At 36.1% G+C, this 144,179-nt stretch overlaps 1 protein-coding gene and 1 long non-coding RNA gene across 6 annotated transcripts; one reads left to right on the top strand and one right to left on the bottom strand.

Moving 5' to 3' along the window:
• Positions 1–26,465: 26,465 nt before the first annotated feature.
• Positions 26,466–106,626, bottom strand: SLC16A7 (solute carrier family 16 member 7). Of its 5 annotated transcripts, XM_064701840.1 has the most exons (7): positions 90,005–90,029; positions 84,953–85,193; positions 83,703–83,825; positions 59,886–60,128; positions 38,598–38,741; positions 36,244–37,056; positions 26,466–33,887 (listed from the first exon to the last, which is right to left on the bottom strand). In XM_064701840.1, the coding sequence occupies exons 4-7, from the start codon at positions 60,097–60,099 to the stop codon at positions 33,616–33,618; spliced, it is 1,443 nt and encodes a 480-aa protein (XP_064557910.1). In that variant the 5' UTR covers positions 60,100–60,128; positions 83,703–83,825; positions 84,953–85,193; positions 90,005–90,029; the 3' UTR covers positions 26,466–33,615. The 5 variants fall into 5 exon arrangements, with proteins under 5 accessions (XP_064557910.1, XP_064557912.1, XP_064557911.1 ...); XM_064701842.1 differs by lacking the exon at positions 83,703–83,825; XM_064701841.1 differs by lacking the exon at positions 84,953–85,193 and having other exon boundaries at positions 90,005–90,020.
• On the top strand, positions 105,893–115,584 carry LOC135442249 (uncharacterized). The gene is made up of 2 exons (XR_010438645.1): positions 105,893–106,424; positions 107,048–115,584. It is a non-coding gene; the product is annotated as an uncharacterized LOC135442249 (long non-coding RNA).
• The last annotated feature ends 28,595 nt before the right edge of the window (positions 115,585–144,179 follow it).

The raw sequence follows: 144,179 nt of genomic DNA, 5'->3' as shown, positions 1-144,179 counted from the left end.
CCAGTCCTAAGCAGGAAATGACATGATCTATTTTTTTCTCTCTTATCTGAGGGCTCTAAGCAAGTACAACTCTGGAAAGTGTTAAGAGATTAAATTGTACTCTAGATCTGCAGTGGATGACAAACAACTGGTGAAATAGGCTCATTTTAGTTCTGACACATAATTAAATGTTGATTCCATCAAGGAAAGAGAATGTAAATAGAAGTATATGCATTTGTGCACCTTGCATGTGTTCTCAAAGAATTTTTATTAGATTATTGAGAAAAAGCAAGACTCTACTAATGTTGTTAAGTCAAAATTTGAAACAAAACCTAAAACTTTGGTTTTTTTCTCCTCTGACTCATGGAACCCTAGAACTGATAAATTCCAGTTGGGGAAGATATTAGCATATGTAGTGCCTGCCAAAATTATTTCTGGGGCTTCATAATAAACCAGCCTTTTAAAATAAGTTTTTCATGTTTCATATTGAATGGTTTTACAAAAAGAAGGGAAGATACACAGCAAAGTGGTACAATAATTAAAAAATACTTGGGTTTTTAAGCCTGACACATTTTTATCATTAATATGTGTCATGACCTCTAAAATTAAGCAGCAAGATTGACTAATTAGTGTCATATATCCAGGTAAGACAAAAGACAGTACACAAAATTTTCAAGAGGAATTCCTTCCTCTCAATGCTACTAAATATTCAGTTTTTTAGGTATAGTAATAAAGCAGAAACAAAATAGGTAGCAATGGAAAAGTCAATTTGTTAAATTGAGACAAATTTGGTGCTTGATTTTAAAATGCAGAAGGAATTATGATATAGAGTTTTCATTGAAACTAATTACATTGTTTTCTTCCCAGAGATTTCATAATGTCTTCAAAGTTTAATAAACAGAATTGATGAAAGAGCTTCATAAAAGTTCATCTTCTTTTAAAATTTCTAGATAACAAAACATCATTGAAATGTTGGAGTTTCCTTATGTTTGGTGGCTGAAATATTGGTATCTTTTATATTAGTGACATCAGAAGCTCATCTGTAAGTTATGAGGTTGCTGTAACAATATCTCTAGCACACAGATATATTTTGGAGTTTTCCACATACTTGTTCTGAACTATTGCCATCAATTATAAAATTCCAGTAAATCTGTATTTAAGAGTTGGTACATTAGAATTTTTTTTAAATTTTACAAAATGTTCTATAATAATCTCCTCTAAAAGTTTGTATGTACAGCTTTTCAGAACTATAGACTGCAACTAATAACAGAAAAATCTTGTACTAAAAAAATTAATTTGTAACTTTGCAGATCTTATTTGTTTTGCAGTATTCCCAAGTTTGTGCCTGTTCAATACTGTTTCTAGCACACATAGGCAGAATAAGATGTAACAGCCATGAATTATTTAAAAGTCATACCTTGACAAGTGATGACAATTGAGCATGACAATTTTGGAGATTCTTATTTGTTAAGATTTCACCATAATCACTTCTCAGACTGCTTCCAAAATTCCTGTTGAATAATAGTTTGAAGCAGCTCAGCAACAGTACTTTATTCCTTTAAACTGGAAAATTCCTCCCCAAACCATCTGGGCTGGCAGGTGTTCATCACCAGATCTAGGTTGCTATGAGACAAGATTTGCTTATACTAATTAGTCACGTAGCACAAAACTCCAATTTTGCTCATTTGAAACAACTTATGTCTGCAAGTGCATATTACCAGTAGCTGTGAAGCTCAAGGTGTAAGACCCAAGTTAATAATGTCAGAAAAAGAGAAGACAGGGGCTACTCATACATGTAAAGCCTTCCAGGTTTGCCCCTAGCTCTCTGACCCATGGAGAGTAGCTTATTATGAATGATGTGTTAGTGTTTGCCTCTGTGACACAGATGAAATCACAAGGCCAGCTCAGTCATTCTGTTTAACTAAGAGAAATTAGGAGAGGATTTCTGAGTTGGAGCCATTGCCATGTTGAATTTTTCTCCTGAGAACCTTCCTAAGGCTTTCAGGCCTGAGAGAGGAGAAGACAGGAAATACTATGCAGTTCAAATACTCAAGCTATGATTTTTTTATTTTTTGTATTATGATGAAGCCCAGAAGATTAGGGTAAGGTTAATATAGATTTCAGTAGCCAACATTATAAATACCCAATAGACTTTCTACAGAATTTTCCCTACTAGAGCTAAAATAACCAAAGGATAAAATTGAGACAATCCAAAATCAGCATAATTTGAGATAAATTCAGGCAATATACTCTCCAACCCTGGCAGCATTCTAAGTAAAAGACAATTCAAATTTGGAATCAAAAACTACCCCACACACTTGCTCACAAATACTCCATATAGCCATCTAGCCCCTTAGTGACTGTAAACCACATCAAAATTCAAAGACAGATTGGAGGAGGTACACAAGCACTGATTATCTTTCTACCCAGCTGAAGACCCTGAAAAAGGATTGAGCTCATTCTAAAGAACATTTGTCCAGGATTTCAGAATCATGGTAGTTTCATTCAAGTCTGTGACCACCAGAGGAGGCAGCATAATGAATAATGTAATTCAATGGTTTCAAAACCAACTCCTTATGCCTGTGACCAGACATGCATACACCTATTTTTCTTTAATACAGTAAGTGTAAAGAATATAGAATATAGGCCTTGTCATGGTTTGACCAGGAAGAAGTTGGGAATTCTGGGAAGCTGTGGTCAAACCAATGAAGGTTTTGAGTTTCATACTGACACCTGGTGTAGCCAGTGGGGTTTGGACACACCTCCGAGAATACACAGGGGTTAAAAGCAGGGCACTGCCCTGGCATTTCCTCTTTTGGACATCGCAGCGAGGAGTTCAGACCTCTCTCCCTCGCCCGGCCTGCTGCTGCTGGGCGGGGGGAGGGGCAGCCATGCGGTGAGGCCTGGGGGCCTGGACAGAGATGGTGTTGAGGGGGCTTCGAGGATGGAAGGGTGGGGGAGCCCCAAGAGACATCGGGCAGCCAGCCACCCCCCCCCCCCTCTTCCCCCCCCCAGGAGGGCGGGGGGGCAGCCAGCGGGAGGGGGGAGGAGGACTGCCCGGCCGCAGCGGCAGCGTGTGGGCAGCGTGCGTGGGAGCCGTCCGACAGACAGAGACTGAAAACTTTTAACCCTTTCCTGCATGATTGGGGCCTTGCGAAAATGCTAATCCTCCTCGAAGCTGAATAAGAAGGGAGATGAGAGATGATATGAGATAAGGACCTTGGCCCGGAGTTTGTGGAGATGATTGGATGGGGAGAGATGATTTGGAGTGGCCTTTGGGCTGGACGTTTTCTTGTAGCCATGGACTCAGTTGTTCCTGTGACACAGACTGCATTTAGGGGGAGGCAGTGCCTCAAAACCAGGAGGGTTCATTTGTGAGGACCCCCGGCCCCAGGGGGTTGGAAATATATGGGGGGGACAGTTGTCCCAAAAGCAGAGACTGTGCCTTTTTGGAGTGAGACAAGGCATCCTTGAAAGACCACCCTAAAAGCAGTTCTGGCCATGTCTCGGTGGTGAGAGCACTGAGCATGGAAGGAACATGTCACAAGCGGCAAATGGACTTTCCGGGCGGTGCCAAAGTGACAAAGAAGCATCCGGGATTTCACTGTTTCCAGGAAAAGCCTATGGAACAAGAAGGACTCCTTTTTCCTCTCCATGAACTGCAGTTTGAGTATACTAACGTGTGGGGCCAAGGCTGAGCAGTTGTTTTGAGAGAATGTATTGGATTGGGAAAGTCAGGGAGTGGGGAGGAGGAAAAGTGGTTTTTGTAAGGTTTTCAATTTTTTTCTTTTCCTTATAGTCTTTCCTATTTTTTTCCTGTAGTTTTAGGTAATAAAGTGTTATTTATGTTTAAGTTGGAGCCTGTTTTGCTTATTCCTGGTCACATCTCACAGCAGACACCAGGGTGGGGCATTTTCATGGGGGCACTGGCTCTGTGCCAGGCTCAAACCATGACAGGCCTATATATAGAGACTCTCTCACAGACTATATCCTCAGGCCACTGGTATATAGTTCAACACATTCTACCTCATCAGATTTTTTTTCCCCATAAATCTTACAGGGCTTGTAGAAGTGCCTTTGACAGGAAAAGGCAGATTGTCGCAGTCTTAGCCATAACTGGACAATACTGTAAGTATTGAGGAATTGAGTCCCCATTGAGTCCATGGAGTCCCCATTACCCTTACCTAATACCATTTTCTCTGGGTATTTTCAAATACTCAAAACAAAGTTATTTTTCTCTTTAACGCTTGTATGCCTGTACTAACACCCAGCTAAGAGGTTCCTAATGAGCAGCCTTTATTCAACTGCCAAGGTATCAGAGATCACCTCAGACACATCCTTTGCCTACCCTTTTTCATTGCCTTGTTGTAGCTGCTCCATGCTAAGCCTGTGAGGGCACTGAACCCTCTTTGAGGATCCTGCTGGAGGACTGAGCCTCATGTTGCTGAAATTAAGTCAGATTCAGTAGCAGCATCTGTATCTGCTGAGATCATATATTCCAGGTATGTAATTAGTTCAAACAGTATAACAAAATAATTGTTTTGGAGTTAAAGTAATTTTTTTTCTCTTTCATTCATGTCATGTTGATTTTTGGTGTACTCAGCACAACTTGTTTAGACCGACTCCAAGAAGGTGACTCTGGGGAGTAGTAGCTTCCCCAATGATTAATACTGGATTATATCTGTTCCAGAAAAAGCATGCATCTGGTTTAATTAGTATATAGGGGCTCAGATTATATTTGCCTTTCTCTTGATAGCACACAGTCACCTTGACAATAAAACAATTCAAAAATTACTGTATTTAATGTGACAGACCAACTTATGATGAGCACAAAAATCTATTAGATTTTTAATTCATAATGCTAGTGAGCAGCAGACAGTTTTCCACAGGACCAGGGATTTTTAGTGTGTAGTTTATGAAGTTTTTATGTTTTGTCCCCTGATTTGACTACAGGCTGGTTTTCATTCAAGACCCTACTGGAGACTATCTCCAACTCTGTGTAAATTGGCAAGTCATAAGGAAACAGAAGTGGATCCTCAAGAATGAATCACATGATGCTAAAGACTTGAAATCCATATGTGCTTTGGAGGTTGAGATAGGGCTGTTAGAAATGGTATATTTTATTTAACAAAATTCTAATACTTGACTGAGACTGTAATTTCGAATGTCAGTGCTTTCATCAATTTTCATTGCCTCAAAATACTAAAAGGCTCCAAACTCCAGTTAACAATGACCAGTGAAACTATTGGAATTCTTGCAGAGCCTCTATATTTCAGGTTGAAAAGAAATGGTTCTTCCTGGCTCCCAACCTTTAAAGTTTCCATAATAAAAAACTGTTGAAAAGAATTTAAAAAATAATCCCGACAGCAAAACTGTTGTGGTAAGAGATGAAGCCAAGTGTCCTACTCCATTGTTGAATGGCATAATTTTCCTGGTATCATTAAATTCTTATTCATTCATGCAGATAACAAACTGAGAAACATGCTGATTCAAGAGAAATTTGATTATTTTATAGGCATCCTTCTTCAGCCAATTAAGGAGAAGCAAAATCTGCTGCTGTCTTGATGTGGGGGGACACAAAAAAAGGCATTTACTTTTCTGGCAGCACAAAATTATAAATTGAGAAGGAAAAAATATAAAAATAAACCAAATTTATCCTGACATTTTTTGCCACAATAAGTAAACAAGTACTCACTGTTTTTCTTTACAAGTTAGTGAAATGTAAAAAAACTGTATGGATATTGTGAGAAGTACATAAATTATTAGCTTCTTATTTTAACTTATCTGCAGTTGTAAGATTGATAGCTATCCCACTGGCATTGCAGCATATGCTTTTTTTCTTTATTTTTGTTCACAGGAAAAAAAATTATCTGCAATTTGTACACAGCACAGTACAAACACTGGTTTTGTCCCTCTATACTTGCCTCAGGTGGTCTGAAATGCATGAGTTATGACAGGACAAGGAAGTTAGTTTTCCAAGCCACTGAACAATCAATTAAAATGAGTAAGGAGGAATATGAGCATCCTCTGCACACAAAGGTCTTTTGCTGGAGAGCATTTGTTCATCAAACAAAGAGTTCACCATGTAGTTGGTTAATAAGACGATTTGAAAGACTGGACATGGCTCAACATGAACTCTGTATAACTGCACTCGTGCTGACACAAGGTAATGAGATTCCTGACTATTCCAACCAAAGAACTGATGCAAAGGAGAAATAGCACAAAGAGTTCTTTTCTCAGGAAGGGCAAAACTAGGAAGAAAAGAGGAAAAGGGGACATAGAAACAGGATAACGCTATTTCTGATTTGTGCAACATCCTTTCAATAATATGAAGGCTGTTGAATACTTACTCACACTGTCCTCCTGTGTTTTCATTAGCATCTTGTCTTCTGAAGTGCAGGTCACTTAATTCCCAAATAGTAATTTTAAAAACAATATTTGTAACTTTTAAACAAAGTTTTCATGTTAGAATGACCATCCTTACAATTTATTTTCAGAGATTTGAGTACCCATCACTGTAGGCACAAAAGGGCAAAGAAATACTGCCTTTTTCTATTGTTCTCCTAGATGTCTTCAGGCAAACATCTTTTCTCTCTGTTAGATTAATCTTTTCTCTCTGTTAGATTAAAGTTAAATGCAGCCATGAAGCTGAGATGCTCTGTATATCCAGAAATAACCTGTCCAGACAGCTGTCAGAAAAGGAACGAGAAAGAAAAAGTTTATTTTCATTCTTTAGTAATGAATATATAACCTGGGGCTTATCTTTACTATTACTAACGTAGGCCAAGATGGTATGTGTATGAAAATACACATACATAGCCACCCAAGGCAGGAGGAAAGAGCAGGTGCTGAAATAGTTACAACCACAGGAAGGTTGAAGAAGATGGTGTGGTGGGTGTCACAAAGCTTCTGCTGGGCACAGAACACTGGTTTTGCATAACTAAAAGACTAATGGAATGAGAAGGGGTGACTGGAAAAAAGGAGTTCTGACCTAAAAGAAGGAAAGAGAGAGAGGAAGAAAAGAAGAGAGAAAGAGAGGAAGAGGGGAAAAGAGGAAGAGAGGTAGAGAGAAACACTGCAAAATATCTAGAACATGAGCCTGAAAAATAAGCTAACAAAAAACATACCTAGGAATTTCAGATAATTTTATCAGAGAAAAAGAATTTAATGGTAAATTAGTAGAGAAGATCATAAAAATAAGTTGCTTTTTATTTATAGCCCTAATAGTACCTGGATACAATATGCTAAGCTCCTTAAGCCACCAATTTATAGTGGCAATATTTTTATTTATCATGATTTATTTTATGTCTATCAAATGTTAAGGATGGGAATTCTTCTAATAACTCTCTCTAAAATATTAGTCAGCTTTGGAATTGTAAGCATTCAAAATTTAAGAAAAGAGGACAGTTGTTTTCAGATATTTAAATCTGTGAGATCAACTCAGAGGTGGTTTTCTCCCCCTGGGTGTTAAATGGAAAAAATTGCCCTTATTTTTTTCTAGATCTTTAATTTTGCTATGAAATTCCAGAAGCTTTTGAGGAGGCAAGTAAAAAATTAACATGAAAATATTAATACATTTTTAATTACATTGTATTATTACATTATAATTATATTTTAATATTTGCCATGGTGTTAAAATGTGAGAGAATCCACAAACACACAAAAAACCCAAAACCTCAAACAACAAGATGATATATGCAACAGAACTTGTTTTATTTTTACTATCACAATTTGCAGGACAGCTCTCTCAGTAGTTATACTAACTCTGTCCCTGGATAAGATTTTAAAGGAGAAACCAACTTCAGTACAGTATATTTCATGAACAGGATGTGTCATTCATAGCTTCAGAAAACTTTTGTGTAGCAGATGTTCTCTAGACGCAAAGTCTCCAGAGAGATTCATTAGCAATTGAATTCATTAATAAATGAATTCCATCTTTCATCTGCCTTAGTTCATGGATAGATATCAGTATTGCAACTTCCTGTGGAAATGAGCAAGGAAACTTTGGGACCCCGTCATCTTTTCTATTTCTGTTTCCTCTTTATATTTTCACCTGGAACTGCTTAGAAAAAAATTACCCTAACCACAGACACTTAGACATATAATTGGCTAAGCTGGATGAAACACTATTTTTTATATTCAGATTCAGTAAGCCTCTCACAAAGCTTAGCAAAATCATATATGATTTTATCATCTTGTAGTACAGAAACATTTTTAATAAATAGAAAAAACCCCCACATTTATTCTGCAAACATGTACAACATTTTTACAAAAAAAATTTCAAAATGTAAAAAAGAAACTCAAATGTAAATCTGAGGTATGTTTTTATAAATTATTTTCAGGAACAATGTGAGACATAAATATAACCATCCAAAGTTATAGCTCTGTGGACTTCCAAAACATTTGATCTACATGCAAGAGAACTCCATAGCAAAATATGTTCATTTCCCCCTACTCTTAAGTATAGTGTATTAAATATTAAAAAACCACTAAATCTGTTGGAGAAAGATCTCTTAAAATATATAATTTTAGTTCTTTTTTTATTTTTTAATACTTAACTGTTGGTTACACAATTGCATATAAATGCAATTTGATCGAAATCAAAATGTTTTCTTGTGAAAGCCAGATTAAATTTTACAGAGGAAATTTTCTAATTCACCAACAAAGCTTCAGAACAGATAGTAGACTTTCATTGTATTCAAACAAGTATTTCCAATCTCTCCTAGAGAGCCACCTTCTCTCATTTAAAAAGTCATCAGAAGTGTCGTCCCAAAGGCAGGTGAAGATTGAGCAGGTTTCTTGATAGCAAGCATGTAGAGCACATTGCTTTGCATTAAAAAACTCACAAATGCTCCCTATTACACCAAATACAATTTTCTTCTTTAACTCCTAGGAGGTTTTGAAGATGATTCCATCCCTATAAATTTCAGAGACATGTCAAACTATAATTTTCAATAAATTAACTTTGTTTATTCAAGTTCAATACAGTGACTTTCAGAAACCTTTATCTTGGCATGATCTGTATCTCTTAAAATTCTACAACAATTAATTAAGCTGCATTTAATCACATTTAACCACGAAAGTGCTAGTTCTTAATGAAATGAAGTTGCAGGAAAAAGAAAGTTGTGCTATTTTACTATTATGACTTCTAATGTCAGCGGTTTTAAAATGGAATTAAAATTAAATTTCAACAAGTTTGACAATGCGCATTGGCACACAGTGCAAGCATAGGTGCAGGTAACCACAGGAGTCTGTTTTAGGAACTGGCATGTGATTTCTCTCTGGGACATGCAGCAAAAGTCTAACATTCACAAATATCTTCTCAGAATCTTTTGATATGTCTGTGGGAAATGATTAAGTTAAAAACACTTATCTCTGTCGTTTTCCTTTGTAAACAAAGACAGCATGTAAACAAATGCTTTGAGAGATTGAGATGTGTTGACTAATAGCATCATTAGTCCCTCACATTCCACATGCCTGGACCTGAAGAACATATTTATGATTATAAACATGCAGTCTCTCAGAGTAAAAATAAGTAAAGTTTACTCAATAGGGTAACTCAATAGAGTCAGAGCACCATTGAATCACTGAGCAGTTGGCAAATTGACTCAAGAAAGTTTGAATTTCATAACTCTCTGTGACAATGGGAACTTCTGTGGGATTTTTCCCATCACATATTTGTGACAATATTATCATACCAAATTCTGTACTGAGAAGTATGTTCATCTAATTCTAATTCATTCCAGTTGTGAAGTGTCCCATTAGGTAACATGACAAAAGATGGCCCCCCACACAAGAGAAACTTTACAGTTTGTGATGTTTAATTAAACTAATGAAGAAATGCAGGATGAATTTCATATAAACATTTAGCAATAAAGACAAAACCTTTTTTATGTTATTCATTGCAATTTTTGATATGCAAACACTAGTAAGGTAATACTGGCCACAATTTTCTGCATTATTGAAAACCATACTTACTAACACAAAAACTCCAGAATTTATTTTGCATTGCTTTCAGCTTTAAAAGAAGCTTTAAGAAGGTGAATTGGAATTCTTGCATCCAATACCAGGTCATTATCTTAAAATAAACAAATAAACAAAAAGAAAAAAGAAAGAATGATCCTGTGGTTATGCTATTTTTTCTACTGGATATGTACATAATATTAATCATCATAGAAAAAGAGAAAAAATATTAATTAGGTGACTTAAAAATGTCCAAAGTCACCACTGAAATTAAACTGTATACAGCAGCTGCTTACATGCCAAGGTTTTTTGCAGATGCTTTTTGATATGAGAGTTCCTCTGATTTCTGCACACCTGGTTCTGGTGCTTACACCTAGACATGTGAAATTGACTTTAGCCTAAGCATCAGTGAATTCTAAAGACTACAGGAATAACCCAAGGGTCACTTGAGTTGTACATTGATGTCTTTTCCTCATGTCTAATAGCATACTAACGGGAATCAGGCATTCATGAATAGAAGGCACAAGTTCTTGATACTATGCAAGCTACACACGATAGTGATTAGACTCTCACAGTATTACCTATATATTTATTTCTCTACCTTGAAGGGAAATGGAAAGTTCTAAAATGATATTACTCTAATTTCTGTGTTTCTTATAGAAAAAGGTTTAGTAGGCTGAATAGCCTCTTCCTCAGGATACAGTATGAAAAACTGCAGTTTAATTTTTAGACCACTGACTGTCTTCAATGTTACTAAGCACAAGTCCTCAAGCCCTTCTTCAGTTTGCTTTGTACTGCTAGTGAATGAACCAACAACAGCACCAACAACAGCAACAACAACAAAATACGGGCAGACCAAAATCTGAGTCCTTTCGGCAGAGGAGGTTTAATATTAAACCATAGAAATTTTTTCTCATCTATTGCCTGCAGGACAAGGATCCCTCATCTCAGCAATTACACAGGAGAGAGATAAAACATTCTTAGCCACTGGATAGTCTTTCTGCTGTAAGTTAAGGAAGCTTAGCATGCAGAACTTTGAATCCTGGTTTCCCCTGGAATGCTGGACCATGGTATCACTCTCATTAACAACCATTTAAGTAATATGAAAAGTACAAGCAAACCCCAAACTTCTTGTACCATTTCCATAAAACACAACAAAACAAAACAACCCCAAAACCCCAAAAACCAAAGAAGAAAACATCAACACTACGGAAACTCCCAAAACCCAACCCCCCCCCCCCCAAAACTACAACAATAACCAAAACCCCAAAAACCAAAGAGGAAAACACCAAAACTTAGGAAACTCCCAAAAACAAAACCTAAAGAAAACCTCAAAAAACCCCGACAATAACAACAAAATCCACAAAAATCCAAAAACCCAACAGATGCATTCTAAGTAGCAATACTCTGAATTTCAGGCTCCTGTTTCTAGGCAGTAGTTTTAACACTTGACATACAGTAGAGTAGTGCACAGTAAACTGATGAGTAGCTCAGAGTCTGATCATAACCCTGAAAAGAAAGAAGATTTTAAAGGCACAGTAACTGCCTGTTTAACTTCAAAGCACCTAAGCATTTAATTGGATCCTGTCTAAGAAGATATTTGCAGGACGATCTTCTAACATTGCTTACGTGTAAGGGACAAACACAGCAGAACAAAAAATTGGTATTACTTTAACTGATAGGTTGCTCAAGTTACTATCTTTTACTATTTTAAGGAAATTATTTTTGTTTTCTATTTCATTCAGCACCAAGTGGAGATTATTTTATGCTTTGACACAAAGAAAAATGTTATTTAATAACTGCCAGCACTAATTCCTGGATCACACATATTTTCCTTGATAGTCACCAGACTGAATGCCTTCACCTTTCCATTCATCCACACATTAGTTACAAGATCTTACAGGAAGGCAGTACACTGTCATATGGCTGCAGGGCACATAAATTAATATTTAACACCTATGAAAGGAATTTATTTTTCATTGTAACAGTAAATTTTTCTAATGCAAGTCAGAAGATTCTGCAGAGACACTCCATAGTTCAATATGTGGTAGAACTTGCCAATAATATCTCAAAGTGGAAAAACAGTCCCGAGGCCAGGGCAAGAGCTCCTGCCTCTGACTGGGGCATTGAGATCTGCCCATCATAGCATTCCTGTGCTATTTCTGGGACAAAAATTGGGTCTTTTAGCACCCCATGAGGTTAACATAAGCAGGGTCTGCAGAAACACTCAAAGAATGGTAGCACAATACCTCCATTTTTCTTCCATCCTCCAAACTGAGGGGGGTACAATTCCAGGTGATTCTATAAAGGTTTAGGACTCTCTAAAGTTTTAGAACTCCATTTTCTCCCAGATTTGAGATCTTATTCCACAAATGATTTGGCTAACAAGTACAGATATATCTGTGCCTTACCCTTTACACACATTCTTCTTAGATTAGTTAAAAGAAGAAATACAGTTTGTAAGAGTAATACTCTTCTCCTGTCTTCAAAGTAATTTTCTCAATCCCATCAAACACAACTAGTGAGACTCCATTTCTCAAAGTAAATAAAGATTTTATGTTTTAGAGTGCACATGGAACCCTGCTGGGACAGAAAAGAGTCTCCTAGAAACACTAACATTCTTTTTTGCCTCTATTTTACATTAGCTCATTCCTTGAAGTGTCAGATAAGAGCAGTTATTTACAGATTTTTAGCTAGAACAGTTTTTTTTTCATAGACTTTTCAATTCTGGCATATACATACTTAAACTGTATGCCTTGATGTATTCTTAAAGTGTTTTATGTTCTTTCTAATGCTGAAAAGCTAAAGCATTCAGATTCCGTTAAATATGTATATGCTATTAAATTGATCAAGAGTTTCAGGGTCTCATTAGAGTCAACAATAGTAATTAAGAAAAGAGAAAAGAACAGTTAAAAACTCCATAAAAGAAGTAAAAAGAAAAACAATCTTTGAATATAATTATAGACTTAAGATTGAGCAAATAGGTGAGAAAAGATAAAGCATAAAGCAACAGCCATTTTTGTATAACTGTAGTTCACTAAAATTTAAGCAATAATCTGATCTTTTATTTAATAATTAGCTGGAAAAAGGCATTTTGTACTAGAAGTGTTTTTGTGTAGGAGATGTTGCTTAGGATTTTTTTGAGAACAACATCCAAGATAATGTTCCATTATTCATACTAATCATAAACAAACATCATCTCTCAATGGATTATTTGGAAACACTTGTTTCGTTTTAAATAAACAGCATAGTTCATTCACATATTATTCTGTAATAATTTCAAATTTAATTCTTTTTGATTATTACAAAAGGAAAGGAAATTTTATTTTGTAAGCACATATTCCCTTAAGACGTACAAAGACTAATTTATTACTTATACTTTTTGTTTTGAATTGGATAAATTATGAGAGGTGATGCAAAGACCAGTGATGGAAAGCACTTTTCAACTGTTAATGTAGAGATTCGAGTTCAGTAAATGGATGGCAGTTACCCTTGTTCTATTTTCTCTAACCCCTCAACCCTTGCCCACACTTCAGTCATTTATATGTGCCAGTTTCAAGTGAGAAAGAATTAGGAACAAGTGAAAACAAAAGGGTTTTTATTCCCTTTGAATTTGTAAAAGTGGCTGAAGTGAATTCTGTGATTTGTCTTTTATGATGCCCCATTCAAATAAGAAAAGAAGAAAACACAAGCAACAAATAACCACAATATCTCCATACCCATAAAACAACACTTAATGCTGAGAAAATAATTTCGGTGGGACAGAGGATGTAGAAAGAATTTTGCAGTGGAAGATGCATAAGAATAAACTGAGAAAAAATATAGTGACTAGAAAAAAAACTTGCAACTAAAAAATTAAAGATCTTGAGTCTGATTTGAAGATGTGTATATGAGTCGATTCCTGTACTGTTTTAGAATTGATTATTCTTTTATAATCAATTCTAAAACAATACAGGAATTTTTATACTTGGTTCAGCAGAATATCATTCTTAACAATGACCAGGAGGAAACAAAAATTACCATTACTTTTCTTTCGCTTCTGAGATACTGCAGTAAAAACCAGCACATACTTGTAGACTTTTAAAATGGAGTTCAAAAATATAGAAAAAAGAAGTGACAGGAAAACATGACTGAGAGATGAGGAAGAATCTTAGCAAACTGAAAAAGATTGAAAAAGTCACACAGGTTCTGGTCATTTCTTTGGTGTCAGAGACTAGATAGGGTGGCAAGCCATTTTGGTTTTCTTTCTGTTCCTCATCAAGGCTGACCCAATCTCACACTTCCTAATTACATCTCTTTTATCAGAAAACAAAAGTGCATTTTTGAAGTGAGACTCCAGGAGCCAATTAGGCAGATTAGTTTCAAAACACACAGGATGCAGTGGCTCTTATTTATTGACTCTTGAACAGCTCTGCTAATGTTTTTTTCTCTAAATCATCAATGTATTAGTCCACTTGCAGGTACTCTAGTTTTAAAAATTATAGGACTTGGATTAGCTACCCCAGTCCAGCTGGAATATGTGGGCTGACTGTCGGGCTGTATCATCTGTTGCTCAGTTTAAAAAAAAGAGGACAAAGTCAGTGAAGTGGAGTGTCAGCTCAAAGTCCAGGTGTAAATGTTCCTAACTGTGATTGCTTTAATTGGCTTTATCAACAGAAATTTTCTCTGTAAACAATGTATTGTTTATCTAAGATAGAGCCAGCAACACTGTTAGAAAAGGTACATATTTTTCTCCTACTACATGGAAGTAATGAATGAATTCTAGCTTGATTTATTTTTTCAAAGCTTTTCATTTCTGTATTTTGAATCTCCATAAAATATTATTTGTAGAAAGATAAGGAATCTACAGCCATCCCTTTCCATGGTACTTATGGACAATAGTAAGCTTGCAAACAAGCTTAATATTTCAGTTTAATCTTTCAACAGGAATAAATAAGTATATAATCATATCATACCATATCAGATCATATCATGCATCAAATATCATATTTTCTTCTTGGCCTGATGAATATTAGTATTGAATCTAGTTAAGGTCAAGAAAAAACTAAGAAGTGAAACATGATGGTCTTCAATAAATATGGAGGAATGTGAAGGTTTCTACCGTATTTCCATTGTTGCTAACACTATAGGGAAAAATACTACTCGACCAAATTTCTGTTATCACGTGCTGGTGATCATTGTACTATGAAATCCATTAGACAGTTGCAGAAGGGAGAAAAAACAGTTCAGGAAGACTGAACTTTGAAAACCATCATCAGGGTCATGGTTCTGTGAAATATAAATTTATGAACCTCAGCCTGACCTGGCCCTGCCCCAGGGCTAAACTGAGTTTGTAATACTGAATTCTACTGCTTGATAAATAAATAGGTCTTAACAGACTTTTTATTTTGATAACTTTGTTGATTTTTTTTTTTGTTGATGACTCACAAAACCAATTTTTTTATTTTTAATGAAATCTGAAAACTCTGAAGAAAACTTAAATTTTGCAGAAAGTTAGGGTGAAGGAAAACGAGAAGGACAGGGACATGGAGAGGCATAGGGACAGGGACAGATATTCAACAGTCACAGTGTGCAGGAGGAGACAGACATCTTAAAAGTGAGTTACTTAGAGCTCTGAAGACAGCAGAAATCCTCTTCTAGAATCCATGACAACAAAGAGAAAATTGACTTGATGTGTTAAATGGTTATGATATCAAATACTAGCAGTATACTAATGGAGAGATATTTCCAAATAGTGTAAAACTAGTTCAGTTCCATTATTATTATTGTTAATGGGGTTACAATGTCAGATCTATCATGTAGCCAATGCATTTCTAGTGAAAATGTTCGGTTTAGTTACAGAGCTCATGGGGATTAGAAACTCCATTTATTTTGTTGGAATGCTTTCCATTATGACTTCTTCAAACTTCATAAAACCTGTGCTGTAAACTTTCCTCTTCTTCTTGCTAGCTGGGTGTAATTATTATGTGGGAGAAAAAATTAAAAATAAATACATTGTGCTTGTGCTGTGCAGAATTGTAGTAATAGTGCTGATTTACATAAGGCAAAGATCTGAGTTCTCAAATGCCATTACTTAATCAAGCTATGAATACAGTTTTACTTGGATCTATTTTTACTTAAAACATGTGTTGATCTTTTCTGTATATATTCAATCATTTTCACAGCTTAGCATGTGACATATCAAATCCTCTCATTTTCTCCTAAATTATTTATGACAAATTGACAGCTCTTAGCACCAGGCTTGTAGTGCTTTATATGATGCATGACTTAAACACTGGGCTCTTCAAATGGTCAAATATCAGTTGATATATCTCTTTCATACAGCAGGCAAATCTCATTCAATTCTGGGAAAGTGATGTTAGCTATTTCTTGCATTCTGTCAGCAATTATTTTTCTCCTCATAGTGTAGCATACGAATACCTATGTTCAGTACAAATATCTTCCAGAAATAAGCTAAGAAACTTCATGGAAACTGCTTTGCCTCTGGAGTAGAAAGAAACTCTTACTAATTGAGAGTCACAACTATGACATTTTCCATAATGCTGTAGGAAAGAACAGAATGATTACTTCCTTTGCACAGGTACTTACTGCTCTACAATGGGCAGCACACCAGAAGACCAGGTTAACAGAGGGGGTCAGAAAGTTTTAGATAGCCATAAAATTGAAAATTCTCATATCCTTACATAAAGAGTTGCTTCAGCACATTAACCTGATCTTTGATGAGCCTTTTTCTTTATTGCATACAGTTGGTTGTACTTTAGTACACCTCTTGAAACTACTTTAAAAGATGTACAGAGTCCCAACTGGACTTCTTACAAGAAGACTTGCATTACTCTTTAAAGATTTAAAACTAAATTTCTATTCTCCTGAACTCAATTCTAAGCTGCAGTTTTGAAGTTTGAGAAGGCCAAAGATGCCTTTTATTTCTTTTGTGAAAGTATGGATTTCATGAACAGAGCAGCAAGTATGCTTTTTGACTTTACGCAACTTTGATTGCCAGAACATTTCAGGGCCATTTCTTTAATCTTCTGAGAAGATTCTCTTGATGACTCAGATTATAAAGATAGATCTCATTTACTGATCTGTGCAAGCAGATGAAGTTTCTGACACTTTCATATATAATCTTCCTAACAGAAGAACTTAAGTAGATGTAATATAAAATAGACAGTTAATTATGAATATAGAAAAACTGTCTGAATTAAATGAGGATTGTTCCCTATGAGCAGAAAAGCTTTAGAAGTTGAAATATGAAACTTTTTTAATGATTAATATTTTAAATTGAAGGGAATCAAATGGAAATTCAGTTGAAAGTTACCTGGAGAGCTCCATAGAAATTGTATATTTAGTATAGCAGATTCTCATGGAACTTTGTGCACACTTGCTTGGGAAAATGAAAGTGAAGAGATAAAAAGCTGTATTCAGAATGGAGATTTTAAATTATTTGATTGGGATGAGAATTTTTTGAGTTAGTGATGAGTGAACTTGACTGACTCTTTTTACAACCCTATTTTCTTTAAATGTAAAGAGATCAGGAAAATAACTCTGTAAAGTATTTGCTTTCTGAAGCAAAATAAATTTTATGTTTGTGTTTATGATAGCTATATTTATACATACATAATATTCCCGGGGGTTAATTTAAAAATTGAAATTCTCTGCAGTCATGGTCAATTTCCAGAACTGCTACCTGCATAAGAGCTGATAGATTTCAATGGTAAGATTTACCCAAAGAAATATATGCTGGTAGTTTTAAACCTACTCCTGACATCTCCAGCTGAGAGCCATCAATTTATTTAAATCAAGTTGCAATCAAGCAAAAAAACCTGTTGAACAACTCAAACTTCCAGACATCTATAAAGACTCTTGGTTTTCATATGTATTCAGAAATTCAGTAAATCCAATGCTTTAGATGAACATCACAATAGGCATGTTCATTCTTGTTCTGCATTAAGAGTATAACTGTGAAAGGCCACAAACTGTCTTCTTAAAGGTCTGTTCGTTTCAACTTTTCTATAATGTAATTGAAATCATATTGTTAATAAAAAGTGACATTCAGAATTGCACCACAGGAATGTATATACTCTGCATTTAACCTCTAAGTCTCTGTCATGTACTGCAACTGAAGGCAGGAGGCCAATTGTGATCTCCATTAGTTCATAAAATGTTTCAGCAACACCATTGTTAACTGACTCAGAGACCGTGACAGTTTACACTTCATGAATCAGACATTAACTAAGAAAGAGACCTGATCATGTCCTCTGTGGATTGCACTCACTGTTTCCTTACTCCCTTCTTCCTCTTATTTGTGCTTTTGAAAACAAGGCTTTGGAGAACAACAGACTTGCTAATCTTGAGAGGACACCGTCATTTTCATTGCAGAGTTCCACCCGGCAGCTCATTTATGATTGTCCACAGGCACAGGTGGGTTGGAAAAGCAGAAGTAACCACATCATGTGGCTCTAGAAGACCTCCCCACTCTCTCTGCTCGCCTAATAGTCTTACTAACAAAGCTAGTTTAGAGTGCTGTTCATTAGTCCAAACTCCTCACACACATACACCCTGTTCAGAGCTGCTTTCAGGAAGATGCAAATAGCAAAAATAAATTGTGGCTTTGAGAGCTATTTGCTTACTGATATGGATAGCCAGGCTTAAGGATAGCTGAACAGAAATGGTGTAGATGATACTTAAGCAGAGATAATCTGTTTCTCTATTTTAGGTAATCTATTTCTCTATCTTAAAGCAAGTGGCTACTGCGACATAAATATTTCACTGTGTGACTACAACATAATATGTAAAAACCTGTCATGCAGAGGCAAAACCATATTGCAGTAAGAATACTACTCAGCAGTAATTACATATATTTTCAATTAGAAACCATATTGAGAGACACAAGAGTGCATTTAGAAAGTCCCTGTGAAGGAAAAATGTGAGAGAAGAACTAGCCAGGTAAAGACCAGCTCCTAGATTCCACTTACCCGCTTTTAGCTTAGATATTACTCACATATTAATTGGAAAGCAGAGATTTTCCCCACTGTTGCACTGTGTCTCAAGACTAGGAACTATGAAAAAGTAATATAGTAATAAACCCCATTAAAAAAAAAAAAAAAAAAAAGAAAAGGTGCATGAATAAAGAAATAGAGAAACATCTTTAAATTTGTCTGGTTTTTTTTGGAACCATGAAGATCTTTTCAGGCCAGAGGTGTTAGAAAGTTAGTAGCTGTGTTGTACATTTTCTTCAGGGATGTAGCAATTTCATGCTGAGAATTTATTGCCTGCAATTCTGTAACAGGGGAAGTGGTTCTTCAGCTGCTAAAAGGTGACATGGAAAACAGTATGTGTTCTGAGAACATAAAAGTATTAACGATCACTGATATTATCCCTTGAATTCATAGATTTCACCTTTCTTTACTGAGCCACGACTTCTTGTATACTTCTAAAAGAAGGAAAAAAGGCCTAGAAAGGAAATTTTCTGTAATAACTCATAGTACACACATGAAGCAAATTTCAATTATCTTGCATTTTAATTTATTTTTATTTATACTGTGATTCTATTCAAAAGAACAATTTCTAAAGGTATAAGCTATCCTTTAAAGTACGTATATAAAAAAAAAAAAGTCTTTTCAGGAGTGGAAGAGAGATTTATGGAGGTGTTCTATGATTTTGTTACAGCTGAAACTTGTTTTTTGTTCCTTTCACGCAGCCTAAGGTAATTCCAGCATGTGATTACTAAGAATTTTCCCAGTTACTTGCATTGGTCAAAAAATTTTTGACCAAGAATGTATTTTTCCATAAGGTGACCAAATACTTAGCAGAGAAATCCTCCTAGGTACAGGCACCCTTATGTGCAAGAATCTATTTGCAAAGACCTTTGATTGATTCCTGTGAGTTTTTTCATGCATTTGGTAAAATATATCAGAAACAGAATCCCCCAAATTACTTTTTCCCTGTCTATTTTGTTCATCCACACTTAAGCTTACAAATGCAAAAGAAAGAACCATACAAACTATTTAGCCTGAAAGTTTTGTGATCATCCCTTGGCAGGGTTTGGGGCAGAGTGAGGAAGAGTCTGGACTGTGTATAAAACAGATACTTCTTGATGTAACCCAGTGAGACAAGCCCCTGACCTGAGCACCTTGCAGCACTGAAGCAAGGCATTGCTCAGCGGTGTATTGTGGATGCTTAGCTGTGTTCTGGAGAAAGTGCAAAAAGTGTGAGGCCAGCAATTTCCACTTCAGGCTCTACAGTCAGCTCTCTTGTCAGCACTCCGGGGAAGGTGAGAGAAAGGTTGCCCTGAATGCCTAGCAGTGACTGTTGCTTCAATAAACAGAAAACACATTGCTGAGTCTGAGGACACAGGTGTGGGAAAAAGTTATTAACATACACTCAAACAGGGGTTGTAAATGGCTTCAGGGTGATTCATGCTTGTTGTTGATGCCCTACACCAACTGAAGTACTTAAAACAGTTCTCTGGTTGTAAACTCCTGTTAGTGTCACTCTTAAGGACAATGAAGTATGTCACACCTTCAATACCTAGGACTACATACTTCTGCTAGCAGCACACTTGCAATCCTTTGCCAGTTGCACTGAATCTCCAGGCGGCTGCTGCTGCTGCTGTTACAAAGACAGAACTTAAAAATGAGATTTTAATATGATTCCCTTGATTAATTTTAAGAGAAAAATCTTGCTTTAATAAACCTGAGTGGATTCCAGAATTAAGACCATTTAATGACACTGTTACTTGTGGGAATAACATTGCCAGAAAGATTAAGTCCCTTCGAAAATAATTGCTACTTTGAGGCAATTTCTCATTTTCAGTGACCTTTTGTATCCAGATGAAACTTTTATGCCTCTGGGTTTGTGGGTGGGAAGAAAAATACCCAGTTCTGTGAAGCAGTCATTTTCAATAAGCAGCGCGGCCGGGCAGCCAGGAGGGCCCACCATGTCCTGAAGTGCATCAAGCACTGTTGGGAATTTACCTGACTAGAGACTGGAAAAGTAGAAGACCGTGGCTAAATCCAAGTCCTGCACCTGCAAGATAGCGTGTCCTTGGGCCTAGCTGAGTATGATAAAGAAATGGACAGCGAGACATTAGAAGTAGAGTATGTAGGCCCAAAAGAATGAGGAAGAGTTGATGGTATAGTTTAACCAATAGATTGCTTGGCTTACAGAATATTCATAAGCTTATTATTTGCTGTATAAGTGTTTGATGCTTTCTTCAATAAACTGGACCTGTGATGAACCCTCTGGTGTCCTGGTCTCCTTCCTTTGACAAAGCACAGCATGGCCCGCCTTGCTCTGCACTGGTGTGGCCTCACCCTGAATATTGTGGGCAGTTTTTGGTGCTAAGGATATAAAGCTATTGGAGAGTGCCCAAAGAAGGGGAACAAAGATGGTGAAGTGTCTGGGCAGGAAGCCTTGAGTACAGGCTAAGGGGAGAGCTCATTGCTGTCCACAACTTCCTCACAAGGGGAAAAGGAGGTGTGGGCACTGATGTCTTCTCTGTGGTGGCCAGTGACAGGACCTAGGCAAATGGCCTGAAGCTGTCTGGGGATGTTTAGGTTGGGAATTAAAAAAAGATTTTTTACCCAAAGGGTGGCTTGGCACTGGAACAGGCTCCCCAGGGAAGTGGTCATGGCACCAAGCCTGAAAAATCATTTGGACAACACTCTCAGGCACCTGGTGTGGGATGTCTTTTCCAGAGCTGGAACTCAGTGAGTTGAAGTTGATGATTCTTGTGGGTCCCTTCATGAAATTGTACCTCAAACAAATGCAATAAATGCAATGTTAAAATAAACACCAAAAAAACCAACCAAACAAAACCAAACCAAAACAAAAAACCCCACAAAAAAAACCCCAAAAACTCTATGGATTTTATTAATATCCAACAACAAGGCCTTTTATTATTGCCAGAGGACATCAGCTGAGAAAAAGAAATAATTATCAATGCCAATCTATTTTTTTCCCAGTCTTTCAAAAGCTATGGGTATTGTGACTTTTCAAAGCAATGCATTTGCTGTGAAACACTCAGGGAATTGGGAATCCACAGGGGATTTTTGCTATGCAAAAGCAATTTTTTGTGTACTAGCAATTATTTTTATTGGTGTTCCTTCACTTTGCATAAAATATTTGATGTTGGAAGACATATTGTCCAGAGAGTAGAGTGTCACTATGCAAACTGAAATGAAAGATGGCTCATTTCTGTGGCAGGAAAAAAATATGAGTCGGAAAGAAACTCAGTCCTGAATCTCCAGCAGCCTTAGAAGAGGGAATCATGAGGTCATTCATGTCAGGCAGAACTGAATCTGTCTCTCAATTGGTCTGATGAATAATGTGATCATTGCTAAACTCTGTTGTTTCATAAATTGAATCCAATTTTCCTTTTATGTCCATTTAGAAGGTTCAAAATGAAATTGAAAATCTTTGCTTTGTAATTAAGGCAAGTAAACACTTTTTCTGTGAGGGGCAAAAAACCTCTTCAATTCATCCGCAACCATTTTCCCCCAATTATTCAGTTCAATGATTGAACTGAAAAACTATGGTGCCTAACTGCTAATCATTTATCATTCAGGCCAAACTGGAATTGCTGTTATTAATCAAAGAATATTATGATGGTTGACAAAATGAATCACTGCTCCTCTGAAATAAACTCTTTGTAAGTGAAAACTGATACATGTACGATATATCAAAAAATGTTGCCATTTCTTTTGGTACCTAGCTACAGCTGAAGGGTTCTACAGGACCATTTCTGAAAATATTTATTTCGTGGAAAATACAAGCACAAACAAGTTAGTGATATCTCGACTAGATTATCTAAGAGAAATGTTTTCTTTTAGTATTCAGTTAAAACTATTTCAAAAGAAAGCTTTGAGAGTTTTATTATGTTTTCATAACACATTTTCCTAAATATTTCACATTAATTTTGTGCTGAAAATTTGATGCAATATAAAAGTTTAATTAAATGCTTGTGTAGTTTGTAGGTCTTCATGAACTTTCATAAGGATGATAAACCAGAAACTGATTGTGCTGATGAACTTCTGCTTGTCTTAAATACGGAAACAAGTAAAGCAGCATTAGCAAATTTTCCATTCCAATTTCATAAACACTGAAGTATTCAAATAGACTGTGCACATTTTCAGCTTATGAAAAAAGATATGAAGGGGAAGTAGGAACAGCAGTAAGAATTGACTTCAACTCTATATAGTTGATATACAAGGCATGAAAATTATTCTGCTGTCACAGTTTTTATATATATATATAAACATATATTGTTTGAGTAACTATGTTTACACAATTTCCAGGGGTAAAAAATTATAATTAAATTCTGAAAAAAAGAAACACAAAAGAAAGAAAATTCATAGGTGTTTTTTAATGGAACAAAATAAATCCCTGTATAGATATTTCTCTTAAAAGCACTCAAATTAAAACTGACAATTTCCAGGCAATAAAATCTAATTTGATCTTAAATTGAAATCATATTTGTAGGATTTTAGGATGATAACTGCAAATGCTGAGCAGCATCCCCTCCAGGCATGCATTTTGATTCATTTTTTTTTTTGGAGACTTCACAATTTCCAAGAAATTTCTCAGAGGTCCTTTTTATCATATAAGGTGCAAACTTAAAAGACGTTTATTTTTGTGTTTTGTTGTTTTGGGTTTTTTGGTTGGTTGGTTTGGGTTTTTTTTGGTTTTTTTGGGGTTTTTTTCCTTACTGTTGTTGTTGTTGGGAGATTTTACAACTGTGGCCGTTTGTGTGTGGGTGTTCGCTCCTTCTGTCACAGCCCCAAAAACTCTCCTCCTCTCCCTGAGCAGCAGGGTTAGTGTGTGCACACCTGGCCTAAGCAGATGAACCTGTGGGCTGTGGCTCCCCCACCATGAACCCAGGCAGAGATGATTTTCAGCACAGCTGCTGAGTTTGGCTTCCCTTGTGAATTCATTCTTCTCCCTCAGTCTTGTTTACTTCTCCTTAGATCTGAGATATTTGGACAAAAGCACCACCTTTATCTTATCTCAAGTTCCCATCAGAGTCCAAATTCCTGTCTGGAGTCATATTTAGGGACGGGTGGCCTCCACTGGACAGTAGTCCCTACACTGGACAAAGGTACTTCGATGATCTTAACAATGTGTAAAACATTAATCATTGATTCAGTCTCTCACATTTGCTGATCAGTATCAGTGACAAAGGTAGGAGAAGAAAATATGAAGGAAGGGAAGTAACTTAATTATCTTCCAGGCCCATTTACTCTAAATTCTGACAAAATCCCAGAAAAGAAAATCATCTGAGTATTAGTTTTGACAAATTAATTTAAATTCTCATATATTAATGTGAAATATTGATTTGAGGTAATTTTCAAATAATACATGAAATCTGTGATTATAAAATTTTAAACTGAACTCAAGACAGTACAGTCCCAGATGTTTTAAGATCCATTTGCACTAACTGATAAAAAAGTGGGTAAAATGTCCTAAAAATATAAATCTGACTCAGTGTCTCTGGATTTTGTCCAGGTGTATGATCTTTCTTTTATATCTTGTAAGAAAAAAAAAAGCAGAACTTTGGATTAGGTCAAGAGTTCCTTTGTACAGAAAAAAAACCAGTAAGACTGAGGCCTCATGCTAGTCAAAAAAAGAACAGAATCATATTCTCACATATAAGATTTGAGGTGAGAATATCATTATGTTATACAATAGGAGGCCCTAAGAAGCTTCCATGACAAAAACAGGCCTTCAGCAAATGGGTATATTTTAACTAAGACAGACTTACAGTTTGATGTCACTAGGCATGGGTAATTAGAAGTCATCTAATGAAACAGAACTACTTATTCAACCAATGGATCACAATCACCAATTATGTGACTTTTCTTAATACACATTCTTATAATACATATATATCACTTAATTTTCTTTGACTTATGATTCAGACTTTAAATTTAAAAAACCATGCTGGTACCTCTGATCTCTATCTGTAATGTGAGAAGATGAAGCAAGACATAATGTGCTATGGCAAATGCAGATGCTTGCCATCTTCTAGTCACCTGTGTCCTCCTCAGGTTCCCAAGACTGTTGAAACACAGTTGCTAGAAGTTTTGCAATCACATCAGCCAGCAATTTGAGTATTCTCAGATTAATCCCATCAGGTCCCAAAGACTTTTAGGGAACCAGCTGGCACAGCAGATCCCACACAAATTCAGGGTTGACTGTAAGTTATAGATTAGGAACTTCAATGAATGGTAATGTCTTTAAAGTCCTGATCAGAGGAATAAAACTGTGGAAGCCATTAATGTTGAGTTGCAATGCCAGTGCAATCTATTTACTCAACTTGGAATAACTACGAGAGTTAAAAGGGCTCATTACTAGAATAAAGTAACATTTGTTGGAAAACAGTAACAGTTTATATTAGAAATGGACTACAGATTGAGGTCTCCATTTATCTTGCCACTACACTATAAAAATACAAAACCTCAGTTATAGGAATTATTTTTCTGAAATCAGTATCTATTTCTCAGCAATGTATTTTAGTCATGCATTTAGATTCACTGAAGCAACATATCCTTAGGCATGAAAAGTGGTATCAGCTGTGTCTTTGAGCAGGGTTAAATATCGTATCTTCTTCATTATTTCAAAGGGACAATATTACTACTAGAATTTTTAAACTATTTTTGTTCTTTTGCTTGGTCAATGCCTGAAAATGGATTTTTATGATTATTAAAACAGATAGGCAACTTTTACAAGGGTCCATAAACTGAACAAAATCTAAACATATATCAGTAGCTGAATCAAAACTTCTGTATCATGAAGATTATATGTATAATTTTTGAACACAGATTTTACAGTTATTAGAAATATAACAACCATTTGCTTTGTTAAAGTTATTTCTTTCTTATTCGATAGTTCATTTTTTATATCTTTGCTTTCTAGTAGTTTTCTGTGCATCTATCTAAAAGGTAGATATTATGCAAAGGTGTATCTTAATACTGTCTCTAACACCTCCCATAATACCTTAATTGCAATTATCCAATCACATTCTGTAAATAACATTTTAACTGGGGCAAGCAATCATAGACTGAAGTCAATTTACAAAAACATAGGAACAAATAATATTCAGAGGATACAAAGTAAGACTTATCTACACTATTTCAAGATATGGATAAATTTCTGTAGCAAAATGAGTATTGGTGACTAAGGAATAACATTGCATGTATATGGAATATAGGAATACCTCCAAGTCCAAGTAATGGGGAAAAGAAACCCTGGTGTCCAGATGGCATTTGAGTTATGTATGAGAATAATTATGGTGAAATTAGGAATAGCAAGGGGTTGGTACAATGTTCTGTTACTAGTAGCAGCTTTTCTCCACAGGAAATTTGAAGTTCTGTTTCTGTATGCAACAAGAAGTGATTCAGAGATCTTTGCTACAACTGAATAGTGAATTAATCTAAATATCTATGAATATTTGCACACTCTGAAGGTGTAAATAATATACTATTAAGAAGACTAAGAAAATAGAATTTACATCCTTTCAGAAAAACTTTACATGGAAATTTTATTTTCATTTTCCTTTTTTCTCCCAATTGCTTATTATACACAATTTTCATTATAATTTCCCATAAATATATATGGACAAACTTGACATATTACACAGTAGTACAGGCCTGGAATAGAAGTTAATGAACAAAAATGCATTTAAATACAATTTAATGCAATGCATAAGCACTTTACAGGGTTAATATACATTATGAACAATGAATTTTGTCAGGTCAAAAAAAGGATTTGGCATCTAGAAAGTTATCATTCACTCATATCTCTTTGGAACATAAATAGCACCTCTAGCTAATAAATGATTGTCAAAAAAAAAATCTAGCCAATATATTCAAGTAAAAACCATACAGTATTGCAAAATACAGAAAGGAAGAAACAACTTTATTAGTCAACAACAATGGTTACTGCATGTTTAATTATTGCATAGCAATACCAGGTTCTTTTGATAAACTGCAGATACGGTGAACTTTCCAAGTAGGCTATAAAAGGAAAATGCAGCTGCATCACTCTTCGAGGAAGGGAATTTATGTAAATGACTTATGTACCACTCTGAAAAATCTCCACTAATTTTAAGATAATACTTTTTTAAAGATTGAGAGCCAAATGTAGACTTTTCATGGGCTTGCCTACTTGCAGACAAATTAAAACCACCAAAACCTGTTAAAGGTATGGTATATTTTCACTGTTTTTAATGACTAGTGTTTTGGACAATTTCACATAATAATCTAAGAGGAATATTGTTTGCAGAGGCTTGAGTATTCTCACTTTCCATATTTGTTACAAAAAATATCATGTCCACCATTATTTTGTATGAAGTGGTCATACATATCACATTAGCTGAAAATTCAGTATATTGGTTGCAGTCTGTTCAGAGATCATTTAGTTAATACTTCCACAGCAATGATACCCCATCAATGAGTTCACCAACAATGTAGGTTTTGCCATCTACCTCAATGAACATTATCAGTGATCTTAGGCTGCTTTGAACTGAGTCATGGTTGGAAACCAGTGTTACATAATACTGCAGCTTTTTGAATTTATTTCTACTATAAATAATTTTAGCAGAAACTGAAAAATAGCAAATGCTCTTACAAAAAAAGCTTCAAATTTTTCTGCCATTACTGGAAGTTTTTTATTTGCTTACAATTATGTTTCATTTATCAGGCACAATATGCAACTTACTCTAAAATATTATATATATTTTATATATACATAAATATATATAATATATATAAATTAGAGTTTTATATATAGGGGAATACATATATACACATACCACATCTGCATATATATTCCCTTATATATGTCCATATATACATTCACAGACGACACAAACCATTTTCTCTGGAAATAAGAAAAATGAAGGTTATAAACTGCTCAAAGAAGGCTTGAAAGGAAATAAATAATTTCCTTTGGGGTTAACAGACTTATTTGGATATTTATTCAAATATATCCTCTCTATTTTATAATCTACATTCAGAGTGTATGGTGGGATTTTTTTTTTTATTTATTTACATAGGCTTTTAAAATAATACATGTTGTGCGTTAATTTAGGGACTGATTCATTAGGAATATTATGCAGGCATAGAAAAATTGCCAGCTGTAGCAAATCCTGTGTTTACTGTGTTATATCTGATGGTCCTGAGATTTGGAATGGAGAGAATAAGGCTAAAATCTCCACTGAAGCCACATCACTTCCAATGTCTGGTGAAGTTCTTTGACTGGTATTTTCATTTTGGCTTTAGTGAACAATGTACTAGGTCCTAGAAGGCAAGAATAGTTTGAAGAATATCTTTGAAGGAACAATCATCTCTGGTTTTGTGAAGAGCATATGAAGAATAATCATCATTCCTTGACCCCAATCTAATATTTTGTGACTACTTCCTTCAACTGCCCCAAAAAAGGAAAAGCAAGATAAAATTTGCTATTATTTCTAAATCAGAAACATATTTTATTTTTCAGGGATGCAAAATTTTCTGTAATAATTTTATAAAGTGTTTGGATATATTAACTTGGTTAATTTCCCTAACTCAGAAATTGTAAGAAAACAAAAAAGAATAATGGGCCATCATCTCACCGAAAAATCATTAGACTTTCAATAGCTAAATGACACACTGAGTTTTTAAACCAGATCAGTGATGCAAAAACTTCACAGGTAAGGGTTAAGATTAAAGATATGTGAACTGATACAAAGATGTGGACACAGATATGCCCTGCCTTGAAAACAGAAATGTAAGCAGCTTTAAATATTTGGGAGACTTTCTAATAGTCTGTACAGGTTTTACCATTATGCATTTTGTTAACTCTTCTTCCAGGGTTGTGCAAGTCTCCAAACTTCAACTGAGAGGTAGATGATGAGAAAAATTTGAACTGCAAAACTACAACATGCAAATTATGTTGAAATAACACAGCAATGCTTATGCAAATTCTCATCAAAAATGTGATAGTACATGCAAGCACTTTCATTATATATAAATTTGCACAAATATCAGAAGTGCACCCACCCCCCAAAAATTCCAAACAACCTTATTAAAACTGGTAAGCCATCTCTGAAAATAATTATTTCAAAATTCCCTTTATATTCCTCTCTGTGAGTAGAAAAATAGTCATCTATAGAGAAACTAACAAAAATTGCCTGATTCAATTTTGTTATAGGCAAAATTGTTGGTGTCATTTATAGCATGTTCATCCATAAAAGTGGTGACCAGCTTTGTTTAGTGAAATCCTGATAGCAGTCCAAAATCTGGCTGCATATAGTATCTTTAACTTATGTATCCCAGTAATATCTCTCCACTAATATTCACAATCAGACATGAAAGAAGGAAGTGAAAAATGTTGCATTTGGCAACATAGAAAATGTGTCATTTCAGGAAAAAAACCAAGAAATATTTAAGGATAAGTCACTACATCCCCAGTCCAATTTTTTTTGTTGCATCAAACAAAGTATGGGGTGGTGGAGGTGGAGAATGTTTAAAAGCAATGAGAATTCTCTGGGAGGAACAATCATATACACATTGCCAAATGCTTTTTAAGAACAGTGGATGCTGATACGTAACACGACTATTAAAATTCACGTGAATTTTGCATTGATATGAATCAATGTCAGTGAAATTGGCTGCCATTCATTTCAGCAGTAAGTAAAACTGTATCTCCTCTCAATAAGGACAGCATCACTTAAAAAAATCTATTTGAAGATGAAGTAAGATTTTCCCTAGCTCTGTCAAAGCAGTTCACAAAACACACTCCTGAAATAAAAGCACTGCACTCTTTCATACAAAAAGATGCTTTTCTGAACTTCATGGAAATACAGAATTAACAATTGTAACCACAGTTCAATGGGGAGAGATAGGAGGGGTGAAATTTTGATATGTTCCTGAAATAATACAGAGAATTATTAGGCAAGAGTCTTTCTCTGGAGTTGAAAAGGGCAATACAGGAGAATTCTCCAGCTAATAGAGTATATGACATAAAAACCCAAAAGAGAGAGAAGTATCTGGATGTGTACTTTAAAACAACTTGAAATTTAACCCTGATATGAAATTGGGGAAAATATTATTGGTGCTATCCACCTTCCTACTACTTTTAAAATTTTTGCATTATTATTTCTAGAAGAGAAAAAGGGCAATCATCTTAGAAATTCTGTAGCAGAGAAATTAAAAGAATGAAGTATACATGAGTATAAAAGAAAACAAGACCAATTACAGGTTTACTTGCACTGACTGAGACTATAGATTCTTAGAGTGCATAAGAGACACATGTGCTAGAAAATTGGGGTAAATTTCTTCATCACTGATCAGGGGAATGTCTTAGTCCTGACCCTTCAGTGGTTCAAACTGAGGGTGAGGTAATTAAGAGAAACCAGAGCAATTCAGAGAAATTATGTACATACCCAGGTCTAATCTCAAAAGCAGAAATGTAGCAATGAAATTATTTGCAGTACAAATTACAGGTCAGCGCAAGTAGGAGTGACATTCAGGAGTTTGAAGGCAAGTTATACTCATTTCACTACTTGATGTTCAGAATAAAGTTGATTCAAGGCGATGTATTATTATCATTACTTTTAGAAATAAGAGCTACCTATACTAGGCAATTGCCCCTTTAGGACCTGCTATTTGGAAGACACAGGTTTTTAATTTGAGGCAGTTTTTGCATAGATACAGTTCCAATTTTCTTCACTCATATCTGGGTTTTAACTTCTTTAATATTCAGTAATATCAAGAGTATGCTGATAGGTTTTATTTTGTTGTCATTATTAAGAGAAAGAGGTGCAAGGAAATGTTTAACTTGTCTCTTCTTACCTTGTATCACTCTAGTTGCCTGCCACATCATTTTGCCTTATGGGATTAAAAACTGCACATTGGTGAGTGGTGGTAAAGCAGCTCTTGCACTCCTATTAACTTTTAACATAATGGACCAGAGATGAAAGAGTAGCATCTCTGTAGAGTGTTTACAGAAATTTTTATTTCCTCTGAGATAGTGAGATAATTTTTGCTACTAGTGGTCAGATGTGTCTATGGCTCAAGGAACTTTGTTTTTCCCTTATTTCCTATGCCATGTTGTTTTGTATTCTGAGATCCTGCATAGAACAGGCAAGTTGCCTGCATATTTCCTGAGAGACTTTTTTTTTTCATCATTTTTCTGAATCCTTTACTTACGCAACAGCAACTTGTAACAGCCTTCAGTCAAAAGTTGACACTTCTTGTATTCTACCCATATTCTTAATCATGCTCCTTTATTGCAAAGAGATAACAATAAGCACCTACAATTTCACCTCAGACATTTTGGTTCAGTTCCTGTATTAATCTCTTTTCAAATAATCTCTGCATTTCTAACAGTGGCTATCGAGAGCAGAGTATTATTCTTGATGACCACTCTTCAGCTAAAATTTCAGTTCATCTTTCATAATCCAGTATTTATAACTGATAATCCTCATTGTATGAAATCTTAGCATCTATGAAACATCCCTTTCTGGCTATGGGCACACAAGGCTTTCACAGCTCCTGGAATTCACTCAGTGTGTTTGTACAGCCATAAAGAGAGCAATGCTTCATGTCATGGGGTGCTGGCAAGGCTAAGGTTTGGATGCAGGTGCAATGAATTTACTTCCTCTTTGAAGCTGGGGCTTGGGAGAGGAACTGTAATTTTACTGGGACTGAATCATTCCTCTTTACAAAGTACACAGCTTGAGTCTGAACATGCAACCCATATTTTATCCCAAAACTCTGAAATGCACATATTTTGATTCTGATGCTCCTAAAAATTTATAGGATTTGTTGGAGAAGTTTGGTTTTCCTGAATATAACTAGGCAAAAAGTAGGTATTAAATTCTGTACCATGATGAGAGTAGATTCATATTTCTCCCCAAAACAGTGATGAGAAAATTCAAAAAAAATGAGCATTATTGTGGAACTTTATAAAATGATAAACCAGTAAAACAGAAGCGAGCACTATCCACATTTTTAGAAGAAAAATTAAAATAATTTTGAACATAATAATATTAAGAAATTACTTTCTTAAAAGCTCTCCCATATCTACCAGATTTTACTATTGAGTTTTTAATTTTGTTATTGGCACTTCAAAGTGTGTTTATCACAGTTAGCTCTCTATCCAATATATTTCCAACTTTTTGAGATTTATAAGAGGACTAAAATGAATAATCTTCTTTTCCTGGAATTGAGTGTAGGTGTATCCTGCATAAACAGTGCATAAATGTTTTATGAATCAGACCCTTAATTTTCACAATTTTTGAGGCATTTATAAGCATCCCTCCAAAATGAATAGCACCTTTCCTTACCTAGAAATAGAACAGAAATAATTTCACTTATTATCTTCAGAAGCTTGCACTTTTAAAGCACTACTAAACAATTTGTGTAAAGTAAAATTGTAGGTTTATGCCTTGTTTTGTCTAAAGGAAGGGGAACAATTGTGTACATTTTAATTTATATGATGGTCAGCATGAAATTGTAGACACAAGACTAAACATCCTGCATAAAACTGGTGTGTCAATACAAAGCTTCCAGACTGGCATTGTCAAGGTGCCTTGCAGCATTTTTGCTCAAAGCAGCACTACAAAATAAGAAGTAGCTTTTCACTAAATTCCTGGGAAAGGGAAGTGGGAACTGGGAAGCTACCCATCCGCAAAGATCAGAAGTTAGATCTTACATGTCCTCTCAAGACACCATCAAACAACTAACGACTTGTCAATAAAGCCAAGCATCTACTTTGAAGTCATTGTCATGAAACTCATTAAGGCCACAAAAGCCAAGGGTTAGTATCCTTTTAACATCAGCAGATTATAAATCTAGTCCCTTTAGGAAAATGGCTTCACAGTCTGATCCAGATCCTTCAGCTACAGAGTAATACACAGGCAAACAAACTGATTGCCACTCTTGTTAGAAATTTAAAACTTGGATTTAAACCCTTTATGTACAGGCAGATTTTAGCTAGTTTGAATTAGCAAGGTGTGAACATACTTTGAATTCAAATGTACTATGTAATCAGCTATCACTGGAGGAAACTACTTCTGGAATATATTATAAATCAGCTTTTTATTGCATTTTAGAGGTGTGATCACCAATTATTTGTCTCCTACACTTAACTTTTATATCCATAATTGCATATGCAGCCATATTTTTTATCTAGTGGATGTACAAAAGAGAAGAATGTCTCAGTGTGCTACAGTCAGGTATTATGTCTCTTTTGAAATAAATCTTAGACTTTATATTAATGGTAAGTAGAATTTGGACAGATTATTTCAAAATACTTTAACCACATCATAAAGATAAATGCACGTATCTTCCCAAATAAGAGCAGGAGATACTCTTGCACTAGATACACTTCTGAAACAAAAGTGTTTGTCATTGGAAGGCTTTATAGCATGGTTTATCTGACTCTTGATTGTCCAGAGTCAAAATTCAATGGACTCATTTGCATTGAGTCACTACCTCTGTAATTGTAATTTTGTATCTCTGAAACAAATAAACTGTAGATAGTAATTTAGCTTTGAGTCTTGCCATAGGGCAAAAATCTGTTCCCATCCAATATTGTGACTGATCATTATTACCACAAAACCTGGCCTGTGTCTTGAAGACATATTCCTAATGGAAGTCATAAATGTTGCCTTCTTAGCTATATTTCAGATTAAATATTGGTTTCTCTTTCTGATGGATCTTCAGGAGCTTTATCAGCTCTGCTGGAAGCATCTTCATTCTCATTGTTTGTTAATGGTTCTGCTTCCTTTGGGTCGGCGTTCTTCTGTGCTTTCAGCTTCTCATCTTCTAACTTCTTTTCTTTTGCCAAAAGCCTGTAGTTGATGGCATTGCCAATGAACAACCAGATACTGGCCACAGTCACGATCACTCCGCAGACAAAATACATGTACTTATATTCCCCAGTAACATCTACTAACCAACCTGAAATACAAAGATAAGAAAAGAGAAAAAGTGTATTTAGACTAGGATACTAAATAAAATCCACATCTTTCCCTTGGTAAAAATATCTATATATTTTTGGTTTTGAAATTGGAGCAGAAATGCATTTTCAACATGTTAAAGCTGTCTAACATATACAGCGGAACTCGTAAAAAAACCCTGTGTTAATCCAGATAGCAATTGAAGACACTGACAATAATAAAATGTTGAAGAACAAAGCAAGTAAATCTTAATGAATAATGACAGTATTTCCATTCTTTTATGTTCATTCTTTCATTACCTTATTATTTTATTCACCTCCTAATTGTGTTTTCCTATTGTTTGGAGTGACAGTCTGACACTCACTGAGGCTGCATAAAGACAATAGGATGAAGAGGTATGTGCCTTTTTAGGCTCTCTGTGCATCAGCTGCCTGCTTTTCACTTTTACTTTCCTCTGACTGGTGAGAGATAGAAAGGCTTCTACCTTCAGCCATCACACTCAACTGCTGAGTTTTAAACTCTGAGCCCTGTACCTAAAACTGACATTCAGACCTCTGAGATTAAATTTCTTTATGACAAGGAGAGAAAAATATAACACTTCTTCCAATTTATGAGACATTCCTTCTAAATTTTCCCAATTCCCAAATTAACATCTGTACATATCCAAGTATTTAGCTCTGAACTTTCCCACACTATAATTGAAACTCACAGGGTAAGCTGCACACTTCAATTTAGTATGCATTTAGATGCTTTTACTGGGCTGAAAACATAATGCCAGCCTATTCACCTGATACATGCTTACAAGACATGAAATTATTCCAGACCTTTTTTTTTTTTTCACAAACCTAGCATTAGGACAAATTCAAATAGCACTGCAAGCGTACAACTCACTTATTAGTGTAAATAGTGCAATCTGTTGATTTTTATCAATGAGCAGTCTCATAAAAATATATTTAAAAACAAAATTCTGAATTAGAAATGCTTCAGCATACTATTTTAAAACATATGAACTAGTCAAAACTGGAGCTTAGCTTTTCCATATGTTCACCCCCTTTGTTGCCTCTGTTTAACAAGTTAAATCAATTATTCATGGTGTTATAGCACAAAAAAAAATGCTTTCCAAAACTCCTGAAAAGTTTTTATACTGAAAAATAAATAACTGTGTAAGCTACTTCTCCATAAATATTGGATTTTACATCTTTTGAGTTGATACTGATCTCAGAACCTCACTGAAAAGGCTGGACTCCAGTGGTTAGAGGCTCAGACTCCCCACTAGGTGGCACAGAAAGAGTCAGTGTGAGGATATATTCTGCTCTACCTTAGCCAATGTGGATTTGTATGTTAAATGATGAGAAAAATATGGAATGCTTTTAGACATATTAAAAATTTACTTGTATAAATATTATTTTACTGAAGGTAGTGTAGCTGTTTTGGCATATTCAGAATTGCACACAACAATGCTATTTTCATTGAAATACTATCAGTAATCTCAAGTATTTTGGTATATATAAATGCTTTTAGGCACACAATCTTGCTGACTTCTGAGGCAGTGCTAATGTGGGTACAGTGCTAATGTTCATTAGGCTGGCAATCTCACTATCTTTATATTTTCATATTGTTGGGCTTCTCCTGCAACATACGCACCAAGACACACCAATGCTTCTCAATAAAATTAGAACATCTATTTTTTAATTTCTTATATAATCAGAAATCCCAATAATATAAAGCTTACTATCAGCATTACTGAATACTGAGAAAATAGATAGCAAACAGAAAATATTTTCTGAAAATACTGTTCATTTTTGCTGCTAGAAGCCCAAGTGTCATGAATACAGTCTAGGTGATACACCTAGGCTCCCTTTAAGCTCCCCTTACACTTGAAAAGAGAAGTTGGTGACGCTAACATCTTTCAGTCAGTTCACCCTCTGCATTGCCTGCCCCATCTATTGGCTACAGAAACAGGCTAAAGGACTGGCTGTGAGCAGAGCTGGAGTGTGAAATGATGCCAGGGTGCAATGCTCCACAGCACCCTGATGGAATCCCACCATGTGTGCACCCTGACTAAAATGCCGAGCAGACCTGTGTTTCCTCTGACACTTTCCAGTTTTTCCTCTCTGGAAATGCCCATTCTCTCTGTTTAGATAAATTAAAGGTGTTTAAGCAAGTGTAAGTGAGCACTCTTCAGGCTGCCCCTACGTTGGAGAAAAGTAACTGCTGCAGTTATTTTTTACTATTAGGCTGTTACGGTACATTTCTAGTAAAAGGAAAACATTAAGGACACTGTTTATATTAATTCAATGTTACATTGCAAGATTATGCAGTAATGTCTGACAAAATGGAAAGAAATAGATTCTTACCTCCTAGAGGAGGGCCTATGAGCACAGGACAGCATTCCACAATGGTGACAAGTCCCACCGCACTGGAAAATCTGGCAGCTCCAACAAGGTCCATCAAGGTCTCAAAAAGAACGCTGCTAACCATTCCAAATGCAAACCCAAAAAATACAGCGTATATCACCAAGCCAGTGTAATTTTTTGCCAGAGGGCACAAGATATGACAGACTCCATTGTACAAGACAGCAAAACTAAAAAAGTACTGAATCTTTGGCCGGATAAACCTGGAGTTTGCCACAAGTCCCATGGAAGGCCTAGCAAACATGTCTACAAAGGCTAAGATAGAGAGCAAAAATGCAGCAGAATATTCATCAATTCCCTTGTGCTTGGCATAAGGAGCCAAGAATACTATTGGAGCAAAGAAACCAATAAACATAATGACATTTCCTGACAAATATATCAGAAACCCTCTGTGTTTGAAAAGGGACAGATCTAGATACTTATTCATAGTTTGCCAACAAGACTTCTTGTTGTTTTTGTGCAAGGCAGAATCTCCTGTGCCTTTTTCAACATCTTTTTTCACAGGAGGGGCTTTTTTTGGTCCAACAGGTCTCATAAGTGACCCAGCCACACAGCAGTTCAAAAGAAGTCCTCCCAGAATAAGAAAGCTTCCTTTCCAGCCAAAAGCATTAAAGAGGAATTGATTGAGAGGTGCCAATGTGCTCAGAAACACTGGACTTCCAGCCATTGCCAATCCATTGGCGATGGGACGCTTCTTATAGAAATACTTGCCAATCATGGTCAAGGCAGGCTGTAAGTTGAATGCTAAACCCAGACCTAAACAACACATAAAAGACAGTATTATTGCAGGTCATGCAGTGAAAACCATATCTCAGCTCTTTCAATTTATTTTTAAAATGACCAGTATCCAATCCAGTGATTCTCAATATTGAAATCAACTAGCATCAGAAAATGAAATACAGCCTCATAGATGTCTATGAGTGCTCATACCAAGACTGTGTCATGGTGGCATTTGGTCATTTTCCCCTGCAGTGCTGCACTGAAAGTCAAAACTCCTTTTTGTGTTTCAGCAATGATAGAGACAGGGGAATCACATACAGAAGAATGATGGTATCTGTGCCTTGACTCACCATTTTTTATTTGCTAAACTGTAATACAATTCTCTCCTGGCTCATTTAACAAAACTTATTAAATGCCACCTCAGTTACAATGAATGTAGTGTTTATTTAAATGCATAAATCTCCTAATTTCCTATTTCCAACCCTAATTAAGATACAACTTGTCTGCAAAACTGGAGGATAAAATAGCAAATTATTTTCCAGCACATTCAGCTCTCCTTCCCCAGGTCACTCTTAAGGAGTTTAAAAGGACACATGTGGGAGCAGACCACCCACCCAGAGCAGTTGAGTGTATAAACTGAACCCAAAGCTGAGCCTCTTGGCCTTCTCTGTGTATTAAGACATCTAAGCCATAAACTCTAATATGCCTCTGCTTGATGGTACAGGAGAGAAACTCTCTTCCTTGATAGGCCTATTCCCAGACTCTGACATTACTCTTTCAGTAGGCACCATGTTTAGGATGTCAAAAATAAAGACTTTTAAGGATTAATCACTGAATAAAAACAGACTCTTTTAGCCCCAACATAAAGGAAGATGACCCTGAATATACAGGTATTATCTCATTCATTTATTACCTGCAACATTTCACCTCTCCTTACTTATTCTAAGAAAGGAGTTAAAAAAACCCCAGAACTTTAAATAAGGAGATTTTTTAATTTACTGGCATTACAATGAGTTTAAATCATTACTTTAGGTGATATCTAGGCCTGTGATAAATGATCATGAATAATTTTATTTGGTGACTGACCCTGGGGGATTTTAAACAGAAAAATATTTAACTGAAAGTTGTTAGACTTTCCTGTGAGATTATGTGTATGTAAAAAACCTACAGAAATCTGGTGCAAGTTTTCACAATTCTATTAGAATTTGGCTAGCCTCTGCCACCCTGTTTGCAGTGCAACATGACTGAAAGCAAAAACAAATGTGAAATTGTACACAAATGACTGTAATAAGTGCTGTCATGAGCCAATCAATTTTTATACCACAATTATAGTGCAATGTGGAAATACATACAGCATTTATTGAATAAATTCATCTGTCGTTTCTGAATTGTCCTAACAAATATTTTGTTATCATGCCAGTTAATTTAAAGGATTAGATAGTTGAAATTAACTGATCTTACTACCTTCTTGGATTGCATCTGTACACAGAGAATTCTTGGTCATGAGGCTCATTTGTAGAACAATATTAGAAATAGTTTGTTATAACATAATATAACCTTTTAAACAGGACTCTTACCTCCAACCACACCAATACATATATACAGCTCAAGGACACTATTGCAGAAAGAGGATGCAATCATTCCAAAAGAACAGAGGATACCCCCTGCTATCATCACAGGCCGGCTACCATACTTATTCACCAAAATGCTGCTTATGGGACCTGTTGGTAGAAAGAAAATGCAATTTCAGGTAACAGGTAACTCTACCTTTGTATTTACAACGTATTGGAATGCTTTCCTCTTCCATCCCAGAAAATGTTAAACTGTTTCTGTACCAATCTGTCTTACAAACACTCTGTGAATTTGCAGACACAAGACTGGATGTGGATATACTGCCTCCATGACAATATAAATATTGATTAGTTATGGAGACGGATAAAAAGATTAAAGACATCAGACAAGCAAGAGGGATTGTTACAGTTCACAAACAATCAATACCAAGATCGGTCAATGAAAATTTTGAAAGCGCAAGGACTGAAGAATTTCAAGTGTCAGACAGATATCGAAACTCCACAGAGCAGGAGGAACCTCCAGGCAAGCAGACTAAAATTACTTAAACTGCAGTATGTCCTGCACCCCTACTTAGAACCACACATAGGCTTAAAAATATTATCAAATCAGAACATAAATCTCTGGCCCCTGAGGCTTGCTTTCCCTTACCTTATCAAGAGAGGAGTGCTAATGCACAGTAAGATAACTATAGACTGTCTGGGAAAATCTAAATTGTGGTTCAGCATAAAAACCTATAAAATTTAAAAATATTGCTCTAGGTCCATTTTTCAGTTTCAACTGCAATACAGTTTATGGTATAATTACATCCATACTAACCAAACAGCTAGTGTGCAATTTAGCATGACATACATTATATGTTTTAGAACAACCATGGCTAGAATAGATGGTGTGCTGCATATCAAGACTAAGAGGTTGTCAAAGCTCTTTAGGTAAACCTGCATAGCATCTGGTTGCACTATATTTGGTCCAAACCATTACAAACAGTCTTGCTTTTGCAATAACAGAAGGTAGGCAATACAAAATTTTTAAAAAATAAAAGCAAAGAACGCAAAAAACCTAATATCATAGAAAGCAATGTATTTCAAACTTAAGACAGAGCAGGTACATATCACAAAATGGAATGCCTTGATTTGCATCTGAGTTCACTGCAAGTTATTCACTATATTGGTAACAGTTTAAAGTCTCTGGTTTTATGAAAATCTAAAAGGAAAAATACCAGAAACTTCATGCAGTGAAAAACCAAATCAAATGAAATTTTAAAGTGTGCTTTCATAGGCAAAGTTCTATTTTAGACTCCAATCTTTGAATTACCTTAAATGCATTAGAGAATTACTATTGATAGGCTGAAAATGTTAATTACTATTTGCATATACACAACAGAAGTCTTAAAAATATGTGAAATGATCAATTTTTACCTTATTTCCTTATGGAAATAAGTTTCTACAATAGAGTTGCCCTGTGCCTGCCTGTCTTTTCTAATAGCTCATTAATGCAGAGATCAAATTGAAATTAACTTGACTGGAAAGCAAAGATTTGAGTGATGTTTCGATCTTAGTTTGTGTATTTATTAAATACTCCCAGGGAGTCTTAAGCATAACTATTTATTGAAGCCAACAGACTTCAACATCCACAGCATGGAATGGACACTCAAATAGACAACAACCTAGGGACTTATTAAAAGACTTTAAAACACTTATGAAGCACTAAAAGATTTAACTGAGAGCTTATATGACAACATAACTAACATTTCTTTATTTCCATTTGCAGGGAGCCACTAAGCAGAACTGTGACAAGCAAGGCTTTCCCCTTTGAGACCGTATGAAGAAAACAGTGAAACATGGAATAACATGATTCTAGAATTATGTTTGGAACATTAATGGTTGGGCTTCTGTCTGAGTTAGAAAGCAAGCCCTTTTGAAATATGTAAAGAATAGAAATAATTTCTCTAAATAAAAAAAAGACCCTTTTAACTGGAAATCTCTTTTTAACTCAAAGCAAAAAGTTTCATCCCAGTATCAAATAATAGCTATAAGTTTGAAAATAAATAAATCTAAGGCAAGTAAAAAAAATCACTTAAGACATATAAAAACAATTCTTTTTAATTTTTTTAAAAAAATAATTCCCCAGTTCTTCTTCCTGTGATTACATGGATTAATTTTTGTACATGACACAAAGTTAGTTTAAGATCCCTAAATTATCTAGGACACTCTTCCAATGTGATAAGTAGGTTAAACATTTTATTCTGACATCCGTGCATACACTTTGTTATGAAATCTCATAAAATAATGCATTTTCATACCTTAACATAGAAGTTTCTACATAAATTCCAGCTGTTTTCCTGCCATCATATGTTTTATAGCCTTGTACAAATTTCATGTCACATCTAACATCTTCTAAAATTATTTAAGTAATACTCACATGCCAGCATTCCTTGTATATTCTTTCTTTTTAGACAAAGGAAGATTAAGCTGTTTAATTACTATTACACTGCCAAAACCTTGCTATACATTAATATATATTAACGCACTAAAGGACTGCTGGTTCTCTGAATCTACTTTCCCAAAGTCTGAACTAACTGCATAACAGATGTTAAGTCAGGAGACCCACAAGAATATTTACTCTGGTCTCTCCCTTAACACCCACAAACCATCAGCCACAAAAGATTATATAGTCCCTAAAGCAAATTTAGGACCATTATCGTAATATGCTAACACTCTCACAGCTGTACTTTTGTTGTATATCTTTCTGTTTCAAGCAAAGGACCAGGCTGTGAGACAGCAACTGTAACCAGCACCGCTGAAAAACAGTTTCAGGAAGGCCTGTGCTTTACAAGACAAGAAAAAATAGCTGCTTTTCACATTGTTTGTCATTATGCCAAGGGAAAAGTGGCAAAAGTCATTTCAGTTGCGTGAGCAGAGATGGGATAATGCATTTTGGAGCTGTGTATGATGTTTCATACAGAATCTATAATACTGTGACACCTATGCTGTGTTTCACTGGCTCCGAAGAGAATTTATTTGCACTTGTGCACAAAGAATTTTTGGATGCTGAGAGCACATTTAGATTAGGTGTTATGAAGAAAATCTTCCCTGTGAGGCTGGTGAGATCCTGGAAGGGGCTGCCTAGAGAAGCTTGGCTGCCCCAGGCAGGTGGCCTGGATGTGGCCAGCTCGGATGTGGCTCTGAACACTCTGATCTACTGGCAGGTGTCCTGTCCATGGCAGAGGGGTTGGAGCTAAATCATACCATCAGTCATAGACTGGCCTGGGTTGGAAGGGACTTTAAAGGGTATCTAGTTTCAAACCCTTTAAGGTCATTTGCAAAAAGTCTCTCCATCCTTCTTGGAGGGTCCCTTCAGGTAGTAGAAGGCCACAATTAGGTTACCCCACAGTCCTCTCTTTTCCAGGCTGAACAATCCCAATTCTCTCAATCTTTCCTCACAGGAGAGATGCTCCATCCCTCTAATCATCTTGGTGGCCTCCTCTGGGCCTGATCTAACAGGTCAATCTTCTTTCTGTGCTGGGGGTCTCACAGAGGGAAGCAGCATTGCAGCTTGCTGAATATAGGGGCAGTACAGAGCAGAACAGAGAGGCATCCCCTCCCTTGCCATGCTGCCCATGCTGCTTTGGATGGAGCCCAGTACATGTTTGGCTCCCTGTGCTGGGAGTGGCCATGGCTGGGTCATGTCCAGCCTCTCCTCCCCCAGCCCCCTGAGCCCTTCTCAGCAGGGCTGCTCTCCATCTGTCCATCCCCAGCCTGTGCTCATACCAGGGTTTGCCCCCAACCCAGGTGCAGCCCCTGCCCTTGGCCTTGTCAAACCCCATGGGAATCCCATGGCCCCACTGCTCAGGCCTGTCCAGGTCCCTCTGGATGGCATCCTGTGTCAACTGCACCACTCCTGTGTCATCTACACCATTCAGCTCAGTGTCATCTGCAAACTTGCCGAGGGAGCACTTGATCCCTTCATTCCTGTCATTAATGAAGATATTACATATTATAATTTTTAAAAATAAAAAATAAAGTCCCAGTGCAGACCCCTGAGAGAAACCATGTGTCACAGATGTCCATCAGGACTCTGAGACATTGACCACTATCCTCTGGATGTGGCTGTCCGACCAATTCCTTATCCAGCTAAAGTCCACTCATCAAGTCCATCTCTCTCCAATTTAGAGACAAGGATGCAGGGGTCAGGTCAGAGGATTTACAGAAATCCAGAGAGATGACATCTGTAAACCTTCACCACTGGTATGGTGACTCCATCATGGAAGGGCAGTAGGTTGGTCAGGCAGGGCCTGCCCTTCGTGCAGCTGTGCTGGCTGTCCAGAATCACCTCCCTGTTCTCCACGTGCCTTAGCAGAGCTTCTAGGAGGAGCTGTTCCATTAGTCCTGGTTTGATTTCTCACTGCTGTAATACAGTGATATAATTAGAGAGCACTCTGTAATTTCTCTCGCATACTGCCAGTGCATTCATGCTTTCTATTTTGTTACCTCCATTAATTTTAGAATGGAACTAGAGATAAACTTTCCTGATAAAAAGGTAATTTTTTTAACATATATTGACAATGTCATTACAGTGTTCATAGTGCCATCAACCCAAAGCAACATGAAATGACTCAGTCTGAACAATATGACATTTATTTAAATGAAGTGAATTTCTGAAATAATTTGAAAATAAATGCAGTAATATTTCAAATTACACTAATGCTACATTGTAGATTGCATCCTGTCAAGTGGTTTAAACACATTTTCAGCCATCTGCTCTGCAGTCAATGCAGCTGTCTTTCTAGTCAAGGTTTATCTTTTATTTCTGTTTCCTACAAGGCTGGAAAAGCCCAGGAGCCCCAAGAATTAATATTAGTATAAACTATTTGCTAAGATCAGTCCAACTTTTTCTCTTTCTTTTTTTTTTTTTTAATATGAAGTCTACTAATGAAAACTCATTCAATCACAAAGGCTTTAAGCAAGTTCTTAGTACTGCTAACGAAATCCTATCTCTGGTATTCAGAGGAAAAGCAACTCAAAATGCTTAAAACCTGTTAATTATCTTGGAAAATACTTTCAAAGTATGCTGTTTTTCTCAAGTAGGTCTAAGACTAAATATTATGCATTCTGTGACAGTTTAATCTCTCATTCAAAAGACTTTTGCTAAATTCTTTTAGTATTCTTGGACAGGCTTTGACAGAAGAAAAATGAAAATATTAAAAAGACATGCAACTATTTTTGCATTATTTTGTACATTTGTATCCTTTATCATGTTTCTGGGAACGGTAACCTGCATTTCTGACATATCCCATGTGTTTGTGTAATAGTAGTGAAGTAAATTTGTTCAAGAATCATTGGAAAGTTTCTCTGTAGTTCTCTGTGCATTTGGCAGCATTTTTTTTCCATTTCATATAACATTTACAACTGGCTGCAATGATTCCATATACCTAGATAACACAGTAACCTTGATGGAAAGCAATGAGAAAATACGCTCTTGCAGTAAATACCACCAAACAGAAATGTGTAACAACGAGTTAGGGCTGTTAGACTATGCGATAGGAGAGCTCAGCAGCTGAAAGCTCAGCCTGCCAGGGAGGACGCAGTCAGTTGCTCAACCATCCATCACACTTGGCTCTCCACTTCCCCTGCTCTTAACTACATTCCCTCAGTGTCATTGCTCTGAACGCTCACATTCTCACTGGTGTCCTGGAGGAGCCTTGTATTCCATCAAGCTTTTATCTTTTGATCTCTAATGAGCATTAATTTGACCTTCCTCTATTCCTTGGAGGTTTATAAGGAATGCAGTAATTATGTGTGTGGTAACACACAGGAGCCTGACTGATGGAAGAGTGTTCAACCCTGGCTTCTCCCTCACAGTTCCTCCTCCCAAAAAGGCTACATCTGCAAGTTTTGAAGTGAAGTGTTGAAGTCAAAAACACATATGTCTGACTGCAAATATAAGCTGCCTTTTCCTGAAATGTTCAGGAAGAGCAAAATAAGTGATCAGTGGCGCTGGTACTTGCTCTAAATGTCTTGCTTTTATGGAGGCATCACTTGATCTGCTTTGGTATTTGTGCTTTTCTAGTGATACATCAGTGACATGAATCAAGGTCTTTACATATTTTGATTAAAGCTCTTGTTTAGCTTGCAGGTTTTTTTCTTGTTTGTTAGGGCGCAAATGTGTATAGAGTTATGGACCATGTAATTTAGAAAATGTCTTCAAGTTAGCAAATTGCTCTATATCTATGAATTTTAACAAGCTGGAAAAATGCCCAGTTTTTAATCAAGGAGTAGCCATGCTGATTATTATTTACATGGATACGTATCAATGCTTTATATTAATTATGTTTTGCATGCTCTACTGCAGAATTTTTTTCATGAAAGGCTAAAACACTTGATCACAATGCAGAAGACTTTCAGACATTTCATGGCATTTCTTTTGAAATGAGCCATATGAAAATTCATCATATTTAATAGGAAATTAGTGCAATTCTGTGAGCTACTGAACACTCAGCAGATTTCAGAAACATATATGGTCACTGACTAAAAAAGCTCTGGCCCAAAATTAATTGCCAAATTTCATATTGACACCTTTATCATGAAAACAAATAAGATGCAGAAAAATACTTCAGCATTCTTTAAAAGTTTCTTTATATTTGGTTTCCTGTTACCTTCAGTATCACTGAGTAGACTGAAGCCCATGCATAGATATTTTCAAAAACTAGTCTTTCAACTTAGAAAAAGGTAATAAACAATAAAGAAGAAAGGAGGGAACAAGTTAACAATGAGATGGAGCACAAGCACCTATAAGAGAGTTGTATTTAAACACAGACCCTGTAACACCAAGCACATTATTTTTCCAAAAACATCCTGCATCCCTCTGTAAAGGGAAATAGCATCAGTGATGTAAGATTACATTGCAAGAAATCTTCTTCATTTCTTCACAGAAAACCAAAGCAACCAGCTTGTAAATTGAGCGTGTAGTGTATCGACATGAACATTAGAAAATTCAGTGGCAAATAATGAGATACTGGGAAAAATTAATGAAAGTTTTCTGCAGAGGAAAAGACAATGAATTTTAAAGCTAAGTATTTAACAGTAATTAAGACCTCAGGATGTCATAGGCTTGCATGAATCTAAATTTAAAACAACTTTTCTGACTCAAAAAATGTGTTGGGGATTTCACTTAATATTACTGCTAAATGTACAATGAACCTGCGCCATTAAAAGCTACTTGTTCTTCAAATGAAAAACCAAACAAGGACTTATTCACTATTCCCCCCTGGAAATACAGTAAAGATAATAATACAAGTATATAAATATTAGTAAATATAATTATCTACAGCAGTATACCCTATACAAGGTAATAATTTCCATTTCTTTCAGGGATTCATTTGAAATTTCATGAGGCATAACTCAAACGTTCTCATGAAAATGTGCAGTAGGGTTTTTTTTTTTGGGAAATCATCTTTGAAGTGTTATCCTTCTGTCTCTGTAGTTGGCTGAAATGACAGGCTAAGTTCAATTTGGTAATAACTGTGTTTGAGCATGTGAACTGGAAGTATCCCATTTCTGAGTATTTAAAATAAAAACTAATAGTTTACTTTGAGGGCACAAAGGGAAATTAGTACTACTCAGAAACTAGAGGTTTAATTATAGCTAAGCAGAATTTCTATCTAATAGTTTTTCTGTCTCAAAAACAATCTTATTAAAAAAACTGCTATACCCAGACATGGAGACTATATTCTCACACAAACACAAAACAAAAAAATTCAATGTTTTCCCTCATGGGATTGATGGGCTCAATGATAAAAGCGGGTTGTTTTTTCTAGAGATAACAGAAGATACTGATCCCATTTATAAGTATTTTTCTCCTAAAACCTTCTGAACTGACTCTTTAACTTTCAAAGAACTCAAAAATTTCTAATTGAAGACTCAGTGTTTAGTACTTTTTGCCTTTCCAAAGCAGATTACATTTTATAGCTATCAAACTTGTCTTTACAGCTTACTAACTGTGAACCAGATTGCCAAACAAGTTCTGTATATTCTGCTGTTCCAAAGGGGGGGTGATTTTCTGTAGATATAAAACTAAAAAAAAGACAGAGGTTGCACTATACCACTGTAAAAATTAGAATTATAGCAAATTGAAAATAAGAGATATGTTATTTATCTAAGAGATAACTGTTGGGAACTAAAAAAGAGTTAAGCCCCACACCCCCTAAAAAAACCCAAAAATAAACAAAAAAAAACCCTGAAGAATTCATGCAAATATTGATTTTATTTCTTCATAGACATTTTCCATAAACCATGTTATTGGCTATTTACAAAGGCTTTCCTTTTTTTCTTTCTTTCTTCCTTCCTCTTTGAGGAATGGCTGCCTTTTCTAAAAATCTGTGTGTATGCACATGTGAACACAAAAATCGTAGATGTACATTACTCACCACCTTCTATTTATTATTCCCTATTATCATTCATTATTTTTATAACCCCTAAAAAAATCCATGGCTACTTTTCCTGGAAGCAGAATAATACTTTGTCAATTCTGCCCAGCAGAATTTTAGAGAGCAAAAAGTCATAACAATTACAATAGCCCAGGCTATTGAGTAGTTCTTGGGAATGTATTCTCTCCAACTCAAACCAATAAATTTTTCAGATAATGCATTTACACTGAAAGATCCAGCCAACTTCAGTTAAGATTAATATTATCATTTGGATTTTTCTGTCTTCTACAAATTACCCATCATATTAAAGTTCATACAATATCCCATTCCCATCCTGCATCCCATCCTACAGTTTATTTGTTTTCTTCCAGAATAATATTATAACCAACTCAAGTTAGAAATTATTCCTTATATACGGTTGCAGGCAATAATATGTAATTTCAGAGAAAGCACAAGACACTCTCTTCCTCTCAGTTGCTCCTTTATCATATTCCTTTCTGGTCTCAGTTTTGCACTGTATAATTAAACTTCAAATTGAAAATACTGAATCTATTACTTATGATGTGTCTCTGGACCTCTTACTGTGAATTATGGATCATGAGTGGATCATTAAATATCATCCACATACTTAGAATAAATGTGATGAGAAGTATAAATCTGGATGTATGTATTTATAACTTGGAAGTGTCCACAGAAGTCATCACATTTAGGTCATTGTCAATAACATTGTAAGATTATTTCCAAATGCACTTAACACATTAGTATCAACAGGCTTAAACTCTATTTTATAGGAAAAAACCCAAAACCGAAAGCATTATCATTTTAATTACAATTTTTTTACTAATATCCAGTAAAATGCATATGGCGTCTTTCAGTGCTAACATTTAGAGGCCTAAGTGTGTCTGTTTCCCAAACTCCTTTACAAACCATAAATTAGACCATAAATTAAGCCATAATTTCTAAATAATTTGATACTTTAATAAAATATTCTATTTAGTAATAAAAAAATATGTAATGATATATCTTCCAAGTGTGCTGAGGGAATGGGAACATGGAGGGAAAAGTGAAAAGGGAAAATGGAAAGTTGAGGGGAAGAGAAAGGACAAACAAAACAGAAGGGGGAAGAGAATTTATCTGTGTTTTAAAGATACCATATAAAATGGGAACTAAGCATTCTCATTAGATTTTGGCACCTATTTAGAGTGTAAGTGGAGACAGTGGTAGTGTATTAATGGGATCATACTAGTTCCCCACTATTTTTCAAAATACATTCAGTTGCCAATTAAAACTGAGACTCTGTGAAGCTTCATTTGCTTTGGTTTTTTCCCTGTTTTCAGAAAAGTGAAAAATAGCACGTCCTTATATTGAGAAAAATCTGTTAAATTATAGAATTATATATAAAGTAAAAAACACTGACTGTTTGTCCTCCTGATCAAAAAGACTAAAAGCAATATAAACTGTTAAATGCCTAGAAACATGAAGAAAAAAAATCAAAATTAGAATAATGAACAGCTAAAAGTTATCAAAATAACTCTTGATCAAAAACAGTAACAATATTTATGTGATGCAATGTTGTTCATTTTTTTCATTGCATGTTTATTTCAAATGTGCTCAAATTAGTAGCCTTTATTAAACCCTAAAAGAAGTGGAAATTTTGAGGACACCTCAGTCAACATGTATAAAATTCTGAAAGTGTCCCAACCCAACTATTCTATGAGTATATGATTTCCAGTTTGCTTAAATTTGAGACAACCTATATTTAACTGCTTTCTAAAAATAATATTAAGTAAAATATTTACTGAATAATCAAAAATTTAAGAGTGATTTCTAATATCTTCTCATTCTATTTTCCTTGCATCTCTTTAGCCTTTTATGGACAAATACATGTCTCAGAATAACTCTATACAATGAAGTTGATGGAGGAATCAGATACATCTCTTAAATCTTTACATCTGAGTAGATGTCAGTTTATCTTTGCATATTCACACGTCACATATGTTTTCTCATCAGAGCTGAATTTGCCATTGAACTGTCACTTTTAGATTTCCATCTGCTTTAGAAAAAGCTTTACTTGATGTGCTTTCAAATTTTTAAATTGTTCTCTGTGTAGAGTCACATGCCATTTATTTTGTGGACTCAATGAAAATTAAAATAAATTATGACCAAGTTAGGAGTGAAAGAGTCAGGAAAAAATAGTAGAAAAAGCCTAGGACTTGGACAGAGGAAAAGAAATATATTATAAGGGAGTTGGACAAAGGTCGTTATGGCATTTGCATTTTGGCTGGACTAGAGAGGAAACGACATTCATAAAATTCTCTGCACAGTCTACATTGTAGAGCAGAGGATGCAGCTCCACAGACAAGATTTTCTGAAAGTGTGCGTGTGGGAAAGTCTAGGTCGGCTCTGCTTACATGAACAAGGAGTATTTGAGCTCTACTTCAAAAAACAACCTGAAGGGGCTGGGTGACCTAGTCCCATCCTCTTGCACATGAAGATAGTATTTGTGTGGCTTTTGAAAAAAGAGGGGGTTTTTATCTGCTGTGAAGAAATAAAACAACCTGCCACTGGCAGAAACCTTATTCTCCATCTAGTAATGTAAAGCAGCTTTCTTCTAATGACTGTGATGCATCATAAATTCAAAATAAATTAGTGCCCATTAAAATACAGGCTTTTCATCATTTGTATTACAGATACTGCTGGAGCATCATGCATTTCTGGAGCCACCTTTCCACTAAAGAATTATGATGACATTCTTCAGCAAGAACATATTAAAATAATCCAATGAAATATACCTACCTTTGCAAAGATTTACCATGTGTGCCTGTGAGGAGAATATTACTGAAGTTTACCAAGGAAAGTAATATTTTCTTCCTACAAGAGGAACTATGTTTCTTTTAGTAAATTTTAATGCATCTTACTGGAAAGCAATTGGTCAGAACTTTGCCTGATCTAGACAATGTGTATATCTGAACACCCTGTCAGGTAATTTTTTATAACATCAGGTGAAATAATCTGGAAGAAATTCCATAATACAAATTTGTTCTTGTCTTAACCCCATTTGCCACTTCAGCTCTGGCTCTCTGAGCATAGGGTCAAGTGCTTTGCACTCAGCTTACTGTTTACATTTGAGTAAGTAAATATGAAGAGCTTCTAAACCACAGTGGCAAATGTAACCTTGCACAATCTTTCCACAGGTATAAGCTATGGTGCTGTGTAAAAGACAAGAGAATCACTCCCACATATTTTATGTGGCATGCTAGTTGATTTTTAAGGGACAATACAGAAAATTCAAAAAGCATTGCATGAACCAACTTTATGCTTGAAATAAAAATTTCAAGCCTCAGAATTTTCAGTTAAATTAAAACTCTTCAAAAAACTCACTCTGAAATATCTCTACTGTGTTCTGCCATAGAAATAAACAAATTAAAAATATAACTGTGTGGCATTACCAGGAACTAATTCTTCCTCTTAGCTCAAAATAATTACAAACATTTTTTCCAAGGTTATTAGGTATCATATTGCATATCATTATCAAACAGTCTTAGGAAACTTGCAACTCTACAGTTTCTTATTTTAGTATAAGCCTAAAGTGGTGTTTATTACTGTATATGCAGTCACCTAACACACACTGAACTCTCTCTGAGATGAACTGCCACATCTCATTCTGTGAGTCCTCTGAGTGATTGTTCATGTGAGGGGGCTCGAGCCCCTTAGAATCATCTCCAATGTTGACTACATTCTTTTCCCATGTGAGAATCGTACAATTTCAGGTCACTACCTGGAAATGTTTTGTTACAGAATCTGTTGTTTCAATGAATAATCCTTACAGTCACAGTCCCTGATTCTTGATTTCTCAGAGAACTTTGCAGCACCAGAGCTCTACGGAATCCAATAAATTAAAATCCAAGTTAGAAGATTCATACTTAAGGTCAAATTGTACTGTGTCCTTAGATATTTGTTTTCCATTTATGAAGCAGATATCAGCTTACTAACAAATAAGTCAGAAGTTGCATCCAATGATTACTTCAATAAAGTGAATACCACCAGTTTTGCTCAAATCTTGTAATTCTTCAAAGCTAGTATTCTATATTTTATTTATATTTTATTTGGGGGAAAAGATATTAATCATTTATGAATCATGTCTTTTTAAGGTGAGTATAAATAAAAATGAGATTTTAATGAATGCCTCTGAAACCATGAAAGTCATTGAAGATACATTGTCAAGAAATCTTGATGTTGCAAACACACCTAACGATGAAGATATTTGCATAAATATATAAACACGTTTATATGTTGACTTGTTGACTTCAGGTAGGTGAAAAAAAAAATAATTTAACTTTGAACTTTTTTGAGATCACTAAGGTATTTAAAATGAAGCATTTCTTGAAGGATAAGCATCAATGCTCATACTTGGAATGGAGCCCCAGGCAGTTGTTTTAGATGTCTCTGATGAGAGAGTAACATCATCAATGAAGCTATTCCTTCTCTCCAGCTTTAAACCCTTATGCTCCTTAATCAAATGTTTCATGGTACCTATTCTGGAATCTTGGTTTCTTATGGATTGTATAGTTCCTCTAAAGACAGTCTTTAAGTTAAATATCAAGAAGTAAAACCTCCTGCACTTTGTTTATTTACTTGCTGCTCTGAAAATTGCAACTATTCTGATGAGGCAAGTAATAGCAGATTCATTTACTTTATTATGTACACTTAAAGCTCACCAATGATCCAAAAAGGAGAGATTAATTTTGCAAGTTGGGTACATGCCAGTAACTCAAATAATTTAGACCAACACTGCTCTAGAAGGTTTTCTGAGTGAAATTTTACTTCCAAGGACATAAGATTACTCCACCTCCTAGGGAAGGCTAAATAGGACATTTTCTGCCTTCTCTTGTGCCAGTCCAATCTTGAAAGCTTGTGCAGAGTTCTTGGGAAATCCTGCAAACCTGGAAGCAATATATGTGGGACAGAGAAGCTCATCCTTTTAAAAGAACTACAAATTTCACACAGGCAAGTTCTGTTCCAGGAAGAGGAAAGGATTCCTCCATAGGAGAGCAGTATGAGTACGGTTTGCAGCATGACAAAGTTGGTGCTGCCAGCTGATACCGATAAGAGAAGTGTTTGGGGATCTTGTTACAAAGAGACTGAACTGTATTTAACTTTTAAATCATTCACAGAGCATAAGAAAATAGATCCACGGATTTCTATCAGCTTATAATCAGCCACAGAAGAATGTAAACCTAGACAATTATTAAACAGGCCAGTTGTGTTTTTTTCTTATCTGCTTACAGAAGAAAGGGAATTACAGGTATGAGGAAAGTCATTGCAAGGTAAGAGAAGATTTACAAGCTCAAAGGTACTGTTAAAATTACCAGGTATTTTTAATAGGGCTAAAACTAATGCGACTGAGTCAGTGTTACTGGAACTTGGGAGAATTATAACCCATTCAACATACAAGAAGATTAAAGAAGAAATCAAACTTTAAACACAACAAGCTTAAAACCCCTAACAGCGGGTGTTTATCTCAAATAAGAATGTTCTTAAATTTCAAGGTCTCTAGGTAGCAAAATATAATGTGTTAGTGTTGGGCAACAATCATGTAGGGTGGCATCAACTCAGCTTTGTGGAGAACTTGAACTATACTTCCAGATACTTTTAGTAGTCAAAAGCCAAAGAAGTCTTTGTATTTGATATGTTTTGGACATTTAGCTTCAGAAGGAATGAATTAGAAATTCCCATCTTTATTGACTGACAACAGAAGATGTCTAGACAACTGGTCAGATATAGGTGCCTTTGTTGAGGAAGATGAAACACATGAATCCTGCTCATATTATCTCCAGCTACTATTGCAAAACAGCTGTAAGGATACCATTATTTTCTTCAAAATTTTCTAAAAGTTAAACCTCTTAATGATAAATGTTTCCAAGTACGATGCATAGAAAACCAAACAGGGACACATTTCCATCATAGTAAGAAACTGTTAAAAGATGTGTTTGAACTATATGAAGAAATCAACATCTTATTTCACAACAGAGTTCCTTTTTTAATCACATTCTTTCATTTGGATGTCATGTCATAGTAGATATTCCTCCAGATAAAAATCAGGTAGAATTGCAATGCAAATACTTAACTGTTTCTTGACAATGAAAAAATTTGTGGAAAAGAAAGCTAAGATTTTCTTTGGCTTGTATGCACCAACAAAACATGTATTACCTACTAAAGCTGCATTTATTTGTATTCTTGGAGGTACAGAATTTCAATAGAATATCACTATTATATTAAAAGGTTTTTGACTCCTAAAAAATGCTTCATATGGTTTATACATTTAAACACATTTACCATGTGGTCTTTGCAAAAATCTTCAAAATTAGTGAATCAATTTAAAGAGTACCTAATATAATGATAAAAAAACATTCTAAACCACCACATAATTTTATTTCTGCTGTTCCTCTGGCATCACCATAAGCCTGTCACAAAGTGTCTGGCACACTCACCTCTGCTAATGACTGCATAACTAGATATCGTGAACCACAGTACGTCTCAGCTGTTGCCATTTGATACTGGCTTAGAATACCTTCTAAACATATCAGTACAACTCTGTTTTCCTTGAATATACTCTTCAAAATAAACAAGGAATAGTTCTTAGACATTCCAAAACAATGGACCAGTAAAATTCTATAATAAGTTCTTTGTAAAGTGCTAGGTTTACTCTTTCATTTGAAGTGCTGGGTGACTACAATGGTATACACAGACTTTTCCTTCCCCACAGTTCTTCTCTGGTATCTGCATAAATGTCTCATGATTTCCAGTTGCGCTAGACCATTGTTCCATTACCTTTGAATTACCCAACACACATCACGAACACAGCCATTGTATGATCCACTGGAAAACTATATGGGAACTAGTCCAACATTTGCAGTACTCACAAAATAAGCATTCTTTCCTCAAAGTTCTACAAGCTCAATGAACATATCAAAGGCCACAGTTTGTCCCTTGATACCTTTCTTAAACAAACCCAAAGTTTTAGCTCCTTAGAAAATGATGCCTGGTATTTATTATTGTTAGACTTTGACCTATTAATTGAAACTAAGTGGAAATCAAAAAAGCATAATTTTTGCAGATAAAAAGCTGTCAATATTTATTTACTTATTGAAATCCCTGCCTGTAAAACCAAATTAAGATCAAGACAAAGTCTTACAAAGGGAGAGTTATTATTAATGTTTATTATGTAATCCACATTGCCTACTTTTATGTAAATGAAACCTGTTTTAGTAAAAGGCTCAAGTTAATTAAATTTAAGTTGCTGCAAATACTTCTATAGAATCATGGAATTGTTAAAGCTGGAAAAGACCTCCAAGATCACCAAGTACAACCATTAACCCAGCACTGCCATGTTCACCTCTAAAGCATGCCCCAGGTGATCATATGTATCAAATCATGACAAATACCCTGTGGCTGGAACATCAAAAGAGGTTTGTAGAAACACAGTGGGAACTCATATAATGTCTTTCTGACAACTACTCAAAATTAACACAAGCATACAATAAGAGACAAAAAACTCCTTATTTCTCCCAGCGGAAGCATGTCCTTAGCTTTGAGATTGGCTTCCTAAGTGTATCCAGATCCAAGCAAAACCCTTTTTTCATGAAAACTTGACAAAATTGGATCCACAAAAGGCAATGAATATTTAGCAATTAGATCTTACCTGTTCAGGAAAATGTAACAAGTTGCAGAGTAAAAAACCATCTTGTTCCTGTACATAAGGTGACAAACCCTTTGGAAAAGAAGATTTATAAAACCATCTAAAACAGATATGCTTTTTGGTTTTTTTTCACCTTTCTTCCCTTGACCATTTTAGAGTGTTTTCTAAACATCTAGGAAGACATCTCGGTTTAAAACATCTCTGTTTAAAACATGCATTGCTTCTGCAGAACACTACCCTACAATGTCCAGTTTTACTAAAACTCAAAGCCTTGCAAGAAATACAAGACCTGGCTGTATTACCCTTCATAGGCTTTAGCATTCAGGTCTTGTTTTTTAAGAACTGAACTAATGTATATTTATAATAATTTGTTACTCTTATCTCCATTTGCTAGTAAGAGTCAAGATGCTCTGTTCTTGTGAAACCTCATTACGACTCCTTTTCCTTTATCTGTGAGTCTCAAATTAACTTGACATAGATGCTTTTCATATATCTCAGGCTAAATGTGAAGTATTCCCTTATGCCCATGAGGAACTCAGAAAGTTAGTAAGTTCTGCTTCCAAGGGCACTCTAAATGAGGTTATTAAAATGCACCACTTTGCATATTCTGATGGGGAAAAACACTTGCCCCTGACAACAAAGGAGATAGGTCAATTCAAGAAAGCATCTCAATCTCCATATTGATGGCCACTGAATTCCTTGTGCCGGTATTTGTAAAACTGAAATTAGAAAATGTTATCAGGAAGGAAGAAAAGTGTAGGAACCCAGGTTCTGCCCGAAAGTAAAAATCCATAACCATCTGTTGTTTGTGTTACATGGATTTCACAACTGTCATCTCCACCGTGCACGCCATTTCATCTTCACAGCAATATCACCAAAACACCCACTGAGATAAAATCACAAATATTTTGAACATACCATATGATATGTTATTTTCCAAATTAATATTAGAGAAAGTCAAAATGAGGACTTGTCTGTAGGTTACTTTTGTGCTGTCAGATGAAAAATCCTTCAAGGGTTTGCTATTGTTTGGAAACACTTAACTTCAGACTTGAATAACTTATGCAATACTGAAGAGAAAGGAAGATATAAGTGCTACCTTTTGAAAGAATAAGTGTGTTTTGAAAAATTATAATGGCCACTCCATACACTTATATAGCAGCTTTATTCCAAAGCAGTCTAAAAATGTATTTTCAACTATTTACTCAGAAACATTATCCAGAATTTAAATGAAACTTTTATGTTTTCTGAACTTCAGACCACAAATGTCCCACATTTCACACCTGGGTATGGCTTGAAGGATTTATCAGCTCTCAATCTAATCTTCACAATCCAATGTTACACCCAAAAAGTACTTTTTGAAAAAACAAACAAACAAACAAAAGAAACAAAACCTGCAAACTGAAACCGTCCTTGAAAAAAAATGATAGAAAAAGAGTTAAGGACCAGCGAGTGAACAAACTGCTTTTTCCCTGAGGAAATCTAATACTCAAGGTCAGTTCTGTCTGGAATCACCAGACCTGTCACATGGCTTTTCATAGCTGCCACTGTGGCTCCTATCAAACCCACACTGAAAGCAATGAAAACATTTTTACTGGAAACAGATCGAGCTCTGATAAGAATCTCCTTAATCACCTTTGGCTGATAACGCTGCACAAAGTGAGAGGTAAAGTTTTGAAAAAGAGAAGAGTGAACTAAGAGAACTTGAGGTCAAATGTATTTGACCTTTCTCTTTAATTTCTTAATTTCTCTGTGTGTTGGAGCAGGCATATTACTCTGTAAGTATAAGTATACATATATATTTTATATACATAGGTATACATACATGCACACGCATTTTATACACATATCTGTTCATACACAAGCAGGAACACAGATTGTGCTGTCAGGATAACTCAACTAATTCCATTTTATCCCAGCTTCTGTCCTCCAGTAACAAAAGTCTGGTGGTCCCAATCTCAGTCCCTTGGGTGTAGGAATCCATCACAAACCCATCACCCTTAATTTAATGCAATTGACAGTTTCTGCTCAAGAGAGGCAGAAGAACGAGTTACCATGGAGACTGAACGACTGCTCTTCTCCAGAGGATGCTTTTATCAAGCATGGCCTGAACAGTAGAGGCTGTGCAATACTTGTAACCTTAATCACATCACTGGATCTTGCTTTTTGGGATGCCTTTTTAGTAAACTCTAACAAACATCAAAAGTTTGGGGGGGTGAGGGAAGAAAGAAGAGAGAGCTTAAGAAAACAAACAAACCAACCCCCTAAAACACAACAGAAAACAGTATGAAGCTGCATATTGTACCAGACTGAGAGAGAAAATTAGTTACATATTGATTTGATTTATCAGATTTGTCACCTCTGCCTGGTGCTTTCCTAACAGGGTGAATGCTGTGCTTGACCTATTTGCTGGAATTAACCAGGACTGCAGGAGACCATATGGATTGCCAGATGGTCTGCTATAATTTAATGCCATTTATTCTAAGTATGAAGTAAGTGATAAATATAATTAACATTCTTTTAGCTCCTTATTGGAGCTTTTTTCAGAGGCATTGAAAGGTAAGTTAATACCTTGTTGCAGAAACACAGATGCCAGCTAATTACTGCAAGAGGCTGCAGCCTCCAAAGCAAAAAGTGTCTGCACAGAGTCTAACTTATTCACTGACCCTACTGTGATGATTAATAGGTTGAATGCTAAGCTGTAATGAGGATGACAGATCTTAGATGTTTTCAGGTTAACTTCATTAGTAGCATGACGAACAGTGTTCATTGCAGGCGCACGTATCACACTCCATAGTAAACAATGCACCTTGTACTTGTGGCCTGAACGTGTATTTCACATTTCAGCACATCAAATGTGAAAGAAGAATCAAACCACCTTCAGACAGTAAAAACAATGAAGTGATTTCCTTCAGAAATGTTTTTCCGGATTGCTATTTCATATTCTGCCAGTGATTGTCTAAATGGCCCAGTTATTAGGAAGTGATCCTAGAGAAGCTTTGGCTTCAAAGAGTGTTTATATCAGGCAGGGTCGTCACTCAGCATTTTAAAACCAAGAGTCTGTAACAAGATATCCAAACAACTCTGCTTACTGTTCCTCTGCTGATAATTTTTGTAGTAAATGGGGTAGGTGTCAGCAGAATGAATAGCAAACAGTTTTGTAGTTTTTAATGTCAATATAGAAGCGCAGTTAGTAACTGGTACTCAGAACAGTCAAAGAAGTACTAGAGAAAAGGCAGAAATACTGAATCTTTTGTATTTAATAGGAAAAGTTGTGCACATTGAACCTCACAGATAAAAATGACCACAGCGAAATGTCCTGAGATTTGCAGGTGCACTGTTAATGTAACCTGGGTGAACTTTGACCTGACAGAAATGGCATAAATGAAATGCTACGCAGAGAACACAACATAGCAGCACCTGCACTATAGAGCAAACCTGCTTCACATGGTTAAAGGAGCTCAGGATCAGCAGGTCACAGCATACAGAAAGCAGAAAAATTATCCAGCTTTTCAACACCTATGCTCTTCCCATACAGATGGGAAGATGGGTTCAACACTTGTTCAGAGGTTGCCACAGTTACTCAGGTACACTCCATCTCCATAGTGCAAGTACTGATGCACCCTTTAAGAAAGTGCTCCATTAGAGGCGACTTGAATGCGAGGAGATATAACCTCTTTCGCTCCACTCTTGAATGCTTCAAGTTATTTCTTCACCTGGTGAATTTTGGTGAATTCACTTGACTATTGTCACTGGTTCTATAAAATTCTTTAAATTTCTCCACCAGCTTGTGAGGAACTCACAATTTTCTATTAGTATACGAATAAAAATAGTATCAAAATACGTCAATAGTATACTTTCTTGATACTGATACCATTTGTCAAGACATCTTCATAAAGTCTCTGTGACTGACAGAATTTGAAAAAAGATCCATTTTCCATCAACTGAGGGGCAAAAGCTAATGCTCCAGCTTCATGATTGTAGTCAGACAGGGAATAAGAGGGAGCTGGAGAGAGCAATCCAGATAGCCTGATCTCTTTCTAGGCATGCTCCTTACTTCCCTGACTACCAAGTAAGGTAGGGCCATTTATGTGTCAGAGTTTAGGGAGAATGAAATAAGAGATAAAAAACTACCATGCTGGAAATGACACGTTATTCACCCTTCAACAGATCATTTGCTGGACCTGACAACGCTGTATTTTTACACAGATACTGCTTCTGAAAAATACTGGAGCAACACTCTTTAGCGATTAAAGAGTTTCAGTGTCAGTATGCCATCAGCACAGTGTTTTCAGTCCCAATGTCTATACATTCACACATACGTACATATACATAAACACATGTTTGTAAATATATCCATTTAATTGCTTCATCAGTGCAATCAGTCAGATGCTCCACGTGGTTATCTCTTAACATTAAAAGAAAGGGAAATACCAGATCTGATGCCTGAATTAACATAATTCACACCTTTGAACTGTCTAAGTGTTTTGCCTAAACAGCAGCTAGCTCGCACCAATACTTAAAGGAGAAAAAAATTCTGATAAAATGAAGAAACCATGCACGATTTAACAAGTTAGTCTTTGGGGTTGATAGACACAAAGCTTGTCAAAGCAGATCTGACACTTAGTTCTTAAACACAGCTTTATACTTTAAAATCCTTTTACATCTGTCTTGTTCTTTACTTGCTTGCTTGCAAGAAGAAAGGTAGCAGAGAATTTATGTTCCCTGTTCAATCCCAAGAATAAGACTGTCTGCCTCTTAGCTGTCTTACAGATGGCATGTTTAAAACACCAGTCTTAGGACAACTAAGGACCAGATATAAACCCATGTCTACAGAGGAATACCTGTGCCTCATGAATGAACCCTCATTGCCATAATAATTTTCTGTGATTAAGCTTCATCATTGGATATACTGAGAAATCTCACCAAGTCAGTGGAAACTGACCAAATTTACTCCTAGACCCAGAAGAAATTATTTGGGCAACGATTTGTTGGGAAGTTATACTCTTAAAAATTGTGAATTTAGGGAAAGATTGCAAAATCTTTTTTTATTCAAATTACTTGAATCTTAGGTAGAGGAAAAAAGAACAGGCCCAAAGGGAAAAAATGCTTTAAGATCATATGAATAAAACAACCAAGCAAAGTTATTTACTAATTTCAGGAATGTCTTACCTCCTGCATACATGACAGCAAGCATTATTGATGATATCCAAGCTATCTCACTATATGATGTGTGGAAGATCTCTTGTATTTCTTTGAAGAACACTGTGATGGCTTTGGGGAAGGCATAGGAAAATCCAATGGAGATAAAAGCCCCAAAGACCACAACCCATCCCCAGCCTCCATCAGGAGGTGGGTAATCTGGCGCTCCTGTTGCAGGTGGCATTTTTGGTCTCTGTCTCTTCTCCAATTAGACTGAAAAACAAGGAAAGAAACAGATTGTCAAATATTTTTTCATTTTTTCCATATCAAACTATGTTATTCAATAGTCATCTGCAGGGAACATAAAAAACCCTTGGAGGAAAGATCAATTTCCATCTTTCAAGGGACCACAGAACAAGAGTACCTGATTGTAAAAGCACAAGTTGTTTTGCAAAAAAACTTGTGGCAAGAATATTTCCAATAGCCTAGGCAATATGTGGCAACTGTTAAAAATCACTCATCTCAGTCGCTGAAGTTGCATTTGCAATTAGTCACTTATTGCGAAGTGACTTGTTTGTGTGGGTTAATTTATGTAGCTCTACAATCTACAGCGTGGAAAAGAAACAATTTGAAAAAAGTTACACCTAAATTATAACTAAATGTTATAAATAAGTGTTAGTGAGATTTATTGGTACTGCAGCAATATCATCATCAACAACAGAGAGGAACAAATTGCAAACATCTGAAAAGCAGAGCTCTAAGCAGAGATTTAAAATTCCCTCTGTATCCCTAAAATAAATACGTAATATTTAAATTCCACATTTTACTCTTAAGATTTTGATATTTTAATGTTGATATTACTTGCAGGAACAAGGTAGAGCTTGATGGTATTAATTTTGCTGTTTCCACATATTAGAAGACATGAGGAAGCTTTCCACAGTGCTTCTATAATTTAGAATTGATCTTAAGAGCTGCCACCACAATGATACTTTACAGAGGTTCTAAGAGGTGTAGCAAACACATTCAGGCAGCTCAAATACACACAAAACTTCTGAGGCCTGAAATAAATCTCATATTGCTAATATCATCCTGATATCTAAAACTTCATTTTTTTACATTCTTCATAACTTTTTTAGAAAATATGTTGTGGTAAAAATCCGTTTTTTATTTCTGTGATTTTTTTCCACTGACAAATCCTGTTATAATTAAATACTGGAGTTTTTTCAGCCTCCACATACAGTATGAACTGCAAATTCTTCTTTCCTCCCCGTTTCTTTCTTGGGCATTTAGGCAACATTACTCTTGATTGGTCTCCTGCCATACTAGTATTCAAAACTGTTGATGATAACAGTGAGTAGGTTGCTGTTATGCTTATGATTACCAGCAAGCCTCTCCATGATTTCTTCTGTGTCACTTACAGCATTTTTCAATTTCTCACAGTAAACTGCATTAGCAGTGGGAGTGAGATGATTACTTTAACAAAAACGAAAAAAAAAACCAACTGTGTCAGCTTATACTTCTCTCTTGGGATAGTGCCTGGAGTGCTTTTACGGTAAATGCCATGTAGCACTGCATGCAATATATGCCACAAAACAAGCAAAATATTGTTTTTAAGATTACCTATTACTAGGCTAGCCCTGTGATAGAAACCCAGTGTACTTTTGATTCTCCAGTTCACTGAAGCTGACTGTAGACATCAGCTACAATCTCATATAGGTAGCACATCACTGGGGAAAGCTAAATCAATGACTAAAACATCAGGCTTTTAGGCAAAATTATAAAAGCCTAGGTAGTTTGGCTTCTGCATCATATAACTGAGATTTCCTGCTGGCAGCAGTAGATATCTATTGCTCTGTATACAGAGCATATAAATCTTTTTATATGCATGTCTAGAAAGAACTTCTGGTATGTACATCGTTTCTGCTTATTCCAGCCTCAGTTTAATGTTAGTTCACTGAGAAAACTCAGAGAAAAACCTGGGCCTGTCACTAGAACAAGTTGGACAAACAGAAACAATTCTGGTTGCTTAGACTGAACTTTTTGAACACTGTTAAACACTACTTTCTTTTCGCTAATAAAGATCCATTAGAAGGAAGAGTATCTCAGAAAGCCCACTGTAACTTAGAGCACAAATAAAACTGATCAACTGGCTTTTCAAGAGCAGAAAAACTCAAATTTGCCATAAAAAAGCAGAATTCTATTTCTGTGAGTTAAGTGGAAGGAAAGAACAAGAGTTTGCCATCCATTCCCGAAAAACTGTTGTTCTGCTCATCTGAGAAAACTTTTAGTTGTTTAATGAAAAAAGGTTAACTATTGTTTTCTTACACTTCAAAGGCTTGAGCATATTTGTTTTCATATTTAATATTCACATGACAACACTTCTATTGCTATTATGAATTTTTGGGATAGCAAACAACATCAACACATTGCTCTTCATAAAAATGGAAAGGGCTTATCAATTTACTGAGGAAGCACTCCTTTTCCTAAAAATAATACAAAAGCACTTTGAAAAATCACAGCCACCACATTAGTTAAAAGAAAGCTGAAGTTTCCTGAATGTCACTAATAGTTTGGAGACATCCCACTATATCCACACCTTTAGGGTAGAAGAACAGGCTCTGACAGTTCAGTGCTTTCCTCCCTTTAAAAACTTCACAGTAAATTACAGCAGCATTTTTTAAGGAGACAAGCCAAGGGGCATTCGCTGCTCCTGTGCCTTAGCCTGGAGGCAAACTGGTGCAAAGGCCACTGCATGGTCCTGTCTGCCAACCTACAGTGGGCATCATGCTGCCACAAAGAAGAGCCTGGATCATAGTATCTCACACCTCCTGTTTATTCCACAAAGTAGAGCTAAGAATAGCTTCCCTGATATTCCTTTATGATCATCATGGTCAATATTAGCTCCACTCAATGAAAGGGGAAGAGGAAAAAAATAACAAATGCATGTTTGTACCAAGGTGAAAATAAGTGTTCATTTTCTCACAAACATTAAATCCAACATCTCACACATGCTCAGGACCTAAAGTGGCATTCTCCTGTAAAATCTGAATTTAATGTCCTGCTGCAATTCCTGAAACTGAATCCCTCTGAAAGAAGGGATTAATATACCCAGCTCTAACCTAAGCCTAACTAGTAATATTTGAGCAATATAGGTAGTATTATGACAAGTGCAAAATACATCAGCAACCAAAAAAACCCAGGATTTTACATTAGTAGACACAAATGTTGATAAAGGAAGAAGCCAGAGATGGAGGAATGAAGCAGTGATAATCAAAATGCCTTTTCAGAAACTTGTAGGTTATTACAGACTGTGAAGAATAAAAAGAAATATGGCAGAAATCCTGAAAACAAGCATGTGTGATGATGTTCACGTGAAGGACACAGTACCAGACCAAAATAAGAAAAAAAAAGAAACAGCACTTGAGTAAATAAAGATTACCACCAGTATTCTTAGTCAGTCATATGAATTCTGTCATGTGCCTAAAGCTAGCAAGAGAGCATTGCTGGTACCTATGCCTTTATAGGCAAGCAGTGGGCAAGGAACACTGCCTGCCCCAACCCAGGGAAACAGCAGAGGAATAGTGACTGGAGTGGATCCTGAGTGAAGCCATCAATCTCACTTCTTGCTGTCAAATACAGAGATTCCTCAGCCTTTACATACCCTGAGTCAGATGTGCACAAGGATTTTCTCCTAAGCTCTTTCTAGTTCCCCTGTATAAATCCCATCTATGTAAGCACTGAACAGGAATGCAGTTTACTGTGAGAGGAGCTGCACGTGTCTGCTACCAAATAATAGGAGAGAAACAAGAGGACACTTTTACAACATATGATAAGGAACATTTTTATTGCAATTTTCATCACATTTGAACTTAATTAGGCATACAAGAACTAGTGAATAAAAGAGAGAAAGAAAAAAAAGGAAGGAGGAAAAAGGGGAAAACGATAGATGTGAAAGGAAGGAAAAAAGGGAGAAAGAAAAAAGGAAAAAAGTAGCAAGCAAGCAAGAAGGTCAAACTAAGAGCAAATGCTACAAACAAATAATGTATCCTGATACCATGCATTGTAGACTTCAGTTGCAATCAACCTGTTCAGAGTGCTCATGTGCCTACCAATGCTTCATTAATATTCTGCAGTTGCCAGCTGCCAGAATCAGCTATCAATACAACAGCTTGTCAAAGACCCTTCTGAGAAGGGTTTATATCGTTCCCTTGTTTACTAAGACTGATTTTACTGGGAGCTTTAGTTTTGTTCTTCTGCAAAGTTAGAGTAACTGTTTGTTTTCCTGCTTGAATTTTGTCTGCCTTGTCCTTAATTTGCCCCATCACCACTTGACTCAGCAGCCACATGTCCCAGAGTATAAGAACTGGCATGTGAAAAATCTATCCCCAGCTGCTGTTAGGATAGTGGAAATACTCCACATTTGTCTACTGCCCTCCAGCTGCAGACAGTAAGCCAAGAATTGCAAAAAGCTTTGCAAACTTGAGCAAAATCAGTCTTATAACATCCCTGTGAGGTGACTGAGAAATATAATCCACTTTTAGACATGGGAAACAAATATGATAACAGTCTGAGTGACCTAAGTCTCATGCCCTAAGATCAGTGTCAGAGCTGGCATATAGACTAATGCCCAAATAAGATGTGAGTTATGACTGAGATTTTTAAATATGTGTGTATTATAGAATCTCATTAAGTAGCCAATGCAGATTATTTGTACTGCTTAATACTAGAGCTAGGAGCTCAGGTGGGGTACAATGTTTGCTTTATGGGTTTGAATAGTCTGATGCTCGAACAGTTAATTACACTGCTGTATTTGAAATAAATTACTTAGAAGCATAGAAGCATTACATAGAAGCACTAGAACATAGTGAGTTAGGAATTATACTCTTATCAAAGATCCTTGCTTAACTGCTGTAAGTTTTTCCATTTTCATTAACCCCTCTTTAATGAGTTCTAATAGCAGGTACTATCTCATCAAATGGCATTGCCTCACCAACTCCTATAAGTTATTGTCATAATCTTGGGAACAATTTTGAGCCTTTGAAGAAAAACATATCTTGTTAGTTTTGTGAGAAGGCTTTGCTCCTACTCGCGATGGTGCTTTTTGGTTTATTTTTCTGAAGGAAGGGAAGACGTGCAAAGACTGTAAGGTAGCAACAATGTCTGTTCTCGGCTTTTAGTTCTAACTACTCAGATCTGGAGGCAAAGTAGCTCCTAAGGAGCTACTAGTCTAGGAGCTGGTACCTAGCCTTAAAGAACTGGTTAATTATCCTGAAAGGGGAAAATAGTCTCCTTTTCATCTGTGTTCAAAGACTTAAGGCGTATGTGATAAATACAAGCCAGGTAGATGAAAGACGCACTCATAGTTGGAACTCACTGCCTTTTTTCCACTAGGGTTTAATCTTCAGGACAAATATACCCTGTGTGAGACCAAGTCTACTAAATTGTGCCCAGGCCAGACAGCATTTTAGAAAGATGTTGGGTTTCTTATTTTAGAAAGATATTGGTTTCTTGAATCTCAGGGTCATGTCTGTAAATGCTTTCCAGACTTCTATGTGACAATAAATAACTTACATATAACATATTACATTAAATTGTACTTACAGGTCTAACATTAGGGTTTGCTACTCTTGCTAAAAGTCTAAGCAAAAATAATCCCAAAACCACCATTGTTACTTAAGCTTATTTCACTTCATTCTTAAAAATATACCTACAGGTATTTTAAGCCTAAATCACTAGCTTATTGAGAAACAAAAAATTTTGTTTTTTCTTGAAGAGCAGATGAAGGAACTAGTTCTAAATGTCTGTATCTATGAAACAAATATGTAATTATCTGCAGTTCAGAATCGGTATTGTTGTGTACTTGTCATCCCGCTGAAGAAGTAACAAAACTAGTGCTTGAAGCAGTGTGGGAACATGAGAGCCCCTCACACATCCCAGGCAAACATGCCTTGATATGCAAATCATTGTGCCAACTGTCTAGGAGGTTGGCAGAGGCAGGCTCCATGGAGGGAAGCAGAAAAGAGGGGAAAAGCTCATGCTGTAAGATAAAATTAAATTAAAAATACCCACAACTTTCTTTTTTTTTAGGGTCTAGCATTTCAATGGACAGATTCTTAGGAACAGCAACAACTGGGCTGATGACCGGATGTTACAGAAAAAACTGTTTGCTGAGCTATACTAGGAGAATCACAGATCTGAGCTCACAATGGCTGTGGGAATATTCACAGAATATGCTGAGTTGGAAAGGATCATCAAGTCCAAACCTTACCTCTGCACAGGACACCCCAAGAGTCACACCATGCACCTGAGATTTCTGTGAAATACTACCTGAACTCTGTCAGACTGTGACCACTTCCCTGGGGGGGCATGTTCTAGCGCCCAGCCACCCTCCATGTGAGTAACCATTTTCTAATATTCAACCTAAACTTCCCCTGACACAACTTCAAGCCCTTCCCTCTGTCTGTCACTGGTCACCACAGAGAAGAGATCAGTGTCTGCCCCTCCTCTTCCTCACAAGGAAGTTGGAGAGCACAAAGGTCTCTCCTCAGTCTTCTCTTCCCCAGGCTGGACAGAGACCAGGTGACCTTGGCCACTCCTCACACATCATCCCCTCAAAGCCCTTCACCCTTCACCATCTTTGTTACCTTCCTCTGAACGCTCTCTAATAGTTTAATGTCACTTTTATATTGTAGTGACCAAAATTGCACACAATAATCAAGCTGAAGCTGCACCAGAGCAGAGTGTATTTGAAGGTCTTATTCAGTTTGACCAAGAAGAATTCCTTTCTTCGTCTTAGAGGACTCAAAACAGTATTACTGACACAGAAGTGAGTCCTGAAAGATACCACCCTATAAAAAGCAAAAACATATAAATTATGCTGTTACTGTAATTAAAATTCCATTTACTCTACAGCCAAAAGTTATTACTAGGTCAGTAACTGAAGTGAGTGTTTTTTACAGTACTGGAACCTACATATGGGAAAATTTTATTGCAAATATACTGGGGTTATTACATCATTGAAATCAGATTTGGAGCATTGCTAAGTCAGTAGTGAGATGACTAACATAATCTTTAAAAAGTAATATTAATGCAGTATTTATAATTAATTTGATTTTTGTTGCTGGGTTTGGTTTTTTAGTTGTTTTTTTTACTTTAAACTTCATACTTTGTACAACCACATTCTCCTGGGAATCCATTATCTGCATTCACAGTCACAGTCATGACTTGGACTTCCATTCATCATCTCTTCTGTTATTACATTTTTCCCCTGTTTTAGGGGAAACCTATATGACTCTGGATGATTAAACATCTACATAGCTAGAGTTAAGTGAAATAAATTCCAACCAAAGTCATTACAATTCTGTTTTAATTACTTCAAAAAGACAGTCAATAGAATAGCTAACCTAAAGAGGTTGTCACTCTGCCCAAATTTAAGTGCACTGAAATGAACTGTTGATGGCTAAATTGAAAATGCCAGTGATCCAGACTGAAGAATTAATCAGATTTAACAATAAGTTGACTGAAGTTGATGAAAAATTCTGCAGACCTGAAAAAAACAAACCACCAAACTAATCATCTTTTCAGAAAAACTCAAACCAAAACTTTTTTCTGCCACTAAATAACTTGTTTTAATAAGCTCAGCTAAACCCTTTATAAGTCAAAGTCCTAGTTCCCTACATTGCAAGAGTATTGATAAACTTATTAATTTCTAACCACTCTTAAATTCTAGCGCTTCTCCCTCATAGTTAAGTATGGTGGTTACCAGCTTGACAACTTACAGATGCTTGATATTTTATCTCTTTTTAGACCAATATTGAACAATATTGGTAACATTAGCCTTTCAACTACATCAGCACACTCTCTAAAACTCACACTGAATAAATGTTTTAAAAATAAGACTTCCCAGAATAACAGAAGTCATGTAAATTTGGAGCTGTTTGTTTGATATGTATTTGAAGAATTCTGATGTTTGGAAGGAGGGAGTTATAGATTCATGCAATTGTAATATTTTATAAATGGAAGAACTAAGGTTTTAAGTCAGTGTTAATGGAATTATCTGCACAGCTGTTGAACATTGCTTGAAAAATAAATAGCATAATCTTTCTAAAGCAGCAGATTTTCCATTATCAGTAATAATGGATATTCATTTTAATACCATTCTTTCAATACTAAGCTGCAGTAAAAAAATATCAATCATGGGAAAAGCTAGCCTATTCTTAGGCTGCACCACTAGTTAATATTTTCAAAATCTAAATTTTTATCTTTTTACATAAACATGTTATTTGGAAGTGGCAATATTGAACTCATCTATCGCTGAAGATAATGTTCACGTTCATCTATGAGCTGAATATTTGGCATTAGGAAGATGTAATAGATTGAAATTCTGGTGATATTAAATTTTTTAAACTTTGTATAAGATACTCTGGGCTCTTGCGATCAGAATCCAACCCCTGGCTGTCTTCTCTGCTCCAGTATTATGGCCCAGTGTATTTTTTATGTATGTCCTACCACTCATTTAAATCCCAGCCCAAAAGAATCATCTCTCACATACTAGGAAAATATTTTTCTTCTGTCGTCGTGCAACACATGACTTCCATGGGTGGAAATAGTTACTAATGTTTAAGTCTCAGTGACAACTACTTAGATTATGTAATAGGAAGTAAACTGATCTGGATTCTGTTCCTAAGAGCATATGACAGGGAATATATAGCAGGCCAAGGCTGGAAACAACTCCGGACTGCAGAAATTTATACAGGATTCACATTTCATTTATTCCTGCCAATGTGGAAACTGTTACCAGTTCAAGATATTTTTCTCTATTACTAACAAAATCGACAAATTTAGGAATGCTTCTGATGACATAGTCTTTTAGAAATGTGAACTAGGAAAGTTAATGAATTATAAATCACTTTTTAGCAAAGCTACAGTTCTCTTACGTACTTTATAGAGAAATAAGTAAATAAGGCGAGAAGGAAAAGGGCAGAGCTATCAAAACTTAAAATGAGGAAAAGACCTTTTTAAAGATACTACCTGGGGACCACTGCATGTTTAAAAAAAAAATTGCAGAAGCAAAACTTCTGCAATTCTGGGTATCCAGTGTGAAAACCTCCCCAGAGCTTAGGTAATAAGCAAGAAGCTGATTAGTTAATATAGATTTTAAAAGTTGTGTGAGAGTAGAGGAAGTAAGCCATCTATTTGTCTGAAATAAAACTAAAAACATATAGATAATTGAAACTGCAAAATCCAATTGATTCAACTCTGCCTTTAAAATCTTGATGTGTGAGCTCTTTCTGCCAGCAAGAGTTAAAATGTGAGCCAGTGATTCCAAACACCCTATAGCCAAAACATAAATTTATCCAAAAGTCATTCTGGAATTACTAAAACATATTAGGTTACATATTAGGTTAGAAAAAAGAAAGAGAGACAGAGGGAAAGAAGAAAAGAGAGAGAGAGAGAGAGAGAGAGAGAGAGAGAGAGGAAGAGAGGAAGAGAGGAAGAGAGGAAGAGAGGAAGAGAGAAAGAAAGAAAGAAAGAAAGAAAGAAAGAAAGAAAGAAAGAAAGAAAGAAAGAAAGAAAGAAAGAAAGAAAGAAAGAAAGAAAGAAAGAAAGAAAGAAAGAAAGAAAGAAAGAAAGAAAGAAAGAAAGAAAGAAAGAAAGAAAGAAAGAAAGAAAGAAAGAAAGATTTTTTCCCACTTATAGAATTGAGAAGAGATTAAACTTTTTATGCATTTATAAAAAAGCAGTTTTAGAACTAAATCAATGTGACTTTGCAAAACAAAGTGGAAGAATTTCAGAATGTCAACATTATTCTCACAGAGACAACTAAACAAAAGTTTTTTTCAAGTCAGAGGCACTAATTTTCATTAATTTTCATCTCATGACCAGTGATAGCTATGGCTCTGAAAAAGCAAAATTTGACAGCAAGTTATGCTCCCCTTTCCAACAGTTTCCAGCTCCTGGCAAACACATAATCACACAGTATCATGTCAGATATACTGACGTGGTGCTTGTGCTTGGGACCAACCAGGGGCCAACCCTGGAGATGCCCTTGCCATTTCTTAGGTGCAGAAATCAGATGCTACTAGTACCTTGAGGACTGTGCAGGGGAATTTAACTTCTCTAACCACCTACCATTACAGCTATGTCCAGCCCACTCAGCTTTCTGGTTTTCTTATGCTGATATTTATGCTGGTAAGAGATCATAAAAGAAAGTCTATTCCTATTTAATAACCCACAACTTTGAGCAAACAGCTAAACAAATGGGGAGGCATACATTTACATGGGACAGTGCAGTACTACACAGACACGCTTGCTATCTCTCGGTGACTAAACATGGCTAGTAGGAACAGAAGAGCTGTGTTAGCTCAGAATCCCATTGAGGGAACTTAGCTCTGTTTGAGCATCATGGCATGGTGCTATATAAAATAAGTACACGTATGATGTTTATTTGTCCAGTCTGGAACATAATGATAAAAAATTCATTTGAAGTATGCACCAAAACTAACATAATTTAGGCAGTGACAATGCTCTAACATAAACAAATACAGGGAAAGAAGAATTTGTGATTGTATTTGATTTCCATGGGAAGGAAGAGGATGTTTAATTACAAACTTACTATGTACTTTGTCCAAGTGTTAATGAGATGACCTCCTGGTGTATATACAAAACAACTTTAAAGACCAAGATGGTTTAATCAAATTCTGACACGTACTCCTCCATCCATTGTAAGAAATTGAGCATGGGGAGATCAAAAAACCTCTCTTGATTATTACAGAGGACACTTTTTCCTAACACAGAAAGTACACAACATCCAAAGAGTACAACATATTGCTGTACCTCTTAGAGAACAGTTCTATAATGCAACGGCAAAAATAATCTTCAATCAATTTCTGGCAAGCTTTATAACTTATCAACAGTTTTATGTAAATCTGATTGTTTATACATTATCACTTGTAACTTTTTTACTCCGCCATTTACTAAGTCCTCATAGAATACCCAGAATATACACATGAAGCCCATGGTTCTGCTCTGGCACAGTGGCACTGAAATGTTGTTTGGTGCTTTGTCAATACACTCAAGGAGATGACCAACCAGTGAAGGATTTGTGAGAACTGCTAGACCTTTCTGAAAACCCCCCATCTCATGCTTACATCAAGAATTTCTGAAGAATCTAGAAACCAATTTTTTTCCATTTTTTTGGTCATATTTTCCATTTTTGAATCTCTATTTAATCCCAGCACTATGGATTTAAGTTAATACCATCTATTTTCCATTTCATTTATGATGAGAAAAAAAAGCCTTCTGGAACATAAGCCTTTTTATCAGAACTTACCAGCTATCTCAGCCTGGTATGAAAGTGCTCCTTTCACACGTTAAGGCAAGAGGAACTCTTTTTCTTACTAAGGACAATCCATAGGTCACTGCCTGGGTTGCAGACCCAAAAGGCAGACCTGAAAGCAGAAGCCCTGAAGTACCAGAGCCTGTTAGTTATGGGGTATGAACCTGCTCATGCATTAGCTGTGTGTTGGCTGGCAAATGTCTCATTTTGCTTGACAGAGAATATGGGGTAGCACTGCTTCATTGCCCAAAAGCAACCTGATAAATCCATTACAAGATTCATTTTTGTTGAGTTATGCTGGACTCTTGAATGTGAAACTTTTCCCACATACCAAAGTGCTTTTCCCTACATAACCCCTCTTTGCCAAAGCCATACCTACGTGAACAGACTCACAACCATCAGCTCTTAAATTTCTGCATCAACACAAGAAAAGCTTTGCACTTCAGATTATTTTTCTGCAAACTGCGATAACATAATACTCCTTATTTTTTAGAATCTAGAACAATAGAATTCAGAGCCTCAAAATTTGACTACAATAGCTACATAGAAACAGTAGTAGAATTTACAAAACTATATAGCAAATGAGACAAGAAATATAAAGATCTCTGTGACATTTGCATCCTTGCAATTAGCAAAAGGGCACAAGAAAAATATTCACAGAAGGGACTAGTTAAGTCATATTTACCAGGAAGCTTAATAAATCAAGACTAAACCATATCCAGTGTAGGGCAACAAACACATCAATCTATGAAATTAGTCTGTTGTCCCTTTCAGGACAGACATTTAATCAGTATAGAGGCAAAACATTGAGCTGTATTTTTCCTTGTAAAAAAGTAGATATATATACACATTTGGTTGTTCATGAACTCTGCTGAAGGCCCATGTACTCATAGGAGTTGAGACAACTTTCTATATGCAAAATTGTTTGCAACACATAGAAACATGTACAGCACACTCCATACACCTATTCATTTTGTCATGATATCAAGACAAAGAAGTGGTAGTGGAGTTGTGTAAATCTCAAGGTTTTCCTTGAAAAGCAATACAATGCTGGGATTCAGAGCCTGAGCATTATAGTCCCCTGAAGGCCACTTGCAGTCTTCAAGGCAGTAATATTCTTCCTTGTGTAAAAAACAACTCTGGAGTTTGTGTGTTTTTCTAAAGCCTTTAACGACACCTCTTTGAATTATTTTCCCTGAAGTCTTAAACTATTATCTACCTCTTAAACTATTATCTACCTATGCAGAGGTATGCATAGACTATGCATACACTTCCTATACATAACCTTTCACATACAGTCCAACTGCCTTCAAAGAGTAAATGGATTTGAATTCCATTCAAGTTTTATTTAGCTAGATCCTATCCCAGTCAATAGCTGCAGATGAAACAGCCACCATCTCCTGGGATGACTGGGTTTAATTACGATTTTGTTCCTCTGCAGATTCTTCTCCAAACATGCTTTTCAATATTTTTCTTACTTCTCAAAATATTACTAGATACACTGTGAGGTGTTCCTGAGGGGAAGTTGTTCTTGTAATCTGATTCAAGCATAAAATCTATTTTCTATTCAGTCCTAGCATTATTATTTCAGTTTCATTATATTTTGCAATTTGAACATTAAATATGGAATTTGGGTTTGTCCTTTTTCTTTTCTTCCCTTGAAGCTAAGCATTGTGAGATACATCATTCAACAAAATGTTTATATGAAAAAAGAAACACTGATTAAAACAAACTCTGCCCTAATGGGCTCCAAATAAATCTGTATGGCTTTTATGTACAGAAAAAGCATGGGTATTTTCTTTCCTTTTTCCCTAGTATAACTTACTGATCCAAAAATCATGTCTGTAGAATGCCACATGCATTTACTGCATCCTTTACATGATGAAAGAAGCATATGATGGAAAAACACATTTAAGTTGGGGGTTTGTGCCTGTGTATATCAGGAAATGCTGCAAAGCATGTAGATCATAGTACCTATGGAATGACATTTCAATGCACAGAGTTTTTTATTTGGCCTTTGTAGGAAAAAGTGTGACTGGCCCCTGCATAATAAAGATGACAGTTAAAGATGCAGCACTGATAAATCTTGAATTTTCAGGAAGATAAGAAGGACATTAATAGAATGTACAGATTGCCAGAGCAAGTATCAGAGAGGAAAAAGATGAAGTAAAGAGTGTTGTTTTCATCTTCAAAATGTGAATAAAGCTATAACTCCTCTGCAAAGCAAAACAGGACTTTGAGGTGGGAGCACATGAGATGTTATCTGGCTCTGGCTATTTGAGTATTTAAATTGGCTCTGCCTTCTATCTGTTCTGCATCAGACCCAAACCTGTTGTGTAGGGTTAGCTGAAGTCTTGAATACATTTCCAGTTCATATACATTTAAAAAATAGCTATTAATAATACCCACGAAAGCTGAGAATATTTTAAATGGTACAATAACATAAAGTACTATTTAACTTCCACCAATCAAAAGAAAAGCATCACCTTTTTTAGCAGCATCCCTAAATAAGACTATCTTTTTCATATGCCAGTTCAGTTTCATTAAAAAGAAAAAAAATAGAAATGCAAAGTTGATGTACAAATTCTGAATGTAAGTGAATAAAATATTTTCTGATACAGACTTCTTCATTCACATTTCTAGAAAAGACAGAGTGGGGATTCCATATTGTACTGATTCCATCAGTACAATAACAGAGCAGAAAAGCAATAACATGTAATGAAAAAATCTGATTTTGAATGATGGAAAACTTTTAAGTACTTTTGATACTTTTAAGTACTTTTGATACTTTTCACACCCCATGTTTGAACAGGTGGGTAAGTGGTGGTTTATGGATGTTTATGTACCTACCTCCTGCAAAATAAAGCATGAGTGCTCACTGAAGTTTAAAAACAAAAAGTTCTCCTGAACTTCATTTGGATTTGACAATTAATTCTGATCTGGAAGGCTGTCCCACATAAACAAAGATAAAATCTTTTTAAAACAGAACAGGTACTCTAATAATTGAATTGTTCTTAGATATAAAATTAATAGATTGGAATTTTTCACTTAGAATATTTATACTATTATACTGAATTTGTACTATTAGAAAAGCCAAACACAGAACTACAATACAGTTCTTAATAAGAATACTTGACCAAAACTGTGACCAGAAGCACTATAAGAAAACATAAATAAAAACCAACCAAACAAGCACTCTTGTCATATAAAGTTGAATCCCTTATGTGATTCAGGAAAAATACATAAAACAAAGCACCTCCTTTGAGACACACAGGACGAAAAACACATGAAAAGCTAAAGCAATACTTCGGTAGATTTAAGGTTAAGATTAAGACTGAGTGATTACTCATTACTTAGTGCTAAGCAGATGTATTTCAGACCAGCGGCAGAATCACCTAACATAAATTTTTCTTTTATGAATGCTCTGGTTCATCCTGATTTCTTAAAATATCAAGAGAAAAAGTCTCCAGTAAGAATATACTACATCTATCTGCATTTTTCATTGCTATGGGTTGCTTCTAAGTAGGTTTTGGAAAATTCCCTTTTCTGAGCCTTGAGTCACTCCTGTTCACCCTCTGCAACACTTTTATATCATTCACTGAAATTCACTGTATTTTGGCTTCTGCATGAGGAATGTGTCCAAAGCTCATTGGAAAATATGTTAATGCAGACACTGTGTAATTATTTAGTGGCTTATTTATTTGGTGATTACAATAAAAACATATTTTCAAGTTAACACAGTTATAAAGAAAATCTCTACAAACATTATCTTCCTCTAAAAACCTAAGAGAGTGAAACAGGACAATATCCTCTGTCAATAATAATTATATAATATCAAAAAATCACTCAAAATTGTGAAAATTACTTAGACATAGTAATGATGTTGACATAGGCTAAAAAAAAAAAGGTTGAACTTAGGCCTCCCTTATAATCACATAAGGAAAAAATAGCTTACTATTACACAGTTCACATTCCCAATATATAAAAGTCTTTATGATTAACCTATGCACACTTACACCTTACTTCAATAAACTTTTCTTGTCTGTTAACAGAGCAAAGTGATGGTTTATTAACTTTAATATATCCTACATACCTGCTCTGATGTGAAATAATGTACTATCACCCTGCCATGTGCTGCCAAATAACTACAAAATCATTGGTAATTGCCAATAAAGCATTTGAAATAAAGTGCTTATTTAAGCACTTTATTTAAGCAAAGATGGCTCTAGGGCATATTTGCATCATGGAACTGACTTAAAATGGCTCCCTAACAATTCCAGATGGACTCTTTATCCCTATCAATCACAAAGAAAAGACGTATTTTATTAACAAAGCATTATCCAAAATAGAATTATTATCTCCATTCCAGGATATTACACTTCACAGAAGAATGTGCAGACAGGTAAATATAATATAATTTAATATAATAATTAGTCGTAGATATTTGTTTTATCTGGATATCAATGCTGAGGAGCTAAAAGTGAAAAATATGCAGCCTTTCTGAATTACAATGTTTATTTTATAAATAGCTCAATATACCCAGCACAGGACACACAGAGCACGGAGATGTACTAAGTCTTTGAAAGTGTACGTCAGCTCTTTCTTTTTGTAGCTATTTCCACTCCAGTATGAGTTGATTGGTTTGTACTAAGTTTATTGACCCATTTAATTCCTCCTTTTTCTGAAAATTCTTGCTTTTTTATAGATTCCACTGTATTTATTCTTTTATCTTAATGATTAACTTTTCATTATCTGTACTGGTGAGTACACCAATAATATTAAGCACACACCTGAAAACTTTTAATTATATGCCTGACTTATAAGCACAGTCGTCCAATCAAGGCAATGATTTGGGTTTCTGGTGACCCGGACCCATTCTCTCATTCTGCATCAAAGTTTTCTTGTATTTTTAGGCAAGACTTTCAACTCTCAATTCCACAAGGAGCTTAATAATGTGCATATATCCATCTGTATTTCAAACAAAACATTTAGACTCGAGACCTTTGCAAGCTGGTTGTTGTTACAGTTGTCTAATGCCTGTAGAGGAAAGTGAGTCACTTCAGGAAAACCTAAAGTCTACATATCCACCCCCAAAGTGGCAATTTCTCCTGCTTTGAGTACATTTTGTTAGTACTTGTATTTTTAGCAGCCAAGGAACATGAGAGCATTTTCTTCAAAATAGAACAATTTTATCAAGATCAACTGACAACGTCATCCTGAATAGTCTCAGAATTAAAATTCTCTCCTGGAAGGGAACAAATGATGACTGGAATCTTCTTCCATAGAAAGTGAATTTAAACATTAAGAAATGTCCTAATTATTGTTCCAAGTTCCTAAAAAAGGAACTGCCCATGTCACTTAACAAAACCAAGTGTCGCACATTATTTAACATGTAACCTCTAAAATGTAGAACAGTTCAGACCTAAAAAATTACCCCATGTTGCTTATTTCATATACCCAATGAGAGCAAAACATCCAGCATAACAAAAGCTGAGGGACTTCTCACCATGCTAGAAGCAGAACTTTAGCCCTATAGGCCAACTAGAAAAAGAAATTTAAGAGTCTTTACTATTATACAGCAGTTGTTTGAGGTGCTGGCTACTAGTTTAATATATATGCTTATTTTTATTATCGTATACCAAGCTTACATATGAAACATATTCCTTTCTATATCAAACTTTATTATAGTGAGTTAAAGGATGATGAGATCTGGTCAAACACATCTCCAATGCAAATAGCAAACAAGACCATTCTCTCCAACTATGAGAACCTCACAGTTTAAGTGCTTCTCCCTATCTGTATATGTGTGTGTGTATGTGTGTGTGTAAATATATAAATTTTTGGTGTTGTTATCTTTGTTCTGGCCATCAATATATTGTCTATCAGCTTCTTCTTTCCTCATTCAGTTTTCAGTGAGAGCCTATGTATTCTATTTAATGAAAGGTCCCTAACACTGTATCATTTTTGCCCTTTGAAGCTGCCTTTTGCACAGATCACTGTCACAACTTACTTAACCTATCTGCATTTTTAAAGCATTTCTCACTGTGGCACTGCCACCAGAGTGGTGTCAACGATTAAAAAACAGCAGGCAGGCTGTCTGCAGGTAGGCAAGGGAATCTATGTGTTCAGAATACTGTAAGACCATGAAGTTTCTCTTGAACCATCAAGGGCAACATAAAAAAAAGGTTCTGCATAAAACTTTCCAAAATGAGAGTGGTAGAGGAGAATCCCAAATTTCACATTTTTTGTAATGTATTTATTTTCACTTATTAATGAAAAAACATCAGTGTTGTGTTTATACAAATAACCAACCTCAATGGAGAAAAGGTTATTTCAGAAAATTCTCTCTCTTCCAAAATGAAATGAGATTAAAAGAAAATTAAAACAAAATAAAATCTACAAAAAACATGCAAACTTCCTCTCCCACAAAAAAAAATCATTAAACTCCCATTTTTTAATGCAACTTTTTCTTTCCATTTAGTACACTCATTTAAGATTTATAAATGCATATCCTTTGCAAGGTGAACAAGTCTGTTTTTAGCTGAAAAAGAGACAAATAAATCATTAAAGCCAACATTTCAGATGAGAAGTTTCAGTGATATGTGAAACCATTGCAGATTAAAGCTAATACTTCATTTTTTTAAAAAATATTCCCCTTTGTCTTCAGTACAATCTTGGCGATATCAATGACAATCATATTTTTAATTGCAAGCAAATGAAGCCTAGTAATAGTGTTAATTTATTAACTGTATGCTAGCAACAGTCCCTCTGCAGCTCATCTCACATTATTTTTCCTAGACAAAGAAATATATATTCTTGATTATTCTGATTACAACAGATTCCATCTTCAGCGGGCCAAGAGGAAATGCTATATTGAAGTCATTCTACTGGAAAAATATGACATCTTGATTTTGAAAATCTGGAATAAAAATGTAGCAAGAATCCTTTCTTTTTATATATTGCAAATGAAAGAATCAATCTGTAAAAAAGTCTAGTAATCATCCTGAAATCTCCTGATTTACTAGAAATATTGAAATCAATGCTGACTTTGGTGTTACACATCACTTAGCTGAAACTATACATGCAAAGTCCACATATTGAGCACTTATCAAACTATTGCCTGTTTGCATCTTGACGCATGAGCAAATCCTTCCTTAAAAGACACACAGAGAGAAAGAGGAGCAGATTAGTATTTTTCTGTGCCAAAGTAGAATTTACTCATTAAAAAAAAAAAATTACCATGAAAAAACAGGAAAGCATTCTGAAAGATTAGCATTGCATACATAATATTTTTTGAAGACTTGGTTTCTTCATCACATTGATCTTATTTAAACAGTCTCCTATTTCTCTAATATTTTAGTATTTGCGCTAAACTCAACTCAAGGATCTCTCAGGAGGCCTCAGCTGAGATTTGGCACCACAGCATAACAAGGTCACCTTTTAGTCTCATGACCAGAGCTTTTGGTTCACCCTCATTGACCCTGCCTGTACTATATTCTGAGTTAAGTCATGCAAGGAGGTGGAAAGGATTATGCAAGAAAATGTGGGCAGGCTCAGCAACATGTATAACCTTATGCACTTCTTAGAAAAGAAGCCCTCGACTCTCCCCTCCCAGCATGGTTCACATATTCTGTGGTGTTCAGGTGTCATTTTCCTTCTGTCCTTTTCTGGTCAAGCCAGATACAAATCCTGTGCTTTCACACAGAATTAAGGCATCTTTCTTTTCCACTCTATGGCACAGTCACAGGTATTCTAGAGAACTATTTGTGGCTTGCTGGCACCCTGAAGCACTTTTTCCAATAGCCATTCTCACCTCAGCTGACCAGCACAGAACAACATGCCATTTCTGGAGAAGAACTGCCACGCCAGAAAGCTTTCAACTGTGAAATCATTCAACAGATATAGGAAACAATATAGCCAACTGGGCAAAACTGCTGGGTTTTATTTGGAAAACTTAATAAACACAGAATTTCAGGGATATTTGCTAGTTGATACTTTCTTCTTCAAGTGGTGAAACACTAGATTTAGGTAATTTTTATTCTCTGTAACAGTTTTCTTACTCTTTAATTTGTTTCCTGGAATCTAGCATATACCCAGTTCCTTCTTTACAGTTATCAGATTTGCTATTTCTTGCTAGAAATACAGATGCATGGGACTCTCCAAAACACTGCTGGCCAACATAGTATGAGCACAGCCACAGCTATAATGAAGAATGCACAGCAGCAAAGCTGGTTTTTACCTTGAACAATCAGATCCTGAACCAAATTAGAGAGGAATATCAAAAGGAGTTAATAACTAGAACCAGAGGAGAGAAATATCTACCATAAACCTTTTTTCCTTCCCTTCATTTCAGAAGTCTTAAATATAGGGCAGGGGGACAAAGAGGGTAGCAAACCAACCAAAAAAATTATGTAAAACTTTTCACATGCTTTTCTTCAGATTCTTTTAATAGCAGTGTCCAACAATTAAACCTATATGAAACTTGGGCGGTGGATTTATTTTTTCGCCAATATGTCTGAGACAAAAGTTATATGAAACATTAATGTTGATGACAAAGTAATTGAAAATAAAAATTGAATTAAATAGGTAAACAAAAAAATCAATATTATTTTAAAACCTGTTGAAAGAATTCTCCAGCTTCATTCACTGTTTGATGCATGTCTGTCTCATCTGTGCATGCAAATGCTAAAAAAAACTTCTCTAGAAGGAGTATCTTCCAACTCTTTAGGTTTCAATGAGGACTCAGAAATTATTTTTTAAATCAACTAGTTATTTAATGAATCCCAATTTCTCAGTGGTCAACTCATGTCATGCCAAAGTAAAGACTTATTTTCAGAAACTGTAGAAAACACATTCTGCAAAGTAACATGGTATAATTAGGATGTAAGGTAATAGAAACATGATTCCATGTATGCAAGACACTGAACAAGTATTTCAAAATTTTCTCTTAAATCAGAAGTCATTAAGTAGCAATGATGCTCATTTCACTTTCCAAATTTAAAACTGAAATTTTCATTTTAAGCATATATATATGAAACTTAACCTTGATAATGCAAATGAAGAATAGGATCAAAGTATTTACTATCCAACACATTATTTTATATGTACCAAAACCAATTTAAGCATGTCATGAAATAATTTAAGCATGGTATGTAGTATTTTTTGAAACATGAGCAAAAAGGAAAATAAAGTACAGTGAGAAACATTGAAAATTATGTTAAAAGGTATAAAAGCAAATCAAAACCAGACTTATTTTAGTTCTGTTCCACATAAGCCCAGCAATAATTCTACATCCTGCAAAACCTGCTGCAGGACTTTAAGTACAAAATTGTTTGCTGCTACCTGACAAGAATAATTAATGATCCATCAAAAATGGTGTGGAAGTAAATTTTATACTAACAGGAAACATGCTGAACCACCCTCAGTTGCCTGAATCCAGACAAATGAAGCAAGGTATGCTGTACTACAGCATGGCTTAAGAACAATTTTCCTACTTGCATGGTATGCCTGGGACAAATACAGCCTGAGGTTTCCAACAACAGACATGTTGTTATTGTGGCAACTGCACAGGGTAATAAAAGAAACCTTGTGAAAATCACATGTGACAAAGTTGAAAGGAAAGTCACAGTAAATAACTGCTTCCCTGAATGTGGTCTTACTGCTATTCTTTTCATTACTTTCATGACTGCTTGTTATTCTATAGATTACAATAATTCTACAATGAAATTGTTTTTATTAACAGGCATGCGTATCATGGTAAATGCTGAAATGAGAAATTTGTAAAGCAAGCTTGAGGCTCAAAGGATGTAGTGACATTTGATTATTATATCATTATAGCTTCAGTTATTATCCTTAATGGACTTCATCCACACTTACAAGGCATAGGTAGGAAAAAAAGTTGGTTGTCTATTCATAAATATGCTGAGATGATCAAAAACTGAAAAAAGTTATATATGCCCTTGAGATTTCCAAGATAAATTTTATCTTCATAACTGTTTAAACAGGTAAGGTATTTCTGATTTTTAATACAGAGATGAGGAAATTTGATGCAAGAGAAATCACGGTGAAAATAAATCAATAAAGAACAGGGGACAAAAAGATAAAAATATGCACAAAAAATTTTTGAGGAAATGTGCTGATGTAACAACAGGTAGCTTTGTGGCAATATTAATGTAATGCAAATAACTTTCATAACTTGTAATGCTTTCAACATTTCTTCTTACACATCCTCCCAAAAATACTGTCTTTAGAAATCTGGCACTTCTAATGCTGGACATACCTTTTCAGCTCTGAACAGGCAGAATCACGTTTGCACTGCTCATACTGTACAGCAAAAGAAAAGATTAACAAGTGGCTAAGTGCCAGTACCTAGGCACTTCTAAATCAGGCTGCAGGTTAAGGAAAATCCTCCTTCCAGTTCATTATAGAGTCAAACATACTTCAGAAATAATAGTACTCACCATGAAAAAAGAAAGCACTGCTTCAAAGCAAGTTCAGGCACTGTCCTCATAAGAAATAAGGAAGTATTAGAAGTAAGCTTTCACGTGAAAGAACAGCCCTCTCTTGCCTGGCATTTTGAGATACCACAATGAGGTATCTCACAAACCAAGATCTAGCTCACTAGTTTAAAATTACCCTCAGATTCATCAGCAATGTTTTTTTGTGTGATGCCCCCCTATATGTGGCCATCAGGATACACACATAAGGATAGTTATTCATACAGAAAAATATTTTCAACTTCTTAAATCTAATGGGTAGCAGGGAAAGAAGAATGAGGACTTTATATGTAACTAAAAAACTACATTTCCCATGTAACATAAAAAATTAATGCATACCTACTTTTCTGTGAACTTAAGCCTGAATTGCCCTTCAGCAACCTGCTCGAAATTAGATGTTTCCCAAGAACAGATATCAGCTATTACCTCAGGTTTTAGAAGTGATTTGGTGCCTCATCAGATATAGATGCAATAACTAATGAAGCTGCATTTCTGTCATTGTTCTGTTTCACTGTGGTATGTATAATGCTTCTATTTGGGAAGGACTTGTAATTTCTCTTCAAATCTTCTCTTTCAATCCTACAATACCTGCCAAATATGAGCCTTACAGCATGATTTTATTGCACACAGGGCTAGCAGCACATTTTTCCTCCGTTTGCATCAACTGCTTAAATTACAGTAATTTTATTTTGGAACTAATGGTATTCTCCCATATATAAAATGTTTCTGCTTTGTCAGTCTGTTTAATCAGCATTACACAAGAATACTGGGCACTTGAGCCTAAAATTATGTATATCTGCATGTCATTTTCTTTTACTTCTATCACATAACTAATTCAGCTGCACTATGTGGCCAGATGTTAGTACACACTGCTGATCGACATCATTCTTGCCAACTTAAAAATTAATACCATGGGATAGTCCTGAACAAATAAAATACTTATCAAGGGACAGAAAACAACCTGTTTTATGTGAAGTTTGCAATGCATCCCACAACACTTTTTTTATAGACTATAATTTACTTCAATATTTTCATACATTATGGAAAGTTTTCCTCATAAGTCAGAGATAAAATATTAAATAAAGATTTCAAGCCATTTAACTTACAGAAGGAGACATCCAAAAGCCCAGACAGCCCAAAATGGTTGTTTTATTATATCCCTATTTTAGTACAGCAATGGTCTACTTGTCATTAGTGATTTAAAGTGTCTGTAATGCCATGTTTGGTTAAAATACTCTTTAAAGATTCCCATATCCATCAGATGGGAATTTCTCTTTTCCATTTTCTTTATTTCTCTATTCAATATCTTAAAGTACTTCTTTGGTGGGCATGAAAGTGGATGAAATGAAAAACTGCTTCTTCCTCATGCTATGCTTATTCTTCTGATTTGCATAAGGTGAAATTTTGTCCTGAAAAAATAAAATTTTTCAAGTTGACTTTTAGCCTTAAGATGAGTGTTTTTAGCAACAGGGAGAAGGATGATGGCTTTCTCTCTTGCAGCTTAAGGATTTCTGCATTGAAATAGCTAAACTTGGCTAACCAAGCACCAGAAAAAGCTTTTTTTTTATCTTATAGTCCCATCCCTTTGTCCTAATCCAGAAAAAAACAACAGGAAGGGATTTTTGGCTGCTTCTCATAAAGCCGTCTTCATGACATACATCACATAATTCATACCAATTACCTCCTCAGTTCTTTTGCCTTTCAACTGTATGTTTCAAGATTCCACCTGACTTCGTGTCTGCCATCGCTCCCTTTGAGCACAAGAGCCAATCCTAAGGGGCTCGAAAAGGCTTTCTTTCACAGATCAAATGTCCTAGTTTTGCTTTTCTGCCTCCTTCTCTTGACCTAATGCACCCAGCACATCCCATCAGGCACTCAGCTGAAGTTACAATGACCTCAGACTGAAGTTATATGAACCTGCTGTTTTGAGTTTAGGCTTCGTTTCTCTTTTTCTGGTGCCCAAATTCAGATGCTTTCATTAAAGGCCTAGCCAGCAGCAGAGACATGAGTTACCTCCTAAGTTCTAGAAGTGCTGGCTGCAGTGCACAGCCTGCCAGGGGCTCCCTTTCCACCACAAACCCAGGCACCCAGGCTGCACCAGCAATCTCCACCTCTGCCTTCTCAAGGAAGTGCACACTGCAAAGCAAACACACAAGCCAAACCCACTATGTTATCGAATGAGCATCAGGTTCTTTTGCAATATCACATATTGCAATCACATTTCTATCACACTCTTCTTTCACAAATACCTGGCATTTACTGTCAACCAGGGAAAGCACTTCAGCTTTAACGAATCTGACATCAGCGAGGGAGGGTGGAAAAATGAATTAACACTTGATACAGCCACCACAAACAGAGACCCAGAATAAAGTGAAATACATGAAAAAGCTCCTCGCACTCAATCTAAAGATGATGTAATGACATCAGTCACATACTCTTGCTGCTCAGTGTCTGTGACATAGTAAAAACACAAGGATGTAGAGAAGGATAGCAGGTGACAACTATGTGCTATTTCCCACAATACAAGCATGATGACCTACTCAAATAAATGATAAGGTAAATTCTTTAATGATGCACGGTTTTAGGTAAAACTATGAAGATTGAATTATATTTCATTATACTTCCTAAATAAACTTCGAACCTTGCCTAAAACCTAATGTGGGGTGGGAGCGGGGGGGGAACAAACAAAAAACTATTACCCTTTCCTTAGAAATCCAACTCCTCAAATAATCCTAACAACCACATCAACATTCCTTTCTCTCTCAACAAACATTAAAAGGGTGTTTTCATGGTATTTTATCCGCTCCCACAGGTCTACATTTCAGAAGTCACTGTGAATTGCCCTTTTGCAGTCACTGTCAGAGCATTTCCTGATTATATTGCAAAATTAACCATTTTGAAAAAGGGAGAGTATTATTTGCAAATGTCGGAGTAAGTCCTTAGAGACAGTGATGTCTCTTGACACAAAGCAATAGTATATTCGATGAAATATAAAACAGTTGGTTAACTACCAAGCATTGTAAATGAATCGCTACCAAGAAAGCACTGATTTCTTCCAACAATATTCCCCAAAACAACAAGCCTCAAAAAACAATCTCATTATCAAGTCCTAACAAGGCCTTTATTCTTCTCTCTAGGAAAATACTCCTCAATGATTCAGTGACACAAATATACACTAAGTATTTTTCTGGGTCTAAGCTGGAAAGCCCAACACACCCAAGGACTGAGTTTTAGACAGGAAAGTGACTGTGAAGTGCACCTACCCCTTGTGATTCATGTTTGCAGCTCAGCTGCATGATGGCTCAAGAGCATAACTACTGCTGTCAGGCTGATCTCATGAAAAGGAGGGGTAGGTACAGGACAGCTGGCCAGCAACAGATGGGAATATGCTGTTCCATCTCACAGGTTGGTAGACTTCCTGTTGCAGCACATGCTGTCCAGAAGGAATTCTAATTCTAATGCAGCACCGGTCTTGGAGGCCTGGCTTTAAGCCACAGTCAAGTCCTAGAATTCAAAGAACTTCTTAAATTGTCTAGCAATTCCTTAAACAGTTCAGTCATTTATAGTACAGATCTGTTGTTTGTGTTGAGAATTAATTAGTCAGTTCTTTTAATTCTTTTTGTGTGTTTGCTTTAAGGTGAAAGGTTTTATGAGCAGAACTTGATGTAACTGCTGACAGCTTAAAATTTTTTGGCCTGGAAGAAGAAAATTATTTAATTTTCTAACAACATGATAGATGCAAAAAGGCCATCATCAGTTGCAGTAACTACAAGGACTATTGCTTTTGCTCATTCTGCTTCATGGTAACATTAGTTTTGACTACCAATTGACTTCTAAAATAGTTAAGCTGCATTAAAATCAGACTGTTGTTATTGCAGTTTACAAGGTAATTAATTTATCTTTCATTCATTCTCTTAACACTAAGAATTTAACTTTTTTTTGATGTTCCAAATTAAATATTACTTAAAACCAAAAAAGTTAAACTCATTTGAAAACTTAGAGAAACAGAAATTAAGAAACCAGTTCATTCTGTCCTTTTGAGTGGAAAGAAATTAATAAATTAAACATTCATGCCACTTCTCATTATCAAAGTGTCTGGAAACAACTGTAGGGAGTTCATTCCATTATGCAAACTCACCCTGACCCAACTAGTCATTGTGTGTTCATGTAAAGAATTACCATATCATCTCCTAAAAATAGAGCTATTGTTGTGGATAAGGTTATCTATACCATAAAAGACAGTATTCATTTGTAGTGCTACTTTCAAATCAGTGGTTAACTTATGAGACACTTATATAAATTAATGGAAAAGCAGGTTAAAGGGGATTACAAAATAGGATTTGGTTGAGAAATATTGCTTTTTTGCATTATCAACTGTGGCACTGTGCACAAAGTGATACAAGTTCACAGGGTACAACAAGACACCTTGATTTCATACTTCGCAGATTATTAGAATTTCTATGCAAACAGTGCTGTACAATTCTGTACATTCACATAAGTGCTCAATAGCATAATTTTTTCCTTTTTTCTTTTCAAAGGCTTTCAAGTAAAAATTATAGCATATTACAGTGATGTATAAACTCAACTCTTTATTCAGTAGTAAATGCTTTTTAACCACACAAATTTCAAATTAGAAAAATGGGTATGGTCTAATATTCATTAAATACCATTTCTGTATTATGTTTTTCCCTTCTTTTAAACTAAAATATCAGTTCACAGAAATACATATACAGTCTGACATTTTGAAATGCCTCCTGACTTCAAAGAATATCCGCCTAAGAACAATCATCAATGTTTTACAGTTTCTTCCTCATTCTCAACAAGTATTTCAGTATTCAAACTAAGGGAGCAATTCTTGTGAATACTTATGCACAGCATTCTAGTACTTGAGCATATTCTTACTAGACCCCACAGCAATATATTTCACTGTGCTGAGCTTTAAAGAGGGTTTTGATGAAAAAGAGACATAACTTTGCATAATATGCTCTACAAAAAAAAGTACCTGATACTCTGAGTACTCACACTAATAAAATTAATATTCAGTCTAAATGTTTACAAATATGAAGCTTAAACAATGCAGCAAGCTAGAATTGAGTTTAACTCACTCTCTAGGCCACTAATTTGTCCTCACCACAAACCAGAACATCTATATAGTTCTACTCAGAGAAATAAGTTGAACTTGCTGAATTAAATACTGCTAGCTTAATGTTTTCTCCTTTTCTGCAATCTCAGAGCCAACCCTTTTCCTTTTTTGTGGTCTCTCCTCTCTTAAATTTGAGATCTACAGAATACCAACAGCTTATCAACTGTCAAATATTTTTAAATTATTATTAAAATAATTTGAATAATTCTAACCTATTATTCTCTCTAATTTCTTCACACATCAGATATTGTTATTGTTTTACACCCATGAGCTAAAATATTAATGCAAACTACAAATCATTTATCAGAATTCAAAATTTAATGTAAAAGGACAAATAAAAGTATAGTTCCATAATTTCCATAATTTCCATAATTCATATAATTGGTGCATATAGTATATATAGCTTTTGTATCAGCAGACATCATATACAATAACATTTTTGTGATTACTGCAATGCATTAGTTATGATCTACTCTTGCTAAACATATAATATTAATTTGCTGTACTATAACGAAAGAATAAAAATTTAAATGGATATCTGAAGATGGAGCTAGTGGAGTGTTTTGTCAGTTTTAAGAATTTTTAGAACCAAACATCACAGATGGCAATTTTATCTGTGGTTGATGACCACTTCCATTTGTCTCTCCTAGAAATTGATTCCATCAGTTTTTGCTGTGAATCACCAGATGGCACTTCTCCCTACTCTTAAGAGTTACCTTCTGAGCGTGTAGGAGTTAGATCTGGGACAAACATTTCCAGCTGAACTGAGATGCTGTTTAGATTTTGAGATCCTTACCAGAAAAGAAGCACTTGTCTTGTTTCAATCCTTCTCTTTAACTGAAAATATTCTCTCTTAAATTAGTTGCTGTAGACAAGCTATGTCTTCAGAAGTGGAAAAAAAAAGTAATAAACCCCCCACATACTTTTGTCAACACATATGCACTGCCCTGACCAGGAACATTTTTAAATGAATTCTTTCACATTCTCCACAAGACTATATTTAAATCTGCACTTCTACCTTGAATAAAATAATATTGACAAAACAAAATAAAAATGTGCTGAAAAGTTTGTCCATTTCTAAGCAGCATTGTAATTTCGCAGCTTCCATTCTGGCTATGTTCTTCAAATAATTTCTCTCCCTTGTTTCCATGTGCATTCCATGGGAAGAAAAAAAAATCAGAAAAGTATGCAGTCATGGCAAGAGCTCTCAGTGAAGTACAACCAGGATTCATTATCATCACATACTAATGGGATATCTCGGTGGAAACACCATAAAGCAATCAGGCAGTGATTGTTTTATGCCTGTAACTGCACTGCACACATCTTTCACTCTCCTGCTTTCCTCTGGTACATGGGTCAAGCACAGTGCTTCCTTTCCTCTGGGACTCTGGGGAGAAGAGACAGGCTGATTTGAATTTTTTCCCCCACACTCAATTTCTTTCCTTCTTGTAGCTGTTTACCAGGACAGGGAGTTGTAAATAAATTTTGTGTGGAAATCTGCAAAACCCCAGGTTTTTAGGAGGAAAGTTAAAGCAAAAGGAATTTTCTTTATACTGAAACTTCATTAAGGTTGCATGCAGCATCATGAAAAGTCATTTGTTCAAGCATGACTCCTTCACACAAGGACTTGGGGATCTCTCTACTATTACCCTGTAGGAATACATTTCTGTTATGTCCTGGTTTTGCTAAAAGTCAAGGCAATATTTTTAGTGCTGGAGAGCTACAGTACATCAGTTCTACATGAGAGTGGGACTTTGAGAATATAAACTGAAATCTTTTGTTTTTACCACTGGTAAAAACAAAATATTACTTATTTTTCGATCTCCCAACTAATTTTTAGAAATATTTTATTAATAATATTTCATGTAGATTTATTGAAAATTATATCATAAACACAAATGAAAAAATATAAAGCAAGGTATAAAATATCCATTGGAAGTGCTTGAGGACTCCATTGAGGAGTTTTATCTTTTTTCTTTTTTAGAATTTGACCCACTTAAGTCCACAGCCTTAGTGTGTGATAAGCCCCTACAAAGCTTCTGACATCAGAAGGGTTGTGAAGATGACAGCCAAAACTCAAGCCTCTAAGCCACCAGCCTACCCTGGTGAAATTAAAGACAGCTTTAATCTCAGTTTTAAACTCAGTAAACAAAGATTTAGACTTTAAGCTTTAATAACCAGGATGACAAAAAACAGCCCCAGAAATCACCAGGTTATCTCCATGAAATAAACTCAGCAAATTTTTCTTCAAAATTTTGTATAATCAGCCATTCTAAAGCTCATGGACTATTTGCAGAACTGTTTAGGTTGGTGGAAGATTTTAGAGTTGTTATAATGAAAAAATAAAAAACTAATTGAAAATTACTTCTGCACTTGATTCTAAGGAATCTAATAATTTGTAAGCACCTATATATGAAATGAGGCATACAACACTGAGCTCTGACATTGCAAAAGACTGAAATGGAGTTACTTGTGCCAGTAAAATACACCCCCACATTGTTTGCTTTAAAGCAACACCTCAACCTTTATTATAAAAATCTCTGGTGTTGGAGAAGAACTGTCTGAGTGCTCAGCAAGGATGAATAACCCTCATTCCAATGCTTGGTTCCATGCAGGGGAATTATGTTATTGCTCCCCTCCCAAATCCTTATGAAAATAAGATGTTTATCATGAAGACTTGTCTTGTAAGTAAAACTGATGTTGCATTGATAAATTAGGTGTTGCTTCAAAACACATGGCATTAATTATCCCTATTCGACCTAAGCTACACTGATACTTCCCCTTCTTTAATTTTCTCTTTAGAAACTCATCTTTGAAGTCTTTATTTTCTCAGAAATTTTGGCAACCTATATGAAAAAATATATTCATCAAATCCATAGAGTTTGGTTATACTGGGAATTGTCAGCATTCAGTTGTTAATCCTTCTTATAACATTCCAGGAGTGGACAGAGTATAAGAATATTTTTTCTTTGAAGTGCTTCACACTGTTTTGTCAATACATGTTAGATAATGATTAAAAAGCCAACAGCAAATACTGTGCAACACGTGCTGGTGCACTGACTTGTCTTGCATTTAATTACTCAATTAGTTTTGCATGGATTACCACAGTAATCTGAAACTACCTATTGCTACTAAATAAAGCTAAAAGGAAATAGAAAAAACAGCACATTACCTGGCAGAGAGCTGCTGTCCAAGACAATAATCGGAACTTGAGACAGAGAGCCTTTGTTCAGTTTGAACATTTAAAGACTCTTTGGAGACCTGATTGGCTGATTATCACACATGATGTTTGGACAGTTTATTTTGTGTGACCAATGGCCAAACCAACAAACATCTCAAATTACTGAGGCGCAAGAGGTTATGGTGAAGCTCAACAATCAGAACAATCCCTCAGAAGGATACCCTTGGTTTATTAACATTCCATCACCTGTTTAGAGTTTCCTTCACAGCTTCTTTGTCTGACATGAAGGATTTTTCCTTAACAACCTCTGTTCAGTTTCAAAATTCTATTTAGGTGTTATATGTAGCCTTTTAAATGAGTGCTAATGTCTGGGGACACCTTAATATAGTTTGTGTCTAATGCTCTAGGAGTTCAGCAATATATGGTGAGGCTGGTTGGGAAATTGCCTTTTATAACATACACTAAGATCACATTAATATTATTTTGTTTAATGAATAAAAAGTGTAATTAAAATGCTCGAAAGATCATCAGTAAAAGCTGAAAAAGGAAAATTAGAGGAACTTAATGCAACTAACATGTTGCAAAAATCCAATTTTTTCTCATTTGGACAAAATTTTCCAGCAATTAACAGTGAGTGTGCAATTAACTTAGATGGTTTTAGACTGCTCAATTAACAGTAAAAGTATAAAATACTGCATAAGTCTTTATACAGTAATTAGAAACTTTGAATTAATAAGCAGTATTAGCCATGACAATATTTAAAAAGTTGTGTTTTGCTGGAGATAATGCAGAATTTGCTCTAGAGCTCCAAAAATTATTTTCCATTATTTCTTAAATTTTAAAAAACCCTCACTATTTTTGTATAGGAATAAAATGGAATCATCTGTAGAACTGATGATAGAATAAACACATTACAAGATAGGTTGTACTTAAGACCAGATCCTACCTTCACATAAAAACTCTGAGCAAAATGCTTTCAAAGTTCATATCAAAAGCCTTTTCTTTGTAAATGCAAAAATGTTGTTAACTATATTGCTGGAAAACCAGGCAACAAGGTGTGCATGTCCTCACAACTGTTATTTTCTATCAGTCTCACACTTGCCTTGACCCAAAAAATGCTGGAAAGGATGAAACAGCCCAGCCAAAAGAAACAGAAAAACAATGTGATGACTCAGGCTGGAAAAAAATTAAAGCTTTTTCTTGTCCTAGATTCACTAAGCAACAGATATTAAAACCTCAAAGCCCTTAGAAGTCCTTTGTTTGGGAATTTCTGGCCGCCTCTGGGACAGATTTTATGGGCAAACTGCTGTTACTTTCACTACCCACCACTTCAAATGTTTATAGGCAAGAAAGCAATTCTCAGAATAAATTTCTTAATCTATATGAAAATAATGACACTAATGACAATCTGCATTTCTAGGATGTGTGGCAATCTCACATGAAAAGTGAAACAAGGCCTAGAATTACTGAAAGCTAACCCAATAGGAGACTTGCTTAAAGAAAAAGGCCAGCCTATTCATGAGAAAATATTATCATTTAATTGATCTCTGTATTGTCAAAACTTTAATTTGAATCTGAAACAGTTCTTTTGGGAAGAATGAAACGTACTGGAGATAACACATGGCAGTGATAGGTGAGCCCCTAATGCCAAACTGTGAGGAGGATACTTGCAAGGGTTGTTCATCTCATCACTGAGGACAACAGCAGGAAGGGAATGTGTTTGCTGACACAAGCACACAAGAAGGAGACAACAAAGGAAGTAAACATGGGTTACTGAACTCTGACAAAGACCCTGCAGTGACAACAATACCACATTTCCTATAATTGGAGTGAAGTAGGAAAGGAGGCACTGTTACTGCTGGACACCTTCTGTTACATTTTGACAGCTTGTGTTTAGTCCTGGGTACAGCTGCTCACTTGTGTCAGCAAAGCTGCTCTCCCCCACTGTGCCCACAGGCCCTTCCTTCCACAGGAGCCTCGTCCCTCCCCAGGCAGGGGAAGAGAAAATCACCGCTGGCCCCAAGATTTCTGCGTGAAGCAGCCATGAAAGCAGCCCGTGAGAAGCAGCCATGGAAAGATGGACTAACAGCAGGCACCACTGCAATGTCTCCAGGGATGCTGACCACAAAGGCCACATGAGCAAGCACAGCACCAACTTGGCATCACCATGGGGGACAACAGCTGCCTTTTGTCCAATGACTTCAGACAGCAATAAGGACTAAAATCTGTGCCAATCCTGCAGTTGAGCTTTTTAAATTCAGGGGACTGAGCACAAGGCAGAAGGTCAGAACTATCACGAAAGTGTACTTCTAAGTGACAGAGCTAATTGGCATGGGCATGCCAGTGGCAGACAGCTGGCCTGCAGTACACTGTCAGCTTGAACTTGACAAAAACAAAAGTTAATACAGTCTTGGACCATTTCTGTATAAAAACATATCAATATCAAGAGGGCTATTACACAACTCACCATATGAGACTGTATCCAGCAGCGCATTTTGTGAATAGTAATGCCAGTGGAATTTTACATCTAATACAGATCCAGCTACTCAAGAGTTCCTCTGAGAAGGGTGCCTAGAGCTGGCTTAGTTTTTGCCCCTTGCTGCCCCTTCCCTCATAGGCACATATTAAATGTAACTATTCCTCCCTGGAAGAGAGCCAGACACCAAAAAGAGAATTTCGTTTGGGATCTTCAGATTAAACTGTTAAAATTGAAGTAAACTCATCATAACCATTTAGTCTGGCTGCTGATGAGAACTTCAGCTCAGGTATTCTACACACAAACATCTGCTTTACTACTACTTTTTAGTAACAGACACATGAAAATAAATAATCTTTGCTGCATATGCTTGAGTGCCTCCATTTATACTGCAGCGCAATTTTTCCTTCTGTCCCAAACCAAGCCTTCTTGAAAGAATGTCCTAAATTATCAGTAGCAATAAAACCTAAAGCTATAAAGCAGCTTGTTCTATTAATGGAAGTTTGGTCACAAATTGTTTTCTTTTGGTGTGAATTTTTAATTTTTTTTTTATAACTCCCTGCAAAACCTAAGGTACTGAGTGAGAATCTTCTTTTCTCCAACTAGTATATGCTCAAGATTTACACATTTTAGAGAAGATTTAAGCTTATGATACAGATCTGCAAGATATTCTTTGACTTACGCACAATTTGATGTTTTCTCATTTAAGGAGCAATCCATCACAACAATATTTTGACATTAAGAATGCTCACATCTGCATGTGATCTGGATATGTAGGTTTCACTTAAAATCAGTGGGCAGAAACAAAGTTCTGGGATATCCCTCCCTGACCTGTTTTAGACATGTAAGTTGTAACAAAACGAAATGTGGCCTACAAGGGCCTATATCTCTCTATTATTTAAAGTACATCTGGAAAAGTGTTCAATTATAGATGCATATCCTACTCAAGTCTGTGCTTGGATGAATCCAGCCCTATATATAAAGTTGTAATACAACTTTTTGTATTGCAGTGGACTGAAAAAATGACCCAGTCCCTTCTTCCATTTCAGTATTCTAAATTTCAAGTATGTTGGGGGAGGTAGGACAAGAGTTTTCCTGTTGACTTATTTAGCTCTTACAAAATAAGAAAGTGAAAAATGTATGCTCTAGATTCTAAAAATGTTCTTCCATTTTCTTTGAAGCTGATCCACAGCTTAATAGCATGATGTTGAAATCTGAAATTCTGCAATCTTTTCTGTACTGTTGAGAAAAATATGTCCAGTTTAGCTGAGTATTGCAACTCTGAAAAGCATGTGTTGCAAGACCCAAATTTTGTCTCTATGTTTGTAAAATGTGCAACTCAGGACTGCTGGATCACAAATATTTTTGTGGTTGTCATGGCTTCATAGAAGCCAATTTATGGAAGGTGCAGACAAACTATCTTGTGCTTTGCATACCACAGACAACTATCTTTTTGAAAGTAAATCTTCAAGTCAAGCCTTATGCAAGAAAGTGCAAGATAGAAAATCACTGCCATATTAAGCAAAATAGTGACAGATTTCATGTGTGCAATTTTAATTGACAATTTACTCAATTAAGTCACTGGATAAACCACTAAATTAAAACTTGAAAAATGTTCAATGCTTTACAGAACAATACAGAGGACAGCTTACCTTATGTAAAGGCTGGACACTTGCCCAGATCCACAGAATTGTAAGGATCATTTTTAGAGCCAATTTGTGACTGCACTGATTCAATTGCTATCAATTTTTACAATGCATAAACACTTTGTCTCATATTTTTGTGACATTTTTTGAGATTGTATTTCATAATATCTGAATATGTGGCATTCTACAGTTCTATAAAAGTACCTGGTATTAAATACAACTTTTTCCAAATGTGAAATAGAGGCAGCAGAATATATTTGATTCAGGCAACAAAACAAGCTGTCTCTGATGGTGTAGATACCAAATATGCATCAGTGACTTTTCAAAATTTAACAAAAAAACCTACCTGTTTGCCCAAGATACTGCCAAATCTTTTTCAATAGGTACAAGAATTCCATAAAAGGTCCCTTTGCAGAACAAAAACAAAAGCAATGCTAATTTAAAAACTACTCTGTGTGAATTATTCGAAAAAAGTTATAACACAGCCTGAATTTTTGTTGGCTTGGATAACTGCAGATACACAAGCTCTTGAGTAATTAGACATGCCATAGGGTGTGCCAGTGCACAAGTTTGAGTGTGTTAGGTATGAAGGAAATACAAATCTGAAAGGTTTGTTGCACATCACATTGCCCAACATCCCAGCTTTTTGGTTGCTTCACAGCACCCTTTCAAATGAGTCAGACACAGGGATGGGTTAAAAATCACCTGTGCACAAGTCACAAACACAGAGGTTAAAGAGAAATATCAGAGGTTTCCTTTTCACTCTTCCTCCCTAATCTCCCAGCCTCCCAGCTGTCTCACCCCTCCTTGCTCTAAGAGCTCTATAGCTCAAAAACATGCCAGCATACAAAGTCCAAGGTAAGGAAAAACTACTCTACAAATGACTTACAGCTTCATCACAAAACTGGTACTTTAGGTTTCCCCTGATTCCTTGATTTTCCTTCAGTTGTCCTCACTATCTTGTATTTAAATGCATCTGTATGAATGCATAGATAATCATAAACAAAATAAAAAATACAATACCTTAGAAGTAACATTTAAGGCTACTCTGTCAGGGCAGAGTTTTGCTGTGATTATTTGAATATCACTTTTTGCCTTAAATAAAGAAGTATAAACTTAGCCACTAACATTCTTGCTTTTTATAAACTCTGCAGTAGCTCATGAAGACCAAATATATTCAACTCATTAATATATGATAGTAATTTTCCTCTTTTGATCAGATCACTTTAGATGCTTATACTAATTCCATTTCTTTGTCTTTTACAAATTATTTGTGGGAGAGTGTATTTTTTATACAAAATCTCTTTTCTATTCAGATCAGATAATGTATGTGAGCCTAATTCAGCGGAACTGAGTGTGTACATGAGACTGAGTATTAGAAACTAAAGGGTGCTTTTCACAGGGGAGAGGATGCTGTGAGGACATTGCAAAATAAAAGTGAAAAGGATAATGAGCTTGATTGCAATAGTACTATTGCCTTTAAGAGCATCATAATTTTTAATGGTATTCATGTTTTGAAAGCCTGTACCCCTTACTTTTAACTTAGCAATCCTTGTCATTGCACAATTATAATGTTAAGCAAAAAATACTTGTTTCTCACCTGTAAGAAAATGCAAGATGTTCTCCAGCTTGAAAGTTTATGATTTATGTACAGATATATATGTTGCTAAATATGTACTATATTTTTTGGAGGTTCACTCAGATTTTCATCTGGATTTGGACCCTGATTAAGAGAGGCATTTAAAACAAGTAAGCAGTAAGTGTAGGTATATGCTATAGTGGGAAAATTACAGTTGTACTTAGGTATGTATTACTAAAACAGACAATCATAGTGATAAAAATATTCAGCAATTGAAAAAGTAGTTTTGTTTATAGACAAGGAGGAGATACAACTCAAACTGATTAAAGAGTGTAATATAATATATTTCTACTTTGCCTCAAAGAGCAGCTACGCTGGCAGAAGTTTTCCCTCCTGCAGGATCAGCACTTGACTGTAGCATCTACAAAGCTAAAGCAGGTTTATTTAATAGGTAAAAATCCACACAAATCCTGACAACTGAGGGTACTCAGAAACATTTTATGCAACTCCCAGCAGGCCTGAACACTACAACAACAGAGCACCTTTCCATTACAGCTCGCTTGTCTTTTTTGCACTCTAGACTAATCAGTTTCTTCCAAACCACTCCAAGCATGTCTATTTAAGATAAATACAACACTCTTAAATGCCACAGGTGAAAGATGCAGATCAATGTACACTTTCACTGTAGCTCTACAGCAACAGGTTATTTTAGAGATGGTGTCCTGGTAACCTTAGCAGTAACACAAACCACCTCCCAAAGGCCAGCCCAATGTTCACAGGTCCATCTATTCCACTTATGCTGCAACATTTTAGGATTCAAATTAAAGGCAGTGCTTTGACAACCTCCACTTTGAGGCACAGTGTGCATTTTAGGTAGTTCATGCTGCCATGGCTTTCCTCAAAAGCAGAATATTGCATTGCTGGGCTACTCGAGAATTAAAGCCCAGTAACCTGATAGTTTATATCATTCCCTCCTTCTTTCTCTACCTTCAAAACCTTGTGTTTTTTCACTGCTGTGAAAAGCCTTCCTACTCCTGCTTAAGGAATCACTGTAACACCCTCTGGATATTATCAGTTCTCTGAGACATAAAAAAAAATTAATTAGAAATCATCTTGAATATGCTTTTCTCTCTTTAGGACAAAAGTCCCTCTTGGTTCCTGTTTGCAGCAGAAAGTAGGCAGCCCATTTCTACCCTCAGCAGGGCCCAGATAAGCAGCTCTACCAAACGAAGAAACAAAGAGGGATTCCCTCTGTCAAAATCACAGAAGCAGAATAAAATGTGCCTGGGAGCATGAGTTCAACCAAATATAAAAGGCTCTGTGCTCAGTGGGGTTTGGTTAAATAAATCAGGTCCAAACTTTTAGGAACACAAACACAAACCATTCCCTTCTCAATGGGGTAACAGAAACAAACACACCAAGTTAATGAACGCAGCAGGAATTGACCTAACAGTTCAAACTCCCCTTTGGAACAGCACAAACAGCTAAGAAGCAAGCAGCCTTAGCCTCTTGGCACAGGAAAACAGAACATGGTCTGCTTTGGTTGGATGACTAAAAAATTCCTTGATTACAGAAGTCCTCTATTCTAAAATGAGGAACTAAATTTGCTATTAAATGCCAACTAAAGATTCATCCATTCAGTTCTGACAGCTCACACGCCAAGTTAAAGTACTGGCACTGAAATGTCTCCTCCAAGCATTTGATCCTGTTGTTTTCATAGCTGGTCCAAATTCTGCATCTCCTCACACCCCTGTACTGCCAGCATCACCCATCAGGTACCCACTACTCCTTCTATGCACCTGGTCACAGAGGCTCCAAAGAGGTCAAAAGGATCATCTGGAAAATACATACACATGTGTATATGGTATTTATGGCTGCTTACTACAGGCTGTAAATACCATACTGCAACACTAGGACTTCCCAAAACATCAAAGCAATATAATTGCAGCCTTCCAGGGTTTTCTTCATTTCCCCACTTCACCTCCTGGTATGCAACATGTTGCATAGTTCTTCCTGTTTTCACATCACCTTGTGTATTTGTATATATACATAAAATTTTTACTACTGGACAATTATCTGCTCACTCATGTATATTCAGCTGCCATATTGAGAAGTAAATGCTTGCTTCAGACTACACCAGCATGCAAGATTCTCTGCAAATAAAACAGCTATAACTGCTATTCAAAGTACTTATAGGACAGGGTGTTCAAGATACAGTTATAACTTCTGTTTTCATCCAGTACCTGTTCATTAGTAGAGGGAATTGATTTAAAAGTAGGATTTAAGCTTCAGTTATTAAGAGATAACAACCTACTTACCCAGGATCCACTAACACAAAAATTAGAGAGCCTAATTTAGGTGGCTAATTTAGGTATCACAGGAGTATAGTCCTGCATTAAAAAACTGTTGTATTTAGACATCTGGGATAAAACTGGTAAATGGGGGGCAGAAAAAAAATAAGTAAGAAATTTGCAACTCCCTTATTAAAGTTAAAAACATATCCTGGATACTTAATAAAACATATAATTAAGTGCAATTAAACTATCAATTTAAGTATAATAATTCCAAAGTAAGCTTGGATATGACAACTACTACAGCTTTGCTAATTTTTCAGGAAATACATACAAGAAAAAAAAAATCACGGTCTTATAGCTAAAATACATTTTCATTGAGAACAATACAATTTAAGTCACCATTTTACATATACAATATTTCAGCAATGCTGAAGTGTATCCAGAACTGCATGCTCATTACCCAATTAAGCAACAATATTTCATTAACACCTGTCTATGCTATTACACTCAAAAGAAGAATCTATTTTAATTGTGGAAAGGACAGGCTTCTGTATCCTATTATTATACTATTCATCAACAACAAAAAGCTTCCTATGGCCAAAAATTAGAATAAAGAAATCATAAAAGCAAAGGGCAATATACTGTGTATTCCTTTCTCAAAAAAAAAAAAAAAATCAGAATACAACTAAAACCTGCTCTGACTGAAAACATGACATGTCAGGTTGAAGATATCTGCCTCTGTGAAACTCCTCAAAACACTATTTCCTCAGCTTAACGTGTTCTCCCATCCACTCTGTTTTCACCTTCTCATGTGTCATTCTTCCAAGGCTACATTTTTTTCAGTACCCTAATAATGTCACTGGAAAGGCAGAATTAAAAGCCATAAGGATAAAGAATGCAAACATATGTAAGTCTACATATAAAAGTAGCATGGTAAAACAACAGTACTGGTAACTATGGAGGATCATCATCTGTATCCTATGAAAGGTGTCCTACAAGTGACAACTGCCACTGGCAATTTTAGTGTGGAAAACCCAGCATCCTGGTAGGATGAGAAGAGTAGAACACTCACTTGCTAATGTATCTTGGTTTTCATTCTAATAAATGGGGAGAAGGACAAAGTTCTGAACCAAAATAAAAACGGGAATGGCAGAGAAGACGGACACATTAAAGAACTTATTTGGAAATAGAGACATCATTTTGGTAATCACTATAATTTCCATTTAACCTAATCAGGCAAGTCAAAGCAAGAAATCAAAAAGAGTACATAATGGAGTCTTAAGAAGCAGTCAGAGTCTCTTCAGCCATTACAAGGCGTAAACCACAAGCAATTCCTTATAACCCAGTAGAACTGCACCACAGGAAGGGAGCTCAAGCAAGGACCTGGAGTCACAGAAAAAGAGGAAATGCCAATCAAGCAACACTGACATATTAATTGACTGAGAGCAATCACCATGGTGCTTTTAGGTGTCACTTAAAAATGCCCTTCCTGGATTTCTCTACCTCATGTGATCTTGGCCTTTATATTCATTAGCTTAAAAATCACTTTAATTATTTTCATGAAGCTAAAACTGAAACAGATCACAGGCCATGCAAGGCACTCATAATGTTCTAGTGTTATTTCGTATGAATGAGGAAATGAACTAAATTGAAATAATGCACCCCTATTTTCAGCATGACTACAACAAAACATTTCTTTTTAAATAACTACATGAGAAAGACATGAGAAAAAACCCCCTGCCTTATTCCTCTAGCCAACATAATTGTATCTGCACACAAAAAAGAAAACAGGCTCTCTTTTTTCCTATTCTTCACAAATATAAAGCATACTTAACACTAAGTAAATACAGGTTATAATGGCATATTCTTTTCTACCTATATTCTTTATATATACAACCTAGAGGTCAAAAAATAGAAAAGCTTTTTTCATTCCTTGCTAAAATATGTTGTTGTGGTTTCTAATAATGTGCTATTGAGTCCCCTGATTCACCTTTTGGAGTGCTGGTGAGAAGAAGCGAAAGAGGCTGCCTAATGGAAGATAAGGAGTTAGGATCCCTGTGTGATAAAATGAGAAGAGCTCTTACAAATTCCTCAGGGCAGAAAGGAATCCTTTAATTTAGTACTATGTACAAATTATTTTAAAGATGTACATTCTAAAAAGGGGCTGGTAATAAGAAGACAGGCTCATTGCCACCCTCAGCTTCCAGGAGCGATTTCCTTCCATGGTCTATTCAGCTCTCTCCACCTGCTCTCAGATGCAACCCCCTTGCTCAGCCTCCTTGAATCTTTGTCCTAGGCACACTTTCTTCTGTCTTTGAAACCACTCTTCAGTTCTATTTTGCAGTATATATCTCAAAAACTTTCATTTCTACCATCAGCAGGAGGCACTGCTGGGAACGCAGGGTCCACAATCCAGATTCAGACCCAAAGCCATCCCCAGCAGAGCATGCAAAAGCAATTAAATTCTAGAAAGGATCTGTTCAGTGGAAAGCATACTCAGCAAAGGCTGAATTATCAAGGAATTTAGCACATAAAATTCCAATTGTTAAGATATCAGACACTTACATTACCAAGGGGAGTTGATTTGCATCATTAAGTTGTTCTTCTCTTGGCTCCTTTTGCAAACCTGCCCTGAGGGCCATATCAAAAATGCAAACCATAGGAGCTCAATCTAGTAATGACAACTCCTATGGCATTTTAATTCAATAGCACAGGTAACTGTTGAAATATCCCATATTTTTATCCAATTTCTATCTCTCAATAAGATCAGCAAAGAAAATCAGCTATGTCTCTCAGAGGCCAGATTTTTAAAGCTGGTAGTTTGAATACAGTCTTGTATCACTTCAAAAATGTTCATCTTCACCACCAAGTATTTATATTATTACTCCAGAGATTTGAAAAGAATGTCACATACAACCTAATTTCTAATGTTTAAAAAAACACTTTAATACAAGTAATTACAAAAGCATGCTCAAAGTAAGCATATGCTCATTTCTCTGTCTAAAATACTAATCAAATATGTTGCAGTAGGAACTAGCTATGTTAAAAAAATCAAATATGCATTTTGTATATATACCTTCGCCATTTTTGTCAGCACAAAAAGTGGGGATTTCTTTTGGTTTCTTTCTTCACATGTTTTTAGTACTTTAAAAGAAATACTTGTTCTCCGTATTTCTTGATTTCAGAACAGACAAACTGAGAAGTAAAGCTCCACAGGTGATACTATGAAGTTAAAATTCACACATGGATGAATTGAGATTTCATCTTTTTTTGTCTCTTTTTTGCTTGTACCGTAGACTCCAAGAGTGTTGAAGTGATGAATGGCAAGCAGGAATGTTAAAACCTTAATTAACCTATTTCTATGGAGGAAAAAAATAATTTCTATCTTTTGGGATGATGTGCTGCTGTTTTGTGGCTGATTTTAATAATTTTGATTAAAACTGTAGACCATATGGAAGAGGCAATGTACTCATTGCACTATCATTACCACCACTGCAGTGACAGAAATGCTGAAGTTCTTTGATGCCAAGCACATCTTGAACATCATTACAACTCTTTGTGGTATGTGCCGTCCCTGGGTGCCAAACTTGGGGATGTTGCCAATGGTTTGCTAATTCTGAGGCCGCATGATGGAAGGGCACTCCACAATGGTCACGCCTGAAGCTGCAGCACGAGTCTGCTTGCAGCTATGGGAAGATGAGCTACTCTGAAGGACCAGGACTTTAAAAATATATAAATAAAAAAAAAGCTATGAAATACTTCATTCTGAGTCATCTTCTGTGCAACATGCTTTCTGAACCTTGATTATCACCTACACGAATCTTCCACTGGAAAACCCTAAAGAAAGATAAAAGTGAAATAACTACCAAGCTTGCAGTCAAAACAATTGGAAAGTGGTTTTTTTGGGGGGATACAAAAATTCATGCCAAAAGACAATAAACGCTTTTTAAACCTTGCATGTTTGGGCAACTCCAGTCTGCACAGTTTTATGCTTTGATTGTTTTTTGCAGAGTTTGATACTGTCTTTATCTTCCATAGTAATCATAAGAAAATAATGTCAAATCCACATATTCTCAAATATTCCAACTTCTACAATATTTGGACGTCCTGTGGTTTGTTGACAGGTGACCTAAAAGTACATTTTCCTACAGTATAAAATTCATAGCAAATTTAAATGATTTACACTATTATTCAAAACACTGCTTTCTTGTTGGGTGGGACTGAAAAACAATCAATAGCTAACATTCAATAACCATGAAACCAAGTTGAAAGAAAATGCATCAGCACTAATTTAAAAAAAAAAAAAAAACAAACCAAAACCAAAAACCTGGCTTAAGTTTGTTCTCTAGTGCTCCCTGCCTTTATGAATTAAAATTAATTCCATTTCTTAAGATCTTAAGTCTTACAACTACAAAGGAAAAGAGCATATTGTGATAAGGCTCAATTCTTTTCCATTAATTTCCTCCTTCACTTTTGGGAACCTTCTAAAGTGGCCTAGTCATGTTCATATCCTTTTGGAAACGCTTACCCATTTTTATCAGCTCTTCATGGAAACCTCTTCATTTATATCAAGCTCTTCATATAAGTCATAAGACAGAAGAGCACTGTGTCCCAAAAATAAAAAGTATTAGCATGGAACTGGAAGCTTGACCTTGAAAACGCATAAATAAAGGAACTATTTAAAGACAACACATAAACCAAAATTACGATCAACAAAAAGATCTAATGATGGTGAATCTGCCTCCTCACCATCACCACCTCCCCACCCCCCAAAAACTACTGTGAATTAAAAATCTTAAGATTGCAAAGATAAAAATCAAGCAATAAAGACTGTGACTCTTTCTAGTTCATCAGCCACTGTAACCTAGTTAGATAACCCTTTGCTCTTCAATAAGAGTTTAAGAAGATTTTGATTGCTTTATCATAAGACCAAGAAAAATAAAAAGATATTGGATAGACTGTAAAGCCAACTAGAGCTGCACAGTCAGTTTATCCAACATCTTTAAGCCATGGAATATTATCCTCTTACTCCTGTAGACATATTCCTTTTGTTTGAATACTGCAAACTTTTTTCCAAATGTTCCAAGATGCACAATAAAATTAGAGAAGTTGGCCCAACAGATCACAAATACATGCAAGTCAAGGAATGCAGGTTTGGACTGAGACGTGTATGTGGGACTCTGCCAGTTCCTCGTGTTCATTTGACACATAAAACAGTTGGTCAATGACATCATATTTTCCTATCTAACCTCCTCCCTGGTGCTGTGCAAACATTATGCCTTATATATATATATTACACAAACAGACACAGAAACTGCTAACCTTCTTATCAATGATTTAGAGCTATGACCTAAAAATTTTAATAAAACTCAAAAGATAATCACATTTTTTGCAATTATACCAACCTTGAAACATAAAATTCATTCTACAACACAGATTATTAACATGGCCCAAGAACCTTCTTCTTGATTCCCACACAAGAAAATTGACAGCTTAAATTCTGGCAAATGGTGTTAAAGGATACAATTTAATTGAAAATTATATTCAGGCACTATTATTGCTAAAGCAAACTTGTCCTCAAGCAAAATGCAACTCTTCAAAAGTAACATGTGATTGTGCAATGGGAATTAAAATCAGGTAAGTCATAGCCTCTTTTCTTGAAATAAAATGGGTCCAATAATAACCATATTTACTGGAAATAAAGCCATCTCCTCATTGCAAAAGGAGGACAAGATAATTTACTTAAGAAACAAAGGATACAAGCGAGGAGGTTTTTTTAAATTAAGAAAAAAGAAAAGCACTAAGTGCCAGGGGGAAAAAAAATCAAGAAACAGAAGTATGATGTAGTGAACCACATCCAAGAAAGAAGAGTAATGAAAGAAAAACATTTTAAAAAACAATAGCTCGTGATTCAAGAAATGGTTTTTTTCTCTCCTTTAACTTGCCTGTCCATAAATTTAGGCTGCCCAAAGATCTCCTGCCCTGATAAAACTTGGATTCTAGAATAAGAATTCTGCCATAGCAAGAGCTGAGTGAGCTTAAATACATTATACACTACAGAGAAATGACAGATGAAATTAGGTTAAAGAACTGGAAGGAAGCTTTTTAAAGATACTATAACACTGCATTTATTTACGATGAAAATTCTTGAAAAATAATTCCTTCACTCCTTACTGCAGCTGCAGAGTCACAATATTTAACTACACTCTGGTTTCTTTTTGATATTTCCTTTTGTAATATTTCAAAGTCTCCCCCTTTACATGCAAAATACCTGTTCAGATCAGTGTATCATGACACAATCCAAAGAGTTTTCCTATCTGGAAAACACATGAATTTGGTTTTCCACCATGCATAAAGACGTTCCATGAAGACCACAGTATGTATTTAGGCTATTCTACATCTCCATAATAAAATAAAATCAGGTTTTCTTTGCTACCAAAATGATTTAAAGCTGCAATAAAATAAAAAACATAACCTCCAGCCACCCCTTTGCCTAATCAAAATGATCAGCTGTTTTGCTTTGAAGCCACTTACATTGTAACCACTATGCTGCAAACTTAGCTAGCTGGGCCCTTGCAGACACGTGAAGTTACAGTTCTGCAATTAATTGCACAAATAATAACAAACATCTCAAGTATAATCTCTTCTCTGAATGGTTTCCATCATGTAGAAGGAGTTCAGCACTCAGGCTCAAGTACACTATTCAAAGTTAGCAGACAATAATGCAAGGAGAGAGGAGAGAGCTGATTTAAAAATAAAAAGGGAATCACTTTTGCATTATTCCCATATTTACTATTTGTACATAAAAGTACATCTCACTTTTATTGAATGATTTGTCAGTTTCCTCCTTCTTTTAAATATAAGGGTACATCCCTCTGTCTCAATGACTAACTTTTCTATCATGACTCATCTAGACAGAGCTAAAGCCCTCGAGTTGTTGGCTCTGTTGGTGTGTGACTAAGTTCATGGCCCCATTCCTACACTGCAAGCCACAAACACCTTTTCATTACTATTTGATCAGTAACTTGAGAATCACAGATGGGAACCACTATAGAAATATGAGCAATTATTATGGAGACCAACAAAATTAGAATGGACATCTTCAGGAGGTGTCAGCTTTCTTTAGCTTCTCTCTTTTTACCAAAACACCTTTCCACAGCAATTTCAGTAAGACGCCTTTACTGAAAGCTCAAGCTTACCTGGAAAATCCAGGTATCGCAAACGTTTTTCTGCTTTGTTTTGTTTTCCTATTGACCTCACTGGAAAAGCAGTGGAGAATTTGTGTCAGTTCTGTGACCCTGCAGGACTGAAAGGTAATGTGCTTTCACAGAAGTAGAAGGGGACACTGGTGTCTGAAACATGAACAGGGCAAGTTCTGACTGTCCTATGACTTACTGCCTTTTAGGGGTCACTTTGACAACGATGAACAGTGAACAATTGCTCCCTGCCAGGGAGACTCTTCAGAACATTCCCTTCAAGGACTGTGTGCTAGCAGAGGTCAAGTAAAGAGAATTATGGAGGACTGTTTTCGTGGCTCTGGTACTACTCATACCAGGACCTCTGTACACAACCATTAACTAAAGCCAACAGCGTTTCGAGATAACAACGCAAGAGCCGCGGTACTCGGAGCAGCCCAGAGCACGGAGCAGCAGCTGGCAAGCAGCAATAGTGGCTCCATCCAGATCCACCTTCTCCAAGGTCACCTCGCTCAGCGCTCCTCGCAGGCCCGTGTCAGATGACGGCAAGCGCGGCGGCACGGTCCGCGCTCCGCCGCTCTCCGCCCACATTTCCCGGGGGTGGCCGGAGCGGGGGCCGCGCTCGGCGGCTCCGCTCGGGTGGGCGCTGGCGGGCACGGCGCCCCGCGGGGACGCGCGCAGCGGCGCGGGGGCGGGATCGCGCCTCGCTCCCCCCAGAGCCGCGGCCTCAGCCCGGCCCCGCCGCCCGCCTCCCTCCCTGCCCCGCTGTCAGAGCCGCCCGCCCGCCCGCGTGGCAGCGGGGCACGGCGGGGCGTGCGGCGTCTCCCTGCGGTGCCTGCTCTGGTATTGGGGGGACAGCTGCGTCCCACGCGGGGTCCTTCCGTCCGTCCTTCCGTCCATCCATCCATCCATCCATCCATCCATCCATCCATCCATCCCTCCCTGAGTGGGCGGCGGCTGGTGTGTGTGTGTGACTGACAGTGAGGCGCGCTCAGCGCGGGGGCAGCCGCTCGCACGCAGCCCGCAGGGGCCACGCCAGCGCGCCCCGGCTGCGGCAGCCGCTTCTCCGTCCCCCGGAGCCCTCCCCGGTGGGGACAACCTCAGCGGCCTCGCTGCTCGTCCTCCTCCTCCCTCCTGGCGGGTAGGTTACATTACCTGGTCTCTAGCTCGGACTGGATCTAATCCCGCGGCCGCCGCCGGCTCGTCTCCCGGCCGCGGGGGTGAGTGGGGGAATTAATTTATTTATTTTCCATGAGGTGTCCTCTGCGGCGGAGTAGCGGCGGGAGAGCCCGGGCCGGGCAGGGAGGGAGGCCCGGGTGCTGCTGTCCCGGGGGTGCTGCCGGGGAGCGGCCGAGGCGTTCGGCACCGGCGCGGGGGGGCGGGGGCTGCGGCGGAGACGCCTCCCGGGCTGCCCAACCCGGCTCCGCGGGGCTGGCGGGGGCGCGGCGCCCGGCCCGGGGAGAAGGGGATGGAGACGGCGCCAGCGCGGGAGGTGGGACAGCACGGGATGGACCGGGCCGGGGCGGGAGGGCAGCGCCGGGCCCTGTGTCCCTGGGGCAGCTGTGAGCGCTCCCCGCCCGCCCCGCCGCACCCGGAGCCCCTCGCACGGAGCTGCGGCCGGGGGACGGGAGGGCACCTCGCTTCTGGCAGCGAGAAACGTGTCCATCTCCCCCGTCCCACCCCGATCGCCTCCTCTTCAGCACTGAGGCTGCCAAGTATTTCTCAGTAAAGTCGGTTTGCGCTCTCTGGTCCACCGAAAGTCTAAAACACGCTGTATCAGTTTCCTCGTGCTACGGGGAAAATAAAAAGTAAATTAACCGAATTCATTTTGTGCTCAACGCAGGACCTTCGCCTTCTGAAACGGGAACTGAAATTTGGCTCGTCAGCATCGAGTTGCTGATGAAAATCTTGGTCACCTCAGCATTTGCCGTCTTCTTGTCTCCTTAAGAAAAAAAAAAGTTATGAGAAGTGTTTTGTATGTGTGATAAGCATATTTATGAAAGTAACCGCTAAATTATCCAGAAATCCTGTCCTTAAGGCTAAAAACCTGTAAGGAAATAAACATAATCATATAATTGCATAATTAAAACCTTTACCCTAATGCCTATTCTCGTCTAAAGGTTGCGTATTAAGTGCAGTACTTAAGTACTGTGAGGAGAATAATTATAGTTGTTGACATTGTGTTGTGAAATGCACAAATAAAAAGTTAATATCTTATTAAAAAAAAAAACCAAACACTTGATTTCAAGCATTTTGTGCAGTTAGTTGGAGCTTTATGATCAGGATCATTACAGACATGTTAGGAACTGAGACTGCCTGTGCATGGACAGGCAGTTCATGGGCTGTAGTTGGGAGTAATGTAGTTTCCTGAGCTGCTAGTAAAGGAAGGAAAGACTTTAACTTGTGCAGTTTATTTTTGTCTGTTTATTTTCCATTAATAACATTTGAATCTTTTAGCTAGAGTCAACCACAATTACTAAAAAGTTTTGAAAAATAATCTGGAAAAGAGCATATCATCCTTCAAAAAACCAGCATAATGAATGGTAATTACATGAAAGAATCCATCCACAGACAACTGCTGTCTGAATCGCAAATCAATAAAAATCAGGTTTTTTTGTCTCCTTGTCTTATTAATTGATTTGCTTTTATGTGAGAAGTGTTCAGAACTTTTCTATGTTTTAAACTGTAACCATTAAATCAGAAGACACAGACCTGGAAATCTCAGTAATGTAACTTTTAAGCATTCCTTCATTCTTTAGGATGTTATTGTTATTATTTATGTATCGTCCATTTCCAGGCCAAGTTTTTCAGATTCAGGAGGGAATACTTTGTCACATGTCTGTAAAGCAGCCAGCTCTCTGCAGTTTCTGGGCAGCTTCTGGCACTGTATTCATAAGGAACAGTAAGTAGTTCACTGGTAGAGAGGGCAAACACTGTTCTTCCTGAAACAAACTGAGCAGCGTGGAGTCAATTTGTGACATTACATAGGCTAAGTAGTACTTGATTTATGCATCTGAGTCCAGGGGCATTTTTAGGAGCAAACACGGTGACTGCCAGGGCAGCAAGTAGAAGTCACAGTTGCGTTATTTAGGTAGCAACACCAGCCATCTCTTGTGCAAGTGTGTCAAAGGAGCCTGTTCCCAGCCAGCTCACAGTCACTCTGTCTGTCCTGGCAGCAGGATGCACTACAGCCTTTGGAACACCAAGGACCCACGAGGGGCCCAGTAAGCCTGTTGGAGGGAGAACAGACACTAAGCCAGGACTCTTGGGCGTGCAAGCAAAGAAAGCTTGGGTACTGATGGCTATGGTCATACTCTTCCAGGCAGGTCCACAACTACAGGGTAAAAAATGTTGAAATTAGGATGAAATTGGATGTAAAATCTTTTGTTAAAAAAGCTTCCAGTGATGAAATCAAAGTTGTATTCTTGGTATTACAGCAGTCTAAAGCTGTCCTCCATATTCAAACACTTTTTATGCCCTGAAGAAAATTGTAGGCCATATGGGACCTCAGACATTCCTGTAAAATGCAAAGCATGTCTACAATGCCCTTTACAGAGAAACAGTAAAGCTTGCATGATGTTTTATATAATTTCAGGAAAGTAATTTTCAAAGAGAGCTGAAAAATAAATATAGGAAGATAGAAATGATACCTGGTTTTTATTGCATACTTCTATTTCCTCCAATGATATGTCCAACTAAAATAAATATATATTTATATAGATATAAATATTTATTTTTCATTTATAAATTTATGCTAAATATTAAACAAAATAAATTTACACAGTGTAAAATTTATAATATTACACTTATATGTCGTATGTCATACAGACAGTATTTGCTGTAGTACATAGTACGTGTTGCATGCTGTATGTAACAAAGTGCTACAAAAGTGCAAGCTGATGTATTCTGTGCTTGTAAATAAATTTGTATTTATATTATACTGCATATATTAACATCTATAGAGATATAGCAGATTGTATTACCATATGTTAACCATTACAGCCATAAACATCTTCTGTATATACCTATGTGCCTCATGCAGATTCTTTCAATACCTCTTTTCAGACCACTCTCTGTAGGAAAGGTGATCTTAATTGACTCAGTGTTGCTGTGTGCTTCATTGCATTTGATGTTTTCTAGTGCAAGGCAGAGTCAGAACATAAGCTAGCTGCAGGTGTAACAGTGTGGGGTTCTGGCCTACAGTTGGCACAAGCTCAGATGCAGCATGCTTTGTGCCTCCAGCCTGCTTAAAGGCACAAAAATTACCATGAACCTTCAGGCTAGAAGTTGATGAATTAATTAATTTTTTACTTGGACTTTGATTGCAATGATATCATGTTTTTAAGTGAATACACTCCTCTGTGAGTGTGTGTAGAGTGAAGGCACTGAAGTGGTTTGGTTCTCAGTTGTAGATTGAAAAACCCTGTTGGCATTCTGCATCTTTCCAGTCTTGATGCACCTTTGCTGTAGGAAGTCTATTATTCAAACTAAAAATGTTTAATGAGTGATAGCTATTAATAATTTCTGAGTGAATTTTAAGAAGCTACTAAAGGTTCAGATCTCTGTGTGCATGTGTGTGTGTGTATGGGAGTGTGGCATTCTGTACTTTTCAGTGAACTAATTGCTAAGAAGAAATTAAATCAACTGTTAAGAAGAAGTTAAATCAACTAATAAATGTATGACAAGAGTCACCTCTCTGGTTGTTAATTTTGTGTTCAGTTGATAGATAGATTTTTTTGAGGTTGCATGTTAAACACTGTCCTGTTTTTGTTGTAACAGATTGAGGTTTTTTAGTGATATTAACATAAGAGACTTTTAAATGCTATTTTTTCACTAGAGAAAAAGAAAATGCTACAAATGTTGAATACTTGATGGTACTTTTTGTAAGTTTCTCCACTAACTGTTTGGGTAAGTCCCCTTTGGAATAATCCCTTTTCCCCACATGCCACTTGTCAAACAGTTTTAGCTGAATCCAGAATTTTTACAGGTCTCTTCTAAGCTTAGAACTTCTCTGCTACATTACAAGTTATGTCTTCTTGTCCCCCAGTCTGAATCTAAAGGGTGCATGTTTACGATCATGTGTTGTTCTGGCCTACGTCAGATTGCATTCTGATTATGTTCTATTTTTTCTGCACTGATTTTGGTTCCATAAATACACATCTCAAACTTCTCTCATGTCCATAAGCAGGCTGGTGTGGTGTGTATTCTTGTCATCTCCAAGTGATACATAGGATAATAACACGAGTATTATATTGGCAAATAATCTAGGCCACCTTCTGTAAGCTTTATATCAACTGCTAGTAGTTGTCAGCCTGTGTCTCACTCCACCTTCATTCATACACACAACATAACATTTATGTCACTAGCAAAATACTTAATCCTAGTCCTGTTAGTGAAAGAGATACATGTACTTCAAGTTTTGTGATAAAATTCATATAAATATAACTAGAACATAGAATTCTATGATAGTACGTAGCCAGAGCATGTCTTTCCATTGAGGTTAGTTTTCTCTGTAACCATCAACCATGGCCCAACCAAATTGTTTTCTTTTGCAGCTCACGGTGACACAGAACACAGCACATAGTAACTACAGGAACAGACTCGACTGTGAAAGATCTCTATCAGGCATCACAGAGAATTTGAGGCAGCTGGCAGTTATCAGCTGAAGCAGTTAGTCACTAGAACTGCACAAGATAAATAGATAATTGAAAAGCCATCTGGAAACCTGGGAGAGATAATAAGCCTCTCTTCTAGAAGTGAGGTAACAACTCAGGTAGGTCACAGATGAACTCAACTCCCAGATCAGTGCTTTGCCTAATAACACTGAAAATGCAGCAGCAGTTCATGCCTGTCAGTTCTGAAGTAGTATTGAAGTTGTTGTTGGAACGGCAGTTTGGCATATTCAGTTATACAAATCATTATTGCAATAGAGTGAAAAAGGATTGTAGTTCTGTAAGACAGGTGACCAAAATCCCGGGAGCAACATGGCCCTTTGTTAAATTACAGTTGCCAAAATAGAAAACTAGTTGCACACACTTTTTACCCTCTATGCTACTTTGTTTATACTGCTGTGCAAGTGGTAGTATTCCTGCCATGCTGACCACGGTTGTCTGTGGGGCAAGATACTTCTCTTTTTTGTGAAATTTATATTTATATTAAGATAATGGAACTATCTTTGTTTTATTTACCATGAGCACAAAGAATGGAGGGGAAGGGCTGATGTCTATGAGGGAAAGAATGTGTTGATCTTAGTAGCTGCATTTTAAAAGAGTCCTAAAGAGTCTTTCTGTTCAAGTCACTCTTATGATTCTCAAATTTCTGACCTACAGAAAGTGTGAAATCTTGCATGAACATACAAAGAAACCGATACCATTTGGTAACTCCTCTTGCTAGGTTCTGATCTCTTATAGAACTATATTGATTGTAGGGAAAGAACATGAGATATTTTTGTGAGAGTGGGCACAGAAAATAAGTTTTTGGCCTTTTCAAAAAAGAAAGTGGCATCTTTCCATCATAGAAGTGCTTGAATTGATCCACTGACATCTGTCTATTTTGTTAAACCACTCAGATGGATCACAGGAAATAACTGCTGCCAGTGTAATATTAATTCTTGTGGAGGTGAACAAAACAAAACAAAACAAAACAAAAAAAACCCCCACAAACAACCAACAAAACCAAAAAAACCAAACAAAAAAGAAAAAGGGGAAGACTTTTGCTGCTCAATTTACTTTGAAAGATGCTTTTAAAAATCTGTCTCTAAAAATTCTATCTAAAAAATTCTGTGCATTTACACTGAAAGAGCATAGAGCAAAACACATGCTTTTGTGTTTTGTGTCATCAAACCTTTTTACTGTATTATTTGCTACAATTACAGTGGTAGTTACAGTATCAGTTGTTACACTACAGTAGCTAGGAAAGCAATATATGAAATTCTCAAAATCCTTTAACAAAACATTTGCATGTGTCCATGTTGCTGGCTGCAGAAATAATGTAATTCATTTGAACAGTCTCTGTAAATCTTAAAAAGTAACTTCTGTTTTTATTTTTAGGTATTGTTCTAATATCTGTTTTACTATGGTACTGGACATTAATTAGTTTTGCACATATGTCAATTCTGCTTCTATGTATTGTCTGTTGAGGATGTTTTCCTTTCCTATCTCATTTTATGACTGCTAAAACAAAAAAATGGCAAAGCTTTAAAGCTTACAAATGCATGAAAAATTTTAAATTACCATTTTCTGTTTTGAGGCTTGATTCATCTTTCCATTATAATCCTAGTGATAGACTTTGGTCAGTCTAGAGCCCTTTTTTATATCAGTTTCTCAGTTTAGATACAAGTGTACAATTGTAAATTATAACTGTGTTGTAACACATGCCTAACTTCATTAGATTACAAAACTTCTTAGGTAGCAGGAGAATTTTCATTCTGACTCATTTATTTTTATTTCCTTTTAAAAGAAGATGAAGTGCCAAAAAATTGCTTTTTAGATAAAATTCCAAAATCTGCCTAAGTATTTATTATACAAGAATGCAATATAGCAATAATTATAATCTAAAAAGATGTTGGCAACACGCTTTTGTAAACACTGCAAATAATACTTAGAATAATATGCAGAGTCAGAAGTAAGAAAGCATCACTCAGAGGGAATCATCCTTGTAATTAGGAAGAAGCAGATCTATTTTACTTTCTTCTCTCTCTTATGAATCCTTTGAGTATTTCAATCTTTTTCTGTGCTGTGATCCAGATTCAACAAGTGCAGAATAAATAGTTCAGCTCAAGCTCACACTATATAACTGAAATTTAGGCTCTACTGTAGGAGGTCTGAACAGACGAACTATTTGTGGTCAAGTTCACTAATTGTGCATGAAGGGAGAGATCCTTCATTATCTGGTTCTGCTCAAATATCAAGTCAGCACTCTAAATCTCGGGGGATGAAGGTGTCTATTTTATATAGGCACATGACCTAGATTAACTCTTCAGACAAACATCATGCCTGAGTGTTTCCAAAGCTCTTTGCTCTACCATCAGGAAAAAGGAAAAGGATCCCTCCTAAAGGGTTCTGAATTTCATCATGAAGGCACTTAAACCCCTGCTTGCTTGAGAGCTGGCTGCCTAAGGAACTACGTGTGGACCCTCCTGCAGCTATAATACTCTGAATAAAGCCCTTGAGCGTAGATAGGTTTGCAGAAATGTTAAGCATCATTGAGCATACTCTGATGGGATCATAGTCTGCACTCAAGGTAACATGACAGTCCAACTCCTGAGGAGGTTCACAGAACATAATGTGTGGGATTTCAGCACCTCAGGACTGAGGTGCCGAGTCACCGAGACCACCCTTGGGGGGCTGGGGAGTCTTGGAATGTTGCTAGAAGTGTCTGGTGGCTGGACTTTGATCCTACACAGGAGACGACACCTGTATGAGGATAGGAGGGTTTCACCGGGGTGAATGGTGAAGGGATTAGCTAATTAGAGGGTGAGACACAGGGTTTAGGATTTCTGTACAGGGGGGTTTAGAGAAGTAAGATGGAAGAATTGGGGCGTGTCCTGTCCTTCTTCTTCTTCTTCTTCTCCTCCATCTTCTATAGTGATGGTAGCACTTTGGGATTGGTCATTACTAAAAGTGCACCGAGCAATAAGGGTGAAAGGTATTGGGGAAAAATGATAAATATTGTATACGCAACTTTGGGTATAAAGATAGGTAACCGCCCCAGAGAGAAAGAGTGTGCTCGTGGCTGGCTGCTGAGCAGACCTCTGTCGGGCCGAGAGAAAATCTTTTAGATAAACAATTAATAAACACCGAGACCGAGAAAAGAACTGAAGCCTCTTCTCGTCCTTTGAAACACGGGCTGCCCCAAGGCCACCCCGGGCCTTTCCAGGCCATCCAAACAGCCGAAAATTGGACAATAATGAATTTCTTGAATACCATGAGTACATTGAACTAATGTTCAGTACTTCACTTGTTATTCATTCTGATGAAAGCACTAGAATATATGGTCAAAATCATGCATGAAGAACTTTCACTTCATGGCATTATGTCTTATTATTTTAATCTTGGTTTACTTTGCGACTAACTTCTGGGATAATCACATTTTTACAGAGTGGGTCAAACTTTAGAAATAGAAGTATGGTTGGAATACTAGTGCTTGGTATGCTTCAAAACTGTAAAAATCATCAGTATATAATGTATTTACTTTCTTTGTTGATCAGGTCAAAAATGTGTGTCTACATTTTAGGGGACTTACCAAACAAGTTCTTCTCCTAACACACAATCGGCACCAGGAGACTTTTGAAGAAGAAAAACCACAATATTTATGTAGAAAGTCAACTTTCCATTCGGGGAAGGTCTCAGATTGCTAACAAACACTGTTTTCCCAACAAATGCCAATGGCAATGTGTTTGCAGGTATTCACATATGTCCTCTTACTTTTTGGTAACTTTCTTTTTCTTTAACAGTAAGACCTGATGTAACTTCTGCTGGTACCCCAGGATCGCACTGTTTTGTTTTGTTTATTCCACAAAATCAGTAATAATAGTTTCTTTTTTACAATGTACATTTTTTCGTCAGTCATTGTCTCATTGTCAGTAATGTGTTTGGATGCACAAGTCTGATACTGGATTGGTATTCAAATATCTACTTCTTATCAAATAGCTTGAATTGTGCAACAATTTATTGTGGTCTAGGGTGAGACTTAGGTGCAGATTGAGACATCTTAGGCATCGATATAGAAGGGCTCAGGTGTACATTATATGTGTAAACTCTTGTTCTAGACAAGAGTCAATGCAATCTGTGTACCCTTCTTGGTGCCTTGTCTGCTGATGAACTGTTTTGCAGATGTTTCAGAGGGAACTGAGTTATTCTCTAAGCTCTATCTGAACACAGACAAAAGTTATGGCATCATGTGAAATGTACTGTCAGTTTCTGTCTTGCAGTTCTCTACAGGATGAAATCCCCAGAAAGTGGAAAAATACTTTTAAAAATATATTTCTTTATATCACTACGTTCCTGACAAAAATAGTGAAAAGAACTTTCCTGGGTTTCTCCCAAAGACAAATCAGGATTCTGTAAAATTGTTGGATCTTCTCTTGCCATTTGCTGTGACTCGTGCACTTCATACAACAGTACCTGAAGCTATTGGCCAGGTAAAGCAATCTTGGGTATCTTCATGTGCTTGTGTTCTAAAAATGTGTATCAATGTACATCTTGGACCTCTCAGGCTTATTTAATACATTTAAGATATTAACAGGATTATTTGAGTTGGTAACCTGAAATAATCTGACACTGCATTTATTGATGCACAAGATTATTCAGAATTTTGTGTCCAAATGTCTTACTTACCTTACAGTTCCATGTGAATAAAATTATTTGCTTTAAACATAGATTTTGTTTCCTTTGTAGTGATTCTTTCTACTGTAGAGTCATTCATCCCCTATCCTAGGGATTTTTGCTTCTCATAACATCAACAACACAGGGTTTTTTAGACCATTGGGTTAATCTGAAGATCTCCAGCTAATATATTATGGAATAGGTTAGAATCTAACCACAAAATAAAATCAGGAAGCAATAGCAAAAGACACAGTCCAAGTAATGGTCAAACTAAGGTTACAGAGTGTGGCTACTGCCTCAGCTACAGAGACAGAGCCTAGACAGCTGCAGAGCAGTGGCAGCCAGCCAGCATGCCTGAACAGATGAAGATGAGGCCAAGAGAAGGAGGACTCAAATCTCTGATATTAGTTGCTCTAATATAGAATGAACAAGCTATATAAGAACCTTACATACCCAGAAAAGAATTAGAACAGCTAGTTGGAAACAAAGTCCTTGAAGTTCCTTGTGCAACTTTTCAAATAGAAATTATCATAGAAATATCATATATTTTACCCATTCTATTTATGAAGGATATTATTGCTTTACGGGATAGTTGCAGACCCTGAAACAAAGATATGGCACTTGAAAACTAGGCAATTAAATAGCTCAAAAGGAAAAGAAATGCAATTTGAAAAGATCTATGCAGACAACGCATAGCTGTCTGCAACCCTTCCTATTACTCTGTGTAGGTAGTACTCAGGAATAGCTATGGAAATAAATGATGTCAGGACCAGTCCTCTAAACCTTTTCAATTTTCCAATATGAAAATATCCTATAGAACTGTGATGATTATTGGATATGTAACAAATAGTTTGGGAGGTTTTTTTAAATGTCAATAGAATATTTTTCATTAAATTTTAGTTCGTCTGTTCTGTATACTGTGTATATATTTTTTCCTATTAAATAGAAAAATCTTTCCTGATAAGGACATCTTTTCTGAAGGCATTTCTTAAAATAGAGTAGCTTGATGCTGTGGATAGTGCCTTGACATTGAAGAAAACCAGTGAGATGCAAACAAATTCTTGCAAGGCTGGAATTGATGCCTGTATACTTTAGAAATGGTTTGAGTCATTAGTAGATTAATAGGCTGCACAGAGAGCTGGATTTTTGAAAGAAGTCAGTGAATTAAGGGCAGATTATTACCCTGTAGCTCCCATTAGCCTGCACATTAACCATCTAGATCTACAGATATTTCTGTCCCATACAAATCACTGGAATAATGGGTATAGGTTTTATATAAAATCATCATGGCCATAAAACGGAATGTAGGAACATTTTACCACTACTGCAGTTAGAATGGCCAAAAATAACCATACATTTAAATACAGCTTTGTCGGGATTTTTATTCTCAAGAGCCCACCCATTCACAAATCTGGGGTAGCTGAATATTAGAGAGTTAGGTTTTCTGGTAGGGTTTGGTTTTATTTTTTCAGTAATAGTTCATAAAGTCATTTAACTACTTTCATAGAAAAGTACAATTTGGCAAATCTGGTAGAAAATACACCTGCTCTTGGCTGAGGACAAAGGAATGGCTAAGAGGACCTGTCATCTCTGATTGCAATCTACTCTTCCTATCTTTTATCTTTCAAACAGTGATGAGTTGTGGTGGTAAACACAATATAGCAGCCCCTTCCAAAGGGCTTAGAGTGTTCTGTGTGTGCAGCAAGGTCATAAGAAAGTTCAGCAAGGTCACAAACATTCCACATTAAAGAGTTTCATCATGGGGAGGAGCCTTTGCCAGCGGCTATTGGAATTTCAGTTACTCTAGGTTTTATTCATGAAACCTAATGAAAGTTCAAAGTAGTAGCTACATTGGAGCTAAGCATCTTGGCTTATTCTCAGTGATTAGAAATAGGTGTCTGAAGGCCACAGTTAATTTCATCAAAAAGGTCTAAAATGTGTCAATGGAATTGTCTTCTTGAACTACCCATTTATCTCTGTTGACTATAAAGATGAGCTGGTGTGTTGGCACAAGTATAAACAGCAGCAGTTTAAAAATCTAAAGGTAAATGAAATTTCTTTATTTCTGACTTTTCCCTCATTTGCATATTGCCATCCTTTTTCGCATGAAAAGGAATCTGTGGACTCAAACCAGATTTATCACAATGCGTTTGGCTGAGTTTTGACTGCTCAGTAGTTCATTATATCCACCCTGTGTCCTCTAGTACAATAACTTGTCACAGACTTCAAATTTTGGGTTATACTTCTGCATTGGATAAGCACATTTTTCATTAAACTGAAGAAAATATAACCAAAAGCCATGTTATGCATGATAACTTATGAACTTCCAGGGTATTAGACTTCTACAGTATTCAACATTGAAAAGTGACAAAATGGAAAAGATGAGGCTTGCAATATCTTTCCTGATTTTATTTTAGATGCAATGAGAGAAATTTCAGCCTGGTCCTGTCTGCTTACCAAGGTATGCACCTAAACATAAAGACAAAACTTTGTTGGTCACTTAACTGCAGGTTGCTAAAGTACTCCAAAGCTGCTAACATGCTCCATTTGAAAAGTGTGCTTTGAAAGGATCCTGTAGTGTGGATATAATACCAGTAGAAGCTAAAAAAATAGCACAGTTTTGCTGTACTTGTATTTTGTGTAAGTTATAAAGACTCTTTTTACAGATGGTGTGAACCCCATAAAGCTTTGCAGGAGCAGGAATGTTTTATTCATTGGCAAGCCCAAAGCTACGGCTAATGAACCCAGGCCAGCAATGCAGCTGCTGCAGACCTGCCTCTGCTGGCACCTGACCTGGGTTATTCTTGGAGAAGATTTTTGTTTTATGTGTGTAACATCTCTCTGTTGAGTGTGTTCAGACATGGCACAGGTAAAAATTCTCAATGTTCAGCTATTTTCTGCTTTGATAGGAAATACTGGTGTTCAGTGAGTTCTTTCTCCCACATATGACTATATTCTCAGTTTCTTATGGACTTCATAAAAAATTAGCTAACCAGAGTTACAAAAATACAGTAAAAGAAGTAATATTCATTTGAAAACCCTGCCTACCAGTCTTCTTGTAGGGATATGGATCATTTTAAATTGTCAGATAAAATAAGGCAATGACACCCAAAGGATGTATAAGGCAAATTGGATGCATATATAATGAATTCAATTCCCATTCATTTCTCAGTGAGAATTTTTAAAGGAGACAAAGTTGGAAAATTATAATCATGTTTTGAATAAACACAATGGGACTGATTTCTTGTTTATAAACCAACATTCATTTTTTGTTATGCATATATGACTATACAGTTAATTTTGTGTCTTAGAGAAGTGTGTTATTTAGTACTTTTGTCATACATTTCTGTCATTATCCTGAACAAAAGTGATGAAGATATTGTGGCTTAAAAACATTTTGAAAAGGCCACCCAAACAAACAGCTCACCCTCCAAAAAAAAAAAAAAAAAAAACCAAAAATTCTGATGGAGGAAATCTCTTTCTATATTGGAGTAATATTTCGAGTAATTTGTTGGTGTTTTTTCTGAGTATTTCATTTTGCTATGGGTATGGTAATTATTTTTATTGTGAATGAACCCAGAAGTGTTCAGATTAGCAAATGAATGCTTTTCTAAATCTTAATAATGAAAGATCAATAAGTGATTCTAAAATTACTTGTGACAGATCTCAGCAATAACAAAAGGATATAGTTTTCAATTAATTTTTGTACTTCAGGGAATTTATGTCAGTCAATGACACTGATTATATGTTATGGCTGTGCAAAGAATTGATTTTTTAATTTTGCTTCCAAATTAAGCAATAGAAATAATTTTTATTCTGAAAAACAAGTGTTTTGCAGTTGGGGTTTTATTTATCTACTTTAGTTCTGAGAGTAATGAAAAAAAATTACTTAGTTTGAGACTAAAATGTCATATGGCCTTGTATTAACAATTTTCTTGAAGCACAGGTAAGAAAAAACAAAGAAGATGGACCAGATCCAGACAAAGCTGCTGGAGAAAGCCAAATCTTTCCTTCTGTTTGAGTGTTATCCATGTGCACTGTGTAACTTAGATTTAGTTTTCAGTTCAGCTTACAGGAATAAAATCTTAAACTTCTCTGATCCTAGATGCCAAGTTGTGAATGGTTTTGAAAAGAGGACAATTCTACCAGAATTAAGAGAAGCCTCATAGCTTTTCTTCTCTGCATTATTGTCAGAATATCTATAGCCCCAGGAGAAATTAATAATTTAAACTATGAAACAAACTGTTTCACATTCCTATCCTCAGTCAGAAAGAGAACAAACCTGAGTTCAGGCAAGAACCATAGGAGATGGGATGTGGAGAGTACGAAGGCTGGGAAATTTATGGGTAGGATAGCCCCATGTTGGGGGCACTCCATTTTATATGAGACATCACTGAGTCAGAGAGAGAAATAGCTTGATAATATGTGGTTCAGAAAACCTTTCCGTAACCACTGGATTTAACAGCACTAAAATACAGCAGAGTTAAAGCTAAAAATGCTCTCCCATTTCTGCTTTGTACCCTGAAGTTAAGATGCTAACCTAGGATCTGTGAGAAAGCTGGGAATTGACTCATGTACTGCCATATTTTGTATGAATTCGGGAGCAATGGATTAAACAGGCGTAATGATGGTCCTCCATTTGTGTGTATGTAATGAAATTTTGAAAATTCTGGTAATGAGCACATTTTGAAGGGACTGAAAATGCATTTTGTGGAAGAATTTATATTTTGTAAAATTATCATCACCACCATCATCTCTACTCATGTCACCTTATCTGAAACCAGCCTTAGCTGCAGTCCTTCAATGGATGAAGACAAAGCAGAAATAAAAGATACCATTGGGAACACTTAGAACAATAAGGTGTTTGCTATGGGGTATGTTTCATTTTGCATCATGTTACTAAATTACTGCAGTTACAGGAAAGAAGGGAAGAACTATTTCTAGTTTGTCAAATGCACCGAGTGTTGGATTTACAGAATAAATACATTTGACTTTAAGAATTGAAAAGCATAAATGCAAATTCAGGGAAAAAAAAAAAAAAAAGAAGATACTGATGCACAGCAGCAGCTCCCTCTATTCCTATGCTTATGGGGCATAGTGACTTCCTCAACCCTATTTGGACAGGTTTTGTTTTCTTTGTCATATATCTCAGTATTTTGTAGACTGAAGGAACATCAAGCAGAATTACATCAGATCCTATTTCCTGTCATATTATTACTTTACCTCCTTAATACAAAAGTCTTCTTTCTCTTTGTCCCACCTTCACATATACACTTACACACAGAAAATTAGGAATAAATGAGTTTTCTTAATCTGATGGCTTCAGTTTGTGGATGAGATTAGAGCCTAAATTAAATCCAAATTAGTAAAAGGAAACAAGAGGTCATTTTAACCAATTGGTGATATATAACCTTTGTTTTTTTGAAAGAAGGAACATGAATGAGGTGAACTATATTTGTTTAAACTGAAGTTACTCTTGATTATGCAGTTTTGAAGTTTCTAGGGAAGTCATGAAAGTGTCTTACTGAGAATCTAAAATTTCTTGGTGCATGCACAGTGCTATCAGAGGTTTCTTTCTCTAAGTCTCGGAAAGAGGATTTCAAAGGGCATTTTTGGCAATCAAGTTCAATTTTCTGCTATTTATGACTATGTTGTTCCAATCATTTTTAAGATTGGACATCTACATTAAAATGAACTTTTCTTCCCAGCGTTCATCAATATTTTCTTCCCAAAACTCCTTACTCCAAATGGATGCACTTTAGAGCTTCTCTTATCTGATAAGTGTTATGATCTCTTTCTACTGAAATGGGATATAGCATTAACCACATCCAAGGTTTCTGTTTACTCTCCTTACTCACATATTTATCTTTAACTTATTTTGACATTGTTTTAAAATTAAGATCTGAATTAAGTTTTTGAATATATATCTTCTTTCTTTTATTCAAGTTTCGAGTTGCTCCCTGTAGTTATTGACCTATTAGCTATGTATTGACTCAAGAAAGGATGAAACTTATTCATTAAAAGAACTCATGATATAAATTTATGAGTGAAATATTTTCTTTAACTGCACTATGTAGTTAGATAAAGCTGTCCATTAAGAAGTGTATTAACACAAGTGTTTTCATCAATCTATGAAGTTTACCCTGGTTCTTAATTGAGGCCATTCACAACAGTAGGCAAGCACTGATTTAACAATAATCTTGGGATGTCTCATGCAGAGAACAATTTTTGAAACACACCATAATAATTTTGCCAAAAGACAAGTAGTTATCCTGTCCAAAGCTGATCATTTTTAGCATCATTTGCAGAGGCCAGGCAGATTCTCTGCCTGCTTTTTCCCCTTCAACTTCCTACTCAAAAAAGAGTATAATTCTTAACTCCTTCAGCACCAAATTCCCTACTCCCTACAGCTATTCTAATTCAGATAGTAGCCTTTTTATTTTTATGGAACAATGTCTTTTGCTAAGACCTTTAAAAGTGATTTTCTGTGATTCACATATATTGAATTTTCAGTTCTATGCTTGCCATACCTGATCAAAATGTTTCAGAAGACACATACTCTTCTCCTATTCTGAATCTGGAGATGTCTGTATGTAATGAGACCTTGTTTTTCTGTCTAGAGGTTTGGAGTAATGTATACGATTGCAAAATTATTTTGTCTTCAAAAATTTGAACTCCCTTATGTTTTAGAAACCTAAAGACCATTTCCCAAAAGATCCAATCTAGAAACTGCTTGCTGGACAGTCTCATGAGCTGGCAAGAGAGAGTTCAGACTATGACAAGACACAAGTGCTTCCTTCAGAAACCATTGCCTGAAAAAATGTGATTACTGGGATGCATTCACTTGTCACACTGCTTAGAGGTTGGAGCTTCCTGGTGGAAGGCATTATACATAGGTTTAAACTCTCCCTAGATAATTTATGCACATCTCATTTAGTGTAGGATTAAAACAAAATAATAGTGTCAGCAACACTATAAAGCCTATCCAAAACTAACACTTTTAGCTGGGTGCTTTGGATATCACTGTGAGCCCCATCTAAGCTGCAGTTTTACTGGGAGGCAGTTTACTTGTGATATGAAAGCTGTTGATTTATGCTTGTTGGAGTTGAAGGGAAAGACATAATGCTCTGCAAGATATTTGTATGGTGAGCTACATTCAAAAGGTAGCATCAGATGTGCCTTAAAAAAGTTGAGCCCTTCTTGATTGTTTATGTGTTTAGCCTAAGGGAAGAATTTAGCAGCTGAATCCAAAATGCTTAGTGAAGTCTCTTTAGATTTAAAAAAAAAAAAAAGGAAAACTTCATATAGACTCTATTTCCCTCCAGGCCCTCATACTAAGAATGTGGACCCATAAATAGTTAAGCCTTGACAAGTTTAGTGACTTTCTGTATCAGCAGTAACGTTGACCTGCATCTTCATCCCTGCAACAACCTGTGACACCTCCTACTTGTAACAGCCAGGGAACTCTCTTCAGCTCTAAGGACAGCTGACACAGACTGGCCACAGCCACATAATGTTCTTAGCCTTGGGCTGTGCCTGGGACAGTGTCCTTGGATCCAAAGATATAGTAATGAATTTTCATTTTCTTTATATGTCAGTTAATATGTTTGAAATAATGAAAGGATGTTGAAGCTCAGAGTGTTGTTTTCAGAGCTTGTTACTGAGGGCATCTGTTACAGGTTCTGAGGAGTCATAGACAGGACTTGTAGGTGTATTCAAGGTGGAAGACTTGCTGGAATTGTGCTGGATGTGATCGTAGGTTAGCAGGGGATTGCAGGGTGGAGAGAACTCTGGATGGGGGATGGCCCTTTGTTCTTGCAATGCCAAGCATTTTCCAGAAAAGTAGGAGGGTACACATGAAAAACATGCCAGAGAGTATGTAAATTATTAAGCAGAATGAATGGCTGGGTTCAGGGTTAGAGCTTGCTTTCCATTCCTACTTTATTCAGCAGGGTAGACATAGACAAATGAGATAAGGTTTTACTGATGGGGTCATTTTCCTCTAATCCAAAAAATGTTCAAACATGAGTAGTCAAGGAGATAGAAACAGATAACGTCAGGCTGACTTCAATAACAGGGAGTGGGCAAAGATTGCACAAAAGGCTTGCTTTTCCCCTTCACGGCTGAGGTAAACTATTCTTTTACCCTCTGCTACACATATGTGTTTAGCAGATTTTTTTTAGAATTGGAATGCTGCAGGGACACCAGATCAGAAATGGAAATTAGAAGAGGAAACTAGACAACAGAGGTGCAAAGAAAAAACTATGAATGTGTTATAAACCCAGAACTACAGAAGTGAGTAAAGAGAAGATCTAAACAGGACTTTCATAAATATAACAGATTGCAATGATATCTTCAGCCTAGGCCCACAATAGATCTTTGGAAGGACTATTGATGTCACTCCTATGGTATCACATTTTTTTCAGGTATTTGTTATAAATAGCAGTTCCAAGTAATAAATTCGTCTAGAGATATGTCAGTAGAACAGAACAGCTTCTTGAATTTTAAAGAGGAACTGATACATCTTTGGACAACCCTGGTATCCAAATCTATTTCTCTTAAAAATTATTAAAGTGGACATCATCTTTTGAAACATTTTGACACAGAATGTATTTAAAATACAATAAAATAAATACACAGACACATTCAAAATATAAACACAGAAATATTGCCATTTATTTAATTCTTTATAGATTTTTTATATTATCACTTAATTCTAAATGATAATTTTGTAGTTTTCAAATTTAATCAAATTGGTACATTAATATCATTTGTGAGTCTTTGTCTGAAGATCACTGTAGTCAATTTTTTAAGAGCAACAGAAACAACAAGAGATTTTGTAGTTGTCAGGTTTCTGAAACTAATAATATGATACATAAAGAAAAAGAATTCTAATTGTAGTAATTTCAATTAATTGCAATTATATTACAATTTAGTAGTAATAGTGTTTTTAAAATACAGCGTTTTAAAGAACAGTGTTGTTGCTTCTTGAAAAAATCTCTTTTATTGTAATTTTCCTCACAAGACTCCATGCTGATGGTTTTGTGATGTATTTATTTAAAGGAATGTTAAATCACTTTTTAAAACATTGTAGGTAATCATAGCATTACACACTTACACTATTTATTGAAATAAGACAAATTTAATGCTGTGGCTACATCCTCAGCCAAGTGCATGGGCTGCAGTAGAAATGTGGATCTGTAAAGGGCTGAACTGGCATTCTCTACGCAGTGCTTTTACCTTTCAGTTTCAGTATGATTTTTGAGACTTAGAATGAGAGGTACTTCACAGAATAATGGCCTGAAGTGAAGAAGAGCTGATCAAGTCTTTTGTCATTGAAAAGTAAATCATCAGCCTGCTGGTTTTAGAATCTCATGGACATGACTTTATAGTGTCTCTCTGAGAAATATTATTTCTGATTTTTCAAGGGGATAAGCAAATCTGTAAGAAATGTTTGCAGAAAAATCAAGATCCCAGGTTGGGAGGGAGGGATAAGATATAACTGTAACACACTTGATTCCTTTGATGATCCCCCACTATAACTCTCCTTACTTCTGGCAGGAGCACTAACCTATTATTTCTAAGTGCATTGACAGCCATATAAAGCTGCAAAGGTACTGAATCAAGTACATTATTTACTAGCAAAGATGACAGTGGGAAAAGCTTGAATGACAGCTCTATGCTCTGCATTACCATCTAAAGATGAAGATCTGAGAACAAATCTGTCATAAGGTCTCTGTACCATAAGGACTTCTCTTTCAGAACAAAGCCCAAAGGGCTGCAATCACATGCTGATGAGAAAGCCACATCTCCTTCCTGACTAGGAGAAAAGATGCTCTATCGCACCTTCCAATGGCCAGTTACAAGCACAAATCCCAATAAACTTGACTTAAGTAGACTGTGTATATACTATAATAAAAGGTTTTTAAAATGCCTTGCTTAAAAACATCTCTGATCTGCATAGATGAGATGATGATGATCAGCCTTAGACAAGCAGTCAAGTAATTTATTAAGAGTATGGATTTTGTCCAGATTCTTCTTGCTACTGTTTTGTGAGTTGCTGTCCTGGAGACGCTAAATCCTGAGGAATCTAAATTAATTTTCTCAACTGTCTACAGTTTTCTACTTCATTCAACAGCAACAAATATTGACCCTATGTGCTATAAACCATCTTTTTTTTTAATATATGAAAGAAATCCATCTTGCAGCTAAACAGCTTGCTGCCAGAGTTGCTTTTATTTTGGTTTTTTTGGGCTTATGTGATATTTTCAGATAGCAAGTGAGGCTGCCCTGTGCTGTAATCAGGCACTCTCTATAGGTGGGATTATTTGGCAGTGAAACTGGGAAAATCTTTCTCTGTCCTTGCTTCTTAAAGGCAGGAAACATGTTCAGATGAAGTATACAAATGTGATTGTGGATTAAGCAAAATGCACTCATAAGGACTGGAAGGAGTTGCTGTAAGCTTTGGTGATGACATTTGCTTTGCATTAATTCTCTTCACGAAGGAAAGAACGCACCTCGTACAACAGATTGATTCAGGATGTTTGGGAGACTGTGAATCCCTTGTCAAGACAAGTGTGAATCATTTTTGTGAGAGAGGAATAAAAAGGAAAGGAACAGCTCAACATCAGAGAAATGTTTCTCTGAGAGGCAGAGAGCCACATTCAGTGTTGTCCTCCTCTGTGTTAGTTAGAGCAGAAATTAAAATGCTGGTATCATTCTGCATTTAAGAGCAGAAATTCCACTTTGAGAAACAACAATGAGGTGAAATTGGTATTATGTATAATTGTATAAATAGGCCTGGTTATGCAGTAGCTCTATTTTATTTAACTGCCATATTTCCAAGTTACTGGGAATGAATATCTGAATGCAGATATTTTCCATGATGACATAAATGTTTCATGCCTAATTTTCAAGTAGTTGTGGTAAAATAACTGGCATTTTTCCTGCTGATGTGGCTGGATTCTTGTAGCATTCTTTTGTTAGCTAGTAAATCAGCTGAATGATCCATCACACATCACAGGTTTTTCCATAGTTTATGGTCATACCCAAGGAAAGCATTTTAATGGATGTCTCTCAGTAAAAAAAGGAGTGGCCATCTTCAGAAATGTAAAGCAAATCTTTCATTTGTTTCTTCAGTAAAATAACTGCATTCTACAAATAGCCTTGATTTTTGTCTCAGAGAGAATAAATTTACCATTATCTTCTAGATCTTTCTTATTCTGTAATTTAAATTTGAATTTCATTTTTAAGGGAAAAGTGTACAGGATCAGTAACAGATGAACCCACATTTTTTGAATAAATTTTGAAAACTATAAAAACAGTAATTTATATCCAAGAAGTGTCGGATTTTTCTGATTAACAACTAACAATATCAATTCGCAAGTTTGTAATTTCTATCACTATAAAATATATTTATGAAATAATTATCTATTGTAAAATTGGTGAAAAAATTATGTAAAGTTTCATATTAAGCTCTGTATTTTATGGTATAGCTTTTTATCAGCATACTTTGTAATATGGTAATGGAGATTGGTAATCACAAAAATGTCATTATGCCAGATGGGTAATTGAAGAAACAAACAAACAAAACCAAACAAAAAGAAAAAACAAACCAAACAAACAAAAATGAAATGAATGTTAACATCTATGAAATGAATGTTTACATAGTATTGAATTCGAATAAACAATTCAAAACCATGTTTTAAAATTTTTGTTTGTGAGGTATTTCCACACAATAAAAGCTCACACTTTTAGGTGAATGAATGTTGAAAAACTGCAGATGAAATTCAAGACTGATAATAGCACAGAAATGCACACAGAAATAAAACCCAGTCTTAGCTATAGACACAAACACATGCATCAGTGTAACTGTTTACACATGAAAAGAGGTCTAGGGAGGTTTTTGTGGTCAGTTCCTGATCTGAGTTTGGTATAGAGCAAAGCAGGGAACATAAATATATTAATGTGTAAAAGTGGTATGTGCAGATAACAACTATTTTGTTAATTTCTGAAAATACAAACACATAAGTACAATACAAACACACAAAATCTCCAAAAATGTAAAAAGTATGGAGAAGGATGTATTACGTTGTTGCTTAGGACAGGTGGGAAATCAAATTAGAGATTTTTTTGGATTTCAAATTCTGATTGTTTTCCCTTCAGATATATTCTTTTCAGAGCATGTGCTTGTCATGTTTTTATCAAAAGGACAAATAACTTTTATCAAAGGACAAAGAATTTATATTCTAGGATGCTCTTTAGAATTGTATTTATTTTTTCTAAAAAATTGTTTGAAAACTAGACACTAAATTTAGTCCTAGCTATCCACCTTAGCTATGCCATCTAATCAACAGGGAAAAATAGATGCTACAGAAAAGATTCAGCTCACCTTAATGTGGTGATCCAAAATTGCTCCAGTGAGTTGTCCTTGAGGTGTCTAGTATCATCCATCAGTTCTAAAGATGGTTAAGAGTATCTAACTCAGCCACAGTAATGTGCTACTTGTATTTCTGCCATACCTGTTTCTGCCACCTCTTTGGCCTACAGCACTGTCCTGAAGAAATCCTCTATAATCCACTTCACTTCTGAGACAGCTAACTTGTCACAGTCTGTTGGCCATTATTTTATCATACAAGTCTTTAACTGAGGAGTAATCAACTAGTTAGCAGTTTATAAAAGAAAAGCCCGAAAAAGCCACATAACAATCAGCTGGGGCTACTGATTGAACAAAATTCTTCTGGTGTGAGCACTAGCAAGGAGGGAGGAGAGCTGGCATGCTGCATCACTGCCTGCCTGCCTGCAAAGTACATTTATTGCAAAGCTCCTGCTGGTCCAAGAGTAGCTATCAATTACAGAAGAAAACACATTTTCCATGGAGTGTGATGACTGAGTGGAATGGTAACACATGAAATACTAATAATATCTAATAGCTAATATCTAGTAACAGGCCATGAGTTAGTGAAATAGTTTTTAAATTTCCTTGCAGATCATGCTGCTTTTCCTACCCTTGAAAAAATCACAATGCTTAAATCTGACAACAAGGAATTGTTTGTAAAGATGTAATTAAGGTTCAAAGCCAGTAGTAGCCAAAATATTGCAGTGCATATGTTTATAGGAATTTCCTGCATGATTTTATCAGTTAAGGCTGTAGTATTTCCAGTTTTATTGTTACCTGAGAAATCCATTTCCTGTATAGTTTGCTCATGACAGTGCTCACCCATTGTAAGCACATAAGATTTGTCCTTCAGACACTGCATAACCTTCCTGTCAGTTTTTGGGATGATTTAATAAAATCATTGTTGACTTTAGCATGCTTAATGGTCTGGAAATTTTTTGTATTAACAATTTGCATATTCCTAATGAAAACACTGTGAGGTATTTCACTGTCAGCTGTTTGCCAGTCAGAAATATCACCTTGCAACATTTGGACAGAAAAGTGTTTTTTTTCCATGTGCCCTTATTATATGGGTTTTTCTTGCTATTTTTTGCTTAGCATTGAGGCTGATGTGAAATGAGGTGCATAAATAAGCCTTTTCTTGTGTTTTTGCATAAGGCAGTAAGGTGGCAAACTTGAAACTTCTATGTTTAGTAGCACAAGTCCAACTTAAAAATACAGGAGTTTGATGTGGTTCAGTGAAAGTATACTCACATATTAAAGGAGAAAAATAAATGTATCAGGAATAAGTGCAGATTTAGATACAGAAGACTATTCAGTAGAGTTAATGAATATTATCCTTTTATTCTTAAACACTGAATGTAAGAGTTATTTTATTCCAGGCCATTATTATTGTCTGTGTCCAGCATGAACTGTGGAAAATGTACAGTGATTTGCACTTTATAAAAGAAAAGTTATGTTTGTGTTAGAATTAGAAATATGAAATATGTGGTAATTTCACTCTTGGAGTATCCCAGTTGATATGGTAACTATTATATTTAGTTTTTTTAAGTAGGAAAGATTATCTTTCGTCTTAACAAATGTCTTACACTTTACTTTCTAGTGAGACAAAATTCCTTCCACAGCAAATCTGGTTGTAAGCTTTGTCAGTAGAATCCTGTCCTATTTAACATTGTTCTTTCTGGAACTTCTCTGTCTTGAGGTAATTACAGAATGCTATAGTTTTGGACAGGGGGGAGATTTGTAACGTTATTAGTACCGTGTCAGTACATATGACATCAACACTGGAGTTAGAGAAAGCAAAAAAAGAAAATAATTTATTTTCTCTTCCAAGAAGCTAAAGCACTATCATGAATTCAGAACTAAAATTTGGGCACTCAGCAGAACAGGAGATGATCATTCTGAGGAAACAGTTTATTATCAAGTTCAAATCAATCAAAATAATTTGAAATAACATACATTCCAGATTTTTCCTCATAGAAATGTTTTTCTTTTCCAAGGTGAGACCTTTTCATGCTCTATTTACTAATATTTTTTTAATCTTATTGGCCCTTCTCTCAAATTAATACCCAAAACATGAGAAATCTCTACAAGCAGAAAAGGTCTGTCTTCACATCTCCAGTTGCAATTAATTTTCCACATAGATATAGATATAGATATAGATGATATAGATATAGATATAGATATAGATATAGATATAGATATAGATATAGATATAGATATAGATATAGATATAGATATAGATATAGATTAGATATAGATAATAACTGAAGAAGAGAATTCACCTTCACTGTGGTTCTTCACACAGGTGAGTTTTAGTTGCAGAGCACCTAATTTCCTTCTCTCTAGCAAGAATTTATACATCATTTATATGAAGAGAAGCAACTACGTGGAGATACTGATGTTTTAGACAATCCTCCGTCATGTACAAAGGGCAAGTGAGTTCAGAAAAGTCTCCACATTTTCAGTAAATATCAGACAGGTTCTTAAATCTAAGGATCCCTTTTCAGGCTGATTATTCAGAGCCTCCCAATGATCAGTACTTTGTCAACAGCCCACCATATGGCTGGGTGGCATAACCTATGCTAGGTTTCTTCATCTTCTAAGTTCAGGACGTTTAAAACTTTCCTGGGATCTTTATTTTCTTAATTTTTTAGGAGTTTTCTCTGAAAACCTGACAGTCCCACTTCATTTTTAAGCATTTTTTTCAATACCCATATAACCTATGTATGGCCACCACTCTTCAACTTCCTATCACGCAAATGAGCCTAAAATACCTATTGAAAAATCGGACTGATCTAAATCAGTTTTCTCCCAGGTCTTATGTTTAACAGAAAATTGTCCTTACTTGAATTAAGGTACCCTTAATTGAACTCTAATAATTTCCTTCTGTCCTTGACAGATTGCTCCATCTCTACAACATACTGAAATACAAGTGCTTCACAGCATGGCCATGAACAAAAGTTGGTTGGCAGGTGTTTTCTTCTCCTTCCAAGGAAAAGGACAGGCAAGGAAGAAGCATAATTTGAAATGCCTTTCTTCAGAAGGAAGTTTCCAGCTCTAGCCTTGTGTTAAAGAGATAGTTAAACAGCCGAGACATGGAGTCTGCCTGCTGTCTTGGGGTGTGGGGTTGTGTGTACCTGTTACAAAAGAACAGTGCCTTAAAAACCTTTCATTCTTTCACATATTTCCTAAACTGGAACCACAGTTTCAATAAGAAATAATAGCTGTCTTTAAAATATTCAGTTCCCTAGCTTTTGATAAACTACATCAATTTTTCCTCTGTTTTTCTGAAAATTATTATTAGCAAAACTGAAAGCAAAAAATGAGTCTGTGACAAATAAGGTCAGACTTGCTCCTAAATATAATTTGCTCTTAGCATGCTGGTATTACTGTTATGTCTATTATGACATTTCTATGAATAAACAGTTCATATTATAAGATCTATTTCCATTCCAAGTGATACTTTTTCATTTTTTTCCCTAGAAATATTAAACTAGAACATGATTTACAACTATTACCTAGTTTTTATGTTGCAGGGTCTTTTTTTCTGTTGTATATTTACATGCACACATTCATACATATATAAGCATACATATATTCATAAATACTTTTCTACAGTTTTGAATCTGCCAATTTGAATTATGAAATCATATAACAGCTGCAAACAGACCAAGCAATTATTGTTGCATCAAAAAAGACTCAATATACAAAGTTATAATGATTACAAGAACATTTCTTTACAGTGAAAAGATTACTATTTCAAGTATTAAGTTGCAGTGACAAGGTCCCCTTTGCAATGTAGCTTTAGATGCTTCTTTAATCTTCCATCATCTCACCATTCTATGAAACTGCTGTCAAAAAATGAATGCAGTAAATTTTTAGGTAACTCTGGAATCACTATGTGTAGAGCTCATAGAGAAGCAGACCAAAGGAGAGATATAGAAATTAAGAAGAAAGGAAATCCTTATGTTCCTTCCACATATGAGACTCTAGGAAGCATATGCTTGAATGAGTAAGAAAAATCATGCTGCAGTGATTAGACATCAATGTTATTTTAGAACAGCTACTGCAGATGAAAAGAAGTTCTGTAAACCAAAAAGAGAGGCAAGCACTTCAAGCAGGCATGTACAACCACAGAGGAAAAACTGTGCCTCACAGAATATTTAGCCTTTTCCCATCATGAAAGTCATTCTTCTGTTTTTCCAGTTCTGGATGGTGAAATGGCCATATTCTTATAGAGATTACATGGAACTGCAAAATTTCTAAGCAATTGGGTTATGTGTCTACATGCTCTTATACAGAAATACATCCATTCCTCTAAAAAGGTTTGGTGGCTTTTTCTTTCACAGGAAAATAATGCATTTAAAGGACAAGCATTACATGTTTATACAGGTGAATAAATGTTTTACAGGGCGAATATTAAATAAGATTTCCATTGAGGTGGTCTGGAATAGTGTGAAGACATTTACATTTACATAGCATCCTCCCTCTTAGTGAGTGGGAGGTATTGTAATAGTGTCAATTTACTGCTGATAAAGCTCTATTCTTTGACAGAACTCCATACGCTCTATTAAGAGCTTAAGTACAGAGAAAAAAGTCACTACAGAGAAACATGTTTTAGCATAGGAAGTTTTCTTTTGTGGTTTGTTTGTTTGGGTTTTTTGGTTTTTGTTTTTTTTTTTTTTAGTGGGTTGTTTGTTGGGGGTTTTTCCCTTACAGAAATTCCTTAGCAATAGGAAGAGTAACTCTGATGCTAATGAGGATTTCTATACTGGCAACAGAAAATATAGTGGAGTCAGTGTCTGTTTCCATCATGAGTTTCCTAGGGGACCAGTATGAAATTAACCTAGTTAGCAGCCACAGCCACTCCATAGGCTCCCCTAAAATTCCCTTTTCAATAAAAGCAGCCTCATCTCTTGGCAATATCACTGGGTCCCATAGGAGATATGAAAGCCAAATGCACTGGGGATTTTGTTGTTGAAATAATTTTTATCAAAATATTGTTACTGTTATTGTCTCTCATAAGTGAAGACTAGGCCATCTTTCAAGTAGCAAAGTATTGTAAACCATCTCACATTCTATGCATTTTCATGGTATAATTTAAAATTAAGAATTATATCAAGGGTTTGGCCTAGAATAAATTTTTTAATTTCTTTTTTTGTTCTTAATTTCTATCCTCAGGCAAAAGTAAATAATACAGTTCAACGCTGAGTTTCCCTCTGGATTATTGCAATATCCTTTTAAAGTATAAGAAAGATGTTAGAGCTCAGAAAGGCACCACAAATCTTTTCTATGTAGATATCATAGTGTAACATATTTTGATATATCAGCTTATTTAAATTCCAGTTTGGGTAACCAGATTCAGAATAACAAATTTCCCTGTGTTTTGACAGAGAATTTCGAGGCTGTCTGTGAGGTGAAGTGTGGGTCTCCTGCTGACAGTACTGGAGACTACCAGGACTTCATTAAATACAGGATCTGTAGAAAAACAGGCACATTTAGAGATGGTATCTAGAGGAATGGCTCAACAGGGAAAGGTTTGAGTTACGCAATGATCAAGGCCATCAGGATTAGCAGGATAACAGGGTGCAAAGAGAAATGTGGTTTGCTGGGTTTTTTGAATTGAAGAATTTTTTCAAGAAACTCAAAGTATTGCAGTGAGTCATCAATAAATCAACATTTACAATCAGCTGCCTAATCTGAGACAAGGGAGCAGATCAGAAAACAAGGCTGTCAAAATGTGGGTATCATAGTGTTGAAGGACATGACCATTTGAATTTTTGAACCTCATATTTTCAACTGAAATATGTTCCTTGATCCTGGGTAGTAGAACTTTAATTAATTAAAGTTCTATTATATTTGACTACTATAAATCCAACAGTAATCAAATATTGATGGCATCTCTGCCATTATAATCCAACTTCATAAACTGAGGGGAAGTGCCATTAAAGTTTACAACTTGGCAGTTTCTAATTCACAGTTGAATATTCTGCTTTAAAAAAAATCTGGGGAATAAAAAAGCTAAACTTGCAAGCTTATGAAATGCATCTGAAAACATTCCATCATGTTGCTTGGGGCTTCCATATAGAGATTTCTGTGTTAAAGAGGGAAAAATGTGATTAATTTCCAGAAATAGTGTGAAAGTTGTTGCAATGGTCATTTTGTGTGAGCACAGTTTGCATCACTTACAAACTATGGCTTGGTCCAAGTTGAATTTCATCATTATGAAAAATAATGATGGATAAATTTTGGCCCAAGGTTTTGAAAATTAATCTCTTTTTTACTTGATAACACAGTTATTAGTAAAAAGATTAAAAACATCCTCAACACAGTACAAGAGGCCAAGTTGACAAGACAGGAATGAAAGAGAGACTGGCCAAAGGTTGCATGTGGATTTGAGTGACAAGAGTAATAGAAGTTTCAGCATTTTGTCAGGTCAAAACCTTTGGCAGCATGAAGGCCACTTATCCCTTCAGTCTTGCACTAGCTGCAGCTTCTTAATCACCTACAGTTCCTGTATATCAGTACTTTTCATACACCCCTCTGGAAAAAAACCAAAGTATGTGGTGTATAAATAGAAGCATTATGAATAAAGCAAGGATATTTGACAAGCTTATTTTTATATTTTTCCCTGGGTTCCTTGCATAGTTTAATGGCTAGAGGAATAATTCATCTGATATTTTATGAGAAATTTAGTATAATAATTTACTCTTTTTTTTTTATTTTTCTGTTTTTACATCTAAATGTGATTACACATGACTGATGATCTATTTTCTAGAACCATGGGAAATATGCCACAGAGCATCCATAAAGAGACTTTCTCCCCTGAAGACATTTTGATAGATTCATGTGCATGATGCAGTATCATGCAGGAATAACCAAATGTGTTTTGAGAGACCCAGTTTGGTACTTGCTTATCTGAGCATTCTTTAACCCATACTAACATGTCTTGTTACTTAAGACCCTTGGACTTTCTCCTGCTTTGCACATCAAAGTACAAGGTTTCACATGTTATACTCAGTTGTATTTTGACCAAAAAATTCAGATGGGGGCATTTTAGCACTGAGGTCCGCAATTTAGGAAAATACTGTTTTGCAAGGGTTTCAGGAAGTATTTTTCTGACTATTTTTGCAGGCTTCAGTTCATGCAAAAAATGTGCTTGCAATACTTTAAAAATTAAAATCTTACCCCTGAAACAAACTGATAAGAGATGATTGTGAGACAGATGATCTAGACAAGACTGTAAAATACTTTCAAGGGTTCTGCTCTAATGTCTGTATCAGAGACTCCTTGACTTCAAGAAAAAATAACATTTCACAAATGAGATGAATCTTTTCTTTTGGACAAACTGAAATCTCATGGCTTTTCTATCTGATATTCTTAGTACAAAAGGTAGGTTACCATTGTCTGGGGATTTGGATAGAGTTTATGTATTATGAGTTAATCCTTGTCCATATTTTCCCTGAAACTTTTAATTAATGTTTATATAATCTATGACATGGGAATAAAGTTGATTTCTGTCATACATCCCTTCTGGTACTATCCATTTCCCATTACTGTACATCTGGGTCTTTTAAGCATGCAGATGGAATATTAAGATGAGCATAAATCATTATGAAATTTATCAATAGTAGTATTGGGTAATGATTGAAATCAGTCTGCTCATAGGTAAATTTGTGGTGAGATTTCCCAATGGAAAGATTTTTCTGAATGGTGGAAAGAATGGCAGCAGTTACCTAACCACATTTCTGTTGCAGATGGATTTACAGGATGGTGCAACTTTATTAAACAGGTGCCATGTTTGTCTTTCAAAAGGACACTCAATTCAATGCAGACATTCTCTGACAAAAGAAAGTTTTTCATTAAATTTGAGCTAAGGGTGCCCATGTGTTTGTGCCCTATCTAAGAATTACGGTCAGTGAAATGTAACATTTTAAAATCAGAAAATTCCAAATCGTAGGACCTGGAGTTGTTAATCTGCCACCTTTGAGCAATGTCTTTAGAAGTGCACAGTTATAGAGACTCTCACCTAGTGTTAGCCAGCAAGGTTGATTTGAGAACAAACATAATGGTATCTAATATTTTTTTTTACCTTTTCAGAGGTAAAAGTGTGGCTAAATGAACCACAGTGGGTTGAAGCTATGCCCAACAGCTTTATCAGTGGGTTACAACAAGGAAGTAACCCCAAATAGGCAATGCTTTACAATCCCTTTATATATTTCCATAAATTAAGTTGATTTTCTGTTGGATTTTTTACTCTCACAGCACTGAAAGATCTATGTCAAGAGATGGCTTGATTTGTTGCACTGATACTGGATTAAGACACACATACATATCTCTTTCCTTGAATAAAGGCAGTACAGGCTCAGACCCAGATCTCCTTACACTGCCAAGCTTCTCCAGCTAATCCCTTCACCATTCAATATCCCTGCACTTAGCACAGTGAATCCAGTTGAAATTCATGTGGATTTCTGCCAGAAAGGGAGGAAGAATACAGTCAATATTTCACTCTTATATCTTAGCATTCTGTTTCTAGATATTCAAAAATTTATGTTGCATATGCATCAACTCCTTGTTTCCTGGCTTTCAGATATCTGAAAGTCACTGGATTAAACATTCTGGGAAGGAACAGGACTGTACTGGTATTTTAGATCCTGGTAAAAGACATTTTTGTCAGACATTTGTTATGTACCACACGCTTCAGATCCAAACAAACACGATTTTACTGCATGCCAAGGTAAGTTGCCAAGAAATGTTTTACAGAGTGTGGAAAAATAGGGAGGAGGGATTATGTAGCTGTTAGGAGCTGCTGTAAATTCTTGAGGTCATGAAAAAAGTTTGTGGAATACAGCAAAGTAAAAAGAATGCACGGGATTCAGTAAGAAAAATAAGGTAAGGTCAGAAGATATTTTCTTGATTTAAAGCCCTGGAGTTGGGATCTGAAGTAGATAACAGACAAAAAGGGTTTCTCTGTAGTTCTTGCTGCTGGCAGTGATTATAGGTGTCCAGGGACTAAGCAGTAGGAAACAGAGACATTATGAATACCAGAGGGAAAAGGATCAAGAACAGAATCTGCAAGAATTTCAGCAGACAGTTTAGCCCAAAAGTAAAATATAGTTTAATGGATTTCTTTTGAACTGGGGGATGTCTGTGGCATTGTTTTGTATAGGAAAAATAACAGCTTTGTTTTCTGTTTGTCCTAGAAATTTGGGACTTGGAAGAGAAAAATACTGCCAAACCACCAGTCACCCAGCAAAATATGAAAAGAGACTATGATAACTCATCAAGGATCCAGTAGGGCCCATGGAAGGAAAACCAGAATAATTGTTAGAGAAAATGCATCATTCATCTCTGGAGCAGCTACACTCATGCAATGACATTGTACAAGAGATGATTACTGATGAGGTGATAAAAGGCAGTAGGAAACCATGAATAAATATATCCAAGGAAAGTCACAAACACATGATTCATCAAAAAGGAGTATCTTTAGAAACATTTCACTGTTCAAACTGTTCTGCAAGGTTTCCTATAGGAAAAAATTTCTAAGCATGAAATCAAATCAGTTCCTTGTTCCTCTCTCTTAACAAAATAATGCTCTGATTTTTACTTCGGAAGGAGACTCTATAGAAAAAAAAAATATCCCAAAACTAAGCTGTTTTTTTTTAAAAAATCCAACTATGGATGTGCTTAAGTTTTAAAACTTTATAACATTATGAAAATGAAATGGCAGATTGCCACATAGTTTGGATCATAAGATACAAGGTAGGTATTTTCATGCTGCAGGACAATTACAAATAAATCTTCAGTTATCTACAGAGACAGCTACTGAAATTACAGAACTATAATTAACAATAAGTAATAAATTATAAAGATAAATAGTTGAGAATGGCTCTAGCTGATAAAACTTTTGGCTGTAAGAAAGAGAGAAGAAAGGGAAAATAGAAAACAAAGCCCACAGATGTTTAAACATTAATTTGAGTTCAGACAAAATCTTCAGCATTCTAGATCTCACCCAATAACCCTCTAAATAACATTTTGTCTCCACAGAGTTTTAGAAGTTCATGGTGGATAATAGTGTCAATCTGAAAAAGTAATAAAATCCACCAATATCAGATGTTTTACTATGTCTTTTTTATTGTAGCACAGAGCCTGTATGTGAATACAATATTTCTACATCTGTATTTAGGGGCTGACTGTAGAGTTAGATTGGTGTTGTGGGTGTTTAACTGTGTGATTGGAATAGTGGTGCTACACAGAAAAACTATTACCAACTTCTGGTGCCTGGGGGTACTCAGGATTTCTGGATTGTGAAATAATTTCTGATCTGGGTAACGCTGTGTACCGCTGTATGAAGACCTCTGTCTCAGGTGAACTCATGGAGTTTGCATCCTCAACAACTTATGTCTTTGAAATTAGGTTTTCACTACATAGTTTATGTGTTTATCCTTTCTTGTGTAAACTATCCTTCCCATACTATAATTCATTTTTAGAAGGCCATTATTATCAGTATTTAAATGACCCCTTCCTCACCTCACAAGAAAAGGATGTCAGATTAATACTGGGATATTTTTTGTCTTAAAGAATGGCTACTCATCAAATGTACTTTACCCAAAATATAAAAAAAGTCTATTTTTCTTGTTTGTAATATTATCTCTCATTTGAACTCTGAATGAAGCAAAAACCCACTCAGAAGAATAGGTATGCTCTAAAAACTCGTGACTTTACAGTATCCATTGCTAATGTGAATGGATACTTTGTGCTTATGCTTTGTGTTGCATGTCAAGCTTGAAGTTTTATTTGTTCTTTACTTTCTTTAAATCTGAGATAACCCCTTAATAGCATTTTTCAGTGTTGGCAATAAAGAAAAATCTAGTGTATTTATTTTTAGGTAACAGGGACATGTTCAAAGTTTCCTATAAGAATAAATAATCTTTGAATTCATATTGCTCATATTATCTTTAGTTATTGTTCCATTTAGAAAGTTTAGCCAGTGCTTAAACTACATTAAAGTAAACAACTGATATGACTTACTATAAAGTCATTAATAAATAATTTTCCTAACCATTAGCAAGTAGGAACAGAAGGAAGTGGGTTTTGCCATCGTACATTTTATGAAATATTTCTGTCATGGGTTCTAAATTATGTAAACAGCTGCTTAAAAATATGCGTTTTTCCCCTTAAGATCTTTGTTTATTCTGTATCTGTTACAATAGCACCCAAGGAATAAGAACATAATATTAAAACTAGGGAGTATCCTTAAACTCTGAAATAGTACATTTTATTACTTAAAACAAAACAAAAAAAATTAAAAAAAAGAAAAGAAAACTCTGAACAATTAAGCATTTATTGGTTGGAATTTAAAAATATTTTAACACTGACAAGTACTATTTATTATTAATTTCAAAGAAAGAATCCTAAAGGTCTTAAATCATGGAAGAAAAAGCAGAAACTAAAACCCAGGCACCTACTGATCTTAGATTACTTTTCACAATTACCCACAGAGTAGCAGTTTTCAGAATTGAGTGTATCTTCATGGACAATGGGGTGATAACAGCTGCTAAAATAAAATGGATTAGGGTTGTATAGGGATTTGTAAATAATCAACAGTACTATAAAGAGAGTTAGTCTCAGCAAACTGAGACTCATTGCTGGCATGTCCAGGGAAAGCGTGAATGCCAAGAGAATGTGCAAGTTGCTCCTTTAAATTAGCTTTTCCCTGTGTAGTGTGGGAGTTATATCTAGAGGTTATCAAAGATTAGGTGATCCATTTGGTCTGGTTGGGCATTATGTGTGATCAGAATCAAATAACCAGAATAAAATGGAACCAGCAGTGCATTAAAGAGGGGAATAGAAAGCCCAGCCTATGTGGTGAATCTCATTTATCTGTTTTGAACAATGAAGGCTTTCTTCTGAAAAGCCCTTTCAGGAAATTAAGGACTTGACAAAGTCAGGGATCTATGTTTTAGCACTTATCTACATTAAAGCAAACTCTTAATCAAGACGTGCTGTGTTACAGGGCTTGCAAGAGTCTTCCAGGGTGAAGAGGGAAGCGAGAATGTTGACCTCATGTTCAGAAGGCTTGATTTATTATTTTCTGCTATATATTACATTATTACTATGCTAATAGGAAAAGAAGGAAAGTTCTCAGAATGCTAGCAAGCAAAGAATAGAAAAGGAATGAATGAACAAAGTTCTGTGTCCAGGCAGAAAGCAAGAACAGCTCTGCCGTGAGTGGTCAGTAAATCCAAACATTCACCCAAGACCAATCATGGATGGATCTACCTGTTGCATTCCACAGCAGCAGATAACCACTGTTTACATTTTGTTGCTGAGGCCACAGCTTCTCAGAAAGGGGAAAAATCCTAAAGAAAGGACTTTTATGAAAAGATGTCGGTGACAGTGCTGCACCATTATGAAACTGAGCTTGCATACACTGTAGACTGTAGTTTGGTCAGCCTCTTCATACTGAGGAACTCAGCCTGCTCAGGCAACAGATGTATTACAGGCAAAAGTCTTTTGGAAATATCATCTTGTCAGTAATGACTAATTTTCAGAAGATTGGCTATAATGGATATGAACTGGTCACACCCCTTTTCAAAACAATACATAGGTTTTAAAATGTAATATGTCTCAGGATCCCCCACTCTTACCCACTCTTTTCTTATATATGACAGCAACTATTTATCCTTTGGGCAAGCAGCTGTAAGAAAAGAGAAGCATGGGCTTGACTGACTTTTCTTGCACACTGCTTTTTGTGTCCTGAAAGAAATTAAACCCAACATGTCCTAGATTCTAATTCCTTATCTACATGGCACTTTATGCATGTTTATTAATTTGGGTAAATTTTCTAGCTGTTTCCAGCTATTCTAGCCTGGTGAGGAGTGCTATGGGTAAGTAATTTATAGAATCATGGAATAGCCATGGAATATCCACTAGTATCATTAAATTTGAACTCCTGTCCCTGCAGAGGACCACCCTAAGTTTCACACCATGTGCCTGAGAGTGTTGTCCATCTGTTTCTTGAACTCTGGCAGCCTTAGTGCTGTAATCTCTTCCCTGAGGGAGCCTGTTTGAGTGCCCAAGCACCCTCTAGGCAAAGAGCCTTTTTCTAATGTCCAATCTAACTGCTCCTTCCATCCCCACCCCTCTACCCAGTGCAGCTTCAAGCCATTCCCTTGGGTCCTATCCTGATCAGAAGAGAGAAGATTAGCAGTGTCTAATGCATTAGCAGTGCCTAATCATCCTTGAGAGGGGTGTTCATGACTACAATGTAAATAAATCTCCAGGGCTCTGCTGAAGCAAATGTGAAATGCCAGAAGTGAGATGCAAGAGAAGATGTCAGAAACAGAAGTGGAAGTGGAACAAAAACCAACACTTTGGCATGAAAATGAAAATAATTAGATAAATGGGTTTTATCCAAAATTAACAATTAACATGTAAAGCTTTTAGATTCAATATCTCTGCCCACTCAGGGCAGCTTACAGTGCTTCTTTTCCCTGAAGTGCTCTCCAAGGTAACTTTACTTGTATTTTGACTAAATCAAATAAGTAACAGGCATCTTAAACATCTAAGACAGACCACAATAATTTTATTTATCTTTTAGTGTTTTAAATAAATTTTTTTTCCAAAATTCCTTGAAACATTCCAGCATGTCTACTCATTTATTACAGACTGGCAATTACTGAAGAGAATGTTTTAAAGATTGTAAAACTGGTCACTCAAAAATCTGATGAATGTAATTTCTTTTTATCTGTTTAACCTTATTTTGATTATATGTGGATTTTGAGATAGTGTTTATGATAAAATTACTATCCAGTTTTCTGCCTTTCCAATGAAAACAACACGCTGTGCAAAGGCTCCAGTACATACTGATAAAGCAATAGCAGTGATAAAGTGATAAATAGTGATAAAGCAATAATTTAAGTTCCATATTAAGTAAAGGGAGGGAGAAATGCACCTCCTGGCCCTGCTCAGCACCATCCCCAAGAGTTTAGTGGAACCCACCACCTACCTACAAGGTAGTGAAATGCTCCTCTTCTTCATGAAAGGAGGAGCAGCAGGAGAAAACAACAATTTTACAGGCAGAAAGATAGATTTCTAAAATTCTATTCAAGAAAGATACATTTCCAAAATTGAACATTACATCTGGCATACATAGATGCTGGAAAGTGACTTGTTGCTCTGTCTGAAGACATAGTAAGTAAGGTGAGGAGTAACCCTGGTCTCGACCAATATGCAAAGATTCAGACTGGGAACCTGGAGAATTGTTCCTACTTTGGGCGATTTTAGCTAGATGTGAAGATAAATCAGATATTGATAAGATAGATTTCATAATTGTTTGGGAACGTGAAATACTGATGCCAACGGATCAGGCACATGTGTTTTGGTTGTGGTTTTAGGTGATTTTTGGGGGGGGGGGATGTGTTTTGGATTTTGTGTTTCTTTTAAAAAGTTGCTATACTGTAGGACAAAAAAATCCTTAGAGAGACAAAAATATCTTTCTAAGACACCATTAATAGAAGAGATAATGTATCAGCAGTTTATGAAACAGAGGAGAGAATGTAATTTTCCTGGAATACATGTAATAAAAATAGTGCCCTGCTCAAAAGAAATCACTCAATGATAATTTAGGTAGATCTGTGGCACCTAGTATTCTAGGAAGTTCAGTAGCTAGATTTCACTGGGAGGAGATGGTTGCATAGAATTTGTCCAACTATGCTAAAAAAATATCACCCCCTAGGTACTGAAGAAGAGATTTTGTGGCAAAGAAATATATGTGCAATTGTATTGAGATTCTCTGCATTGATGAAGAATTTTTTCCTTTGAAAAGAAATTTGTTTTGCTTTGAGAACTGTGGCGTTGCTGACTTACATTTGGACTTAACTTTGTACTTGAAGTACAGTCCCAAATAATATAGTTGAAGCTGTTCAGATTATTAATGTATAACACTATTAAGGATAGTATAAGATGAAACAGTATGGGAACATGACTAAACACTGGTAAATTCTGAAATTAGTTAATGTAGCAGATTTAAAACACAACAACAAAAACTAAATAAAACATATAATTAGGAAGAAGTGTCTGGTGGGATGTGTTAAAAGGTTAGAATTGACTCCTTCTATAGAAAGAAAATTATGTCCAAAAATTTCTGGAAAGATATATTTTGGGAAAAGTTTTTACCTATTCAGTTGCTTTATTAAGGGCCTTTCTTAATAAGTAAAAGTTCAGAACGGGGGAAGAGATTTCATCAAAGCAAGATGCTTGCTGTTCTTATGCAATTCCAGCAGAAGACAGCTGTGCTGACATTCAGGCACAGTGAGTGCCAGACATAGCTGTCACCTGATGCTTGTGCATGGGGCCTCAGGGCAACTTGCACAAAGGCAGAACGATCACTTGAGGCTTGAGAGGTTTCCAAACCATGGACTGACTGAGCAGTGGTGTGCCAAAACAGAAAAAGGATTCCTAGCTTTACTGAATGCAAGGAGGGATGTATGTTGCTTCTTTTTCCTGTGGAAGACCAGTTTTAATAGGAAAAGTTTTGAAAGATGACTGCAAAGAAGAAGTTAAAAAAGGCTTCTGAATTTTAGAAACTTTCAGTTTCAGTGATACAATTTACAAACAGAGATGGAAGAGGAAAAGACTTTGTGGGAAGGGGAGTCTTATCTAAAGAATGGGATACAAATGAGGTAGGAAGACATGAAGGTGTGATACTGGAGCTGGGTGAGCCTGTTCAGAAAAAAGGTGTGACAAGTCCTCTCTCAGAGGATATGGCCTGTCACTGCAAAAGCCACAGCATAAAATCAAGCAGCCGAAGTTAGCCATGGTTATTAATATCTTTCCCTTATAACAGCTTTGAAGCAGATATTTCTGACACATATTGTACTGTGTTTAAGAAAAACAGACTTTATTCTGTGCTGATTTTTGGTTGTAATTTTCTACATATGGTAGTGCCAGAAACACAAATGTAAAACACAGACTTGGGTCAGCTAAGTTTGTGGTTAAATTACAGAGTAGCATCCTTCAATCTGATCCTTTCATTTGAACACTGTTCCAGTGTTCAAATCAAATCAGAAATCAGATCTTAAACCCTTTAGCCAACAGTAACAGTACTATATGGGGTTGTAAATACTATGGAAGATTGGGTGGGGAATGCTGTATAGATATATAAGCATAAATAAGGAAGAGGGATAAAGATAGGCCGAGATATTTAGGCCCAATATATAAATTCTATTAACACCATAGAACTGAGT

The sequence above is a fragment of the Zonotrichia leucophrys genome, chromosome 1A (assembly GCF_028769735.1).
Source record: "Zonotrichia leucophrys gambelii isolate GWCS_2022_RI chromosome 1A, RI_Zleu_2.0, whole genome shotgun sequence".
NCBI classification, from domain to species: domain Eukaryota; kingdom Metazoa; phylum Chordata; class Aves; order Passeriformes; family Passerellidae; genus Zonotrichia; species Zonotrichia leucophrys.
The sequence above is the reverse complement of the archived record's forward strand: the minus strand, read 5'-3'. Positions and strand labels throughout refer to the sequence as shown.

Bases quoted from the DNA above. Each gene is read 5' to 3' on its own strand.
- SLC16A7 (XM_064701839.1), bottom strand. From the start codon at position 60,099: ATGCCACCTGCAACAGGAGCGCCAGATTACCCACCTCCTGATGGAGGC. The intron at 37,057-38,597 runs GTAAGAGTCCTG...TGTGTTGTTTAG, and splicing joins ATGTATTGGTGTGGTTGGAG to GTCTGGGTTTAGCATTCAAC. The intron at 33,888-36,243 runs GTAAGAATCTAT...TTTGTATTTCAG, and splicing joins CATAGGCCCTCCTCTAGGAG to GTTGGTTAGTAGATGTTACT.